At 45.9% G+C, this 144,179-nt stretch overlaps 1 protein-coding gene across 22 annotated transcripts; it reads right to left on the bottom strand.

Annotated features, from left to right (window-relative positions):
- Window positions 1-60,903: 60,903 nt before the first annotated feature.
- On the bottom strand, window positions 60,904-134,539 carry DYNC2I1 (dynein 2 intermediate chain 1). Of its 22 annotated transcripts, none has more exons than XM_070266142.1 (25): window positions 134,347-134,470; window positions 125,646-125,699; window positions 124,448-124,880; window positions 121,839-121,930; window positions 119,429-119,737; window positions 115,499-115,554; window positions 114,105-114,159; window positions 108,931-109,008; window positions 108,098-108,317; window positions 99,500-99,585; window positions 98,293-98,395; window positions 89,767-89,896; window positions 87,686-87,797; window positions 86,680-86,768; window positions 84,149-84,278; window positions 82,116-82,288; window positions 81,018-81,180; window positions 77,822-77,935; window positions 77,664-77,725; window positions 76,934-76,985; window positions 73,685-73,745; window positions 69,613-69,712; window positions 69,295-69,426; window positions 66,901-67,124; window positions 60,904-61,478 (listed from the first exon to the last, which is right to left on the bottom strand). In XM_070266142.1, the coding sequence occupies exons 11-25, from the start codon at window positions 98,349-98,351 to the stop codon at window positions 61,304-61,306; spliced, it is 1,776 nt and encodes a 591-aa protein (XP_070122243.1). In that variant the 5' UTR covers window positions 98,352-98,395; window positions 99,500-99,585; window positions 108,098-108,317; window positions 108,931-109,008; window positions 114,105-114,159; window positions 115,499-115,554; window positions 119,429-119,737; window positions 121,839-121,930; window positions 124,448-124,880; window positions 125,646-125,699; window positions 134,347-134,470; the 3' UTR covers window positions 60,904-61,303. The 22 variants fall into 22 exon arrangements, with proteins under 22 accessions (XP_070122243.1, XP_070122244.1, XP_070122238.1 ...); XM_070266143.1 differs by having other exon boundaries at window positions 124,458-124,880; XM_070266137.1 differs by lacking the exon at window positions 99,500-99,585 and adding an exon at window positions 101,490-101,578 and having other exon boundaries at window positions 134,347-134,469.
- Between the last annotated feature and the right edge of the window lie 9,640 nt (window positions 134,540-144,179).

The raw sequence follows: 144,179 nt of genomic DNA, 5'->3' as shown, positions 1-144,179 counted from the left end.
TTATAACCCGGGAGAGTCTTTCCACAAAGGAACAGAGCACTCCAAAGAAGTCGGGGTATACAGGATGGTTATATACCCTCAAAGAGGATGTTTCACATATGATTGAAATGTCCCTTTTACAATAGTCACAAGGCTGCTCTGTTGGCACAGCAATTGATGGAAACAGCAGGTAGGTCTGCTGTCTCGGTGAACACAGCAGGGTGGCAGGTCTGTTGCCTCGAGCTGGGTGGTCACAGGTGAGCGCTGCAATCAGTTCCTAGCCTAAGGAAAGATGCTTAATCTTTAAGGAGATGCCAACGTTGGGAGGGGGAGGGAAGTTGCACCTTTATCTCAAAATGTCTAAGCAGATATACAAGGCATGCTCAGTGGCCACAATCAGGCCCTTTTGGAAAAAAAAGTCAGGCCGAATTAGGTTTATACCAAATGGCTTCTTCATATACTCCAATATATCCTACTGTCTGCCATTTCAATTTGTCAATGGACTCGTAAGGAACTTCTGAGCCCTGGGGGCACTCTGGACTTGAACATCTGGATCCATCGCCTGGCTCCACAGGCCCATGGGGCAGCCCCTCCCCACCTCCTCTCAGCCCCATGCCTCTGATCTTCCTCTGGGCCAGTCCCCAGACAGAGGGAGGGTGTGATGTCACCACCTCTTAACACCTTCTTTGGGTGAAGAAATTTAAAATGGAGACTTCTCAAGAAATAGTCTTTGTAAAATCAGCCTTAAGGTCCCGATCCAGTTTTGCTTGTCCCTCAGATGCAGTCTGACAGAGCACAATGGCCACGCAGGCATCTGGCCTGAGAGGCCTGAGTATCAACAAGACTTCACGGGGCCGCCTCCCCACTCCAGCAGTTCAGGTTTTTGCTGCCACAGGGACCCTGTCTGAGGCCTGCAGACTCTTTGAAGGACGTTGCATCACTGTTTCATTACAGCACAGATTCGTCTGCTCTACCTCCTGCAAGAAGAGTGTAGGAACGGCTGCTGCCAACTAATCCCACTGAACTTTCAGGCAGAAAGTTTGTTGGGCAAAGTCTCCTGCAGACGGATGCATTGTTCATACACATCTCAGTCAACTCCCAGTGGCTGCTCCTAAACAAAAAAAGTCCACCACGCATCACTGCTTTTAAAATAAGCAATGTGACATTTCAGATAGTGTATATTACACATTTTGCATATGCATGCACAAGTTGGGCTGTTTGCCGAAGCACAAAATGTTCCAGGAGGCCCTCACTCATGCAAACACGTGGCACCCAGCACAGACATCACCAGCCGCGTCTCACTTTGAGGGACTCAGCTTGGGGACCCTCCCGTGCATGGAGGTCTGCCCTGGGCAGGGCCAGCCAACTGGTTCCAGACATTTGGACCACACAGAGAGGTAAAATCCCAAATGAGAACCTTGGGGGACATCAAAGTCTTGCCCATTTCTAATTTTGGCCAGTAAGGACTCAAAATACAAAGGACCCTCTTTTATCATTAACATTTCAAGGGATTTAAAATTTAAAAATTCAAGGACACTCTGTTGAAAACATTTCTGCTGATCGGAATTAGAGCGTCTCTGATAAAACTCTCTCTCCCACAGAGAAGAAGCAGAAGCTCCTGGACAGAGATGCCCAACAAACGCCCGAGTCAGAGGGTCTGCTCTGTGACCCCAGACGCTACAGGATGAGTTAGCTACAGTCAGGGACACGAGATCAGACAGTACCTAAGGTGAGCCTGATGCCAACGCACATTGTTCTGAGGTGCTTGAAACCATTTGGGCAAAAAGCATCAAATCTGGGCAAACCAACCAGCTCACCCCTCCCAGAGCCCGTGCACAGGGACACGGCCCTAGGTTTGGAGTCCAGAAATCAAAGACAAATTTAGAAAGGGGCAGCTCGGACCCAAGCTGGTAGTACTCTAAAATTAATGAGAAGTTGAAAGTGGCCCTGTGGTGGTCCTACATCACATGGATAGGTTCCTGTGGTGCCAGATAGGGCAGAATGTTCTAGAGTGGCGCAGTCCATTCTTAAGAATTGTCTCCACAGCTTACAGGCAAACATCCATTGGCCTCCTGGATCATCCCCACCTGTTAGACAAGAACATCTCAGGACAGGAATCTGACTACCTGTGTCCTAATCCAAGTGTCCTTTTCCCTGTCTCTATGCACGTTGGTCCCAATGAATTCTCTTGTTCTAGAACACAGAGGCTTTTAGTAGATTTAGAGATGGGTAGAAAGGATCAGTTCTGACCCCCAAACCTCCATGAAACACAAGCCTTGAGGTGCTCAGAGCTGCAGACCCAGAGCATGATGCACTGTCTGGATGTGGGTGGCCCGTGGACAGCAAGGGTTCCTAAGGGCAGACCAGCAGCCTCATCGACCTCTCATGAGGGAGAATGTGACTTTCCTTTGTGCAGCATCGAACAGTGGGTGGCCCGAAGAACAAAGTATCCTCAGAATCTTCCCCTTAAGTGCTGGCCTGGCTATAAAAGAGAGGCTTTATCAGCTTGTGCTTCCATCCTTCCTCCCCTGCAAGAGGTTATAATAGTTCACAAACATGTAAACTCTCAGAAATCCAGAAGATTAGCAGTTCCTGAATCAAGCATTAGGAGGATTTGGGGCATTGACAACAGAGCATGGCTGTCACATTGCACACGTGGGTGACGTACCCATGGGGAAGCTGACTTCCTTCTAAACGAGGGCCACTTCCCATGCAGTTTGGCAGCTCATTCGATTAAACCCTTGTCCATTACCGTAGCTTTGTAATCTATTTTGAGGTCAGGAAGCGTAATGCCTGTAGCTTTGTTCTTTCTCAAGATCACTTTGGCTGTTCTGAGTCCTTTGTGGTTCCATATGAATTTTAGGATTGTTTTTTCTATTTCTGTAAAAAATACCCTTAGGGTTTTGACGGGGGTAGCACTGAGTCAGTAGATCTCTTTGGGTAGTGTGGACATTTTAACAGTATTAAGTCTTTCAATCCATGAACACAGATGTCTTTTCCTTTATTTGTTTCTCCTTTATTTTCTTTCATTAACTTTTTGTAGTTTGCAGCATATAAGTCTTTTACCTCCTTGGTTAAAATAATTCCTAAGTACTTTATTCTTTTCAATGCTGTTGTAAATGGGATTGTTTTCTTAATTTCTTTTTCAGATGGTTCCTTGTTATTGTATAGAAATAAAACTGATTCTTGTATGTTGATTTTGTATCCTCAAACCTTACTCAATTCATTTACTAGTTCTAACAGTCCTTTTGTGGAATCTTTAGGGTTTTCTACATATAGGATCATGTTGTCTGCAAATAGAGAAAATTTCACTTCTTCGTTTCCGATTTGGACTCCTTTTATTTTTTTCTTGCCTAATTTCTCCGGCTAGGTCTTCCAGTGCTGTGCTAATAGAATTGGTGGTGGACACTCTTGTCTTGTTCCTAAAAGCTTTTGATTTTTCACCATTGAGTATGATGTTAGCTATGGGCTTGTCATACATGCTCTTATTATGCTGAGGTACATTCCTTCTACACCTAGTTTGTTGATCATTTTTATCATGAAAGGATGTTACGTTTGGTCAAATGTTTTTTCTGCATCTTTTGAGATGATCATATGATTTTTATCCTTCATTTTGTTAGTGTGGTGTATCACATTGATTGATTTGCATTTGTTGAACCATCCTTGCATCCCTGGGATAAATCCCACTTGACCGTGGTGTATGATTTTTTTAATGTGCTGTCGAATTTGGTTTGCTAGTATTTTGTTGAAGATTTTTGCACCTATGTTTATCAGGGATGTTGGCCTGTGGTTTTCTTTTCTTATAGTGTCTTTTTCTGACTTTGGTATGAAGATAACGCTGGCCTCATAAAATGAGTATGGTAGTGGCATAAAGACAGACATATAGACCCATGGAACAGAATAGAGAGCCCAGAAATAAACCCTCGCATATACAATTAATTGATATATGAGGAAAAGGATAGTCTCTTCAACAAATGGTGCTGGAAAAACTGAATATCCACATGCAAGGGAATGAAATTGGACCCTTACCTTACACTATACACAAAAATCAACTCAAAATGCATTACATACTTAAATGTAAGACCTAAAACTGTAAAACTCCTTGACCAAAACATAGGGAGAAAGTTTCTTGACATTGGTCTTAGTAATGATTTCTTGGTATGATACCAAAAACACAGGCAACATAAGCAAAAGTAAACACGTGAGACTACATCAAACTAAAAAGCTTCTGCACACCAAAGGAAACAATCGAAAGAATGAAAAGGCGACCTACGGAATGGGAGAAAATATTTGCAAACCGTATATCTGATAAGGGATTAATTCCCAAATATATAAGGAACTTCTACAACCCAATAGCAATAAAACAACCTGATTTTTAAAATAGGCAAAGGACTTAGACATTTCTCCAAATAAGACATACAAATGGTCAACAGGTACATGAAAAGATGCTCAACATCCCTAATCATCAGGGAAATGCAAACTGAAACTACAACAAGATATCACTTCACACGTGTTAGGATGGCTATTATTAAAAATACAAAACATAAGTGTTGGTGAGAATGTGGAGAAATTGGAACCCTTGCACACTGTTGGTGGAAATGTAAAATGGTCCCGCCACTGTGGAAAAACAGATGGAGGTCCGTCAATAAATTAAAAATAGAACTACCATGTGATCCAGGACCCCACTTCTGGGTGTTTATCCAAAAGAACTGAAATCAGGATCTCAAAGAGATATCTACACCATCATGTTCATTGCAGCATTATCCACAATAGCCAAGATATGAAACAACCCAAGTGTCCATCAACAGATGAATGAAGAAAATATTGTATGAACATACAATGGACTATTATTCAGCCTTAAAAAGAAGGAAATCCCGCCATTTGCAACAACATGGATGAACCTGGAAGACATATGCTAATTGAAATAAGAAGGACAAATACTCATGATTCCACTCATACAAGGAATCTAAAATAGTCACACTCACAGAGGCAGAGAGCAGGATGCAGGTTTCCAGGGCCTGGGGAAGGGGGCAGAAATGAAGAGCTGTTGTTCAACGGGCATAAAGTTTCAGTTATACAAGATGAATACGTTCTAGAGATCTGCCATACAACATAGTGCCTGTAGTTAACAATACTATACTGTGCATTTAAAATTTTATTAGGAGGGTACATCACATGTTAAGTGTTCTTATCACACACACAAAAAGGACACAAGGAAACTTTGGGAAGTGATGGAAATGTCTATTCCCTTGATTGTGGTGATGGTAACATGAGTGTTTCCATGTGTCCAAACTCATCAACTGTACACAGTAAATATGTGCAGTTCTGTGTATACCTCAATAAAGCCGTTAAAAGTCTCTTGTTGGTTATAAAGTTCTATTTCCCCACGAAACTCTGATTGTTTTACATTTACAAAAAGAAATAGTTTAAGTTTTGGAAGTTTATACAAAGATGTTAGTTCTTTAATATCCCTTTAAATTAATATTACTGAGAGCTTACCACGTGCCCACCACGGTACTAAGCGCTTCACAGGTGTCATCCCCTTCAGTCCTCATCAGTAACGTGGGAGACCACCATTTACAGACAGGAAACTGAGGCCCTACAAGATTAAGTGGTTTGCAAAAGTGTCCACAGCTGTACGTCAGAGCTGACGTGTGACCCAAACAGTCTGACTTCAGATTTCACTCTCTTATCTGCTACTCTTGAGCTGTAGGTCACTTACAAAGTGTGTCTGATGATCGTCAGAAATGGCCTCATGTTACTCCTCAGAGCACAGCCATTTCATTCCCCAGTTTCCAAAAGCCATGATGACTGCAGGCTGCTCCTGGAGCTGAGGAAACTAGACCAAGGACCAGAAATTCCTCCATGCCATCCCTAAAAGGCATTTAGAAAGGAAGGGGCTGGAGTCCAGCTCAGCCATTTCTTGATGGACACTTTAACCAGCTTAGCTTATGGGGAGTCACTAACCTCTCTGATCCCCCATCCTAGTTTCCTTACCGAGAGGATGGGGTGCATTTGGTGGGGGATGAGGCCCCCAGGAAGCACTGTCAATGTCGCTACACAGACCCTAGCCGGCGTCAGCTGATGCCCACGCAGCCCACTGGTCACTCTCAGAGTAGATAGTATTGTCCAGGGGCTCCACATGCTACTTCTAGAACATCATCACCCAAGATGTGGACTCCAGAACCCTGCTTGACTCCCAGGGGCTTGTGATGTGTTTGTAACTAAGACAATATGGTGGAAGTGATGCCGTGTGCCTCCTGAGGTTAGATTGCAAAAGTGATGTCATTTCCTCTTGTTCTTCCAAAATGTTCCCTATTGAAACCTTCATGTGCCTCTGAAACTACCACACTGAGAGGCAGCCCAACTAGCCCACACAAAGAGGCCACAGCGAGAGGCCATAGCAAGAGGCCACAAGGAGAGGCCACAGGCAGAGACCACAGGGAGAGACCACAGGGAGTGACCACAGGCAGAGACCACAGAGAGAGACCACAGGGAGAGGCCACAAGGAGAGACCCTAAGACTACACACAGGGAGAAAGAGAGGAGGCACCTGGCCAGCCCACTGCTGCTTCTACGCCCCTTCCTGGCCCCAGCTGCCATCTGCCTACAACTGCATGAGACCCCCCCTCACCCACAGGAACTGAGAGGCATAACAAAATGGTTGTTGATGACTTAGAACACCTACTTTGGGGGAGACATATAACACAGCAATAGATAACGAGAGCACCGAACCATGAACCCACTCTTCATTCTAACCAGGCGGCTCACTGGAGCCCCTCCCAAGTCTCAAGCAGACGTCCAACCAGAGTGACCAACATTGTACTGTGCTGGGGTGCTGCTCCTGGCCCAGACCTACAGCCCTGGAAACAAATTTGTGGGCCTCTGGGTTCCTTCCTTCCCAGGAGAGAAACGGCAGAGGTCTGCCCTACCCTTGCCCTGGACTCTTCCAGACACAGCTGTTCTTGCCCTGCCCCCCAGTCCCTAATACAGGGCTCAGCACACAGCGTGTCAGTCCCGACCACAAGAGGGGTGGCACCAAGCTCTGCTGGCCCCCTGAGGGAGTCTGGGGCCCCTTCCACACACCATCCCAGGAAACATAGGTCAGAAGGTCTTACATGGACCCACCATGCCTGTTCTGCTTCTTACTGGTCTCTCAAGAGGGCAAATTTTATCATGAAAATGGCCACCACACCGCCCTCCTTTGTGTAGAGACGAGGAAAAAGGGATGAGGGAGAAAATTACAATGGCCCAGAGGGTCTGAAGATTTCGTCTTCAGAAAGTTTATGCTAATGTCACAAACTGAGTGTCAAAATATGCCAATCTTGGTGGTAAACACAGATAATGCTTCTAAGTCCTTCCACGAGGAAGGACGGGAGCCGCCGCTCACTGTGACGCTGAGTCTGTCTGATGTCCCTCAAGGGCGGCAGGCCTTAGAGTCCAGGGACTGAGAGGGCTCTGAGGGCTGCCGCCGGGTGCTGCTGACGTGAGGGACGCGTTAAGAAGTGATCCTGAGGAATTTGCTAAAACAGGCTTATTTCTACGTGGAACCAAAAGTAACTGCAGTGCATTGCTTAATAAATTGTAACTCAGGTTCTTTAGTTCATCCCAGACTCTTCTAAGCACAGTCGTGTGCTGCATAACGACGTTTCAGTCAATTACGGACCACATGTACAATGGCAGTTCCACAAGATTATAATGGAGCTGAAAATTTCCTATCACCTAGTGACGCCATAGCTGTTGTGATGTCATAGCCATTGTGACGTCATAGCGCAACACATCCCTCGCGTGTCTGTGGTAATGCTGAGGAACTCCTGATTGGCCAGTCGTATGAAGGTAGAGCTCAGATGATTATGGACAACACATAACACTTGATGATGGTAATAAACGACTGTGCTACTGGTTTATGTATTTACTATACTATAATTTTTGTCATTATTTCAGAGGCTACTCTTTCTACTTATGAAGAAAAGTTTACTGTAAAATGGTATGCTGTGTTACGCCAGCAGCAGCCTCACACATACCGTGTCTCTTGATTATATCGTTTTCTCTTGTGCTTGATTTAATTTTGTGTTGTTTTGTTCATCGTGGCCCCTAAGCATTACAAAATCCACCACTAATGTTGCCAGTAGGAGGCCATGTCAAGTGATTGAACTGGAAATGAAACTGAAAGTGGTTAATGGGGCCGGCTCCATGGCTGAGTGGTTAAGTTTGCGCGCTCCGCTGCCACGGCCCAGGGTTCGGATTCTGGGCGCAGACATGGCGCCGCTCGTCAGGCCACGTTGAGGCGGCGTCCCACATCCCACAACTAGAAGAACACGCAACTAAGATATACAACTGTGTACAGAGGGGTTTGGGGAGATAAAGCAGAAAAAAAAAAAAAAAAGATTTGCAACAGTTGTTAGCCCAGGTGCCAATCTTTAAAAAAAAAAAAAAGTGGTTAAGGACTAGGAAGATGGAAAATCAGTGATGGCTGTTGCTCGCCAGTCAGGTATGTCCCATTCCCCCACAGCTGCGATCTTGAAGAACAAGAACAAAGTGACGGAAGCTGTTAAAGGATCTGCTTCATTGAAGGCAATGAAACTAACAAAAATTCACGAAGGGCCTGTATTAGACATGGAGGAACTTCTAATGACCCGGATTGAAGACCGGAAACGGAAGCGTATCCCTCTCAGCAGCATGATGATCACAGCCAAAGCAAAAAGTTTGTTTGCAATGTTGAAAGAAAAGGCTGGATCCAACTACAATGTTGAATTTACTGCCAGCTCTGGGTGGTTTGACCTGTTCAAGGGTCGTTATTCATTACATAATGTGAAGGTGAGGGGTGGGTCTGTGAGCGCTGATGTGAAGGCAGCTGAAGAATTTTGGAAACTCTAGATAAGCTGATTGTGGAGGAAAATTACTTGCCAGAGCAAATATTCAATATGGATGAAACTTCCCTATTCTGGAAACAGAGGCCTGAAAGGACTTTCATCCATAAGGAGGCCAAGTCAATGCCAAGTTTCAAGCCTTTTAAGGACATGTTAACAGTCTTGTTGGGGACGAGGTTAAGGGCTACAAATGGAAACCCTTTGTGATCTGGCACAGCAACAACCTCAATGCCTTCAAGCACATCAACAAGCACACACTGCCAGTGCAGAACAGGAGCAATAAGAAGTCATGGATTACCCAGCTCCCCTTCCAAGATCCCCTCCTGAATTGCTGTGCCAGTGAAATGGAGAAGTACTGTTTGGAGAATAACATACCTTTCAAGATTTTGCTTATTGTCGATAACACTCTTGGACATCCTCCTTTTATTGGTGGTCTTCATCCCAATAACAATGTTATGTCTTCCTCCAAACACCACCTGTTTGATCCCACCACTGGATCAAGGAGTTACAGCAGCTATAAGGCCTTTGCCCAGGCTATTGCTGCAACTGAGGAAGACACTCATGCAATTCTGGAAGGAGTACAACATCTGTGACTGCATCAAGAACTTCGCTTGGCTTGGGTTGATGTCACCAAGGACTGTATGAATGGCATCTGGAAGAAAACACTTAAGAGGCTCATCCATGACTTCAGAGGATTTGCCGAGGACGAGGAGTTTGTGAAAATCAACAAGGCTGTGGGTGAGGTGGCAGACAACTTTAGTCTGGGTGAATCAGGATGACACCGAGGAGCTGCCAGAGACGTTCCCGAGGGTTGACTACCGAGGAGTTGTTGGAACTGGAACGGGAATGCAGAGCTGAAGAAGAGGCGAGAGAAAGGAAACTACAGGAGAAGAAAAAGCACCCCCAAGAAAATTCACAGTGAAGGGTTTAGCAGAAGATTTGCAGACCTCAACAAGCTCCTTAAAAAGTTTGAAAACACGGACCCCAACCCAAAAGGTTTTCATCAATAGAGGAATGTTCATGGTGCATTATCTGCTTACAAGCAAATCTATGAGGAAAAACAGAAACAAACCAAGCAAACCACCGTGGACATATTTCTGAAAAGAGTGACACCTCCTCAGTAAGCGCCTCAGGCAGGTCCTTCGGGGGTGTTCCAGAAGAAGCATCGTATCACAGGAGATGACGGCTCCCTGCGTGTTATTGCCCCTGAAGACCTTCCAGTGGGACAAGATGTGGAGGTGGAAGTCAGGGATACTGATGATCCTGACGCTGTGCAGGCCTAGGCTAATGTGTGTGTTTGTGTCTTGGTTTTTAACAAAAAAGTTTAAAAGGGAAAAAAATAAGTAATTTTAAAAATAGAGAAAAACTTATAGAATAAGGATATAAGGAAAGAAAATATTTTTTGTACAGTTGTACAATGTGTGTTTTAAGCTGTGTTATTACAAAAGAGTCAAAAAGTTAAAAAAATATTTAAAGTTTACAAAGTAAAAAAGTTACAGTATAATAAGCTTAATTTATTAGTGAAGAAAGAAAAACATTTTTTGTTAATTTAGTGTAGCCTAAGCGTGCGGCGTTTATAAAGTCTACAGCAGGGTACAGTGTTGTCCTAGGGCCTCACATTCACTCACTCCTCACTCACTCGCTCACCAGAGCAACTTCCAGTCCTGCAGGCTCCATACGTGGTAAGCACTTTATAAGGTGTAGCATTTTTTATCTTTTATATAGTATTTTTACTGTACCTTTTCTAGGTTTAGATACACAGGTACTTACCATTGTGTTACAACTGCCTACAGCATTCAGGACAATAACATGCTGCACAGGTCTGTGGCCTGGGGGCGATAGGCTCTGTCACAGAGGCCAGGTGAGTAGTGGGCTACAGCATCTAGTTTGGTGTAAGTGCACTCTGTGATGTTCGCACCACAACAACATGGCCTGATGACGCATTGCTCAGGATGTGCCCCATCAAGGATGCGCGACTGCAGCGGTGATGGTGACCCTTTGCCATATGAGCCAACACGCAGTGTCTTGCTGATGGGAACAAGCAATGAGCACAGCTCCCACGAGGGTTACATTCCCAGACGGTGGCCTTCATTTTCAACATAATCATCTGATGTTAAAGAAAGTGACTTGAGTCTGGCCCGGGGGCGCAGCGGTTAAGTCCGCACATTCCACTTCGGCAGCCCGGGGTTCATCGGTTCATATCCCAGGTGCAAACATGGTACCACTTGTCAAGGCATGCTGTGGCAGCTGTCCCACATATAAAGTAGAGGAAGATGGGCACAGGTGTTAGCTCAGGGCCAGTCTTCCTCAGCAAAAAGAGGAGGATTGGCAGTAGATGTTAGCTGAGGGCTAATCTTCCTCAAAAAAAGAAAAAAGAAAAGAAAGTGACTTAAAACCCTCTTCTCTGTTAAATATCATGACTATGGGTGATTTCTGGAGATGTGCTTAAAGATGGCTATTATTTCATTAACCAAGCTCCAGTTTTGTGGGGCAGGGCAAGAGCCTGACATCCTGATGCTTACGATTCTTGAGTGTACTGACAAGCCACCATTATCACACACACAGCATATTCTGTCCTCTTTTCTCTTAAAAACAATTTCAAAAATCAGCTTCCTGCATTACAGATGGTCCGCCTCTTGTCTTTGACGAGCACTGGACCTCATGTTGGATAGAAGACCATTTAGGACACAAGAAATTGTGTCATAATCCACTTCCAAATCAGCCTCCTTCTTTGAAGATGTCTCGTTGCACTGCCTGTATTGTACTTGCCTGATTCCCTGGTTCACTTTTATTCTGTGTCCTCCCCTGTCTGCGTCTCCTCCACTAAGGGTGCCTCTCCTCGCCTGGGAGTTGTGTAGGTAAGCGGGGTGTCCCTCTGGGGGCTGCACTTTCCTCCAGGCCTATGCAGACTTAATCCTCACCTCCTTCCCTCATTTATGAACCATTTCTTTCCACAACCATGCCCAGCCCGCAGTGTCCACCTGCAGCCTCTCTCAGATCTGCCCTTGCATTTTCCAGACAGTCATCCTGACCTATAACCTTTTCACCTCTAAAATATGCTCCAATTTCTTAACCACTCACTTTTTCTTCTATAGAGCTGCCAAAACAATGTTCACAACAAAACTTCAGTCTGCTTCCTAATAAGGGTTTATGACAATTCAAACTTTCGGGTCTGATCTCTCTTTTAAGTAACCTCTTGCATCTCTACTACCAATTTGTTATTTCTGCTCTCTCCAAACTCAGCTAATATGCACATCTCTCTTTCACACTCGCATGTACACCCACAATCACGTGCCCACACACTCCCTTCTCCACACCTTTCCTGTATGGTCTTGTGAACCCACAACACCCTCCTGACATCTCCCCACCTTTTCCTAGTGAAGCTCCACTCCTCACAGGAGTTGTTCCTAATCAGTCACTGACTCTAGACGTCCCACTCAGTTGGCTCATCAAAGGTCAGCGTTACAAGTTCACTTTTCTGGTGCACGTCTCGCTGTGGTCTGCCTGACGACCTTGACTTGCCTCTGACAGTCTAATCCCTCGAAAGAGGTTTCCTTTATCAAGTTCTTAGACATGCATTTAGAACCTGGGCTGGGAGGAGTGAGCATCCAGGGAGAAAGCTTCTCACCCCTGCAAGATCCTCTTCTTGGGGAGGCAGGACAGATATGGAAATTCAAATAATTCAATAAGTAAGCATCCATGCAGGTCAATGACACCAAAATTATTTTATTCACTTAGTATTTATGGAGCTTCTATGTGTTAGGCGCAGTTTTTAAGAACTCACCTTGACTTCATTCTATGAAAACTTAGATCTGAATCAGAGAGGGTAATTCCTCTCCTGAAAATCCAATGAACTTTTAAAGAAAGCCTCTTTAAGGAAAACTTTGACTGTCTGCCCAAATCAATGATCTGTTAATGCACATAACAGGAATGCATATAATAATCAGAAGATTGATGATCAGACTAAGAACTTCTGACAGCCGTGCTGTAATAACGAGGACATTGGCTTTCTCTGGAATTAGGTGGGACGACGTCGGCACTAGACTAGGTCATAAGGTCGGTGGAATAGGTGATGCCCTTCATCTCTCACCTTGAAGGCCCCAGGGTCCACCTTCTGGGCCAGGAAATCATCAGGCCTGGCTCTGTCACAGTTATTTCTGAAATAGCGGCTTGATATTTTTCAGTAGTAACTGGCATCTTTTGAAAATATTCCTGGCCTTTTGGGACTTATTCTTCATGTCTATGTGACACCTGACCTTTCGAATGGAGTGAACAAGTGTCCTGGGGCATCTAACCACCAGACCTATGACCCTCCTCACCCTCAGCTTGTAGAGATTTGAAATTTTCTGAGTTTGCCTGATTTCCAAAGACCAAGCAAATAACAGGCTCAGCCCACCAAACATTCTAGTCACATGTGAGCAAAACAGAAAACACTGCAATGTTGTTACAACTCTTAGCAGAGGATGTGAAATTACAGCTCTCTGCACCTGCAGGTAAACAGTGTGGTAAGTGCTGATATCCTGACGGACACATTGGAGCAAGAGATGGGACACAGTCCGGCTAGAGGGAGGTGGACAGAGAACCCAACACATCTGGGAGGGGAACGGCCTCTCGCGGACGGGGAGTCTGCACTGAGTGCAGAGGCCACAGGGGAGCTCGCTGGTCTGCGGACTTTGCAGCAAAGGTGTGTGCCATAGATGGTGCAATGCTCACTCGTCTGCCACCGGCATGGAGGAATGTGAGACAGAGTCTGAACTGCATTCAGCAAACACTGCCATCCAGGTTCTAGTCAGCCTGAGATCACGTCTCAGCTCCATCAGCTGATGTCATTTTCATTCAAGCCAAGAAACTGTGTTGGTTAATTCACACTGACTATCTTAAAGGTCATCTCCATTGGACTTTGGGAATATTGGGGAAAAAACCCTGAGGAACATCCGGCCCTGAGCTGCCTTCAATAAATCTCAGTGGTCACTGATTTCAGCTTCCAGACTTCCCTCCTCCTCCCACATCCCACCCCCCTCTCCCTGTGAGCTAGCTGATCCTGCGTTACAGAGCCCAGAGCACAGGCTTGAGTGTGACACCAGGTCAAAGGCAGGGGCTGTGACGGGACTTTGGAGGGAGGGAGGGCCCAGCTCTCCTCTTGCCTGGGCCCTGGGGACCTCCTTCCTGACAACATTTCACCGTCTCTAGAAATCTCTCTGGGGGCATCTGTCTGGAAAGTCTGCGCACAGGAAGCTGCCTTGCACGCAGATGTTACCGCTGACCGTTTGTTGGTCAGTGACCTGCACACTGAGTGAACAGCACCTCCTAGAATACCCAGTGCAGGCACGTCGCCGGCTGCAGACACAGGGGGCCTGCCTCTCAGCGCCCGGCTGCAGGAAGAAGTCAGGTCGCCTCCACGGATGGTGTGTCCACGTGTGTGATGAGTTTTAAAGAAACACAAGATGGTAAATGGAGAATGAAGAGAAGCTAGAATAACGCGCCCCCGCGCCCAGGGCGGATGGGCAAGCTGTGAGCCCCTGATCCTTCCACACGTCTGGCCGAGCACTTGTCCATCTTCCCAGGAAGACGGAGCCCTGTCACCTGAGTGCCATGGAGGAGTCTCCGGGGAAACTCGCCCAGAACTGAGGCCTATGGTAAATGTGGCCATTTGCATCCATGAAAATTATCATTTATATACGCAAAGTATGTACCATCCATTAACAGTGCAATACGCTATCATTACACACCATTAAAGTTTCAAAAATAGCTGGTTTAACTAATGATCTGTTCTGATTTGGTGGCCTCTGGAGTAACACAATTCTTAAATATCACACCAAACCAACACTGGCCGACGTAGCCTTCCATTTTTCTGAAACGGAAATTGGAATTGGTTGCTGCAAGGAAGGGGTGGCAGGGTCGGGAGACGCACCTGAGGTTGCGAAAGGGTCAGAATTCAAAAGGTCAGGTGCTGAGGTGAGGGGGCTGCAGAGGCTTCGACCGGGAAAGACTGAGGATGTCCCAGTTCAGCCGCTCCCGGCACAGAGGAGGGGCCCCAGGGCCGTGTGGCCTCTTTCACAAGCTCCTCTTCTTGATGGGGTTGGGGGAGCAGAGGGGGCTGGACAGAGGAGATGGGCTCCTGGGCACGCTGCACGCTAAGAACCATGCAGGGCACGGCCATCACAAGGCCACTCAGCAAGCAAACCCCAGAGTCTGCTCTGAGGACAGAGCATTATCTGGAGAAATTACCTCTGATCATATTCCACAAATAATGTTAGGAAGGTTGTTTGGGATCGCCACAGGGAGACACCAACGGAAATGAGGGAGGGAAAGGCGTCTGTCGAGCCTCCAACTGGATGGAAGCTGCCAAACACAGGATTCAGCCCCAGCAGATGCTGGAAACCGCGTCATCAGCCGTTGCTGGCAGGCCGCCTCCCAGAGCAGACCATGACAATTCTCATTTTCCTCGCACCAAAAACCAGTCAGCTCCAAACTGGAAACACACCATTTCCAGAGGTGAAGCAGGTGTGTTTACAAGGAGAACGCGTGTCTTATTTGGATACGGTAAGAAGGGCAGTCCTTCAGAAGCAGACGGAAGAGCTGAGCCACCAAGGGAAGTGGAGTCTGTTGAGCGCCAGAATCTGCCAGGGGTGCACAAAGGACACAACGTCACATACTTCTCAGGACAGGGCTGTGCGTGGATGACCCTTTGCAGATGGAACACACGGGGTTTGCTCAGCCTGCCTCGGGCGGCACTTGTGAGCGCTGGGCCAGGCTCCAGACCCGGCTCCTCCAGGACAGACGAGGAGGAAGTGGGCACCGGGGGCTCTGAGGTCTGGGTTTTGTTTCTTTATATGAAAGGCAGTTGAAAACCTCTAACGGACTTCTTTTTAACCTTTTACCTTTTGCACCAATTTACCTGGTAATACTTTCAAAGGAAAGAAAAATATTTTAGCAGCTCCCTGCCATATTCACTCCGAACCCAGTCCTATTAGGACACAAAAGATCAGGAAGGGCACAGGATGCCAGACTCCCCAGGACGATGCTGCTTCACCTACACTGGTTAGCGTGTGACGTCCTGCAACACTGCAGCCTCAAGCTGCTGCAAAAGGAAAAGATGGTGAAGAGAGACCACACCTGATGGTCAGAGCCTGGCTGTCTGGGCGCACACCCACAGGGCAGTGGGAGTTTCGTCCTGGTCTCAGAGGGTCCCGCCTGAACCCTCCTTGGCTGAGGACTCTCAGCATCTGCGATACTCAAAGAGCCAGCCCTGTGGAACCCTTCCCCAAAAGACCAAACCGCGGACAGTATACTCTGTCCTTAAAGCTTGCAGATACTGGGGATTCTGTCCTGCTCCCTGTTTTCCTCACATAGTGTTTTATAGTGTCGGTCACACAGGAACACTCACAAATATCTGTAAAATTAAGGATGAACAATGTGAAGGGAAATCAGAAAGCACTACCTCCAAACATCGGAAATCAAAACTAACAGGAATCCAAGTGAGACATCCGAGGTCAGCGAACTGCGATCCCCCAGGACTCGCCCTCCGGGGTCTGTTTGAAACTGTGGCTCATGGGACGCAGGGTGGAGGGAGGGTGCCTCTCCAGTACCGTCCAAACACGTGAAGTAACTGGAAACCTGTCCCAGCCAGCTCCCCTCGGGGCTGCGTTCGCAGACGGTGTTGGTGGCAAAGAGCACCACCAGGCAGAGCTGCTAGACTAGAATTTCCCAGTCATTGGCTTCCTGGCCTCCCATACGGAAGCTGGTGCGTGCGATTCCAGGCATCTCGTCAGAAATACGAGGACAGCCATCACCTCACCGACTCCTCACGTGACGCCATGGGTGGGGCTAATATTTTGCCAGTTTTAAGCAAGGAGAGACGAGGTGGCCTGGCGGCCTGAGTCCAGGCAGCAGGATCCCAGAGCCTGAGCTCCCGGCACTGTGCCACTGTCCCTCGGTTCCTTCCACTTTACCTGGGACACATGATGCCTGGACTAGATCTCAAACCCTCAGAGGCAGGCTTCGTATGGCTACACCTCACGACGTCCACGCAGGGCGCCCTGGATGAACAGCGGAGGCCCATCGATAGTCGCGCATGAATGAGAGCAGGGCAGTGGTCAGACGCAAAAGACCGCTTCACGCTGGACCAGACGTCCAAAACGTCAGCCGTCGCACTTGCTCTGAGATTCTAGGTCAAGGAAGAATTTCCTTTTCATGTTTACATTTTGACAGAATTTCAGACTGGCAAGCAGCAAGCAATTTTGACTGCGCCTTAAAAATACCTGGGGAATTTGTTCTTTCCATTATTAGCAGAAAGCGAGGTTTTAGGGCTTAAATGTTTCATGAGAACTTAGGAGGAATGTGGGGAAACAAGTACGTTGTGTTGGTCAAGGGCACACGGATGCTCTTCCCCATAAAGAGGCTCTTGAAGGCTCCATCGGAGAGACTCACACGAGACCCACGACAGGGCCACAGCAGGCTGTCGACGGCGTAGGGAATTCTGCACATGAGACAGATGACTCCAAAGTTGCCAGGTATAAAAAAGCGGCAAGGGGAAATCTTTAACATTGGAGTGAGTCTTAGGAAAACCTCAACTGTGAGTGAAATAACTGCTTTCTGACCCGATCACTCGCTCTGTGGGGCGCTTTCCTGAGCTCAAAGCAAGATGCTGAGCAGAGCGGAGCGTGGGCACAAGTGGAGAGCACGTGAAGCAGGCAGCTCCCAACCTGGAATTTCCATTTGGATCTCACAGTCCAGATTCTCAGCTTCCTCGTGAAGTTGCCAATCAGATTCACAAGGACTGATGTACACAAACCACACTGCCAGTGAGTGAACTGACAGAGCAGGACAGAGCACGTGTTGCATTCTCTCCGTATAAGCTGACCCATGGGATCTGGGGATCGGTGGACACGCACCTAAGCTGGGAGTCAGTGGATGAACGGGACGGTGGTACTGGCAGAGCCCAAACCCTCCTGAGGGATGTTGGGTCCGAGGGCAAGGCACCAAGTTAGTGCCTCGGCCCCTCCTCAGACAGCGATCCCGCTGTGGGCTTCCCCTTCCTTTCTCTTGGTTTTCATGGCTGACAAGCCCTTGTCTCTCCCTTCCCGATAGATGAGCCCTCTTTGGTTATATTCACCTTTAGTCAAGTTACAAACAAATCTTTGCCTGGGACATTAAGGTCACTAGGCACATCTTTGCTCTGATCCACACTAAGGCAGGCTTCCAGCTAATTCTCAGGGGGCTGGTAAATTCCCTCTCAAGAGAAGCCTGTCCCAGTATGATCTAATAAACATGCACTCACAAAGTCAACACTCGTGACGTATGTGCCATGGGACGTGAGTGTGCAGGAGGCTGCAGGGGCCCAGAGAAACTGCAGACGTGAGAGGGAAGTTTCCGGAGAGGGCAAGGTGAGCATGACTGTTACAAGACAAGAGGGGGCTGTCCAGATGAAGGAGGAGGGAAAGGGGTACCAGGAGCACGTTCCAGGCTGACCTCACAGCAGAAAACTTCAAGGAAGGCTGTGGAACCACAAGTAGTTCAACCTTTGGACCATGACATCTTTGAAGACAGAGACTGTCTTGTTCACTGCTGTTCATTGTGGAAAGCCTCACTCACAGCAGAGGCTCAAAAATGTTTGTTGAATGTTGAATGAATGGATCAGAGGAAGCATGTGGCAGATGGTAAAAAATGAAGCTATAACTATACATACAATCAGTTCATGAAGCGACTTATTTTACATGCCAAGGAGTCTGGATTTTATGCTGAGAACCATTGGATATTTTAAGCAAGGAAAGTAACACAACCTAATGTTGCTTTGGAATCTGTAGGACCAATGAGGAGGGCTCCGACTCAGTGTCAGTGGAAATGAGTGTGAGAAGGTGGAATCAACGTGACAGCCTGGATAAGTAAGAAGTCGTCTAGGATGATTCCTGACCTTTGAGTTTGGACAGCTGGGTAGATAGTGGTGTCATTCATCACAGCCAGGAATTTCAGAGCAAGAATCCATTAGAGAAGAAGATAATGGTTTCTACTGGGCATGATGAGTTTGAGAGATTTTAAAACATCCAATGAAATTGTCCAGAAAGCAATAGAAAATTTAGGTCTGGAGCTTAGAAGAGAAAGAGAAGGGGAAGGGAGAGGAAAGGATGGTAGGATGATGGATAACAGATGGGTGGATGGATGGATGATGGATGATAAATGGATGGATGATGGATGGATGATGGATGATGGATAGATGGAATAATCCTCTGGTTCCTCCCCTCCACGAAAGTCAATCACGTACATTTTTAAGCTGCCTTTTACACCAAAGCTAAGGTCTTTCCCTAATCATAATCCAAGTAATTCCTTAGAATATTATTAGCAGTCAAACAGTTTTGAACTGCCATCTTCTGAGTCTAAGCTTGTTAAACCACTTAACAAAGACCATCACTCAAGTATAATTATATTTCTTCTTGAGAAAACTCAATAAACCTTGGTTGAATAAACAGCGAGATGTCATCTGTGAAGCCACTGGAGCAGTTGGCTGGCAAATAGAAAAATGTTAAACATGGCCCTAAATTCTGAATAACCTGCTTTACACCTCTTGGAGGGAAAGCCAAGTTACCAGAGCACAAAATTTTGAGCAGAGGGTCCCCAAATGCTGCAAGAGCTTTTCCAATTGCATACTCATTAGGAACACTTAATTAAACTTGCAACATTAAATTTTAATTAGAGGAGCACATTAGAGTTTCAGCTGCCTGGGCATCCGTGTGGACATGTCCCTGAGTAGTTACAATCCAGGTTTCATTTAGAGGACACACATGACCTGAGTGCTACCTTAACGAACAGGACGGGGCAGGACGGCCTGAGAGGGGCGCTGGCTCACAGGGAGCAGAGAACTTCCTGTGTCTGGCTGGAACCGCTTCTGCTTGGGCCCTGGGAGCAGTTCCTGGTGCGACGAGCCCTTCAGAGTTTTCTGAACAAAACTGTCTTCTCTTTGGGGCTGATCGCTGTGCTCATGCCCTCTACCTCCAACATTAGCATCTTGATGAAATCAAGTTAAAATTGCTACCAAGAGCTACCTTCAGCGGAAAATACGTCACAGAAGATGCCCAGGCAGCCCAGAGCAGGTGTGGATGGGGAAATGCTGCTGGTCATCCTGACCAGTGACCCAGTGTCTTCCCAGGGGGATGCAGAGACGAGGTCGGCAGAAGCTGAAGGCACATTGTCTGTTCCAGAGCCCAAACCCCAGGAAGACCTGGCGCTCTGACCCTTGCAGCAGGCTGGGCCCATGTGCTCTGAGGGGGGTGCGGGTCAGTTGTGTGGTCTGGCTGCAGCACCAATGCTTAAGGGACAAGCTCTGAATGAGGAAACCAGCTCTCCCTTGAGGGTCAGCCTCCATCCTCTCTCAGCTCCTTCCATAGGTGTGGTGGTGATAGTTTAGAGAATGAGGCCATGCAACCTCAGGGGCCCGATGTGGGGGGACCCTGGTCCATGCATGTCAGTCCCTTTTATTTGAAAAGATTCTCCACACAGACTTCCTCCCAGCATTATCTGAAATAAATACTATTGAGCATCTCTCAAGTGCCAGGTCCTGTGTCAGGCATGTAGGATGTCTACAAACAGACAAACTAACAAGAGGATCTTCATCCTTGAAGACTTTGCCTCGACTTCAGGGCCTGCCTCACGCCCGTTGGAAGGATGGCACTGCAATTTTTTTCACTCTCTGCTTACTGCTGGAGCCTTAGATTCTACCTTACTTTTTATCAGAATAAACAAGACAGCCATCAGCATCTTGGTGTGGAGGAACTCTGGAACCAGAAATTAGCCTGCAGCCAGGGCAGCTGAGAGCCGATAGACAGCTGGTGCGGTGGGACACAGGGCTCGGGATGGCCTCCGGTGCTGACGGGGGCCGAGCATCAGTTACCCACAGTCCCACTTCAGTGTCCTCATGGGAAAAATCTGCAAGTTAGACCAAATCTCCAAACGCTCTCTCGAGCTGACACTCTGTGTCAGGCTCTGCAACACCTTTCAGGATTCCTCCACGAAGTCTGGAGTGATGGTTTTGGAAAGGGTTTTAGTGATGGGCTATATTCAGCCTCAGATCTGCCAAATTTTCCAGAGACCTTCCTTGATGAAACCTCATGAGCCAGTCAGCCAACCCGGAATATCCATGTGTGGACTCTGCAGACAGCTCACCCGTGTGACCCTGGGGCTGTCTGTGGGTCACCCTTCAGGTCTAGATGGGTCTCAGGGAGCAAGAGGAGCTCCAGATACTCACCAAGAAGGCCACCTGGGCTGTGCAAGCACTGAACCAGCCTCTTCCCTCACCACCCCGAGCACATGTTCACAACTCCTCCCTGGACCCTGGGCCCCCAGGGCACGGCCAGCGCAGCCAGTGCCATGAGGGCGCTAAATACTGTCAAGTAATCATTGCAAACATCCTAAGGGTGTCGGGCCGGGAGGGGCTGCGAACGGGGAAGAGAAGTGTCACTCAGTCTGCAGGTTTTCCAGAGGAGAGTTACCCTCCTGAACAAGCACGGTCCAGAATCTCCTCCCCCAGCAGTTTCTACCAGGACTGGGGTCTGCCCATCCTGCCTCCACTTACAGAAAGCTCGAGGACCTCCAATCTGATCACAGCATCTCGGTTAAGTGTCCCCTGCGGCTCCTGTCCTCAACGGAGGTACCAGCCCCCTCAGCTTTGTACATCGGCCTCCTCAGTCTGGCCCCCACCCGCCTCTCACTGCCCACGCAGCCCCTCAGAGCCCCTTCACATTCCAGGTGTGGTCCCAGCTCCCTTCACCTGACAAACCCTCATCCCCACCTGCCGCCAAGGTCCTACCTCTAGGAGCACCTCCTTGACGCTGAGACGAAACCTACATAGCACCTCTGTGCACCCCACACCCTGGCCTGGCTTCCCGACTGGCCCTGCGGTCCTGTCTGCATTTCTCGTAAGTCTGTCACCTTCCTGTGGTTACAAGCTCTTGAGAGGGAAATCCAGAGATGTGGATGCAAATACCCAGTATCACGGCCTGTACTCAGGACAGGCATTACAGGAGAAGCTCAGAAGCAGAAGGTGAGACAGATACACCCAGGGTTCCCGTGCTCCTGTCACCCCCAGGGAGGGTGCAGAGCCCAAACAGCCTCCAACACGTGGGGAGTAGGGTCGGGCTTGGGCGTCACAGCCTGAGGTCTGAGGCAGCAATTCAGGGAGTCACCTGGAAGCCCCGGTCACCCTGAGGGAAATCGGGCTAACACTTCTGAGGCCTGCGGCGTCAGAGCCGTCTAATAGGACACGCGGCTCACCTCTCCACAGGTTTCATTTTGTGTCTACGGGCCTGGCACACTGCGGTCATTAAAACTCTGTGCTTAAAGAAAGGACAGTATGTCCAATGACCAGGTCCAGGGGGCCCCTTGGCCCCATAGGAATGGTCCTGGTTGAGTCTGTCCCAAATGTGAACACCACAGTCGGCTTCCAGGGGCCCAGTCAAGCGTCCCGGTCCTCTTCAGCAGCCCCCAGGCTGCCGCCACCAGAGGCTGGGCACACAGGCTTCAATGCCCTTGCCAGGCCAGAATCTGAGCTCCAAGCACACAGATGCCACAGGGTTTGGGGGACCCTGTCAGCTCACAGGTGCTCCTTTTTGGGCTCATTTATTTCCCTATTTTGGTGTCTTTTCTCATGTTTTCTCTTAGAACTGGGATGAGGATTCTGGAAGGAAGTTCTTGGCAAAATACTCACGTGAGGTTTCCACTTGAATTCACACAACCCTCTGCAGCGTCACCCAGGGCGACATCCAGATAAGAACGTCAGAGACAAATGGGCTAACTAAAAAGTCTTTTCTGTTGTTGGGCTACAGCCCCTTTTAGAGGAATAATGCAAGGTTTGGTCTAAGAGAGCCACGAAGTTGATCCCAGGGTCGGAGGCAGGACGAGGCACGTGCGAGTTGTTTCAGGTAATGAAAGCCCCTCGCAGAGAACACATCGGCAAGACCCTCCTGGTGACTGAGGGGAAAGCGTGTGCTGGCCTCTGTGTTCTTTTCATTGATGAAAGAAGGCAGAGCAAGCAGCAGAGAAATCAAGGGAACCCTAAGATCCAGGTGGCCGGAGAGAAGTCGTCCCAGAACTCCGGTCATAAGTGAACGTCACAGGATCTTCAAGAACAAAGGAGACTGAGCAGGGGTCTCTGAATCGCCATCTCAAGCTCCCTTCTCCGCCTCTGCCCAGCTGCTGGTGGTTCCCTGCGGTGTGTTTAATAAGCTGTTGAGAGGGACGTGAAATAGGAACCAGCCTGCATTGTCGCCCCTGCACATGAGCACCCTGATGGTGGGAGTGGGGGCCAGAACTCCCCTGAGAGAGCTGGTGGCAGGAAGCCAGGCGGGCAGCAGGCCTCGGGGGCAGAGTAGAGGGCAGCTTCTCACATGTGAGCATCTCGGAGACGTTTGTCTCTGGGGAATCTCACGGGAAGTTGTCCCCGTCGACCTGCTGGAGCAGGAAGAAGAGGTCTGTGCAGCCGGTGCTGAGGCAGGCTGGAGAATGCGCTTTTGCAGACACCCCTGCTTTGGGTCTGGAAACCCCCACCCGAGGAGGGTTAGGGCCCTCAGCCTGCAAGCTTGATTTTCCCAAGGATTCCAGGGGCCACTTGACCTTCCCGGTTCCCACCTGCTCTCTGGCTTTCTTTGCCAGGCCATCGTCCTGAGAGCATGTCCAAATGTCCATGCCTTTACTCACGCTGCATAGCTCTTGAGTAAACAGCTGCCATTTTGATGGATATCGTCTGTCCTTATTGCTGTGGGTTTTTCCTGGCTTCTGGCAAATATTTACCGGATTTATCAACTAGAAGATACAGTTGTCATTTATGACACCATTATTCTGCCATCACGTGGGTCTGGCCTCTGAAAGGTAACCTCTGTATATCCCAGGATTTCTCACCGGGCTTGAACATTTCACTCCAGGATAATACTGGGCCTGGGAACATGAAAGCCAGCGATTTCACTGAGCTTTTTTTAACCTTCTGTTATAAAAAGAAAAATAAATTTTCCATCATTTTAAAAGATGAATTCAAGTTAATGAACCTAGAAACATTGATTAAGCCATCAAATGGGGACATGCTGTACCCTTACCAGTAACTATGACCAGAAATAATAGCAGCATTTGGTTAGTTAGTGCCCAGCTCTAAAAAGAATCGTTGGACCATAAAAATAAACCTTCAGTAATATATGAGGAACTCCTGTAACTCAACATCGAAAACCAACAACCCAGTTCAAAAATGGGCAAAGGACTTGAATACACATTTCTCCAAAGAAGATACACAAATGGCCAATAAGCACATGATAAAATTCTCAGCATCTGTAATCATTAGGGAAATTCAAATCAAAACCACGATGAGATGCCCCCTCACACCCATCGATGGTTCTTATCCAAAAACCAGAAAACAAGTGTTTCTGGGGATGTGGAGAAATTGGATTTCTCGTGCATTGTTGGGGGAAATATAAAATGGTGCAGCCGCTGTGGAAAACAGCTTGGAGGGTCCTCAAAAAATTAAAAGTAGAATTACCATATGACCCAGCAGTTCCACTTCTGGGTATACACACAAAAGAATTGAAAGAAGGATCTCAGAGAGATATTTGTACACTCATTTTCATGGCAGCATTATGCACAATAGATAAAATGTGGAAGCAACAAAGTGTCCCTCAACAGATGAGTGGATAAGCAAAATGTGGTCCATCCGTACACACAATGGAATATCATTCAGCCTTGAAAAGGAAGGAAATTCTGACCCAAACTATGACATGGATGAGCCTTGAGTACATCGTGTTCAGTGAAAAAAGCCGGTCACAAAATGACAAATACTGTGTGATTCCACTTATATGACAGACACAGAAAGCAGGATGGTGGGTGCCAGGAGCTGGGTAGGGGGGTGGGCAGTTAGTGTTTAATGGGGACAGAGCTTCCATTTGGGAAGGTGAAAAAGTTCTGGAGATGGTGGTGGTGATAGCTGCACAACAGTGCAAAGGTGCTTAACGCCACAGAACTGTGCACTTAGAAGTGCCTAAGATGGTAAATTTCACGTTATGTATTTTACCACAGTAGAAAAGAGCCTTTGAGACCAGCTCAGGGGGTGGGGGCGCCCGTTGGAGACAGACAGGAGGGAGGCCGTCCTGAAGACAGGGCCAGCCCCGTTGCCTCCAGATGGAAACCAGCCGGGGGTGAGGCCCCAAAGAGCGCGAAGACAGGCTCGTCCTCCGTTAGACCACTCCTCTCCACCTGACTTTCTCCACTTCCTCCGTGTCTGCGTTTCTAACCTGAGAGTCGTGGGGGCTGCAGGCGTCTGGAGCAGGCACCCGAGAGCGCGAGGCCGGGCAGAAGGGAGAGTCCTGGGGACTTGCCCGGGGCGGGGCAGGTGTGACCCGACCACCTCGTGCCAGCATCTCTGCAGCCCCACCATCACCCACTGCGGGCCCCTCAGCTTCTGCCTTGGTTCTTCCGGCCGTGGACACGTTGTGAAAAATGAAGCAGATTAACTGAGCATCATAAAAAGAAATATAACATTCACAGTTGGGCAGAGTCTGCATTTTAAAATGTCAAATAGAACCTAATAAATCTGCTAACTTAACACGAGCCAAACAAAAGGCCAAAGGCGTTCCACTCCTACCCAGGGAATGGACAGAACGAACCTAGAGGACATCTGGGAGATAAATACATGAAAACAGAGAAACTTTCCAGTCTGAAGTAGATGAAAGAGATGGAGAATGAAACGCCTCACCCCACCCTCTCCTAAGTGACCCCTCCATTCACCCCTTCTCAAATCCCCCAGCTGAGGGTGCCACCTGTGCTGCTGGGACCTGACCTATTAAACAATGTTACACATTCACATACTGTTCGCATTTTATAAACAAATCACCGGGGGCAGAATTACCCACATTAGTAAAGAGTTTGAGGAGAGAAATTAGGAAAAATTCCCACCCTCGACATACCCTCCACATTCGCTGCAGCTGACTCGCCTCCTCGACTCTGACCCTCACTGCCATAAAGACCCAGGACCAGGGATGCAGATGCACCCGGGGCCACAGTAACTGCTGAGAGACTTGCTCGAGCCACTCTCTGCCCTCTGCTCTCTGTGCTGCTTCAGCCTGGACGATCGGGGCACCGGGGTCAGAGGACGTGGGAACCAAATGGGCTGAAACAAGAGGGGTGAAGAGGTGGGGTCAGTGCTTTCCCACGCACCCAAATGCCAGCTGCCCCTTCCCATCCCCATCCTGCCACTGGGCCCAACGCCCAGCATCTTCTCCAATTTCCACAGAATTACTACTCACGTAAAGCCGTTGTGAGCAGCACGCAAGTTACTGGCAATTCCGTAGGCGAGCTGGAGGTGGGGGTTATTTTGCACAGAGATGGAAGTGGCTGGAACTATTCAAAAACCTGTAAATCTTTTGACACAGGAAGAGCTTTGGGCCCAGTGACCTCGTGTGGAGCGAAAACAGGGGAGGCCCGTCCCTCCGTCACCCACCACCAGCCTCCCAGCTTTCGGGTCAGGCCTTTGTGGAGCACTGAGTTCTCCTGACATGCGGCGCAAGCGCTCCTGACGCCCACAGAGGGCAGAGAGCTGACAGAGAGGAGCCCCCAGTGGGGTGGGGTGCATGGGGGGGTGGCCAGGCCCCCAGGGGATTGGGAAGAACAGGAAGTCCCCAGCTGTGTAGACCTGAGACATTTGGGTTAGACCAACGTAAGCCGTGGCAATAATGTGTTAGGCAGAAAAACCAAGAGCCAGGAAAAAAAGTTTCGTTCCCAAAATAAACTTCTTTGTTTCCTCTCAAAGACTAAGACATGCAAGGGCCTGTAAATGACCCAAAGGAGCGTCAGCGGACAGCGCAGCCTCAGGCTCAGGACATATTGCCCAGCCCAGGACAGCTCCAGGTCACTCAGACTCATGTGAGGGGAACGCACATTCCCATCACAGAGAGCCTTCCAACACTCAGACTCCTTTCTGTGTCACTTTCGAGGGTTCTTCAGACTCGCACAGCCAAGTTTTGCATTTCCAACTAAGCTAAGTTTTAAAGGACACAGACGTGAAAAGACATTTATGATAAGGAGATCAGATGCCTTTGCAAAGAGCATAGCTGGTACCAAGCCACCATGACCGTCGGGAGAACAGCACTAACTGAGGGACGGGCAGCCCTGCAGCGCAGCACAGCCCAGCCACGCTCTGAGACCAGAAGCTCCACTCGCAAAGGGCAGCATTCATTCTGCGGATGACGGGTGGCTGACAAACGACATGGCATTTTTAGCTGTTTCTGGGACCCATTCTCTGAAAACAGAATTGTAACTGCAAGGTGGTCTGTGTTTTTGCGTGTTGTTGGTCTAATCGTGTGTCCACCATGAGTCTGGCTGTCACTCAGCAGATGCTGGCTGGGAAGCTGTGTGTGCAGATGCCATCCCAGTGCTGGTCATCAGTGACAAAGCCCCAGGCTCGCCGCCCTGTCAGTGCTCGCTGCCCATGAGGGGGAGTGGGATGCTAAACAGTGAACTGCACCTGAAATCACGAGTCGCGGTGACGCTGGGGTGCAGAGCGGAGGTCGAGAGCAAACAGGATGGAGGCCAGAGGGAGCCTCTCGGAGGAGGTGTCGAGCTGAGAGGTAAAGGGGGCAAACGAACCAGCCACGCAAACAAAGGTGTGTGCACACGTGCACATGTAAATGTGTGTGCACGTGTGTTTCTGTGCCCATGTGTATGTATGTGAATGTGTGTTTGCACAAATGTGTGTGCATATGTGAATGTGTGCACATACATGAGAGTGTGTGTGCACATGGGCATTTGTGTGTATGCATGTACGTGTGTGTGTGTATGGAAGGGGGCTCCACACCGGCTTGTTATATAATGACATGGAAGGTTTCCCATGACGGAGGGTTTGAGGACAGTCAGCTGGCGATTCTGCGGAAGAGCGCCTGCAGACTGCGAGGTCTGCCCAACGCTAATATTCTGAAATTTAACACACGTTATTTTCCATTATCAGGAGAATCTTCAACGCTTAAAAAAATACTACTGTGTAAATTAGAAACGCCTTTTCTGGACCGCAGAAGAATTAACTGGGGCCATCACTTTTTAAGGTATGTTGTTAAGCTTTCATTCCCCTGGGATATAAATGCCTTTAATTTGGAATGTCTCTTCCAGGAGCTGATCTTAATTTTCTCCCACTGTGAAAGTGAATGTTTGCCTTAGGAGAGAGTTCACACTTGTCACCAAAGGACAGGAAAGGCTTCATCTCAGGACCACGATGAACTCAAGATAATGTAAATGATTTGGTGACATTTTTAATACAGAAGTTTTGATCATTGTTAGTAGAAGGGAAAATATTTAAAAACATTAACCGGCCAGCCCCGGAGCATAGTGGTTAAGTTCAGCACGCTCTGCTTCAGCTGCCCGGGGTTCACACGTTCAGATCCTGGGTGCAGACCTGCTCCACTTGTCAGCCACACTGTAGTGGCAACCCACATGTAAAGTGGAGGAAGACTGGTACAGATGTTAGCTCAGGGCTAATCTTCCTCAGAAAGAAAACAAAAACCATTAACAACAAAATGGGCAACCTTTTGCATTTTCCCTTTTAGATTTGCACATTGTTGTGTTTGTTCTAAACAAAGTATTGCCTCCCTGTTTCAAATTTCCTCTCACTTCTTGTCCTTTCTCCTGCACTACTGTTTGCAGAAGATGTCCCCTGGCATTCAGGCGGTCTAAGTAAAGAAAGCAGTGTAACTGATCCGTCTGACTCGAGAAAAGGCACATTAGGCCCCAGTTTCCTGAAGTGGATTCCTCCAAACACTGACCCCTCTGAGAGATTAGTAGGTAATGTGAATGGGAAAGTGATGGGCCCTGTGGTGTGAGGAATTTCAATTTACTCTATCACCTATTAATTTATTATGTACATATTTGTACATATAATTTGCACATTATTTTTATTACTTTATTACTCTATTTCTTTTTGAAGATTCACACTCCACATTAACCCACTAAAGTCTCTGAGAAGTCCTGCAATACAATAAGCTCTTTAACTAGCTTTAGTCCAGTATTTCCAAAACTCATTGTATTTCATTGAATCTAAGAAGCCATTGATTGAAAACATCATGAATATTTTGTGTACTAAGAGAGAACAAATAATCACTGCTAAGTAAACCATGACGTGTGCAATTATGACACATTACGACTTTAATAATGTGAAGATCTTCAAATGAGCATCTCAGAATCTACTGAAATACATTCATTCATGGCATGTATCAGTTATCTGTTGCTGCAAAGCACATCGTACCAAAAAAGAAGTGGCCTAAAACAGTCTGTTCGCTTTCTCATAACTCTGTGGGTCAGCAGGTGGGTTGGGTTCAGCTGGGGGCTCCCCTGTTCTCTGTGCTGGGCCCCCCTCATAGCTGCAGACATCTGCAGCTCAGCTGGGGATGGCTGGTCAGAGATGCCCGTGCCCACATCTGCTGAATGAGCCTGGGCAGGCTCCGCGTGGCCTCTCCAGAAAACTAGCTCATGGCTGTTCACAACACGGCCTCGGGGTTCCAAACACAGCCAGAAGAGGGAAAGCTTCAGTGTGCTGCCTTTTCAAGCCTCTGCTTTGCTTAGGTTATATTTGCTACTATCACATTAGCCTAAGCAAACTGTGTGGCCACACTAGGTTCAGGGGTGAAGAAACAAGTTTACCTCTTGATGGGAAGAGCAGCAAAGCCACATTGAAAGAGACAAGCTTACAGATGGGAGGAATTATTTCTGTCATCTTTCCACACGTGAATCTTTGGGTTTTTTTAATAAGATGCCTCTTAACATTTCATACATTATAGTTTAGAAAAATCTCTGGGAGAACAACTGAGTCTATGAGACAAGACAGGTATGTATTTCGGACTCTGTTAATAGTTGACACCATCTACCAAAGAGATGTCAGTGTCTTTAATTTCACCCGACTGACAAGCCAACAATCTAACCTGTTACTGCTTCATGGAGACTGGTAGAAGACACGAGACTCCTGGGTCAGAGACAAAGGATGTTACTATTCATCACAAAGCAAGCAGCGTGAGCACCATATTGACACTGGCTCCCCATGCCCCCAAGACCCACAGGTATGACATGGAGGGGCACGAGTTGGTGCCACACACACCGTGGGTTTCCACTGCAGCTGAGAACAGCAAGCTTGGGGAATCTGCTGCTTTTCCAGTGAGCAGTAAGCAGGCCTGTTCTTTGTCCAGAGGGAGACGTTAACTCATTCCTGGGGGTTGGTCCCTGCAAACACAACCCTGAGAAACAGTCCAAAGGAAGATCAGTCAGAGCCTTGAATCCTTGGCACACCCACAAAAACATGCAGACTCTCAGGACGGGGCAGATTGCCTCCCTGCTCAAGAAGACTGTGCCTTGACGCCCTGCCCACGCCACAGTGCTAGGTGAGGTGGAGGGGTCGGCCCGACCCTCTCTCTATCCTCTGGCAGCCAGGGAGTAGTCATGTGACTTGGGCTTAGTTAATTGAATGCTTCTGTGGAGACGGTTGAGAAGCTGCCAAACAGAGAGAGAGAGGTGGTGAGCTTCCCCTTGCACTGTTGGTGTCCAGAATCCAGCGGCACGGGCAGAGTGCAGTGTCCAGAGGTAGAAATAGATGTCCAAAGACATGACATCAGCTGCAACGCCCTAGTGAAACCATCCCTGTCCCCAGATCCCTGGGCTCCCGTCCCTGCCCCAAGCTCCCTGGGCTCCTGTCTGCCCTCATCTTGCTCTCCAGCAGTCTCACCGATGCTGTCGGCTACCCAAATGTTCATTATAAATCTCCTTTCTGTTTAAAACAGCCCTGGTGATATTTAGAACCAAGAGAAAGCTTCCTTTAATGTGTATTTGACATTTTGATGCAATCTTTTTGATGCCAGCAACATATTGAAACAACCTAAAAGACAAGCCATGAAATAGCTTGCTTTAAATATATATATTACTGTGTAAGATGTACAGCAGATATCAAGCCCTGAGCCTCAGGGGTAAAGTGGGAGGTGGGATCAGATTGGAAGGGGGCTCAAGAGGAAGTCAAGCCTTAGAAACATGAGCTTCCTGTTCATTAGCATAAAAGTATTTTTATATAAACAGGGCTAACTCACCCCAGGAAGGACGTCTGGACATCACATCAGAAAGGTGCACTCAAGACAAGGAAGGATATCCAAACAGCCCAGAGCGTGATGACAGGCTGTAGGACCGACATCTGAGGCCAAGGAGGGGCCACAGCAGGGGGAGACGTGATTGCTGGGTCAAGAGGGAGGACAGCAGGAGATTGGGGAGGAAGTGACCATTCTGAGAAGAGTCCATCTCAGGAGCCACCGTGGTTGCACGTGAACAGGAAAGCTTCCAACCCTCCAGAGCTAAAGAGCTTCGTGAGACTAAAGGGCTGGAGAGTGGGAAGTGGTGTAGACTGATCAAGGACCAGAGCACGGGGCAGGGGCCCTCTGACCAACATGGAAAACAGAGGGAGCACGTGCAAGTGGCCCTCCCTGCGTTCATCTGAGTCAAGCCACGTGAGTGGTGTGAAGTCATGCCTGGGCTCGAATCAGGGGTCCACAGTTCATCCCCCCGAGTTCCAGGTCTGATAGAGGCTGAGTGTTTCGTCTCTACTGGTCTTCCTATGAATCAAATACAAACACAAATATAAATACAAATGTTGGAGGCTCTGCAGGGCGACCAAACGCAGAAAGGCTTTGGAGATTCGGCCTTTGGGAGAAGAAACCACACCAGGTAGGCCGCCTGCTGGCACGGCTTTCCCCTGAGAGAACCAGAACGGAAGTACCGTCTCTATGAGGGCTTCCAGGGAAGCTGAAAATTGAGGGAGGAAATTCTGGAAAGGATAGAAGCACCGGGAGCCCCCAAATCTGGGTTTAAACTCCCTCAGACCCTTGGCTGCCCCCTGAACTGCACAGGCATGGCTGATTCCAAGGAGCGAGGGGAGAGAGAGCAGCTGAAGCCTGGAAGAGCCAGGCAGAGGCCCATCTGCGGCGGACCACAGGGGAGAAATTCTGGAGCTCAAATATCATGGAGTTCAGGGGCTTGATACACACTTTCCACTGAAACCCCAGAGGAACCGTGCCTTGGGAGTAAACGCTGCAAGCCAGTGCTAAGGAATTCATGTTACAACTAAGGGAAAAACTAAAATAGACCTGTCCTAACAAACTGTGAAACCAGGCCTCCACAAGTTCAAGATGACCTGCCAGCAATTTAACTGCCCCCAGGACACAGCTCAACACTCTTCAGAGGAAGCTCAAAGAGTCTCCGTGACGCATCAATCACAGCATCCAAGACACACCAAAAGCTCCTGAGGAAGCAGGAAGGCGCGTCTGATAGTAAGAGAAAAATCAGTCAATAGAAAGAAACCCACCGATGACCCCGAGGCTCTAATTAGTAAAAGCACTTTAAAATAACTGTGATAAATGTATTAAAAATTCTACAGGAAAAAGATAGATATAATGAGTAGGAAATTTCAGAAGAGATTTAGAAACTTAAAAAAAGGATATTCTAGACATTAAAAATATAGCATCTAAGATCAAAAATTCATTGATTGGGATCAACATCAGATTATTGAAACACAGAGAAAAGATTTCTAAAAAATGTACAGAACCCTAAATGACCTGTGGACAGTATCAAATGGTATACAAATATATAGTTAGAGTCCCAGACAGAGAAAGACACAGAGAGAGAGACACAGAGACACAGAGAGACAGAGAGAAACCAGGAGGGAGATGGAGAGAGAGGGAATGGTGAATTTAAAAATACTGAGAGAAACTGTTGAAGAGTATTCAATGATACTGGTTAGAGATGGTCAGGCAGACTTTATTCGGGGCCATCACAAAAGGCCTAGGGACCATGTGGACTTTTGCAGCAGGAGAAAGAGATTGGGCTCAACTGGGAATTCCAGCATGGGAGGTGGGAATTCACAGCTGACGAGCAGGTGCAGTCAGTGGATTACTAACAGGAAACATCAGAGGTGAGGCAGGACTCTGGCTAAACCAACCTGACGGGATCTTTCTGCAGACACATGTGATCAGACCTCAGCAGGGGCTGGTGGGGCATGAGGAGCCCGATCAGATATGGACGGCAGGGGGTTCTGGTTAAACTGACTTAGCAGGTTCTCCCTAAAACTGAATTTTACAAGGAAATGCACAGAAGGGCCTAGGAGAAGATTCAGGAGCCTGCCTAAAGTCTGGTCAAGCAAAGAATCTTTGTCAAAATAATGTCCAAAATATTTCCAAATTTGATCAAATGCAGCAATCCAGAGATCCAGGAAACCAGGAGGCATAAGCCAATAAAACATCTAATCACATCATAGTCAAACCATGGGGGTAGGGGGTGGGGTATTATATGGAGGAATAGAAGCATAAGAACGACAAATGGCTTCTTGTCAGAAACAACGAAGGCCAAAAGAAAATGGAATAACATCTTTAAAGTACTGAGAGAAAAAAACGTCAATCCAGAATTTTATAGAGGAGGAAACATCTTCCAAAAACGAAAGCAACATAAAGATGATTTCAGACATACAGCCTCTCCCCCCAGACTACACGGAGTAGGTGGCTCACACGTGCACCCCAGCAGCGTGCAGCGGGGCCCAGGAGAAGGGGGCGCGTTCCGCGGGAAGGGATGAGATCCGGCCTCCGCCTCCGGGAGCGCCTGGTGAACCCAAGTCGGCCATGGTGGATGTGGCCACCACCCCTGTCTGGTCCCAGTGTTAGTTCCAGGTAATATTAGCGGGAAATGTCTTTTGGGAATGACCTTTTTGTTTTAAAACTGCAAAGCAATGTAATCATACTTCAGTTATGGAAATAACATAGATCAGTCCACAGGGGGTCTTCAGAGAGTGTCCACAGCTCAGACTCTTGTCATAGTCACACTGTATGCGGTGTCCCCGCCCCCCCCCCCCCCCCCCAGTCAGTGTCCACAACCGGCCGTGCCCACCTGGAGGACACTATTTCCAATAGCAAATGCTTACAAAACGTCCTGAGGAAATACAAGCAGAAAATAAGATAGAAAAAAAGAGAAAAACGAAGCCCAAGAGCCCTCTAGCGTCAGGCCTGCTCTCGGCGCTTCCCCCAGCGGGTGTGCAAGGCGCCGGGGATGGGGGATCCACCTGCGGCGCCGGGACGGCTGTAGCCAGCGGGCGCTCCCAGCCCAGAACGCGACCACCGCGCCAGCCCCTCGGACACAGCCGCCATCCCACAGGACAGACCCCGCCTCGGAGGTGTGGACGGTACCGGTACCGGGTGGCCGCCGCGCTCAGCTTAACCCAGCATCCTGGCTGACGGCCTCGGCGCTGCCCGCGGGCTGTGCCCCCCGTGGGGACGGGGGAGGGAGCGGCGGCACCTGCCCCGGGGCTCCCCGCAGCGCAGGAGGGGAGGGGACCAGGCGGGCAATGCGTCCGGTCCTCTCTGGCCTGCGGCTGCGGACGAGGCTCCAGCGCCCCGACCTCGGCTTCCCGCAGGCAGAAGGGCGCCGACAGGACCACCCGTGCCCGCAGGACGCGTCCCGCGCTCCGGGAACTATCGGATGTGCCACATTAAGGGGCAGACCCCAACTTTACAGAGCAACTCCTGCAGGAGCCCAGCACAGAAGCCATCTAGAAACTCAAGGTTTCCTCTAGGGAAAAACAGCTACCTTTCTAACCTAAAAGTAGTGTATTTTATCATTTTAACTTAGGGGAAAATCTAGATTCCTACTAACCACTAATGCTTTCACTAAATAACGAGACGCTTCCATGGGCGACAGAAGTTCAATTACAACTCGGCCCCTCACGTGTCACGCTGAAAGGAGAGAACTTTCTTTCATTTCTAATTTTTCTCTTACATTTTCTTGTTCGAACTTTTGAAGATGCTGTGTCGACACAACATCTGAGCACATCCACTGGGTATTGGGAGGACCAACATCACAGGCCAACCACCAAACCCACTAAGCGCCTTCATTCTTGGACCTCCTGAGTGCCTACTATGTGCCGGATGCTGTTCTAGGCAAGAAAGGAGGCAGACAGTAAACCAGACCCGTGAGCCGCAGGAGCAGCAGGTGGCAAGTCCCATGGACTATAGAGGCGAGTTCACCAGGAGGACAGACGCACCAGCCATGAGGAACAGGGCACCACTGAGCTGACTCATGGGCACGCCTCGTTGCTGACAGTGCCCCCACCCCTGCAGGAGGCAACCAGAGAACCTTTAAAGGCAGTTTCATTTTAGGCTTTCCCCCTATTTCTGGGTCAGTGTTTGTTGTTCTGTTGCTGTAGAAACACCAAAACTCCAGATTCTTTTTGACTAATAAATAGATTTCTTATGCATGACCATAAGCCACAATATGCTAATGGATTTGGTCTTTTCTTTTTTCAAGTTAAATAACCATATTAACCATAATTTAACTACATCCTTAACTGTTCTTCAGAATTAACATAATAAGGCTTACACAGATCTATTTCTTACCACGTGCGAGAAATTGTGCTAACACTTGACGTGGATTATTTCATTTAACCTGCCTCACAAGTGCATGGGGGAGACACGTTACTGCCCCAATTCCTTAAGGAAGCCCGTTGTGGGGGGGGCACACGGCACCGAGAGGTTGAACACCTTGCCCACACTGCACAGCAGACTGGGCAGAGCGTGGTCTGAGCCCACCTGTGCCTGACTGCAGCCTCTACACCCTTACCCACTGAGATGTCTGGACGCCGTTTAACCATCACTTTAGAACCACAGGATGCTGGAGCAAGTCAGAAAACAGGCCAAAAAAAATCAATGTATTACTAAATCCCTGAGTGCCGTTTTCCTTGTCAAATCCAGTAGAAATTAATGTCTCTTACATTTTAGGAAAGGTGATAAGACAAGCAGTTTATCTGTCCATTGTCATGAGAATAAAAAAACATGGTGGGTGGGGTGGGGCTCGTCACAGCCCCTGGGCAGGATGCCCCGTGAGGAGGAATACTTGTCAGATGCTCCATAAGGGCTCCAACCTTGAATAAGGGATGCCTGCGGACACACACGCACACACGTGTCTACGTATGTAAACCCGCACAATAGGAGACATAATGAAAGTCGTGGGAACCAAGCAGGCCTCAAACGTGAGAGCAGCAGGTGGCTCACGTCCGGGAAGGTCAGTCACTTCTGCCAATGCTGCCTAGATGGGGAATCGGCTAAGTGGCCAGATCGTCTAAGGGAGACTCTTATTCATGGAAACTAATAGGAAGTTGTGGTCACCACACTGGAGCACATAGAGTCCAGCTCCGCCCTTGAGCAGGAGATGACGGCCTTCAGAAAACCCCAAAAAGGCACACCCATGCACAAGCGCACACACACACACATGCACAGAATCGTCCATGCCTTCTGGGCAGGGAATTGGGGACTGGCTGCAGAACGGCTGTAGATACCATGGCACAGTCAGCAGCGTGACCGAGCGGGGCTTCTCAGACCCCAGGAGGAGACTGCCACTCCACGCCACCTCCGTGGGAAGTCCACCACTCCCGGTGCAGATACCTCAAGCATTTGCTAATTATAACACACTGCCTAGTGGCCTGCGGAATCATTGCTTCAGTGTCCCTTTGGGCAACCCGTGCTCTGGACACAACGTGAGTGTGGCCTCTTTTATGACCCAGAGTGCCCATGACGACAAGATTTTGCCATGAGAGGACCTGAGAAGTTAATTTGGCCAGACACACAGCACGGCCTAATCTGAGCATGAGCTTCATCTGTCTTGGCCCAGCGTTCACCTCCACTAATTCTAGTTGATCTCACCCTTTTGTAAATAAACCTTTTCCTGGAGAAATTGCTTAGTTTGTTAGGACAAAGCCAGCCTGCCATTTATTTCAAGGCCCATCAATTATGCACACACCATACTTAAGGCTAAGCATTTGCTTGTTCTTGTTGTTGAGCTGAAATTGCAAGAAAACTTGATGTGAATTTATGAGAACACCCACGTGTCCGTGCTGACTAAGGCATGGCGCCCATCCTCAAGGAAACACAGTCGTTGATAATGAGTAAGGCGGCCGGGATGATACTGTTAAAGATAAAATTTAGGCCCCTCCTGTGTGGTTTGGAGCAGAAATCCTGACTTAGACTTTACAGAACAGAACCTCTCTTCTCCAGCCCTCAGTGAAGAGCCTGATCAAATAAGGCTGGGTGACTCTTTGAATATAGTGTGAAGAAAAAGAGAGAACGGATCTTATTTTTCTAAACCATTTCTGGTTGGAGACAGAACGTATGAGTTAGGCCCTGTTGTAAAGTAACCACAGAGAAGCATGAACATTTCCTTTAAAAAAGATGGTTAGAACATACACAAAAACAGTCCAAAAATTAGCCATCGAAATACAGATAGATTTATCAAGTTGTCGATGAAATAAAGGGTCCAGTAATATTAGTGAAGGAGTTTATTCCATAATCTAAGTGAGGAACTGGAGCCCCGGGAAACAGTTCAACAGAACACTCTGATGGAACTGCTCCGAGGTGTGTGGGTTTAAGGGCAGCTTGTGTATCTTTTACAAACAGTGTATGTGCAGAAAAAAACTTACAACCAGATTTCATGTATGTCAAAGGGGCAGGAGACATCTGCTCTTTCCCTGGGTTATGCATTAAAGATAACACAGACGAGGCTTTGTGGTTACACATCCAACAGGACTTGGAATGCTGTTGTTACCTCTGTGCGGGGGAGGCAAGGACCAGGGTTGTTCATTAACCCCTCGGTCTTTAAGACATGCAGCTGAGGATGTAGGAGATAGGCACCCATTGTCTGCCTCTGTTGCTGATGTCTGGAGCTGGCATCTTCAGTCACGAGGACAGGGGTTGTGAACTACGCTCTAGGACAGGCTCAGAGGGGCCCGCATGGCTGCCTCACCGCACGACACAGTTGCTTGTACTGACTTAGGCCTGTGCAGCTTGCTTGTTAGATTCACCTGTAAGACCAGGGAGAGGGGTCCCAGATTTTGTTCACAAAGTCAATAGGCAACTACAGGATCATGCTGATGCACAGAGACAGGAGCGCGGGGAAGGTTTGTCTGCTCAGAGGTGTAGACACGTTAATACAGGCCAGGGATGGGATGAAGCCCTGGGAGTGGATGAGGGAGACCCCCAGGCCGCCCACCTGCACAGGTCAGTGAAGGCCGGCTGCTACCCCCCACACACAGAGAGAGTCCTCGCCCTGCCTGAGATGCTGAAGGATGGCTTGTTCCGGAGCTGGGAGCAGACAGAAGAGCCCAGATCTGAGAGTGCCCATGGACCCCTGAGTGGGTCTTCCTGTGAGTTCCCTCCCCCGAACCCTGCTTCTCCCCAGCTACGCTTTCCTCCTGAGGGGAGATTCTTGGACCAGAACGTGCTGGGCACGTTCCAGCAGTGAGGGCCCTGGGCGGCGTGAGGTCAGGCTGCGGACACGGACCGTGGGGAGATGGGGTCTCGGCCCAGGGGCAATGGGAGGTTGTCAAGGGCATCGAGCAAGCGAGTGACGTGTCAGTTAACATTTTTTAAGCTCTTTCTGGCTGCTCAGATGACACCGTGGCCCAAACGCACTTAGTAGCAGTGGGGATGGAAAAAAGAAGTGGATGTGAGATAAATTTAGACATGGATAAGGCATCAGAGAGATGAGGAGGAAGCGATAATAATTGGGTTCTAAGATTTCTGGCAGAGAAGACGGCGGAGCAAAGGTTTTCAGGAGAAACTGGAGCTCAGACTGGGATCTGCTGGGATTGCATCGTCTGAGCATCCGAGGGGACGGCAGGGTGGCAGTGGATGTGGGGGCAGATTTACAGACCCTCAACAGCAGGCGGGATCTCAGCCGTGGTCCTGGAGCTCCCACAGGGAGAGAATCGCCCAGAACAAGTGCCGAGGGCCGGCATCCGGCCGCCAGGCAGAGACCCGCTGGGAAAGACAGGCAGGCCAGGGCCAGGGGACCAGGAGAGTGTGTTCCAGAATCTGAGAAGGAGAGGGGGTATAGAGGAGGGGTGTCGGCCCCGGATTAGCAGGTGGTCTGAAGGAGGTGCCACCGCGTAGATTGCTGCTAACCTGACGAAACCAAGGCCCCAGGGTGGCAGCAACGCCACATCGGCTCTCACGGAGGGAGAACAGAGGAGAAGGTAGAGACACTGCCCAGGAAGCACCGACAGGTGCGCTCTGAGGGGAGTTGGGCAGCCAAGGGCCAAGGGCTGAGCAGCCGCGTGGCTGTCCTTAAGTGGCCTTTCTCTTCGTCCAGAGTGGGTCCTGAGGCTGCAGGGAAGGAGGAGGAGGGGAGAGGAACAAAGGGCAGACCCGCGCCTCTGCAGATCAGCCAGCAGGCAGGTCAGGACTGGAGGAAATGAAGCGTCTGAATCCTCCGAGACGAGTCTGTGCTTTAGATCACGCTGCCGATGAGATGACACCGTCTGACCCCTGAAGTCACTGGGAGCCTGTGCGATCCGCCTCAGGCATCTTCCAGGCTGGGACCGGTGGCCAGATGGAGGGTGTAGAAGGTGAATCCCTTGGAAGTTAGCACTGGAACCCCTTCAGGCCACTTTGAACTGCCTTCAGAGCCGGACTGTGTCATCCAAGAACACAAGCCTAGAGGCTCAAAGTCTCAGCACCTGAAGAAAGCTCCCACACCGAGCCTGCGGCCTCGTGACGCTCACGGACCAGGCCCCACATGCACGCTCACGACCCTTCAAAAGCCAACCCCCTTCAAAGATACGGACTTTCCAGTGACATCCAAAGGATGTGCCGGGCCTGGAGGCGTCACTGGAACAGAGATGGGCTCTCCCCGCCTCCCCCAGACGAGGACCTGTTTCCCTCGGCCCCTCCTTACCACCCGCCCAGCGGGGAGGAGCAGCGAGACTGCCTGGGAAATGCTCCCAAGGAGGCAAATCCACTTCTTAGGGGCGACCAGTTACAACTTCTGTGTGAACTGGCTGAACTAAGGAGCTGAGGACCCGACTGGTCGGAGCAATAAGGTCAGCGAGCCACCCGAAGCCGCCAGAGGAGTGGATCAGTACAGCCATCAGAGGGCCTGTGAGGTCTGGGCCGCAGCCTGGCAGCCGTGGACGGGCAGTGGGTGGAGAGTCCCTTGACTAGGGGGCAGGCGAGGAGAGAGCACTGAACGGGGTTAGAGCATCCTCAGTCCCAAGGGGCAGGAGGAACCCCTGGTGAGACTCCTTGGAGCTTATTCCCCCGACTTTGTGTCAGTTTTTAGTTCCTGTGTGTTTCAGGCTGTTTCTAAACATGAACAAATAAACAAAAGTTCTATGGTTTCAAAGGCTGAGGAAACGCCCTGAGCCCCAGCCCTGTCTGCGGTGAGGAGACCCGGAGATACGTCCCTCAGGGTACACAGCCGGTGGGTGGTGGAAAGAGGCAAAAGATCAGTGGCTGAAATCAAGAGGAGAGATGGCTCAGGAGTCACAGGCCTGAGGGAGAACAGACAGGGAGCCAGTCTGGGCAAGTCCTCACAGCTCGGGTGTTCTGGCCGCCTTTCCCCCCACAGCCCACCTCCACGTGCAGCCTGGCTCCCCCACCGCCCATCAACGCTGCTTCTCATCTCAAACCCTCATTTCTGCAAACGACTTCTCCACTTCCACCTCCCCAGCCACCTCCCAGCTGCAGGAATTTTCCCTCTGAAGTCACAAGTAAATGCTGGTGAGCTTCTCCACCCTCTTACGTAATGTAATGGAGCCGGGCTGAGTTGAAAATGAATAACTACAGTGTGGTCGCCAATTACCGTGCTGAGGAAATGGATCTGAAATCCCAAACAACAAACTTAAAGAAGGTTTGGTATAACATCCACTCATAAATCCAGGATCATTTGCATATTGTCGACAAAAATAATCCATAACCAATCTATAAATGAAAAGTTTGGGTGAGTTTATTCTGAGCTAAAATGTGAGGATTATAACCCGGGAGAGTCTTTCCACAAAGGAACAGAGCACTCCAAAGAAGTGGGGGTATACAGGGTGGTTATATACCCTGAAAGAGGATGTTTCACGTATGATTGAAATGTCCCCCTTACAATAGTCGCGAGACTGCACAGCGATTGATGGAAACAGCAGATGGGTCTGCTGTCTCGGTGAACACAGCAGGGTGGCAGGTCTGTTGTCTCGGGCTGGGTGGTCACAGGTGAGCACTGCAATCAGTTCCTAGCCTAAGGAAAGATGCTTAATCTTTAAGAAGATACCAACATTGGGAGGGGAAGGGAAGTTGCACCTTTATCTCAAGGGCCTTTGTTCTTGTCATAGGAAATGTCTAAGCAGATACGCAGTGCATGCTCAATGGCCACAGTCAGGCCCTTTTGGAAAAAACAAAGTCAGGCCGAATTAGGTTTATACCAAATGGCTTCCTCATATTCTCCAATATATCCCATTGCTTGCCATTTCAATTGGTCAATATAAATGAATGCACAATTCAGAAGAAAAAGAGGCTCCATTCCTGATAGGTGAAGAAAAAAGCACATAAAATGTTAAAACTTCAGTCATCCAATTATTTGGCATTGGGAAGACAAAAGAACCTTTCAAAAGACACAAAAAATGAGTCATGCTCCCTGTTTAGATTCAGCAGTTTATTGCTACAAGACAGAAGAATGATAATGAGAAAAATAGCTCTTTAATAAACAATTATTAATAGAGTCAAGTAATCTTAGAGGTTCATTCTCAGTGAGCATCTTTCAGGCAAAAATCGTTACTCAGAGCTTTGGGAACTCCCATTAAGCCATTTAAGAACCCGCAGATAATAGATCAGGGCCTCTGTAAACTCTGCAGGTAAAAAGAATCCGTTTCCACAGTTTGTTGCAAAAGAGCTCTACAGGGATGCTGGTTAACCAGGAAAAACTATGACATTCAACACAGATACCAACCAATCATTCAATTCCATCATCACTGTGAAAATAGGGGAAATCGATGTGATCTTTCGCATCCTTCATCACCACTTTCCACACTTACATAGTCTTAAGCTTTAACGGCCACCAATATTAACAGGTCTTTGTAGATTCTACTAATAAAACTGCAATCAATTCATTGCTGGCTCCGTTGCATGTAAATTGGAAGCAAAAGAAATACAAATGGTTCAGCCTGCTGTGATGGTGAATGGGAGAGGTTTACACGAGAACCTGCTTGTCAGGTTTCTGCCCGTGTTTTTCTTCTCTGCGTTTTACTTTTCCTCCAGGGCTCTCTGCAGGGTGTTTATAAAACTGCCCCAAATTTAAGGTCCATGGAGGGCACCTCATCATTCACAAGGGCTTTTCTCTGGTCTCCAGGGCTACTGAGGGCAACACCCCGACCTGGGAGTGATCGGAGGGGCCGCCCTTGCTGCAGGGAGAGCCGGTCCACATCTGGCGCAGGCGGTGGTGCCGGGCGCACAGGTGGGCCCTGGATAAATGCCCTGTCGCCCCCGGCACTGAAGAGACTATTCTGAGAAGAGCCTTCGAGTCACACTCGCATAAATGGAGGGGCAGTTTTTTGCTGTTTTACATCAGAGGCAGAGCACTGTGTTTGAAAGAGCCGATCCTGGGGAGTCTCCCCGGCAAGGCCGTGAGGCACCTGGGCAGCCCTTTCCCGTCTTATAAACTGGGGAAGATGAGAGCTGCCTCTGGGCCCCGACGTGAAGGGCCACAGAGGCCGCCTGAAATCCTCAGGGCGCCATTTGAGAACAGGCAGCGTGTCCACCTCTGGACAGGCCTCCGTCGTGGCAGACCTCAGCGTGAGGCTCTCTGCCTCTCCCCGTGGAAGGGTTAGGGTCTGTGAACACACAGCTCTGTTGTGTGTGGCGGAGCCTGGAGGGGTCGTCCACAGAGGAAACGGTTAGTTCACCCCGTCAATGTGAATGCTACATAACCAATCTATAAATCAAAATTGGGGTGAGTTTATTTTGAGCCAGACATGAGGACCATATAGCCTGGGAGAGTCCTTCCACAAAGGAAGGGAGCACTCCAAAGAAGTGGGATGCACAGAGTGGTTATATACCATCAGAGAGCATGTATCACGTATGATTCAAACGTCCCTTTGACAATAGTCACAAGATTGCCCTGTTGGCACAGGCGATTGGTGGACACAGCAGGTGGTAGGTCTGCCGTCTGGAGCTGGGTGATCACAGGCGAGCCGGGTGGTCACAGGGTGGGCGCAGCAATCAGTTCCTAGCCTAGGGAGAGACGCTTATCCTTAAGGAAATGCCAATGTGGGGGAAGGTGCACCTTTATCTTAAGGCCATCTGGTCCTGTCTTTGGGACATAGCAAATGCTTAAAGCAGATAGAAATGCATGCTCCAGGGCCATGTTAAGCCCTTTTAGAAAAAACAAGGCCACGCCAAATTAGGTTTACACCAAATGGGCTTCCTCATATACTCTAATATCCTCTTGCTTGCCGTTTGTCTATCAGATATACGGAGGGTCAAACACTGTCAAAGTGAAGTTACTGAAGCAGCTCCTCGCACAGACTCATTCAGACACTCGGTCAAGAAACGCTCACCGAGAACCACTGGGTTCTAGGGCTCTGACAGCAATAAGACAAGCAAGCTCCCCATGTCCTGGAGCTCATTTTCAAGTGAGCAGAGAGAGAAGATAAATAAATAAATAAATAAAAGTTCATGAAGTTGACATGATGCCATGACATAAATAACGAGGACGATGCTTAACAAGCAGCCAGAAAGCAATTTGAAACAAAGCGACCAGGGAGGCCTCTGTGAGGAGGTGGTCTTGGGTCAGTCAGTTCTCAGTTGCAGACAGCAGAGCCCACACTGGCTGGTCTAAGCAGGAGGAACCTCTGTGAAAAGACGTTAGAGACCCCCTGGTTTATCGGAAAGGCTGGAGCAAGTCTGTGAATGGCGCCCAAGGGCTGGCACTGAGGAGGGCACCCCACACCCTGGAGCCTGACTGTTCTCTGTTCATTTACAGAGCAACTGGCCTCACTGCCAACCCCACCCAGCCTGTCCCCCGTTATCCGACCTCTGAATCAAAGGTCCGAGTGGAATGTCGAGCCTGAGCTGGGGCAAACAGGTGGATTTTCCTTTGGATCCACTTAGCAGGACAAGATTCACAACGTGGGACCCACGGAGGAGGAGGGGGTGATCCAAAGACTTGGGCTCCATGGCCCATGGACCCTAGGATGAGGAGAGCCCTGGGAAGGGCCACCCAGGCAGGGACCCACCGGGCAGTGATGGCCTGAGAGTGGAGTGGAGTGGAGTGGACCCCGCAGGCTTTGCTCGAAGTGAGAAATCGTCAAGGGCTAAAGCAGGGAAGTGAGGTGACCTGACACCCCCACCGAGTTCCCGGGGAAGGGGACACTAGGGTCTCCTCGGTCACCACAGGGTCCAGGCAGGAGCAGACTCCTCTGAGTCATCAGAGGAGCTGTCATCAAGACTCTCGTCTTTTTTTTTTAAAGATTGGCACCTGCGCTAACAACTGTTGCCAATCTTTTTTTTTTAATTCTTCTCCCCAAACCCTCCCCCACCTGTACATAAGTTGTATATCCTAGTTGCAAATGCCTCTGGTTGTGGCATGTGGGACGCCGCCTCAGTGTGGCCTGATGAGCGGTGCCATGTCCATGCCCGAAATCCAAACCGGTGAAACCCTGGGCCGCAGAAGCGGAGCAAATGAACTTAACCATTTGGCCACGGGTCCAGCCCCTAGACTCTCTTCTTCATAAAGACGGAACAATACCTTTGACCACAGCCAGGACAAACTTCCCTCATTACAGAGCCGAGCCGCATCCTGTCTAATCCGTCCTCCTTTCCGATGTCAGAAAGCAGGTTAAGGAGATGAGGGACCACACAAAGACTGTGTGCCGGGCCATCCCCTCACTGCAGCAGACAACCCCCTCAGGGACCCGTGAAGGGCAGCTCTGGTGCTGGCTGCAGGAGTGAGCTGGTGAGCAGAGGTCCACACCACACAAAACCCGACTACATGGCGCCAGGGGTCCAAGAGCAGGTGTCGATATCAAAAAAGAGATGTTTCAGATAGATAGATGATGACTGATAGATAGATAGATACAGATGATAGATACATAGATAGATAGATAGATAGATACAGATGATAGATAGATAGATAGATAGATATAGATGATAGATGATAGGTAGGTAGATAGATAGACAGACAGATAGATGAGAGATAGATGAGAGACAGAGACAGTGGTTCTCAGCCTTGGCTGCTAATCAGAGTGCCGGCAGCTCTTAGAAACAAGAAGGACCATTGCGTCCCACCCCCAGAGGCTCTGATTCAAGCAGTCGGGGCAGCCTGGGTGGAGGTGTTTTGTAAATGCTCCCGGGCACTTCAATGTGCATCCTGAGATGGAGACTCAAGCTCCAAGCATATACGGGACATCTAAATACCTATGTAGGACAAACCGCTCATCCCTGAGGACATCTGTGAGTCTCTGCAGCTCTCTGAATGGGTCACACTCTTTAATTTCCACCCCCCAGCCCCCGCTGGCCCCGGCTCGGGGCTCGGCATGGTCATTGTGGTCGTGAGTTAGGAGGAGTGGGGCTGGCAGGCCACTCCGCCCTTGCCTCTTCAGGTGCACCTGTGAGCAGAGAGCGGCATTCCAGCTCTCCCAGCTGTGCACAGGGCCTGCTCCGGGAGGCTGGGATCGTCCATGACAGCTGCTACCACCAGAACGTCCGTCTTCGTCATTCTGGGCTCAAGCGCCAGCAAGCCTATGGGTCAGAGTCAAAAGCTACACTGTCCCACCAGCTTCACTGGCCAAAATGAACATTTGACTCCATCTGGTCTGTTTTCACTCAACTGAGTCCAAGCATTGGCAGGGAAGACAAGAGGGTTATTTTTGAGTCCCCTAAAACTCAGCAGCTATTAGGTACACACTATGATTTATTCCCATTTGACAGAAGAGTAGACCGAGGCAAAAAAGCTCTCACCTAGATCACAGAGTGTTTAGACTCAAACCTTGGGGATCAGCTCCCATCTGACATGCCCTCACTGAACAACGTTCACCCAATGCCTGGTGTGAGCCAGGTGCAGAGGAAACCATCTGCAGACGACATTTCAGAGTCAGCTGTGTCAACAGGAAGAATGGAGCAGCCCCAGCCTCCTGGGGAGGGAGAGCTCGTCCTGTCCCTCCTGAGCCCCAGCACGGCATCCTTGCAGCACGGTGGGACTCCATGTACAGGCTCTAAGCAACGCACAAAACCCAGACAGGCGGCTGTCCCGTGCCCGACTCTCAGAAAGGCGAGTGTGTTCCCAAGTTCACACTAACTTTTCAGAGGCGAACTGCTCAGCTTAAACGGAGAACGAGAAGGGCCCTCGGGACTGTGAGGACGGGGCAGGGCACGCTGGGGGCAGGATTTCACTGTTTCCTGGCAGATACCTGCTGGAGACACAGCCTGTCCCTTCTCCTCACCCCTCATCCCTCTGCTCACAGGACCCCTGGAGCCCGTGCAGGGGCCAGAGCATCTTTCCCTCTGCAGGAGAGGGGGGAAGTGTCAGAAGTCCCCTTCCTGGCCTCTCCACAGGGCCATGCACGCCTGCTCATAACCTGCCAATGAGACACTCCCTGATGGACACAGAAGAAGTGCTGTTTAGGCGGCGCCGTCGCCGGAGAGAGGGCGCCCCCGGTTCTGAGCCACTGCTGCCCCAGCGATGCAGGCGGACCCCGCAGGACGGGCTGCCTCCCAGGGAGCAGGGCCCCGACCCGCACCTCTCCGGCGGGTCCTCGCCGCACCTGCGCGGCGCGCGCCGCGTCCTGCAGTCTCGCCGTTCACCCTCGCCCCCGGGCGTCTGCGGAGTGATGAGAGCGTGGATGCCTAAGGTGCTGTCAGAAAACCTGAGACCTGCGAGGACACGGCTGCCCTGGAGAAAAGGTTTACCTAAGAGTGGGTTTTTTAAGTATTGCATTCAATGCCTGTCAAAAATAGATCTTTTGAAAAATAAAAGTGCTTATCCCGCTGGGTGGAACGTGGAGACTCCCTCCCCGGCCGTGGAAAGGCCTGATGACGCGGACGCTTCCTCAGGCGGCGTTTCCGGGAAGCGCTTTTCCGCGCTGCTTCCCGCAGGCGCGCGGGTTCGGGACCGGAGCGCGAGCCGCGCGCGGAGCCCCAGGGCGGGGAGGGCAGGCTCGCCGCCCCGGTGTGGTCCTTCCTCACAGCTCACGCGCCTTTTGCGCCGTCGCTGCCGAGCCCGCGGGCCGCTGAGGATGGGCGGGCGGAGCGGGCGGAGCGGGCAGGGGCAGCGGGCTGGGGAGACCCCGGCCAAGAGGGCGGGCGGGCGCGGGCCAGGAGCGGTCAGTGGTGGCCCGCCTCTCCAGGCTCGCCTCCTGGACCCTCACCCAGGCACCCGCAAAAGCAGGGACCTGAGAGGCCTTCCTCCTGGTGTGCAGCCCCCTGGCACCTTCACCCCATCTCCAAAAAGAACAAGCCTTAACCTGTCTGGGAGGCACGCTCCCCTCACCCTCAGGACACTGGTGACAACGGTGTAGCTGGGAGGGAAAATATAAAAGGGATCCCTGGTGAGGGCCGGGGGAGGAACAGACTGGGCTTGGGACTTGGTGGGGAAACGGGCAGGACCACCCCCAAGATACCAGGCCAGAGCCTGCCAAGATGCAGGCTTCATCAGAACAGAAACCCCCAGAGTCCACCTCCCCAAAGGCCCATAAGCATCGGGGAACACTTCGCCTGTCAGAGAGCAACCTCTCTGAGACACAGGTCAGAGGGAGGCCCAAAGCTGAGGATGGAGCAGACACTGAGATGAGCCCCATCCTGAGCCCAAGGATGAAATCTGAAGCAACAGCACGTCCCAAACCCAGCCCAAGCCCTGATTAGACGGACTCAAGCCCCCACAGGAAAGGACTGACAGAAGAAAAGGTACAGCCATTTCCAAGCCTCTCCCCCCCCAAAAACTATTTACCTCAGTCTCTACTGTCCTATGCCAGATGTCCAGCCTTCAATAAAAAACAAGCAAGAAAAAAACAACACACTCCCAAGAGACAAAACCACCATCAGGCCCAGACACAGACGTGACACTGATGTTGGAACTAGTTGCTGGAACTGAAAATAACTATGATGAATACATTAAAGGCTATCATGGAACTGGTGCACAACACACAGGATCAGACGGTTAATTCCAGCAGAGAGATGAAAACTATAAAAAAAAAAAAAGAATTAAATGTGAAGGCCTAACAAGAAAAACACATGGGGCCGGCCCCATGGCCGAGTCGTTAAGTTCACACGCTCCGCTTTGGCAGCCCAGGGTTTCGCTGGTTCAGATCCTGGGCAGGGACATGGCACCGCTCATCAAGCCATGCTGAGGCGGCACCCCACATGCCACAACTAGAAGGACCCACAACTAAAAACATGCAACTAAGTACTGGGGGGCTTTGGGAAGAAAAAGGAAAAAAAAGAAAAACACAGTAAGAGAGAAAAAGAATGCCTTCAGTGGGCTCATCCACAGACTCAATACAGCCAAGGAAAGAAGCAGCAAACTTGAAGACAGGTGAAGAGAAATTACCAAAAGTGAAACAGAAAGAGAAAATTTAAAAAGGGAGATTATCCAAGAGCTGTTAGACAATACCAAATGGGCTAACACATGCATTACTGGAATTCCAGAGAGAGAACAGAGGAAAAGACATATCTGAGGACATAATGGCTGAGAATTTTCCCAAATTAATAATCGACAAGTAACCACAGATCTGAGAAGCTCAGAGAACACCAAGCATGATAATCTTCAAAAAGGGAAAACGATAAACCCACGTATCATATTCAAATTGCTGGTAAGAACAGTCAGAGAAAATCCTAAAAGCAGCCAGAGGAAAAGAGACATTGCATACACAGGGACAAAGATGAAAATACAGGAGGCTTCTCTCCTGAAACCTAGCTGACCAGGGAGGACAGCCTTAAAGTCCTGAAGGAAAACTCTCAACCCAGATTTCTACAGCCTGTAAAATGTATTCCAAAAATGAAGGTGAAATAGAGACTTTCTTAGACAAAAACTGGGAATCTATTGCCAGCTTATCTGCTCTACAAGAAACATCAAAGGAAGCTCCTCAGGCAGAAGGAATGGAATGCCAGGCTGCAATGTGTGTCTTCCCCAAGAAAAGGAAAGCACAGGAAATGGAATAAAGGAAGGTAAAATAAAATTCATTTTTCCTACTTTTAATTGCTTGAAAAGATAACTGTATAAAACAAAGATAGCAACACATGAGTGTTTATACCATATATAAAGTAAAATATATGCAAACGCACACAGGATGGGAGAAGGCAGTGGAAGATACTGCGGTAAGTTCCTTACACCACGCACTGAGACGTGTGTCGTGCAGCAGTAGACTGGGTAAAGACAGACGTTGGCTGTGAGCCCAGGGCATTGCTGATTCCTCAAAAGAGGTGTAAGTGACGAGTCGATAGACAACACAAAAGGGAATCATAAAAAATGCTCCATTTACTCCAAAGGAGGAAAAATAAAATGTTTCCTTAACTTGAAAGCACAGTGATGTGTTGTGCAATGCTGATCTTATTCACATCTAACTGTCGATCACCTCAGACCAAGTTTGTCTACGACATATGAGCCTTCCAGCATGCATATTTAGGTCTTTTATCAACTCAGGAAGTTCTTTCTACCACTCTTTTATTGCTTCTTTTCCAATTATTCCTCCTTAGAAATATCTATGGTTTGGTCCTCTGGTCTTCCCCTATTTCATTGACTTGTCCCTCTGCATTCTGAGAAACTCCTTGAGTCAGTCTGTACATCACTGACCCATTATTCCCTATGGAAACACCATTCATCCTCTCCAATGTGGATTTTAACTCTCCCATTTTATCCATTCACCCTACCATTTCATGCTAAATGTTCACTCCTGTGGCTTTCTGCTCTTTTTCACGGAAGCCATATTTCCTTATGTCCTACCGGTTTGTTGTTGTTTGCCTATTTCTCTTTCTCCAGTCAATTTTTCCAGAGGTCTGCTCCCTCTCTGGGTCCTCAGGATAATATTCTTTGTCATTTGCTGTGCAGCATATTCTAAGGCCCTACACTCACCATCTTGGTTTGCTCATCCTTCCAAAAGCAGTCGTCTCCAGACCCTGTGGTTGCCAACAAGCAGTGTCCCATGGACCCACCTCTCCTTCTGGCCACCAGGGGAAGGGCTGTGCCCACCTCCAGCCCACAGCAGACATTTTTCTAGCACAGATCCAGTAAACTCAAATGGGATCTTCTCTTCTGCGCTTAGTGCCTCTTAGATAATCTAAACAAACTCTTCAAAAAACAAAAAACTAGCTTCTCCAGTGAGGACTGCCAGCAGGATGCTTCTAGTCCCCACATGTGTCTTCAAGGATTATTTTTGACAAACTTACACTTCAGCATTTATCTCCCTCTGAGTGTTTCGTGGTGTTGCGGTTTCTAAGTGGATGGGAGGAAGGAGGTGCTGATGGAGGCGGGTGCAAGGCGGGCTCTGCTTGTAAAGCAAAGGGCAGCATCCACTGAAGGGAGACGCAGCTCTTCAGGAGGCAGACGTAGCCTTGTGTCCAGGATGCAGGCCTCCACAGGGGAGGCCCTCAGCTCCCAGGTGTCACATACTCCCCAGTCAGGTGCAACTATCTCCTACTAGGATGAACTGCTCCTACATCAGTGGAACAGTCTTCGGTGGCCGTGTTTTGTCCCTTTGGTGTCTTCGTGAGCCTCTAGTGGGAAGACTAATGAGGCATTAACCTCATGCCGTCTTATTCTGGAGGTCCCCAAACATTCCATTTTCAACCCACACTTTAGTATGTAGGGAACAGTGAACATGTACACATGAGCCATGACTAGACTCCTCTCCTGACTCCAGTTTAGGTGAAATGGAATTTCACAAATAAGGACTTGGGGGGACAGAGAGAGGAGGGGAGTGGGGACCAGTCTCTGGTTTCTAGAATTGAAATCTCCACGTCCAACTATGTAATATGGAATCCTGATATGACTGCTCTGTATTAGCAAAGTTACGCTGCCTCCTGACTTGACCACCACACATGCATTCCTTCCTTCACCACTGGCTGAGTGCCTGCTGTGTGCGAGGCAAGTAGAAGGCCTGGGAGACGACGGTGGTAAAAGACCCATTGCTTTCCTCCAGAGCTTTTGACCCAGTGAAGGAGGCAGAGCACGTCAACCACGCATCAACCACACGGATGTTTGCACAGATGCAACACCTGCTCTGGAAGGAAAAGGGATTTCTAAATAACAAGGACATGACAGACAGAGAGAAAGTTAAGTTACCACTGCCCACCCTTGGAAGAAATGCCCAGCTGCTCTTCGTGGGAGCACAAGCTTCATGCTTTCTACATGCGGAGTGTAACACATAGCAAACACACCATGTCCAGCCCTGGGAGACTCCTGCATGGGACGCTTTGTGGAAATTGCACCGACCTAAATCCACCCTTTGGGGTGAGGCTGAAGGGAAACTCACGGAGGGAAAGCCAGAAAGTAGAAACACAGCCAGCCTTCATGCTGAGCAGCCTTCCTTCCAGGTCTGCTGTCCTAATCTGCTGAGAAAAGGCTGGATGCTCCTCCTGCTTCACTTATGTTTTGAAGAGACTGCAGTGTCACCAATACGAGAAGAAAGCATCTGCAGTGGGTGACGAGTGAGGGCTCACTGCTCAGGTGGACACACCATGGGTGGAGCCTTCCCAGGGGAGGAACAGAGGGGTCACATGGCCTTCCCATACTCTGCTTTGTGACCTCACATTTCTTTATGGCTCACATGACATCTGAGCGATAGCACTCTAAGACCGAGGAAAGAAACACTCTGACGACACTGCAAAGTGGAGGTGGCCCAGGCAAGTGACAGGGGAGAGGCCCATCAGACAGTGACATCTGGGGGACAGCCACAGAGGAACCACACTCAGCGTCCAGTCTACAGCCCAGCCCATGCTGCATGCCACAACACTCACTTGACGTTTTAGCACAAAGGAGCTGTCGTCTCACGGGCAGGCTTCAGGGTGCCAGGTCAGTGCTGGGCCCCTTGCCCCCACTGCCTCTTGATCCCCAGCAAGACTCCCTCACACATCACACCTTCCTGTGCTGCATCCCCACCTGGGACCTCACCAGACCGTGATTCAAAACACGAGCCTTGGTGTTGAGAAAAGCAAGGAGTTTTCTAACCCAACTGAAAGGTGGTTTCCAATCTTTAATCAAAACTGGAGGAGGGAGAGATTGACGTCAGTATCATGGCGGAGTGAACTCTTCCCTTAGACTCACCTCACAAGACACAATAAAAAGGAAATTCATAAACAAACAGAGGACATTCACACAACACAACAGACATCTGAGAGACCCAGGCAGCCATATGCCTGAAGGTGGAGCTGCCGGACCCCCCAGAGGAAGTGGAAGGAGGTAAGGGGATCTCCCCTCCTTCCCCGAATGGCAGCTACCCAGGTGCAGGACCACACCCAGCTCTCCACAGGAACACCCTCCCTCTCCAAATGCCCTCACAGCCAGTGGGAAAGCCCCACACAGAGGTGGCTAAGCTATTGTGGGGGTGTCTTCAAGCCAGCACCCCAGGATGGCAGATGGCAAGGGCAGAGAGAGAATGCTCCTGGGATTATGCATGCAAGGAAAGCGCCCCTCCCCCCACCATGATGGCCAGAGCGCCCGTGCATATGCTAGAAGCAGCAGCTGTGAGCAAGGAAGCCGGAAATGGCAGACTGGCTCTGTCAGCATAGATTCCAAAGGGCAGGAACAGATGCCAGGGATCTTGGGCTCAGAATACACAGCTCCTGACCACCCACCAGCAGCATCAGGGGGATCTGTGACCAAATACTATCACTATGCAAAGGCACAAATCCACCCCATCAAACAGTATGAAGAAATATATTAACACTCCAGACCATAGGAAAATGACAAGCCCCCAGAAATCAATCCTGAAGGCACAGAAACTTACAGTCTAAATGACAGAGAATTCAAACTAGCTATCGTAAAAAACCTCAACATGTGACAAGAAAATTCAGGTAGTTCAATGAAATCAGGAACAAAATTAATGAACAGAGGGAATTCTTCACAAAAGAGATTGAAACTATAAAGAAAAAACAATCAGAAGTGTTGGAGATGAAAAACGCAATGGATGAGATAAAGAAAAATCTGGTCTGGCCTGGTGGTGCAGCTGTTAACTTTGCACATTCTGCTTCAGTGGTCCAGGGTTCACTGGTTCAGATCCCGGGTGTGGACCTATGTCAAGCCATGCTGTGGTAGGCACCCCACATATCAAATAGAGGAAGATGGGCACGGATGTTAGCTCAGGGCTAGTCTTCCTCACCAAAAAGAGGAGGATTGGCAGCACATGTTAGCTTAGGGCTAAACTTCTTCAAAAAAGAAAGAAAGAAAGACAGAAAGGAAGGAAGGAAGGAAGGAAGGAAGGGAGGGAGGGAGGGAGGGAGGGAGGGAGGGAGGAAGGAAGGAAGGAAAGAAAGAAAGAAAGAAAGAAAAAGAAAAACCTGGACTTCCTGAATAATAGCTGATACTATGGAGGACAGAATTAGCAATATGGAGGACAGAAATATAGAAATGCTTCAGATGGAGGAGGAGAGAGAACTAAGAGTAAAATAGAAATGAAGAAATTCTCCAAGAAATATCCAACTCAAGTAAGAAATGCAACATAAGGATTATAGTTATTCTGGACAGAGAAGAGAGGGAGAAAGGAGCAGAAAGCTTATTCAAAGAAATAATAGCTAAGAACTTCCCAAACCTGAGGAAGAAGCTGGAAATCCATGTGGAAGAAGCCAATAGATCTCCTAACTATATCAAGGAAAAAAGACCTTCTCCAAGGCATATAGTAGTAAAACTGGCAAAACTCAATGACAAACAAAAAATATTAAGGGCAGCAAGGTAGAAGAAAATAACTTACAAAGGAACTCTTATCAGGCTTTCAGCGGATTTCTCAGCAGAAACCTTACAGGTTAAGAGAGAGTGGAATGATATATTCAAAATTCTAAAAGACAAAAACTTTCAACCAAGAATACTCTATCCAATGAAAATATCCTTCAAATAGGATAGAGAAATAAAAACTTTCCCAGAAAAACAAAAGCTAAGGGAGTTCATCGCCACAGGACACCCCCTACAAGAAATGACAAGGAAGGCCCTCATACCTGAAAAAGAAGAAAGGGTTTACAAAGCCTTGAGCAAAGAGATAAATAGGCATAAAAAAATCAGAAAACTGCAGCTCTCTATCAGAACAGGTTAGCAAACAATTATAACATTAAAGATAAAGGGAAGGAAAACATCAAAAATAATTATAATCTTGACATTTTAACCACAAACTTGCAACAAAAGATGGACAAGTTGTCACAAGTTGTGACAAGAATAACTTAGAAGGGGAAGAGGTCAGGGATAGAAGCTGCTTAGATTAAGGAAATGAGAGGCTATCAGAAAATGGACTATCTCATCTACGAGATTTTTCATACCAACCTGATGGTAACCACTAAACAAACAATCAGAACTGAGATACATATGATAAATAAAGAGAAAAGTAAGAAAACTATCATAGAAAACTACCAAAATGAATGGGTATCCTGAAATAGATGGGACAAGACAGGGAAATGCAGATGAACCAGAAAACGAGGGATAAAATAGCAGCGTTAAGCCCTCATATATCAATAATCATCCTAAATGTAAATAGACTGAATTCTCCAATCAAAAGACACAGAGCGGCAGGATGGATTAAAGAACAAGACCCAACAATATGCTGCCTCTGGGAAACACATCTCAGCTCTAAAGAAAAACACAGGCTCAGAGTGAAGGGATGGAAGACGATACTCAGGATGGAAGACGATACTCCAGGCTAAAGGCAAACAAACGAAAGTAGATGTTGCCATACTTATATCAGACAAAGTAGACTTCAAGATAAGACAGGAAAGGGAGACAAAGAGGGGCAGTATATAATGATCAAAGGGACACTCCACCAAGAGGACATAACACTTATAAATATCTATGCATCCAACACAGGAGCACCAAAGTACATAAAGCAACTATTAACAAACCTAAAAGGAGATATTAACAACAACACAATAATAGTAGGGGACCTTAACACCCACTTACATCAATGGATATATCATCCAGACAGAAAGTCAACAAAGAAATACTGTAAATACATGAAAAAACAGACCAGATGGACTTAACAGATATATATAGAACATTCCATCCAAAAACAGCAGAATATACATTCTTCTCAAGTGCACAGAGAACATTCTCAAAGATAGACCATATGTTAGGAAATAAGGCAAGCCTCAATAAATTTAAGAAGTTTGAAATAATATCAACCATCTTTTCCAACAAGAATGCTGTGAAACTAGGAATCAACTACAAGAAAAAAGCTGAGAAAGTGACAAATATGAGTGATTTAAAAAAAGAGACTAAACAACATGCTACTGAACAACCAATGGCTCACTGAAAAAGTTAAAGGAGAAATCAAAAAATATTTGGAGACAAATGAAAATTCACCATACCAACTCATATGGGCATATAACAGCAAAAGCAGTTATAAGAGGGAAATTCATAGCAATACAAGCTCATCTTAACAAGAAAAATCTCAAATAAGCAATCTGAAACTACACCTAACAGAATTAGAAAAGGAAAAACAAACAAAGCCCAAAGTCAGCAGAATGAGGGAAATAATAAAAATTAGAGCAGAAATAAATGAAATTGAAACTAAAAAAAAAAAAAAAAAAAAAACAGTAGAAAGGATTAATGAAACGAAGTGCTGCTTCTTTGAGAAGATAAATAAAATTGACAAGATCTTAGCCAGACTAAGAAAAAATGAGAGAAAACTCAAATAAAATTAGAAGTGAGAGAGGATAAATTACAACAGATACCACAGAAATACAAAGAATTCTAAGAGACTATTATCAAAAACTATATGCCAACAAATTGGACAACCTAGAAGAAATTGATAAACTCTTAGACTTATACAACGTCCCAAAACTGAATCAAGAAGAAATAGAGAATCTGAAAAGACCCATTACAAGAGACTGAAATAGTAATCAAAAACCTCCCCAAAACTAAAAGTCCAGGACCAGATGGCTTCTCTGCAGAATTCTACCAAACATTCAAAGAAGATTTAATACCTATCCTTCTCAAATTATTCCAAAAAGTTGAAGATGGAACACTTCCTAACACAATTTTATGAGGTGAACATCACCCTGATCCCAAAGCCAGACAAGGACAACACAAAGAAGGAAAATTACAGGCCAATAACGCTGATGAACATATATGCAAAAATCCTCAGCAAAATGTTGGCAAACTGAATAGAGCAATACATTAAAAGGATCAAGTGGGATTTATACCAGGGACACAGGGATGGTTCAACATCCGCAAATCAGTCAATGTGATATATCACATTAACAAAACGAGGAACAAAAACCACATGACCACCTCAACAGATGCAGAGAAAGCATCTGACAAGATCCAACATCCATTTATGATAAAAAAAAAAAAACTCTCAATAAAATGGGTATAGAAGGAAAATACCTCAACATAATAAAGGCCATATATGACAAAATCACAGCCAAAACCATACTTGACAGAGAAAAAACAAAAGCCATCCCTCTGAGAACAGGTACAAGAAAACAGTACCCACTCTCGCCACTCTTATTCAACATAGTACTGAAGGTGATGGTCAGAGCAATTAGGCAAGAAAAGGAAATACAGGGTATCCAAATTGGAAAGGAAAAAGTGAAACTCTCGCTGTTTGTAGATGAGATGATTTTATATATATTAAACCCTAAAGAATCCACTGGAAAACTATTAGGAATAACAATTACAGCAAAGTTGCAGGGTTCAAAATCAACTTAACAAATCAGGTGCATTTCTATACTCTAATAACAGACTAACAGAAAGAGAACTCAAGAATACAGTCTGGGGCCAGCCCGGTGGTGTAGTGGTTAAGTTCACACACACTGCTTCAGTGGCCCAGGATTTGCTGGTTCGTATCCTTGGCACAGACGTACATACTGCTTGTCAAGCCATACTGTGGCAGTGTCCCGCATACAAAATGGAGGAAGATTGGCACAGATGTTAGCTCAGGGCTAATCTTCCTCAAAAAAAAAAAAAAAAGAATACAATCCTGGGGCCGGCCCCAAGGGCAAGTAGTTAAGTTCGCATGCTCTACTTCGGTGGCCTGGGGTTTGCCAGTTTGGATCCTGGGTGCAGGCCTAGCACCACCCATCAAGGCATGCTGAGGCAGCGTCCCACTAGAGGAACTAGAAGAACTTAGAACTAGGGTATAGGGCCGGCCCCATGGCCGAGTGGTTAAATTCACGTGCTCGGCTTCAGCGGCCCAGGGTTTCACTGGTTCAGATCCTGGGCACAGAGATGGCACCACTCATCAGGCCACAATGAGGTGGCGTCCCACATGCCACAACTAGAAGGACCCACAACTAAAATATACAACTACATACTGGGGGGATTTGGGGAGAAATAAGCAGGAAAACAAAAAAAGAAGATTGGCAACAGTTGTTAGCTCAGGTGCCAATCTTTAAACAAAAAAAAGAACTAGGATATACAACTACATACTGGGGGCTTTGGGGAGGAAAAAAAAGAGGGAGATTGGCAACAGATGTTAGCTCAGGGCCAATCTTCCTCAAAAAGAAATAAAAAGAGTAAGACCTTCTCTGAAAAAATAAAAGACTGTTTAAAGAATACAATCCCACTTACAATCACGACAAAAAGAATTAAATGTCTAGGAATAAATTTAACCAAGGAGGTGAAAGACCTATACAATGAAAACTATAAGACATTGAAAGAAATCAATGAAGACAGAAAGAAAAGCAAAGATATTTCAAGCCCATGGATTGGAACAATAAACATAGTTAAAATGTCCATACTACCCAAAACAATCTACAGATTCAATACAATCCCAATCAGAACCCCAAAGACATTCTTCTCAGAAACAAAACAAAGAATCCTAAAATTTATATGGGGGCAACAAAAGACCCTGAATAGCTAAAGCAATCCTCAGAAAAAAGAACAAAGCTGGAGGCATCACAATCCCTGACTTCAAAATATACTACAAAGCCATAGTAATCAAAACAACATGGTACTGGTACAAAAACAGACACACAGATCAATGGAGCAGAATCAGAGCCCAGAAATAAAACCACACATCTATGGACAGCTAATCTTTGACAAAGGAGCTAAGAACATACAATGGAGAGGAAAGTCTCTTCAATAAATGGTATTGGGAAAACTGGATAGCCACATGCAAAAGAATAAAAGTAGACTATTATCTTTCACCATACACAAAAATTAGCTCAAAATAGATCGAAGACTTGAAGGTAAGTCCTGAAACCATAAGACTCCTAGAAGAAAATATAGGCAGTACACTCTTTGACATCAGTCTTAGAAGGATCTTTTCAAATACCATGTCTCGGGCAAAGGAAACAAAAGAAAAAATAAACAAGTGGGACTTCATCAGACTAAAGAGCTTCTGCAAGGCAAAGGAAACCAGGATAAAAACAAAAAGACAATCCACCAACTGGAAGAAAATATTTGCAAATCATATATCTGACAAGGGGTTAATCTCCAAAATATATAAAGAACTCACACAACTTAACAACAAAAAAACAACTCGATCAAAAAATGGGCAGAGGATATGAACAGACATTTTTGCAAAGAAGATACACAGATGGCCAACAGGCATGTGAAAAGATGCTCAACACCACTGATCATCAGGGAAATCCAAATCAAAACTACACTAAGATAGCACCTTACACCTGTTTAAATGGCTATAATCACTAAGACAAAAATAACAAATGTTGGAGAGGTTGTGGAGGGAACCCTCATACGCTGCTGGTGGGAGTGCAAACTGGTGTAGTCATTATGAAAAACAGTATGGAGGTTTCTCAAAAACCTCAAAATAGAAATATCATGTGATCCAGCCATCCTACTACTGGGTATCTACCCAAACAACTTGAAATCAACAATTTAAAGAGACTTATGTACCCCTATGTTCACGGCAGCATTATTCACAATAACCAAGGCATGGAAGCAACCCAAGTGCCCATCAACTGATACTGGATAAAGAAGATGTGGTATATCTACACAATGGAATACTACTCAGCCATAAAAAAAGACAAAATCATCCCATTCACAACAACATGGATGGACCTTGAGGGTATTATGTTAAGTGAAATGAACCAGACTGAGAAAGACAAACACCATATGATTTCATTCATATGTGGAAGATAAACTAACATGGACAAAGAGAACAGAGTAGTGGTTACCAGAGGGGAAAGGGGTTGGGGGTAGGCATAAGGGGTAAAGGGGCACATTTATATGGTAACTGACAATAATGTACAAGTGAAATTTAACAATGTTATAAACTATTATGACCTCAATAAAATTTTTTTAAAAAGCGGAGGCAGACATAGCAGAGTTGTGAGGTGATGGACCCCTGAAAGCAATTCGTGATGATCTATCTGTGTGGTTTGGGCATAACTCAGGAGCTCAAGGAAGTCAGCGGCTAGCTACAAGAGAACACCTCTGATTCTCTTGTACTTACTGAGCATTTCAGAGACCTAAGCCCAAGCAGATCACCTCCCAGGTAACAAATGAGTCCCCAAAAGAAAGAATGACTATGGTTGTGGGGCCACTGTGGGTAATACTTGAGAATTCACGGATATAAAACATGGAGGAGGGATGCATATTAATTCTAATTTGAAATAAGGTGGAATCTGAAAGTTAAAAACCTACAAGTAATGTCAACTTTTAAATATTCTAGACCAATTATTAAGCAGGTTGCAAGTGAGAAACACCAGCAAAGACTGATTTCCACAGATTCACAAAGAACAAGCATACCCACTCACTCCCGCTTCAATGCGACTGCGAATCGTGAGTTCAACGAAGATGCAGAAGGAACACGAACCAAATTCTGGCCACTTGTTTAACAAAGATTAAGTACCTACTTATAAACCAAGCACTGCAGTAGGTGCTAGGGATTCAGGGACAAACAAGGCCTCTGGTCTGAACAAGTCCCTGTTCTCATGGAACCTAGAGAGCGACGGATGGCACGGTGACAGGGTAAACATTCAGAATTATCAACACAGAAACCAACCAACCACTGGAGTATTCACTGTCTTCCACACGGATCTTGACAAACCAGTGAGCATGTATGTGCATGCTAGTGAGCCCTGTGTGTGCACGTGTGTGTGTGCCCGTGTGCACGCTGCATGTGTTCATGTCTCTCTGTGTGCGTGCATGTGTGTTTGTGCGCATTTGTACATGCCCAGAAAGGTTCCGGGCAAAAGCAGAGCGCCAAGCCTCTGGAGAGGAGGGGAACGTCATTTCACCTTCTACACTATTGTTCCAGTGTCTTTACAACAAGCAGGAAGGGTTTGGACAGTTTTAAACCATCATGAATAAGAAAACAGCTGGCTGCTGCCAAGGTACCTGCATGGAGATGGATGGGAGAAGTCAGGGCGTGCAGTCTGGAGCAGCCTCGTGAGTGGTCAGTGCTTGGAGCCGTGAGACCTGCTGTACCAAGTAGCCCCTCGCAGAACTGGGAAGTTCCAGGAAGGGCAATCTGACCCATGAAAGAGAAACATCTCTGCCGATAGCATTAACAAGGGCCTGGCTGCCCAGGGCGGTGTGCTTCCTGGGACCACGGGGTCACACTGGGGCAGGGGGATGCGGGGACGCAGGAAGAAAGGGAGAGATGTGGGGATACGTAAGGTATACACGCTGCATCCCAGGGCATCAGGTGACATGATGGTGACATCAGGGCGGCTGGCCTCCAGACCTCTTCCAGGTAAAAGACGATCCTGTTCTGGGGTGAAACCTTCAGTTGCTGGCTACGTGGAAGTTATATATGGCCCAGAGAGAAGACTGAACCTCGCTCCAGACCCTTACTGACCACTCGCCCCACACTGAGCCAGTAACACTGGGTGTTGGCAAGGCCTCCTGGGCTTTCTCGGATCTCAACCCAGAATGCTCCTACCCTTATATTCCTATTATAACTGAGCACAAAATTCAAGAGAATTTATTTACTTGTATTATTTTTCTACAAAGACAATTTGTAATACTAAAGCACAATGCAACACGTGTCTGAATAGACATTCACACAATGTCAGAAGAAGCCCAAGAAAGCTTTAAGAAACCACGGCATGGTTGGCAGAGGTCATTTCAGTGGGGAACTCCTTTCAATTTAAGACCTGTGTGTCTGTCACTTTATGCATGACTAAGAAAACTTTATTTTATGTATTTTATGTTTATTTTATGTATTTTAAAAATACATTTTCATGGTGGATTGTTTAAAATATAGTAATAAACGTAACAATATTTTAGAGCCACATAAAAACAAGTAGAAATATTCTCAAAAAAGAGCATACTGAACACGACTCTCTTTCCTTCAAAGTCCAGCTGAATACACACTAAAATGTTTGCTTCCATTCAGAAGTAGAGACTGACTTCCTGGGAATAGTGAAGTGGCGTCCTTGTACGATGAATCCTGTGCAGAGTATCTGTATTCCACCTGCATCAGCACACGCGCACGGACGTCAAAGCACTCCTGAGCAGCCGTGCCTTCCATCTGGTCGCTACTCAGCCTGGTCCTCTCGGCAACACCAGCCATCTTGCACTCTCCCATTTCTACATGGCTTCCTGCAAAAGTAGATGCAGCTTCCTCTGCTCGTTGCCCACTGGGGTCGCCCACTCCTGCTTCAGGAACTGGATGTCCACGCCGCCCGAGGCTCTGGCCAGTACCAGGGCCAGGAAGCTGCCGCTGGTCTTCTCCGGTTCACCCATGACAGTCATTGCCACTAGCCTGAAAGGGAGAAGCACACACTGTGTGATTCTGAGTCTCCCAAGTTCAAGGGAAGAGTAAAAAGGAATAAAAATTCTAAAAATTTCAGTAACAGTCAAAATGAAACGTTAGACCAGAAATAAATGTATAAAAATCTAAAGCAACTGTTCTGAAAATGTACTTCCGCATTTAGGAGGTCGCTGGACTGACTGCTTGTGAAGGTCGCTGAGAATGATGTGCTGGAAACCCCTCCCTCGATGTCAGCAGGATAACTCGCGCCTCCTCCCTCCTCAGTTCTGGAAGAAACACCCCCCCTCCTGGGTTCTCAGGCTGAGAGCTCAGCAGTCCACAAACCCTTCCCACATCCCCTGAAACTAGAGCTCGGGAGTCCCTGTGTGAGGGCCCCCAGAATGGAGTACTTGGTGTAGGGGTCTGCAGTATGGGGGGTCCCTGGTGTAGAGGCCCCTGTGTGGGAGTCCTCATGTGTGGGTCCCCAGTGTAAGGTCCTCAGTGTGGGGGTCCTCAGTGTGGAAGTCCCTGCATCGGGTCCTCGGTGCCTCATCCTCGGCCCTCCCCACTCCTTCCGAGGTGATCTCATCCACATCTGGGTCTTTGATTAAATGTCAAAACTTACAAACCTATGTCTCCAGCCTACACTACTGCCCTGAGCTCTCCATCCAGCTGGTGAACGGCACTGCTGTCCGCCCCTTAAGTGAACACTGAGAATCCTGGGGCCACCCTGACAGCCCGATCTTGCTCCCTGTGTCCCTTCACCACCCCATTTCTCTGACCAGGTCCCATCTCTGATCTCATCCTCCCCCACCCCCATAGCTGAGAGAGACTCAACACCACACATCCCAGTCCATCAAGCCCTCCTGGCTGCCCAAGGCCACCCCGACCCCAGTGCCCACAACAGCACCTGCAGTTCTGGCCTCTCAGGACAGTCTCCACCCGTCTTTGTCTGGTTCATTTCCTTCTCCTGTAAGACTCAACTTGGCCCCATCACCCCAGAGGCCTTCCCAACCCCCTGACTGTGCCTAATTCGGTCAGAGACCCCTCAGCATCTTGGGAACACATCTATCACACATCTGTCACAGCTTTAATCACCAAGAAGGCAGAAACCATGCTTAGCCCACACGACCCTCAGTGCGGCCCTCTCGTCCTCTACAGTGACCAGGCCTCAGCACCAGTGCTGCACAGCAGACACGACTTGCTGGACCCACGAATGAAGCAGAACAGAGCAGTGAGCCCCTCGCGAGTGCCAGTCTCCACCGTGGCCCCATGAGGGCTAACTGCCCATTGATATTCCGTAAACCCGTCCCCACAGCCCAAATGCCCCATCAACTCCCAGAGCCCTGTGACGGGAGCAAGCACACCCTCACGGGGGCCTGCCAGCACTGCGCTTCCACACCTGCACACGCCCGGCAGAGCCCGACCCAGCCCTCTGAGGCAGGATAGTCTACACTCGGCTGCAGGCCCTTGCTCTGGAGAACCCACAGCATCATTCAGGCAAGGGGCCAGGTGAGAATTAAGCCCTCATGAGACCACACAAGGAGCCAACCATGAAAACTTACAAGTCATCAGAATTTTCACTAACTACTCGATACTTTAATACTGCTGTGCAATTACTAATGTAAAACAGGGTAAAGCTGAATTGCCACAAACTTGGAAACATGAGTGACAGATGATAAACAAGAAATGTTTCCCCACATTGGGACTGTGACACTGAGCTTGGTGTGCAAGGGATGAAGAGAACATAGTTCACAACTAAACTGTGTCTAAATTTCTAAAAATACCATTAAAGTAGATGTAGAAACACCAGTCAGTACTATGGCCAATTTTTTAATGTCCTTTGGATTTGTGAGCTGGACAGAATCCAAGCATAGAGAGCAGAAAACAAAACCTGAAGTCGGGTCCAACATCCAGCTGCCACTCCCTCTCTGTCCGCCCAAACTGTGCCTGCTCCCTAAGCACGCGCAGCAGGGCCTGCTGCTGACCCGGGGCGCGTGCGGCCGCACCTGCTGCAGACGCGGAGTGTGCAGCTGGACCTGCTGCTGACCCGGAGCGCGCAGGGCAGTTGTCATCATGGATTTTAACTTAACTCTGAAACTGGAAAATTCTTCCTTCTATCCACAACTGTTGCCGTTCAAACTCTGTTAGTTTCTTGTTGTTCTGTTTTTCTTTATAGTTGAAGAAAAACAATGGAGCACTTTCTGTGAATATTACTTCTTTAACTTAAACACTGCTGCTAACCACTGAGACAGGAGGTGTCTAGGGAGAAGATGTTCTAGATCATTTCAGAAGCCTTTCCTCTGCTCCCTCTCCCTGAGCAGCTGCGATGCTCTGTGCAGCTTCAGCCCAGCTGCCCTCTCCTGAGATCCGGACACACTGACCCACCACCACCGCCAGGGGCTGCTGCAGCTCTCCACTCCTCTCAGCCACCCCACCTGGCCCCCACTGGCACAGTCCACCCCAAGACCCCAAACTCCTAAGTCTGTGCCCAAACATCCCCTTCTCAGTAAGACCTTCCTTCTCCTCCCTGTTTAAAATCCCAGCACGTCCTGCCCACATCTGTGACCCCGCACACACCCCACCCCCCGGTTTCACTCCTCCCATCACACATTGTGGGACTTGACTTATTTTGTTTATGACTCATCTCCCACCGAGAGGATGTGAGCCCACTTACTAGTTCACTATTGCACCCCTGCTGCCTGTAGTGGTGCCAAGCGTTTGGTGGGTGCTCAGTACATACCTGTGTTCATACCTGGTCAATTAGTTTATGACAAAGGAGCCAAGAACATACGACGGGGATAGGACAGTCTCTCAATAAAAGCTGCTGGGACAACTGGACAGCCACATGCAAAAGAAGGAAACTGGATCCCTGTCTTACACCATTCACAAAAATTAACTCAAAATGGCTTAAAGACTTGAACATAAGACCTGAAACCATAAAACTGCTAGACAAAAATATAGGTGGTAAGCTCTTTGACATTGGTCTTGGAGATGGTTTTTTGGATCTGACACCAAAAGCAAAGGCAAGAAAAGCAAAAATAAACAAGTGGGACTACACCAAACTAAGAAGCTGCACAGCAAAGGGAACCATCAACAAAACAAAAAGGCAACCTACAGAATGGGAGAAAATATTTGCAAATCATATATCTGATAAGGGGTTAATATCCAGAATATAGTCAGGTGACACATAACAACGGACCACATACACAATGGCAGTCTCATAAGATTAGCACCATACAGCCTGTGTGTGTGGTGGGCTATACCATCGAGGTTTGTGTAAATGCACTCTACGATGTTTGCACAACAACAAAACTGCCTAACGACGCATGTCTCAGAACCTCTCTCCATCACTAAGCAACACATGACTATACAAAGAATGCACACAACTCAATAGCAAAAAAATCTGATGAAAAAATGTGCAGAGGCCTGAACAGACTTTTTTCCAAAGATGACACACATATGGCCAACAGGTACATGAAAAGGTGCTCAACATCACTAATCATCAGGGAAATACAATCCAAAACCACAAGTGAGATACCACCTCACACCTGTTAGGATGGCTATTATCAAAAAGACAAGAGACGACGAGCGTTGGCGAGGATGTGGAGAAAAGGCAACCCTTGTGCCCTGGTGGTGGAAATGCAAACTGGTGCAGCCACTATGGAAAACAGTATGGAGGTTCCTCAATAAACTAAAAACAGAACTACCATATGACGCAGCAATTCTACTTCTGGGTATTTATCTGAAGAAAATGAAAACACTAATTTGAAAAGATACCCACACCCCCATGTTCACAGCAGCATCATTTACGACAGTCAAGATATGGAAACAACCTAAGTGTCCATCAATGGAGGAATGGATAAAGAAAATGTCATGTGTGTGTATATATATATATGTATACGTGTGTGTGTGTGTGTGTGTGTATCTATATACACAATGGAATATTACTCAGCCTTAAAAAATAAGGATCCTGCCATTTACAGCAACATGGATGGATCTTGAGAGCATTATGATAGTGAAGTAAGTCAGACAGAAAAAGACAAATACTGTATAATCTCACTCACATGTGGAATCTAGGGGGAAAAAAGACTCATAGAGAAAGTAGATTGGTGGCTGCCAGAGGCAGGGGCTGGGGATGGGCAAAACGGGTGAAGGGGGTCAAAAAGTACAAACTTCTAGTGATAAAATAAGCAAGTCCTGAGGGTGTGATGCACAGTGTGGTGGCTAGAGTTAATAACACTGCACTGCGTATCTGAAAGTTGCTGAGACAGCAGATCTTGAAAGTTCTTACCACAAGAAAAAACAATTCTGTAGCTTCACATGGTGACGATGTTAACTAGACTTACTGTGGTGATCATTTCCCAATACAAATATCGAATCATTATGTTGCACACCTGAAACTAATGTAATATATGTCAATTATACCTCAATAAAAGTAAATACAGAAATATGTTTTATCAAATAGCTGACGAATCTGTGGGAATGAACTGTATGTGCAGTGTGTTTATAAGTGAATCAGTCTATATATTGATGTGTCTTTTTAATCATTAGAATAACGTAAGCATACCTAGTACTTGAACTACATAATGCAATTTTCAATTTTTTTCAGATCCTAACAGTATCTCCTCAACAATCTGTCAAACTACTTTCTGTTTTTGATCATTTTTATCCTCCTCTTTCCTTTACAAAAGGGATGTGGGATACAGCTGGGCGGTCCCCCACCCTCCCCAGATTATTACAAGTCTTCACAGTAGAAGAATTTACTGATAAGAAATAAAATCTCAAGAAAAGAGATAGATGAATAGACCAAGTGGGGTCAAGAGAGACCTTTCACAATGAAAGCTTTTATAAATATCTCAACTTTCAATTAAATAAGGAATTATTTAAAGTGTACCAATGACAATCCTCACGTCTTACATTCACATGAACGGGTTTCACATTAAACAATATAGAGGCCACACAGGACTCGTCTGACTGTGACATCACCTTGGGGCAGAGGAATGACCTCAAGGTGGAATTACATGGATTATTAATTCACATGTAGTATCCTTTCTTAGAAACTAGAAAGAATACTTTATTTATCCCTCAGACATACTCTGAATTTTTAAGACTGGTAAACGAACATAACTATGGAGCTTACAAAAGTTCTTTTATTTGTAGAATGATAATGATGAGGAAACAGTTCAGTATGAACCCTTTAATCCACAGACTATTCTGGACTAAATATGAAATAAACACATTTTAAAGTGGTTTTTAAAATATTACTAAAACATATAAATATACAAATATATAAGTAACATTTAAATTTAAATGTAAATAACTACATTTTAAAGTGTAGCAACCTTCTGCATAAATTAAGTAAGAAAGACCATCAAGGATGCTTCTGCAAAAAATTGCCTGTGACAGCTCATCATGGATTCATCAGACTTACCTGTCTGGAGAGACGGGTTGTTTGGCTACAGGACCCAAATCACTTTTAAGGAGGTCCCAAACATAAACACAGGACGCGTCATCCTGGACCAGAAACACAGCAGGCCTTGTCAAGGACCACTGCAGGCTGGTGACCGCCCGGCCGCCGGTGCTGTTGTTCCACTGCATGAGCGGGTACTCGGACGTCAGCTGGTATAACCTGATGCTCCCGTCAGAACAGCCGGCCTGGAGGGAAGGGAAACTGTTGATCACGATTCTTTTTATTTTTTACTCAATCTCAGCAGCCAGGAAAATTTTTCAGAGCATTAGCTTTCTTCAATTTGTACAGCAAAAACATTTGGTTTATTTTTTGTTTTCTGGACATAAAATTATAACATTACATCTGTCCTCACAGGTGAGCTCTCACCTCGGAGATTCTGACACACGTTGGACCCTCTTCCCCTCCCCAAAATGACTAATAATCAATGAATTCAGTGAATATATAAATAGGTATTTATTTTTAACAAAGTTGAATATCACTGGTTCAAGCAGAGGCCATTAAGATTGGCTCCAGGGACTGGACCGGTGGCGCATCGGTTAAGTTCACACGTTCCGCTTCTCAGTGGCCCGGGGTTCACCGGTTCGGATCCCGGGTGCAGACACGGCACCACTTGGCAAGCCATTCTGTGGCAGGTGCCCCACATATAAAGTAGAGGAAGATGGGCATGGATGTTAGCTCAGGGCCAGTCTTCCTCAGCAAAAAGAGGATTGGCAGTAGTTAGCTCAGGGCTAATCTTCCTCACAAAAAAAAAAAAGACTGGCTCCATGGAAATAAATAAGCCACGTTTTTAAAAAAATCAGATACACTTGCATCAATAATGTGGCTATATATTCCCCTGACATTCAAATTTCCATAAAACAAAACTTCGCTGGTTTAGTAAAATTTTTAGCTTAGAAAGAGAAGCTTAATTCCTTTTTACTTAATGTTTTACTGTCCCACACTCAAAAAAAGCAGAAGCATGAGTAAGCAATCATGAGACATTCCGGTGTTCTAGGAGTGAGGAAATACACACATTGTGGAAAACGGGAGCCAGGTTCCCCACTGTCGGGGTGAGCACAGGAAACCCTGAGTGAGCCTGGAACTAGAGATGTGGGTGTGAGTGCCTCGTTTACGATACGCAGACAGAGATCAAAGTGGGTATCGACGTTGTGTCCTGCATAGTGAGCACTTCTTACTGTCCAGATCTTGGTTTCTAGATATTTTTCTCCTAACAGGAGCCAAGACTCCTTGGAGAAATGGCTGATTCCGAACTTACTGTACCGGAAAGCAAAGAAGGGCTCAAAGAATGATGTCAGAAGTACACCGGAACCCCTCGAGGGACGCCCCTGGGATAAGCTAAGCAGCAGTATACAAAGGCAGTGAGAGGATGGAGTAAAAAGCCATGTGTGCCCATTTATGAAAGAACCATGTACATACATGCCACACAGCAGAGAAAGCAGTTTTCCCTCCAGTGGACAGCCAACCAGTAAACGGAGAGTTAGCAACGGGATTGGAAAACCGCCATCTGACAGATGCAGGCCAGAATCACAACGGACATCAGGCCCAGCAGGAGAGAATCGGGGGGCAGCAGGATACTGCCAGCATCCACTTATCTCCCCACAAGATCCTCGTTAACCAGAAAGGGAGAGGGAGACATGGTGACAGTGGAGGAAGCAGCTGACACAGGTCAGAGTGTAAAGCCTGAGGCTAACAGTGGGGAAATCTCACACAAACTCAAACTGAGCAGCATGCCATGCCCCTCAAAGGTGCCAAGGTCATAAGAGATGGGGAAACTGTCCCAGATCAAAAGAGCCTGAAGAGACACAATAACTGAATCAGACACCTGACCTGGGATGCTATTTTGCTAATAAAGGACATCACTGGGATAATCATGACATTTCAATCAGATCCACAGATGAGGTAACAGGACAGTATCAGCATTAACTTCCTGACCATTACTACTGACTGTGGTTACAGAAGAATGATCCTATTGTAGGAAACCGACATTCAACTGTTTAGGGATGGAGTATCAGGTCGGCAACTTGCTCCCAGACGGTTAAAGAAGGTAAATCTCCACGCAGCGGGGAGAGCATGGAGCCACAGGTAAACATGTGACGTGTGGGGACCCGCGAGAGAGCAAGCAGGAACCTTTTGTGCTCTTCTTGTAACTTGTCAGTGAGCCTGAAATTATGTCGAAAGAAACAGCTTCAAGAAGATCCTTTCAACAGCCAGTGGGAATGATCTGCACTGACTGCACAAAAGGACCTTCAGAAACCGTGCAGCAACAAGTGGTGCCAAAGCGCACCAGCAAGTGACACCTCTGAAAGACCCCAGAGACCCTGCAAGGTGCTGCCTGAATAGAACAGACGTTCTTACCAGGAATGTTGGCTCTCCAAACGGTGAAAAGTCAATCACGTTCACCTTTACTGGTCTCATACCATGTTGCTGGGGTTTGAACAACTTGGGAGATACTCTCAAGTCTTGTCTGGTACCATGGCTGATGAGACCCTGGTAAGAAGATGACAATGGTGACCAAGAAAAGCATTAGGTACAAGTTGGATAAAGCTATTATTCCTGAAACAATCTAAACAACATTATAGTAAAAGCAAACAGTAAGTTAATCTTTAATGAAGATATTTATCAAGCAACTCCAAGAAAGAAGAGTTACAGAATGAAATTTAAAATATTACTCACTATGTCTGTGCCAACAATAAAGTGATTAGGATCTGAAGGCAGAAATTTAATATTCAGTGTTTGTGTGGTCCCCCAAAATTCATAACCTTTATGGGAAAGGCTGCAAAGAAAAAAATAAAAAAGATGAAGAGATAGATAGCTTTGAAACTGTAAGGATAATGATAATCCTTAACACACTTACCACTTATCATGTGTCATTAGATATGTGATAGGCCACTCTGTGTCCCATCTCTTGTTCTTTGTTACTGGGCTCTTGATAATTTCTTCAGTTCTATCCTCCCATTCACTAATTTTTTCTATAGTTATATCTAATCTGCTACTTAACCATTTGCTAACTTTTAAATTTCAGAAATAAGAGTTTCATTTCTAAAAATGTCTTTTTCTTTGTTTTATTTTATTTTTTCTCCCTAAGGCCCCAATACATAGTTGTATATCCTAGTTGTAGGTCATTCTAGCTTTTCTATGTGGGATGCTGCCACATCATGGCTTGATGAGCAGTGCTAGGTCCGCGTCCAGGATCCAAACCAGCGAACCCCAGGCCGCCAAAGTGGAGGTCACAAACTTAACCACTCAGCCACGGGGCTGGCCCATAGAAATGTCTTTTAGATTGCACAATTATCTTGACTTGTTGGTGTGCTAATCCTATTCATTGCACATGGGGGATGTCTCCTCATGCTTGTAGTTTTGTAATTTTCCCGTAAAGCACTTCTTCCTGGGTGAACGCTGTGAGTCCAGCATGTGGAAGTATTCTGCCCACAGGTAGTTGTCCTTGTGCCTTCACGGCAGCTGCTGTGGGGCCACTGGTCTGGGACCCTGATGCTAACTTCTCAGCTTGCAGATCCCAGACCATACACAGAGCTGGGGATTTCTAGTCTTCCACACTCCCCTGTCTTCCATGGGCTGGGGTGGAGCTTTCTGAGTTTCTCTCTCACTGAAGGGGCAGTGAGTTCCAGAGTCCTTTGCAGGGTCTCAGTTCCAGGTCCCCACCTCAGATAAACCCAATGTATCACTGGTCCTGCACAGCTTGAGCCCGGCACAGCCGTGGAGGTCCATGACAGCCGGGCCCAATAGCCCAACCTCCACACCATGCAGAAGCTTGCACGCTGACTTCAAGTTCCATCCCTGTTGTGGTATTTTCCTCTCCTTCATTTTAAAAACTCTATTTAGTTTATTGCTGGTTTTTTACCTTACACAGTGTATCTATTTGTAGCAGGAAAGGGCCCACAGCTGCTCCTTCTGCCACGTTGCCCTAGTCAGAAGTCAGGAACCTGGCCACTCTCTTCTCACACTCACATTCAGGACTGCAGATGTCACTTATCAGCTGAGGGCTCCCAAATCTGTTCCTCCAGCTGAGATCCCTGCTGTGGAGCCAACAGCTTCCTAGTCATCTCTACGAGCACCACAAGCTCGGCCCACCCTAGGCTGACCAGATCTGGCCCCTCCCACTCCCCATAACCCTCTCCTTCCCTCCTATTTCTCATTTTGTGCACAGTACCCAGTAATAGGGGCAGGTTCCTCCCTCCCATTGTTCCTAGAGCCAGTCAGTCACCAGCTTCTTCCAATTCCATCCTCTAACTGAAACCTACCCTCCATATCCACACTAGTCAACTTGGCTCAGACCCTCATCTTCCAGATTGATCCCTACAACAGCCTCCCAACCGGTCTCCCTGACTCCAGCCTCCCCTCGTCTGTTCCAACCTTACAGTGCAGCCAAGTTGATCTTTCTAAATCATAAATAAGACAAGCCACTCCCTGCCTTAAAATCCTGTAATGGCTCCCTATCACCCTCAAGAGAATCGTCTAAACCATCCAGCACAGCAAACAGTCTTGGGGTCTGGCTGCCGACTCGCTGTGATCTCTCGCCACAGCAAACCTACTGGCAGTTTCCTAAATGCATCTTCATTCTTCTAGGCCCCCATGTGCTGCTCCCTCTGACTAGAGCACACTCCTTGTCTAGCTCCCATCTTAGCTGTCACCTCTCCAAGCAGTCGCCATTTCACTCCATCCTTCAGTCTGTCCCCTGCTCTGACCTCCCAAGTGCCATGTGCATGCCCCAACAGAGCACTTCACATGCGTGTCATAAGGACATGCCGCCAGGTCCCCCCACAGAGGAGGGCTTGTTCCCCAGCTGCCAGGGATGCTCCACCCAAGTCACATGCTCTCCAGGGATGCCCATGCTCAATAACTGATGGGAGAAGAGAGCATGAGGGCCTGGCAATGTCACCTATGGAAATCTGTTCCAGCTCAGAGCTCCCAAGGCTGGGCAGCTGTCCTGGGGCCACATCACAGCTCACAGTTCAAGTCCTCCTTGCAGCCCAGGTCTGCTGCCTCTCCCCCTTTCCCAGGCACTGATCCCAAGGGATCAAAACTTCCTCCCACTTGGGGCCAGCCCTGTGGCTGAGTGGTTAAGTTCACACGCTCCGCTTTGGCAGCCCAGGGTTTCACCAGTTCAGATCCTGGGCGCGGCCATGGCACCGCTCATCAAGCCACGCTGAGGCGGCATCCCACATGCCACAACTAGAAGGACCCACAACTAAAATTATATAGAACTATGTACCAGGGGGGCTTTGGGGAGAAGAAGGAAAAATAAAATCTTTTAAAAAAACTTCCTCCCACTAAACTCCACTCCTCTGACATGCAGGGATCCTGAGAGGTGAGAGGCCATGCCACAGAGCCTGGTACACAGGACACACTCAGCAGAGCTGAATGAAGTCCAAACGGCTGTTTATTGCATACAAGTCTAGAGGGGACAGTGCTGGGAACCTGGGGGAAACTCGCTATCAGCTGCACGGGTCTCCACTAGCCCAGGAATCGCCCATGTGCATGAAGGACCAGGGGGTCTGTGGCCAGCCTAGGAATCACCTGTGGTTGGCTCTGCAATGTATTAGATGACGTTTTTAAACATAACTGATTCCTCATCATAATTATATTTAAATAAACTGAAGGTGATTTGCAATCTTGAAGCATGTATGAATTCATTAATACAACCCAGAAGTATTCTGTCTGATGATGAGGAATCAAGCTAACATGAAAATTTTGTCAAGAGTAAATCTCATGCTGACAGTTAGCCCAACTGTAGTAAATGACAAGAAAAGACATCTCTGGGAAATAAATTAACATGGAACATATAAGTACCACAAACAATATTTGTACATTTAATAAGAATTTTTATGTCATATTAAGTTATATGAGTAAAAGCAGAAATCAAAATTTCTGAATAAAACTTTCATATTAGTATTTCTGATTCCTCACCCCTATGTTCATCACAGCATTATTCACAATAGCTGAGACTTGAAAGCAGCCTAGGTGCCATCAAGGGACTAATGGACTAAAAAAATGTGGTATTATAGACACAATGGAATACTACTCAGCCATAAGAAATGATGAAATCCAGCCATCTGTGACAATATGGATGGACCTTGAGGGTATTCTGCTGAGTGAAATAAGTCAGAGGGAGAAAGTCAAATACTGTATGATCTCACTCATAAGTAGAAGATAAAAATGGCAAACAAACACATGGCAACAGAGATTGGATTGGTGGCTACCAGAGGGGGAGAAGGAAGGGAGGAGGGCGAAAGGGGCGATCAGGCACATGTGTGATGATGGATTATAGATAGTCTTTGGGTGGTGAACATGATGGAATCTAGACATAAATCAAAATATATAACGACGTACACCTGAAATTTACATAATGTTATAAACCAATGTTACTGCAATAAAAAAAAACTCTGGTTCCTGAAATTTATCTATAAAAGTTTAACTTCAGGGTTCTACTAAAATTGGATGAAAAATAGCCAAATAGTACCAATTTATATGATAGGAAATACCTTAATTGAAGAAAAAATGTTAGCTCTACCTGGCGATTGTATTTATCACACAGACTCATCAATAACAAACTAGTCAGCAAATACACTATTTAGCAAACACACAACGTGAGAAGCTGGATTTCTTCAACATAAACCTGACGATGCACTGACTGTAGACGCAGTGACCTAATGTGACTTCCTTCTGTGGGAAACAGGTCTTTATCAGAAAAGGGGAACTGTTGTAGCTCAAAGTGGCGCACTCTTACCTGTCACTCAGCTGAATCACAGCACTATGCACTAATTTTATCCTCCCTCCAGGTATTAAACCTAAAAACAGAGAAACCAGAAATAAATGCACCTCTTAATACAAGTTAAACCAAAATCCAATTACAGTTGCCTGGAAATTATTTTTCATTGCTTACATCTCTGTGTTAGGAAATAATATCTAAACATAGCTAGACAAAGCATGTTGCCAATGCAGCGAGGTTCCTGTAACTGCCTTAGGATAGGACTCAAAACCCTGCAGTTCAGAGCCTTACGGGAAAAGCACTGGTGGAATCAAGATCCAGAAGCTTTCAGATTTTCAAATTGGATAAAATAAGGGCAGAACGCTAAGCAAAACAATCAGTATTTAACACCTCTTAGGCTCCAACAGAAACACTGTGTGTAAACATCCACTGGTGTCTCGGCTCCCTGGAACACTCGGGGCCTCCTCCTCAGACTGTGGAGATGCGGAGTCCTCCCTGCTCGCTGCGGAATGCACAGCAGACTGCACGCGCTCCTCAGCAGATGGTCACTTCTTACCGCTCCTCAACATCTCTCCCAACTTCTCTCAACCAACGAGCTACGATTCCTCCCCGGACTTCCCAAATTTATGGCCATATTTCTGACATCTCGGCCTTTCACTGGCTTTGTCAACATCACCTTCTTTTTTGTAATTACTACAAAGGAGGGAGCTAGAGATTTGCATACACTGAAATCCAAATTCTGGGCAAGGTACCGCCCAGAACCTTGGGAGTAGTTGAATTAAAAGTACATAAATAAATTCAACTTGCAATTGGAAAGGACGACCATAATTACACAGCACGGGACTCGTCACGGTTATAAATCTGATGCGAGAAGGTCCAATGCTGCTATTCACAGATCTGAAACTGCCCTCCATCTCCCCAGCATGCCGCTTGCCCGGAAGAACTCCAGTGCTGACAGTCTTGGCCCAGCTGTCACCTCCCTGGGACATCTCACCTGACTGGGCCCTCAGCCCTTGAGAAGCCTTCTTCTGGTCTAGCAGTGACATTATCAATGCTCGTGGCCTGACACGTGGCTGTGTCTGGCTCCCCAGGAGCCCACACTCCCTGGGCATGCCCATATGCTCTTGGGCTTGTTTCCCTGGAACCCAGGACGGCACCTAGCTTGTTCAGAGAACACTTCACCAAAGAATGAAGGAAAGACCCTGCTGATCAGTTCTAACCACAGTCTGAGTTCTCCAACCAGCCACTAATCTAAGGCACACACAGCAGAGCTTGCAACCACCCCAGACTCTCCTGAGGGCATTTAATGCCCAGAGCTCTTCCAGCACTGCTTGCTGGTGTGAATGTCATCCCTTCTTTTCCTTAAGGCAAAGTTGGAGCACGGTCAGAGTTTGGGTAAGTGGTTCTATAAATAAAGGGTGTTTTTATACAGCAACATTTAACAATGAAATACACAATGTCCTATAACATCCGTTGTGTGACTATCCCATACACACTACAAACTATTTTTATGCAAAATGACTTTGTCTCCACAAGCAGATTATGAATGAACTATGGGCAGAGACTCTTTAATTCCTACCACCATCCATAATTCCTAAAGAACACCTTGGTCATGGCACAAGTGGGGAGCACAGCCAGCCTCAGGATCAGTCTCAAATGGTGACATTCTTGGGTGTGGAGCATAAGCCTGAATGAGGGCAGAGTCAGCTCGAAGACTGACTGTGCATCCTGCCCTGTCATTGATCCACATCGAGGAGGGGACCGTGCACCCTCCCAGGCCACGTCCTGTTCTAACCTTCTGAGATTCTAGGGGCAATGCAGAAGTCTCCAACACAGACACACAGAGTACAAATGCTTCATAATAAGCACACGCTATACGAAGAAAATACTGAAAAATGGTTACTCCACCTCAAAAATGGTTACCAGTGGAATCAGTGAAACGACTCACTCTTGCTTTATTAAAGTCGGAGTCCACAGTAACTTTCAAGTAACATCACTGACATTTCACTGCAACACACAGTATTTGCTCCGCTGATACAAAATGCCCCTTCTCTAATTTCTAGAAGACGGCAATAAGTCAGTGTCACTCCAGTCCCACTTTTTACTGATCTACACAGAACATACCAGACACAAAAGGGTGAAGGGGGCTGTCCTAGAACATGAGTAGTGGGAGCAAAAATGGGAACCCAGACCTCATGAAGCAGCAGATGGATTGCTCCACGATCACTGAGTCCTCTCTGAAACTGAAACCACGCTGTACGGCATCAACACAGCCAACGGCTACAGGTAATTCAGTCACTTCCGCTCCCCAGACACCAGACCACGGTGCCCTTTGCCAACATTATTCCAAGAACTTTGGGAGTCAAAGCAGTGAACGATGTGCCAAAACACAAGGGACAAAAGCCCACCTGAGCAGAGTCCAGGACCTAGACACTGAGCGCAGGAAAAGGGACATCCTGAGCTCACGTCCCTCACAGGATGGAGACACACCGGAAGAGGCACGATCCGAGCTCACGTCCCTCACAGGACAGAGACACACCAGAAGAGGCACGACCCGACCTCACGTCCCTCACAGGACAGAGACACACCGGAAGGGGCACGACCCGAGCTCACGTCCCTCACAGGACAGAGACACACCGGAAGAGGCACGACCCGAGCTCACGTCCCTCACAGGACAGAGACACACCGGAAGAGGCACGACCCGACCTCACGTCCCTCACAGGACAGAGACACACCGGAAGGGGCACGACCCGAGCTCACGTCCCTCACAGGACAGAGACACACCGGAAGGGGCACGACCCGACCTCACGTCCCTCACAGGACAGAGACACACCGGAAGGGGCACGACCCGAGCTCACGTCCCTCACAGGACAGAGACACACCGGAAGGGGCACGACCCGAGCTCACATCCCTCACAGGACAGAGACACACTGGAAGAGGCACGACCCGACCTCACGTCCCTCACAGGATGCAGACACACTAGAAGAGGCATGACCCGAGCTCACGTCCCTCACAGGACAGAGACACAGAGTTATAAACCCAGCATATGAGAGCTTACTGAAATGAAAACATTCAGTCAACTAGAGTAGCACGTACTCACTCTGACCAAGGTGCTTGTTCCATGGTCAATAAGGTTATATAATAACCAACTGTAATATTTTTCTCAGGTAGTTAATTACTTATTTTTTCCATGCAGTTATTGGTTTCTTTAAACTCTATTCATTTTAGCAAACCTCGACTAAAATTAAGTTTTTATTTAATAGTTACCTAAATCACTTATTGAACCTGCAACGTCTGCCTTTGGTAATTCAACAACCACCTAGAAACAGAATATTGAAAATGAATATTAATACAGTATAATTATGAAACAATCTAAGCATTTGTAGCTCTTATTGAGACAGCATACTATATTAGGCGCTAAGAATGTCACTGCTCCAGAAAAAAGACCGCACCTTAACTTCAGAATCCATATTTTATTTTGTTTTGCTGAGGAAAATTTGGCATGAGCTAACATCTGTTGCCAATCTCCTTCTATTTTTTTTGGATGTGAGCCGCCACGGCATGGCCACTGATGAGTGGTGTAGGTCCGCACCTGGGAACCGAACCCAGGCCGCTGAAGTGGAGCATGCTGAATTTAACCACTAGGCCCCGGGGCTGGCCCCAGAACCCATATTTTAAATAGTAACGATCCCTTTCTTATCATGTCTCATTTCTCTCCACTCAGGGACTTACCAACAGCCTCAGCACAACCTCTAAAGCACATGCTCCTGATCCCATCCTCTGGCCCTGACTCTGCTGCAGTTCTCATTCCTCATTCCCACAGGAATTCCTGCAGGGGATTCCCAGTAGACCCAGTCTTGCCCTTGGTTTTCCAGTCTTAGCTCAGCCTGTTCTTGTCCCCCCAGTCTTCGTGCCCCAGACCAGGCACAAACAGTAGGGCAGAGAGCCTGTGCATTCAGTCGGCGCAGCCCCATGAGCCCAGGCACGTCTTACTCACCCACATGTTGAGAACCCCACTCTGGTCCAAGGAAGCAATGTGGAATGACAAACCTGACATTTCTAAGGAAAACAGAAACAGAAGAAACGGCCTGTAAACAAGGAAACTACAGTTCATAACTAGATTTAAGGACTTTAAGGAAGTGAAGGATCATGTACCTTCCTGAGTAGAAAAGGGTGAAAGGACAAAACTCTGTTTTTTGTAGACAGACGCTGAGATGGGCTCTATTGCTTGAAGAGGACTGCGGTGGTTCACTGACGTAAGGACACCATCTAGGATTTACAGCACACAGTACCACATGTAAGCACAAGTCACAGAAATACAGTTAACGCTACGCAGGCACAAACATGGGTGCTTCTGGGACACATCCTCCGAACATGGGCCACAGACAAAATGATATGTGACCACTGCTTTCACATTACCATGAAACGGAGACCACAGACCTCCAAGCACCAATTCTGATGAGCTGCCACATCTCTGTGAGTCTACAGGCAGGAGGGTGGGAAGGAGGGTCAGGCTCTCCACAGTAAGAGAGAGTCCCAAAGACAGAACGGAGGCCAGACCAAAGCGCCCTCGGAGAGAAAATCTAACTCCCAGGGCAGGACCCTGGTGGCCCATTCACCAGCTCCAGGCATAGACAGGGCTGGGAAGTGAAGCAGGATGGAGGGGAACACTGACAACAGCACTGCTTCTGGAGGAGGAGGGGCACACAGACAGAGCAGCACAGGGAGCAGGGAGTAGGGGAGACTCGGGAGAGGACAGATCCACCAGCCCCAACCACCCACCACCCAGAGCAACAGGACCATCAGAGAAATGACACTTCACAAACTAGTAGAGCAATATCCACCTACAAAATGGCCAGGAGTAGAAAAAAATCAGACAAATTCCATACAAAGCTACTGTAAGAAAAAACAGAAAATGCAAATCAAAGCATTTAAGCTGATGAAAATTCTCCCCCCAAAAAACAAGCTCGAAACAGAAGACCAAAGTTCACCACTCCAGACTGCATCCCATGTCCTCAAAAGCATTAGGAAAGGTATTTAAAGCAAGCAAACAAAACACCCAGAATCAGAAACCCACAACAGAAATGGATAGAAAAACGGCAAGAAATAAAACGAGAGTTGGAGTTGAACTCAGGAAAGAAAATGAAGAAAAAGACAAAACTGTCTCAGAAACGAATAAACAACAGGGTTCAGACCCAGTGAGGCTGAAGGGGCCTTGCCCTGGCAGAGGTTGCTCTCCTGACTTGGGGGTTTCCAGCACAAGCTCCACAGTTCTCTCACCACTGGGAGCTCACTGGAAACTGTAGGTTTTAGTGACAATACTTAGATGGCAAAAGAAAATGAAGGAACTATTTTAATGGAGTAATTTATTTGATAAAGAGTTTAAAAACTTGAGCGTTTTAGTGTTTTGAACATGGTAGTGAATTCAAAGGCTAATTAGTAACATCAGCAGCATTAGAAAATGTGCATCTTTATTTTTTTTTTTTTTTAAAGATTGGCACCTGAGCTAACAACTTGCCAATCTTTCCTTTTTTTTTTTCTGCTTTATCTCCCCAAACTCCCCCGTACATAGTTGTATATCTTAGTTGTAGGTCCTTCTAGTTGTGGTATGTGGGATGCTGCCTCAACATGACCTGACAAGTGGTGCCATGTCCGCGCCCAGGATCTGAACCCTGGGCCGCCACAGCGGAGCACGCAAACTTAACCACTCAGCCACGGGGCCGGCCCCAGAAAATGCACATCTTTAAAAGACATCTTTTCTAACAGCATCAAACCCATAAGGTACCTATAAACTCAAACATTCTCGATAGCGGCAATATCATCCGCAGAGGGGCAAAAATTAGTTGTTGAGGGACAAAAAAAATTGCTGTTTTAATGTATAAAACACAGATATAGTACTAAAGAGATAGACAATATATATGTGGTATTAACATTTCATGAAGGGGTGATTAGGAAACGAAAGTTTAAAAGTACTATTTGGTTAAGAGAATGAAGAGACAAGCCATAAATGGGGAGAAAATATGCAAAACACTCATCTGATAAAGGACTGTTATCCAAAATACACAAAGAACTCTTAAAACTCAAGAATAAGCAAGAACAAATCAACTTAAAAATGTGCAAAAGACCTGAACCTCACCAAAGAAGACAAACGGCAAATAAGCCTATAAAAAGATGCTCCATATTCTCATGTAGTCAGAGAGATGCAAATTGAAACCAGAATGACAGAGCACTACACATCTATCAGAATGGCTAAAAAGCTGACGTGTGACACACATGCTGGTGAGGATGGAGAGCACCAGGAACTCACAATTGCTGAGAATGCAAAGTGGTGCCACCACTTTGATACAGGCCCTTGAGGCAGGCTCTATTCATAATCGCCAACAACTGGAATTAACCAGTGCCCACCGACTGGTGGGTGAAGACACAAACCTAGTCCACACAGCGGAATACTGCTCAGCAGAGGGAGAGTGAGCCGCTGACACACAGCAACACAGATGAACTGCAAATGCATAAGGCAAGTGAAGGAAGCCAGACTCAAAGCTTCCACATTCTGCATGACTCCACTTATCTGACATCTGGAAAAGGCACAACTACAGAGACAGAAGACCCATCCATGGCCAGTGGGAAAGGGGAGACACAAAACCAAGCATGGGCAGGACAGGAAGACAGAGTGACAGTCGGTTCTGAGTGCAGACCCTGGACAAGTCTCCTCTCCCTGAGCAGCGGGGATGCATATCCATGAAGCACTGAGAGGAAGCCCCAGAGCACCAAGTGCCCACCAGGGGGCAGAGCAGGAGGCTGAGGCTGCAGGTGCAGTTGTGGTGGTGACCGTGATTGTGGCTGTGGTGGTTGTGACTGCTGTTGTTGTTGTAGATGTGGTGGTGGTTGTGGTTGCAGTTGTGATGGTTGTAGCTGTGGTTGTGGTGGTTGTGGTTGCAACTGGAGCCGCATGGCACGAAGTATTCACGTGAGTCTAACTAAGGATACTGGCAGGTCCAGTTGTTCTGGTTCCTTTTGTACCCCAAGAGGAGACTAACTTTCCTTCTATTTCACACATTAGAGGAATTAACTAAGCCACAGGAGTGGACACATACCAATTTGCCATAAGCAAATTTAAAACTAAAAGTTATCTCATTGAGGATTTGGAATCCACAAATTTACCAAGACAGAACATTCCAGTCAATGTTGGCCACTGACTGTGCATCACCTGGATGGAATTTTGCTTTTTCTATTATCAATCGCCCCTTTGCTCATAGGTCAGACTCCATCCTCTAAGGTAATCTGAATGACGTTCCTGAAATCTGTCATGGCTTTCCTAGAGACATCTGATCGGCAGGCAGGTGTCACTGACCAGTAGAAAATGTTGATGTCCTGAACGTCCAGAAGCAGTCACTCAGCTTCACATACTGATGTATCCGAGAGTCTTCTCGTAGATCCCACACGACGACTGAGCCGTGCATTGTTCCAGCAAATAGCAAGAAGGCTTTAAAAGGGCTAAAGCAGCAACACGTGACCTAAAAGGGCACACACAGAAAGCTGGAGACTGAAAACACGAGCCATGTTCACAGAGGCATGGCCCTCTCCGTTCCCCACAGGCCCAAGAACCTTCCACCTGGAAGCTGTGGGACACAGTCAGCAGGATGTGGCTGAGCATCAGCCTTCTCAAGTGGAAAGCAGGGATGACGAGCCGACCCTGCAGCACTGGTCACAAACACAGGAGCCTTGCACACAGCCGGGGACACAAGGTGTGCACCACGAGCCCTCCATTCAACCCAATTAGCTGGGCCTAGAATGGCAAAACCACCCTTTCTCATTTTATTTACATCCTATATCACAAAAAGCTAGTTTTCAAACCCCCAAAACTGACACCCGTGAAAGTTATTCTTCTCCACAGATTTGGTGGAAATCAATGGTTTTGAGGTCAAAGTGCATATGAATAGGAAAATACAAATGTGATGCAAACCCAGTAAGACAGCTAGCTCCCCCACTGTACTTCCACGGTCATCAAACCATGGCCCCATTAACCAGGAGCCGGGAAACACATGAGACTAAGGACTCTGAAAACCTCAGGCACTCTAAGAAACTTCTAAAATACCCATGACCCAAAGAGTGAAGGCCAAGAAGTATATTCTAGGATCCCAGACCATGCCCAGGGCGACCAATGTTTTCATTAAGCTACACTGACAGCTAATTCCCAATGAACCAAAGAGGCTATGACAACGCTGGGCTCCTCGGTCTGAGCTGATCCTCAAACTAAGAATTTCTAGAGTCAAAACAGACATATGCATGTTCTTTGTCACACCTGTACAGAAAGAGCTGAGGGTGGCTGAGGGGAGGAGGAAATGACCATGTAACTTCCCATCCTCCCACATCGCTGGCCCCGACACTGAACCTCCGCGCACCGCCCACCCTTCCTCTCATTACACCTGTGACTGTCTCCAAGTTGTACCTTCGACTCACATATCAGGACCTTCTGAGGCCCTGAAGGCTGCCAGATATCCCACACACAGAGCACATATTTGTCATCCAGCACAGGGGCAAACGCCTTTTCAGCCACCCCGTGAACAGACACCACCGTCTGCCTCTGAACCTGGGAGGCATGCAGACAGGACACTTTTCGATCTAGGGATAAAAGAAGAAAAACAGTTCTGCATTTTAGTGATCTGCCAGAATCCATGTTAAATTAACACACTTAAGAATATTCAAATACTTTTCAGCTTAATGAAGAAACAAACATGGTCCCTTCAAAGCTGCAGATGACTGACATCTGGGTTTTAATAAATGGCCTCAGTTCTACCTGAAAACTGCCCACGCTGGCCTCATGGTTTTGCTAAAAAGCAATCCTGCAAATTTAGTAGAATGCAGCCCGGGACAACAGGCTTTCTCTCTCGTCTACTAGCCACTCCCACAAACACCAAGCTGCCCAAATGGGATCTGGTGTAATGGGACCAAGACTTTGGTTCACCAGGTGAGATGAAACACTCAGTCTGTCAGACACCTGTCATCTCAATCTCATTTTCCTTCTATGACTTCAAGTTCATTTTACTAAAACACAACAAGTAAGAAAAACCTCCATCTGTTCACATTTGGAACCCACATGCATCATTTGTCTCTTATGAAGGATTCTAGAGATGTGTATCATCCAACTTCCTGCAGTTCTGCCAAGCGGCATCACTTACCAGCTCCTTTAACACCCATTTCTCAAGGTGGGCTGGGCGTGGGAGTGTGGACGTCCTTGTTTTGATTGCTACAGATAAAACCATTTACTATTTTTCTAATAGGATAACTCTTAGCTTTTAAAAACAAAAATACTATCAAAGAACACGAGATTTTTTTTAATTAACAATGTCATTTTTCTTAATGTTAAATGAAGAAGAATGTATATGAATCTAAAACCCTCTATAGCAAGCAAGACAGAAGAAACACCTAGAACGAGTGGCACCAATGCCTTGGCTTCACACAGGCCTGGGAGCACCAGGTGAAGCCGACCACTGGGCACACCTGGGTTCCTGGCTTCTTCACACAGACCAGGCCCACAGCTGCACCTACTACCTCACTAGCCACTTTTCTTTAAAGTTGTTTTTTTGTGTGTTTTTTCTTCTGGGAAAGATTCTCCCTGAGCTAACATCTGTTGCCAATCTTCCTCTCTTTTTTTTTTGTTTCCTCCCCAAAGCCCCAGTTCATAGTTGTATATTCCAGCTGTAACTCCTTCCAGTTCTTCTATATGAGCTGCTGTCACAGCATGGCTACTGACAGACAAGTGGTATGGTTGTGCAACTGGGAACCAAACCCAGGCCGCCAAAGCAGAGTGGACTGAACTTAACCACTAGGCCATCAGGGCTGGCTCAGCTGCTTTTCTTTAAAGCAAAGAGGGGACCAGCTTAAGAAATTTAAATTTGGTCATGCAAATGCAGTTTCTTTAAACTAATTTAAATGATTACATGCAATCACACCTTATGTCTGATAACACACGGGCTTCACTTGTTTAGCATTTCGTGTTTCATAAACATGGATTAACTTAAAATCTAAGTAAGAAGACCTAAGTGAAATGTTGAGCTTGCTACTCACCCATAACTAAGTCAATCACACAACTTTCACCTAAACACTCTCTCAGGCTGCTCCTACTGTCTCTCTATTCCAAGAAATCAAAAGAAACTGAATAACTTTACCGAAAAACAAACAGAAATTAAAACAAACACACAAAACCTCAGTTTCCATTCATTTAAATAATCTCATTCATTTAAATTGCTGCATGCCACTCTTCTAATCATCTTAGGAGAGTGTTCTTCATAATTTTAACACAACATTTAAGAAAACATAACATTTAAGCTTATACTTTGGAGTTCTTCAGAAGCTGAACCTCTCTCTGTTCTATATTCAATAAACCCCGTCACTTTAACGTAAGACGTAATGTTAAAGATCATTATTTCAACATAAAGGTTTAGTACTGGATTTAGAAACACACTCAGGGACGCCTCTTACTCTGCAGGAACGGCAGGCTAGTGTTCAACTGAGAGGACCTGTCACTGAAAGGCAGGGTGTTGTCCTGCATCCGGGGGCTCCAGCTGGGCTCAGCGGCCACTCGATCCTCTTCGAGCAAAACCGCAATCACCTTTCAAAGACAAGTGAGCAGTCAAGAAACACTGTCAGATGTACTCAGTTCTACAAAACAAAAAAATGTATTCCTCTTGTTCATTTCTTAAAATAACTTCTTAACTCCAATACATGATAAAAACTAAAAGAATGAAATAAAATTGTTCGTTCTGCACAACAGTGGAAATCAACAAGTAGAGTTCCATTAATATCAACTCTATAGGAGAGCCATTACTTAACGTTAGATGTTGTTTAGAGTGAATAAATTGCTAAAAAAACAAGAGAAGGAAAATGGCTGACATGCACCTTTTCTTGAATAGAAAGAGTATAAACATCATGGACACATCACTACACTTGTCCTCACTGGGTTAGGTGAGGACCTGGAAAAAGCAGAAAATGACTGTAATGGCTCTAACAGGGTGTGTTTACGAAGTTGATGAGTGAGGGGGAGACGTGGCAGACTCAGAAGAAATGTACCCCGGAGAATCAAGGGGACTGGAGGAGGGAGAGGAGCGTCTCGCGGACAAGCGAGGGGACCAAGAGAGGGAGGAAACATCTACCTGAGAACCGAGGGCACGGAGGGAGGGAGGGAACGTCCCCCGAAGAACCGAGGGGACCAGGGGAGGGAGGGGACGTCCACCGGAGAACCGAGGGGACCAGGGGAGGGAGGGGACGTCCCCCGAAGAACCGAGGGGACCAGGGGAGGGAGGGAATGTCCCCCGAAGAACCGAGGGGACCAGGGGAGGGAGGGAACGTCCCCCAGAGAACCGAGGGGACCAGGGGAGGGAGGGAATGTCCCCCAGAGAACCGAGGGGACCGAGGGAGGGAGGGAACATCCCCCGAAGAACCGAGGGGACCAGGGGAGGGAGGGAACGTCCCCCGAAGAACCGAGGGGACCAGGGGAGGGAGGGGACGTCCCCCGAAGAACCGAGGGGACCAGGGGAGGGAGGGAATGTCCCCCGAAGAACCGAGGGGACCGGGGGAGGGAGGGAATGTCCCCCGAAGAACCGAGGGGACCAGGGGAGGGAGGGGACGTCCACCGGAGAACCGAGGGGACCAGGGGAGGGAGGGGACGTCCCCCGAAGAACCGAGGGGACCAGGGGAGGGAGGGAACGTCCCCCGAAGAACCGAGGGGACCAGGGGAGGGAGGGGACGTCCACCGGAGAACCGAGGGGACCAGGGGAGGGAGGGGACGTCCACCGGAGAACCGAGGGGACCAGGGGAGGGAGGGGACGTCCCCCGAAGAACCGAGGGGACCGAGGGAGAGAGGGGACGTCCACCGGAGAACCGAGGGGACCAGGGGAGGGAGGGAACGTCCCCCGAAGAACCGAGGGGACCAGGGGAGGGAGGGGACGTCCACCGGAGAACCGAGGGGACCAGGGGAGGGAGGGGACGTCCCCCAGAGAACCGAGGGGACCAGGGGAGAGAGGGGACGTCCACCGGAGAAGCGAGGGGACCAAGGGAGGGAGGGAATGTCCCCCAGAGAACCGAGGGGACCAAGGGAGGGAGAGAACATTTACTGGAGAACCGAGGGGACTGCACATCTGAGGTTGGGGTATATAAATAAAGCCGAGGTTGAGATCAAGGTCTGCCCCTACTCCCCTGCATCGCGTCCTCAGTTCATTCCTACTCTAGCTCATCTCTCCTTCCCTTCACACCGCCCCTAAGTGCTCCCTCCTCTTAGCGCCCCATGAACTTACACTAAAAGAGAAGCCAATTAAATTAAAATATGTGAAAGCATGGTCTTATCTCCTAAACCAGGCTCTCACCCTAACAGTGGCCCGGGGAACAAATAACCACCAGATGTCAGTAACAGAGATGGAGAAACAGGCTTATTCCAAATCCTCAGGCTGGGTTCAACAATGCTTACTGTAATAATTGCTACCTTATACTTAAATTGGAGCTTACCCACAAAATATATGAGACAACTGAGGAAATAAGAACCTCGACTTTAGGCTTGATGACGTTAAGGAATATCACTAATGTTGATCCTTTTATTTGAGAGATTCATACTGAAATATTCTTGGAGGGAATCATATGGTGGTGTGATTTGTTACAAAATAATTGAGAGGTGAGTGGTGGGGTGAGTGGGTGGCTCAGATGAGACAAATCAGCCATCAACTGGTAACTATTGAAATACTCGGGGTTCACCATACTGTTCCCTTTATCTTTGTATGTATCTTGAAAATTTTCACAATGTTTTTAAAATCAAGAGTTTATTACTTTCAACTACCCTAGACGTATGCATGCCTTGCCAACTTAATATGCATTTTTCAGTCTACATTTATTTTAAAATGTAAGCGATTAATATTAAGGGATAGAATCCAAATACATAGACAGTACTTGTAGCCAAATACATTTACTGGGGTCATCTGCACACAAGGGCTAATGACCATGGACAGACACATCACAGAGCGTACCTGGCAGGCTGCCCGGAGAAAGCTGGACAGTCTCGGCGTATCGACCTTTGGCACAGCTGCAGCATCAGAGCTATCTGTACTCCCACTGCCTAAAACAAACCGGTTAGATAAAACAACCAGGTCCACACAGAAACCTAACATAAAGATGTACACCTGAAATTTATGTTATAAACCAGTGTTACCTCAACAACAAAAAAAACCAACAAGGTTGACTCTGAAACAGTCATGCATTGCACACCTTAAGTTCAGAGGTGTTACAACAGGACACTAGGAGCCCTGGAAGGACAGTCAGAAAGTTTCCATTTTATTGTCTAGATGTACTTGTGATTTCTTGAAAAACAATAACATCTTGTTTCATAGAAAGCCTGTAAATGGGATTCTACTTAAATGCATGAAGGAAAACAGTTAAGGCATCGATGTAATTACTACATAAGCGATGCGTTTAGGTGTGTTACTTTCTCAGGGTGAGGCTTCCTGAGGAAAGGGAGCAGCAGGATTTGCCGCCACACGGTCGATTCCTCAGAACAAACAGTCCCGGGAAACTAATATTTACCTAGAAATAACTGAAACGAATGCAGTGTAAGCAGAACACTGTGAGTTCTGGGGGCCTTCGGTGTACACTGATGCAACATGTCTGGAAACTGTACTTGAAATATGAAAATTCTCTATTAATGAAAACAAACTGTCCCCAAGTGAAGAGAAGAGAGTGTTCCAGAAGCATATTTGTAAAGTGCTTGACTAGAATGTGGACTCTTCCTTACGTTTGGGAATAAAAGTGTTACAAACCCGGTCAGGCTGCAACCAGGCCTCCAGCTCAGCGCTGAGTTAGTGGCTCACAAAAGCCAGTTTGATCCTGTGAAGAGCACTGGGTATTTCCACAGTCACATACTAAGAACCACACCAAAGAAAAAGACACAAGAGCAAAGAACAAGAACGGTAATAAACATGACACCAAAAATAAAGTAGACACTCAACTACCAACGGTCAAGAACAAAAAGCCGTTTACCCCCAGACACAGCCGTGCCTTCCCCTGGATGCTGGGTCCACGCTTCCCTGGTCTCTATCTCTTCAGTCTGAACATCTCTTTCAACGTGATCTTCATTATACTGAACATAGGCCTTAAAACAAAGGTATGCTGGAATTAGCACTGGGCCTCGACTTCAGAGAAATTTCTCATTATTGAAAAGAAAAATGGTTAAAAGGTTTAAAGTTAATAAGGAGAGTCTTCTTGCTTTTGCCAAAAGTAAGTATCATGGCATAAATGACAATCATTGCTTGCATCTTAAACGTTTAAGATATATATATATGTAGGCCTAATTTTCAAAAGTGTTTTCAAAAAGTCACATTAGGGGCTGGCCCAGCTGTGTAGTTGGTAAGTATGTGCGCTCTGCTTCAGCAGCCCAGAGTTCACAGGTTCAGATCCCAGGTGTGGACCTACACACCACTCATTGAGCCACGCTGTGGTGGCAGCCCACATGCAAATAGAGGAAGATGGCCACAGATGTTAGCTCAGGGACACTCTTCCTCAGCAAAAAAAAAAAAAGTCACATCAAACGATTGAGCTTTGGTTTGAAAATACTACCACACAGCCCACCAACATCCTATTCTCCTAGAACATACTGAGTTTGCAAAACCAAACATAATTTTTTTATTTCAAAAAGGTACATGCTTCAGTAAAGCCAGTTTTCTTACTAAGAGCTTTGAGACAAGAAAAACAAGCAAAGAAGTTAGATAATCTACTCAAAGTCAGTGAGTCACCCCAGAGCCAGGATTAATCTGTGAGCTTCCTGAGTTTCATTCTGTGACCTTCTTCCTACTGAAAGAGTATTATGGATTAAATGTACCCAAACATCATGAGTGATGGCAGTATAAGGAAAATAAGAGGTAAGAGATGATCCCTGACTTCAAAAACTTTACCATATTGTGTCGGGAAGTTGGACTAGCACAGAATTAATGACTGAAAATACTATAGGGAAATACAAAATTGGGTGGGATGGACTGCAGCAACTGTGGCATAAGAGAGAATTCAGTGTGAGTCACAGGGGAAGTCACCTAGAGAAGAGACCACGGACAGAGAAACAGACATCTAGAGGAGAGAAGGGGAAGAAGTACATAAACAAGGTAAGAGAAACACAGGTGGACAAGGGAGGACCTGGAAGGTAAGAGAAACACAGGTGGACAAGGGAGGACCTGGAAGGTAACAGAGAAACACGGGTGGACGAGGGAGGACCTGGAAGGTAACAGAGAAACACAGGTGGACGAGGGAGGACCTGGAAGGTAACAGAGAAACACAGGTGGATAATGGAGGACCTGGAAGGTAAGAGGGAAACACAGGTGGACGAGGGAGGACCTGGAAGGTAACAGAGAAACACAGGTGGATGACGGAGGACCTGGAAGGTAAGAGAAACACAGGTGGATAATGGAGGACCTGGAAGGTAAGAGGGAAACACAGGTGGACGAGGGAGGACCTGGAAGGTAACAGAGAAACACAGGTGGATGACGGAGGACCTGGAAGGTAACAGAGAAACACAGGTGGACGAGGGAGGGCCTGGAAGGTAAGAGAGAAACACAGGTGAGGGGCCTGGCAGCCTAAGGGACCTGTTCCAGAGGCAGGGGTGTAGAACAGAGCACATACTACAGATGCAAACGGCATCTAGACTACAGGGAGCCTGTGTCACTGCATGGCAGTGCTCAGAGACCTTTGCATTACAGGATTTCATACAGATGTTAGGGCTGCTGCACCCTCACCAAAGACTCAAGTAAGGGATCCAAATGTGACATTCTACTCCACGTTTAATCAATCCTCTGCTCTACAAGAAGCTATCCCTGGAGCCTCGGCACGTGCCCCATTCCCTCCACGTGGACCATCCATCAATGCTCAGGAGCCTTGGGAGCATCCGTGGACATGTGCCTAATTTCTCCAGGCCAATGAGCATCACATGATGAAGGGGTTCCCTTTCCCTCAAGCCTCTATCCTCTACACACCAGTCCCACGGGCTCATTTGCCAGAACAAGATGTGGTACATACAAATTTACATCTGTACTTTACTTGTATTTTGTCACTTCGTTAAGACATCTTGTACTAACCTGCTTGGTATTTTTTTTCCCAAAGTTTCTGATATACATGTCATATTCATTTACTGGTGGTAGATCCAGGAGAGAGAGAGCGTATGAAAAATCTAAGTCAATAAGCCAAAGCAGTTTTGTACTGCGAGTCCTTTAAAATAAATTGAAAACAAGACAGAAGTTAAAATGAATCATGTACAAAGGAAATATAGGGAAAGTGTAGAAACCTGATGATCAGATGTAGGTTTTGTCAAGGACCCAACTTCTGTTTGGGTGTGAGCCTGAGGTATTCAACAGTTAAAGACAAGACAGTCACGCATGGACCAACGATCAGAGGATAACATGAACCACATTTTTGATGATTCTAATTCAGTGCCCCTGAGGCTAACACAAAATAAAGTTATAATACGTGTATGCCTAGCACTTTCACATGAAGTGATTCACTTTATCTCACGGCTGATGTCTTGACTAGAAGGATGACATTTTTGTGATGTCACCTGGGCTGGGGCAGGGAGCACAGCTTGTCTGGGTGTCTCCCTTTTCAGCCCACTCTTCTTGAGGCTCCAGGAGACCTGTTTCCCACAGGACTTGAACACGGCAGCCTCCCACGCAGCCAGCTGCCCCTCCTCCCCACAAGCCTTCGAGAAACTGTGTGCCCTTGCTTCTCCTCTGGCCTCAGAGACCTTTCCAACTGCCCGAGCTGGTCCCTCCTATCCTTCCAGACACCAGGGGCCAATCCTCATATTCACTGTTTGTCACTCCCACCGGAATATAAGCTCTGCATGGGCAGAGAGTTTTAGGTCTTTCATGTACTATGACTTCCAGATGGCTGGTGCTGAATCAGTGCGTGTTGAATGAGAGAATGAATGCTCCTTCCAACATTCAGGCATCTCGATAAATTGATTTGCCCTCTCCTTCCTTTCCACTCACTCTCAGGGTCTTTACAAATAGCTGCCACCTTCCCATAACATTCTCTGAACACCATCACCTAACCTCCCAACTTTTTACCTTGTCCTCCAAGAAGCACCTCCAAAAATGCTTCAACCACATGGCACCTCCAAAAATGCTTCAACCACATGGCACCTCCAACAGACGAACCCTACCACTTTCCTTGGTTGCTCACTGATTGTGTGCTGTGAGGCAGGGGTTCAGGGTCCTTGTTTCCATACAAACCTGACTGTTCCAGCATCATTCACTCAAAAGACCAAGCTTTCTCCACTACGCCCCAGTGGCAATGCATCCGTCAGGCAGCCCACATTTAAATCCACCTCTGGACTCCCCTCTGTACACTGGTGTGTCTGACTATCCACGTGCAAAGAACAGTTCTAATTACTGTGCTTTATAATAAATCTTGATATCTTATAATCTTTTCTTCAAGACTGTCTTCACTATTCTTGACCTTTTGCATTTCCATATAAATTTTAAAATCAGTATGTTAATTTACACACACATACACACTGCTGAGATTTTTATCGGAATATCATTGAATCTCTTTGAGAGAAACTGACATCTTTGCAATATTAAGACTTCCAGTGGCCGGCCCCCTGGCCGAGTGGTTAAGTTCATGCACTCCACTTCAGCGGACCAGGGTTTCACCGATTCGGATCCTGGGTGCGGACACGGTACCACTCATCAAGGCATGCCGAGGCGGCATCCCACACAGCACAACTAGAAAGACCACAACTAGAGTATACAGAATATAAAACTATGTACTGGGGAGCTTTGGGAAGAAGAAAAGAAAAGAGGAAGATTGGCAACAGATGTTAGCTCAAGGCCAATCTGTAAAAAAGAAAAGAAAAGAAAAAAAGATTTTCAATTCACAAACATGATATGCCACCCATTTATTTAGGTCTTCTTGAATTTCAATAATGTTTGTAAGTTTTCTATGGTCTTGTACATCTTCCATTACATTCATCCTAATCCTATTGTAAATGGCAACATTTTAATATTTTTTCATTGCTAGCATACAGAAATAACTGATTGTTGTATATTGACTTTTTATCTAGCATTCCTGATAAATTCATGCATTATTCACATTTATTCATAAAGTCTAACAGCTTATCAGGTTTTTAAAATTTCTATGTACATAATCATGTTGCATTGAATAATAAATGTTTTCTTCTTTCTAATCCTTACAATTTTTATTTTTCTTGCCTTATTGCACTGGCTAGGATCTTCTACGATGTACAGAACTGATGAGAGTAGAGATCCATAGCTCATTCCAGATCTGAGAGGAAAAGCTTGTCAACAGCAGCTATAACGTCAGTTGTAGAATTTTTGTAGATATGCCTTATCAGACAAAGGAAGTTCCCTTTAGTCACAGTTTGCTAAGAAGTTTTATCATGAACGAGTACTAAATTTTTTCAATTGTTTTTTTCTGCATCTATTAAGAGGACTATACAGTTTTTCTCCTTTATTCTATTAAAATAATGAATAACATGGATTAACTTTTGAATGTTAAACCAACGTTGCATTCCTGATTATTAGGTGTTACTCTTTTCAGGTATTCTCAGATTCAAGTTGCTAATGTTTTATTAAAGAAATTTGTGTATATATTTACAAGAAATATTGGTCTGTAATTCTGTCTTCTAAAGTCTATTAAATTTTGGTATCAAAGTTTGGCCTCATACAACAGGCTGGAAAGTGAATTCATGAAGCTAGCAGTTATTTCTTCTTAAATGTTTAGAAGGCTTTAATGGACCGTCTACACCTGTAGTTTAATTTGTGGGAAGGATATTTATGTATTAAATACATTTAATTAATATAGAACAATTCAATTTTTCTATTGCTTCTTGAATCTACTGTGATAAGTTGTGTCTCCTAAGAGTTTACTCATTTCATTTAAATTTTTATTGACATAAAGTTGTTCATAATACCATCTTATTAGCTTTTTAATGTTTGTAAGATCCGTAGCAGTATCCCCTTTTTCATTCTTGCTATTGATTATTTGTGTCTCGCTTTCTCTCTTTTTTTCCCTTGGTCAGACTGCCTAGGGGTATATAAATTTTATGAATGTTTTCAAAGAATCAATTGTGACTTTGTTGAATTTATTGTGACTGCTTTCAATTTTATAGATTTCTGCTCTTATCTTTTATTATTTCACTCTAATTTCTAACTTACTGTTCTTTTCTTGGCCTCTTGAGATAGATGTTTAGACCACTAATTTTCTATAGCTTTAGCTGCATCCCACAGGTTTTAAAGTGCTGATTTTCATTATCACTGTTAAAAAGCAGTTTCTAATTACATTTGATTTCTTCTTTGACCCAGTCTATTAAAAAATATACTACTTAAATTTCAAACTTTGGTGAATTTTCTAATTACCTTTGTATTATTGATTTCTAGAGCTTAATTCCACTGTGTTCAGAAGACAGACTCTATTATTTCAATCCCACGCCCACAGCATACAATCTTTTTGAGAAATGTTCCATGTGTACTTGAAAACAATATGGATAATGAAGTTGCCAGGTATAATTTGCAATGTATGTTAGGTGTAGTTTGTTAACCACGTTGCTCAAATCTTATAAATCTCCACTAAATTTCTGTCCCCACTAAATTTCTATCAGCTACAAAGAGAAGTATGTTAAAAATCTCCATCTGTGCTTGTAAATATGTCTTTCTCCTTTTAGTTGCATCAGGTTTTGCTTTATATATTTTGTAACTCTAGCATTGGGTTCATACAGAGGAGGATTGTTAGAGTGATCCGTTAGATTGTTAGATTTTATCACTATGAAGTGACTTCATTTCCAGTAATCTCCTTGCTTTCAAGCTTAGTTTATCTAATATTAGTGACATCAGTATTATTTTGGTTACTGTTTGCTTGGTATATTTTTTCCCATCCTTTTATTTTCAACCTTTCTGTGTCCTAATATATAAAGTTTGTCTCTTGGAAGTAATATATACTTGAATTATTTTTTCTCCAGTGGTACAATACTTGTCTTTTAATTGAATTGTTTAGTTAACACAGAATATAATTACTGATAGATTCTGGTTTAATCTACCATCTTCCTCTTGTTTTCTATTCATCCGTAAGTCCTTTGTTCCTCTGTTTTCTCCTTTCTTGCCTACTTTTTGATTAACCATGTATTTTTTTTATTATTCCATTTACTCCTCTATTATCTTGTTAGTCATATTTTTTTTGCATTATCTCTTAATGGTTACCCTAGATATTTCAGAATGCATTTCTGACCTTAATGTAAAATTTACCTTACATCATGTACTTTCACCTCTTCCTTCCAGGACCTTACACAATTTATTATCCCCTTCCTTACCCCAATTCTTGTACAGTCACGCATCACTTAACACAAGGACACATTCTAAAAAAAGCATTCTTAGGCAACTTGACCACTGTGCAAACATCACACAGTGTACTTACACAAACCTAGATGGTATAGCCTACCACACACGTATGCAGTACGTTACTAATCTTATGGGACCACCGTCATATATACAGTCCACCATTGACCAAAACATTGTCATGGGGTGCGTGACTATAGTATATTGTGAAGTAATTTAATTCCACATACATTTAAATCCCATAAGATGTTACTGTTATTGCTTTTTGCAGTCAGCATTAATTCCTATTCACCACACACTGATCCTTCCCATTGCCACTGTTTCCTTTAGGTTTCTGTGTTTTCATCTGGGATCAATTTCCTTCTGCCTAAAAAACTCCTTTAACTGTTTCTTTTACTGCAGGTCTGCTGGCAATGAGTCCTCAGGGCTTTTGTCAGTCTGAAAACGGCTACCTTTTGCTTTCATTTTAAAGAATATTATTTACCTGGTACCAATTTTTAGCAGTAATTTTGTTTCAGCATTTTAAACATATTTGTCATTGTCTCTGGTTTACATCGTTTCTTTTGAAAATTTAGCTTTAAGGCTTACCGTGACTCCTTTTAATGTAATGGGTCTTCCCCTACCCCTGGCTGTTTTTAAGGTTTTTCTTCCTTTTTCTGGTTTCCAGCAGTTTGAATATATTGTGTATAGATGGACTTTGTTTATATTTTTGTTATTTGTATTTATCATTCTTGAGCCTCTTTAAGTTGTAGTTTGACAGCTTTCATCACTTTTGAAAAACTCCCCCTTGGGGCCGGCCCCATGGCCGAGTAGTTAGATTCACGGTGCTCTGCTTTGGTGGCCCAGGGTTTCACCATTTCAGATCCTGGGCGCAGACATGTCAACGCTCACAAGGCCGTGTTGAGGCGGCGTCCCACATGCCACAACTAGAAGGACCCACAAGTAAAATATATAACTATGTACTGGGGGGATTTGGGGAAAAAAAGTAGGGGAAAAAAAAAAAAGAAAAACTCCCAGGCAGCATATATTCAAATATTGCTTCTGCCCCAATCCTTCTCTTGTCTTTCTGCGATGTTACTTATACACATGTTAGATGACTTTTGCTCTCTCTCTCATATCTCTTCCAATATTTTTGGTATACTTCCATCCTCCTTTATCTCTGTGCTTCAGTTTGAACATCTTCTACTGTTCTCTCTTCTAGTTCATTAATCTTATCATCTCTCCAGTAAAACTTGCTATTAAACTTATCGACTGAATTCTTCATTTCAGTTTATTTTGTGGGAAGGTTCCAGAACTTCCTTGATTCTCTCAGAGATTTCAGTGTTCTGTTGAAATTAATCTTTTTTAATCTGTTTTCTTCAACATATTACTCATCACTATTACAAAATCCACAACTGATAACTGCACTATCAGGATCACGTATGGGTTCATTACTACTCTTTGTTTTTTCTCTTAGTTTTTGGTTGTTTGAGTCTAACTCCTAGTATGCCAAGTAATTTATTGAATGTCAAGCATTGGATAGGAAAAATTGTAGAAATTCTGAATATTGTTATTTTCCTCCAAAAAATACTTAATCTTCTCCTGGGAGGCAGAGAACAGGAAGATCACACTGATCTAAGTAGGGCTTGGTTTTGGGGTTTGTGAGACCTGGTCCATTTCTGATTTGCCCTTTTCCTATAGCACAGGCCCTTTAGGGGTCTCAACTACAGCCTGGGGTGGTTATCAGGGAAACTTCAACTTTTGTCTCCTCACTCTTGTGAGAAGCCACCACCTTCTGTTTAAGTACTGCCCTGGGAAACACAGCCGCAGGCTACTGCAGTGGAGCATGGCCATCATCTGGATGCATCCTGGTTCTCCAGTACCTTGGCCTCGAGTCCCAGCTGTCTTGACTTCAATCAGCTCTTTTCCTTTTTTTTAATCCAGCTTTTATAGTTGCTTTCAATAGGATGTACTTTCACATATTCACTGACAGCCTAATTTTTTCTCCTGTGAATTAGCTCTGTGTGTCCTGACCATCCAGGGTCCCTCTGATGCAAAGCCAGGGAAGTAAGTGAGAGAGAGGAAGCACACTGCTCCTCTCCCTCCCTCTCTGGTTGGGCTTGAGTGGCTGGTCCCAGCTCCCTGTCTGGCTGAGGAACATGCTGCCTCCTGCCCCTGAGTAGCTTCTCAGCTTTCCCAACACCTGTGTGATAACCCCTGCATCACACCCTTCTGTTTTAAAGGCTCATAGAGTTTTCTGTTTTACAGCCCAGAGCTCCAGGTTTACATGACCTCTGCCCATTATTTATTTATTTATTTATTTGATGAGGAAGATTGTCCCTGAGCTAACATCTGCGCCAATCCTTCTCTATTTTGTATGTGGGACAATGCCACAGCGTGACCTGATGAGTGGTGTGTAGGTCCGTGCCCGGGATCTGAACCTGCGAACGCCAAGCACCAAAGCAGAGCGCACGAACTTAACCACTATGCCACTGGATCAGCTGACCTCTGCCCATTTTTAACTAGGGATATTTTAGCTTTGCTTACTAAATTATAAAAACATTTTATGCATTAGGGATAGTAAACCTCTATCATTTTGCAGATACGTTTTCTCAATTGGTCAATTATGTTTAAATTTTGTTAAATTCATGGACTACTACACCTTATAGAAATTTAATTTTTTATTTTCTTATTTGCTTTTATTCTTAGAAAGTCCTTTCCTATCACTGAAATAACCACTTATATTACCATCTGGAATTTACCTTGGGTATATTGTGAAGCAGGTATCTATTTTCCCCCAAATTCTAAATTAATTTACTAAATTTATATCTAGCACTACTGCTCAACAGTTTACATTTTTCTTCTCTGTACCTTTATTTCCATACAACACACAAAGATATAAACGCCAAGACCTACCCACATTCCTATAAAGTACCCCTGAATTTTCCTCAAAAATCTTTTTATTCTCATTTATCATTAATCCATTCGTTTCAGCCTTTAATTTTTTAATTTTTCTTTTAAAATCTTTAATATAATTTTTTACTGAAAATAATTCATGTAACATACTTACACATTACATATAATAATACAGTTAACCTCCTACAACCCCAGGCCTAAGCCCAGAACCAGAAAACTACCGATGACCCACCCAAAGGAGCCCTCCTACGACAATCACTAGATGGAATTTCGTAATTATCATTTTCTTGCTTTTTAAAATGTAATTTGATCTCATATTATATATGCCTAAACAACACACTGTGTGGTTTTGATTGTTTCTGAGTTTATAAAAATTACCTTATGTAACTTCTGAGACTTTAAACTGGGTTAAAAAAAAAAAAACCCTAGCCATAGTGGCAGAAACTGGTTTTACCACCACAACAGGAAGCCCAAAATATAAGGACAACAAAAATGCTGTGAAAACTGTTAGTTTTATTATTAATGATTTATTTGTTCCTTTAGCAAAATTTACTGAGTTCTTACTAGGCCATGGACTGAGCTAGATGATATGATGGATTTTAAACCCACTTTTTAAAAACAAACAATTTTTACACTTACTCCTAAATCTTATCTGGGTTTCATAGTATAGACCCCTGAGTTGAGACTATCTCTTTGACTCTCATAAATTCCCAAATTTTCAGTAATTGGAAGCTTAGACTTTGATGTCTGGTAGCCCTGAGTTCAAATCTCTGCTCCACTGTTCCCCAGATGACGCCCCCGAGCCTCCCTCCCCTCATCTACACAACAGAGCTGTGAGGACTCAAGAGGGAATTACACTTGGGAGGCACAGTGCCTGGGGCACACAGAAAAATGAGCACTTCACAGTGTTACCAACTGGTGGTACTCTTGACCAAGACGAGTTCCCCAGCTTCCACATCTGAAAACAGATGCAGCAACACCAGCAGGCAGGGCTGTCCCAGCGCCGAGTGATGCTAACCTTGCCTCCACCAGGAGTGACTCGCTGAGATGCAGGCGGGCCACGCCCACTCCCTGAGGACATGGGACTCTGGCCACTGACTTGGTGACTGCATGCTCATGATTCTGCCTCAGCCAAAACAGGTCCTGACTCCCAGGGCCACTCCAGAATCTAGAGTACAGCAGTGCACACAACTGCACTATTAACATAAAAGCTGAACGCTAAGAAATGTAGCACAAAGTAAAGAATGCACCTAAATAGTCAGAAGAGAAAATAAAATGAAAAGCTATTTTTTTAAAGTATACTGAAGAAAAGTACATTAAAATTCCATAATGCGTTTCACAAATTTCCAAGACACCTACTTTTGCTTAAAGGCCTGAGTCCGACTCCTTTGACGGTGTGAGGCTGTTGCAAAATCCATGAAAATTCCACAAACAGGGGCTCTGGAAGAGGAATTGTTTGCATCTGTACCAAAAAAAAGAAACCACTTTTCTGAAACTGAAATATTTCTTTCAAGCAAAACAATCAAGAGTAAAACAATTAGAAGCACATATAACAACTAGACTCAAAGGTCTTTACACACAACTAATGATAACAACGATAATCTTCCACACCCTGCTTCTGCTAATTTCATCTAAAACTTTCAGGCAACACAGCAGAATTTACTGCGTATGTGCCGATCACACTATTAAAACTTCCCAAAATATTTAAGAATTCATATAAGATACACTCCTACACGCCTACTTCACTCTCCCCATCTCCCCTCCAAAAAAATTTATGTAAGCGAATTGGGACATGAATATACAAAATGGATAAAACACAGAAAGAGATGCAAGCTGATGCTGGATCACACTCACTAAGCGCAAGACAGACAACAATGGCGCGGCAGCGTGTGTCTCGTCAGAGACTCCACAGTGCGCAGAGAGGTGGGTAGACTGGTGACCAGTTATCAGACTGGACTAAAGGCTCCTATCACCATGACCAGCTCCACCCTCCACCCTTGTGCAGAAAGGACGGTCCCCACTTCATCTCCCCCGAGGATTTCTGTGGTTTTCTATGTGGACTTGCCCACATATTTGTTTAAGTATTTATTTCAATTGTATCTTACTCTGTCTTCTCATTCCTTTGGATGTGTGTTTGAACCCATCAAAAGAGCATGTGCAATCTTGCCTTCTTACAGTTTTATCAAATCCACGAGGGTCAGCAGGACAGAGGCAATACCCCAGACCTGGGCTGGAAGGCCCGAGTTCAAGCCCCACTTTAGGACTGTGAGCAGGCTGTGAATCTGCACACCTCCACTTCCTCACCTGTCAGAACATCTACCGCACAGGATTGTTGTGAGGATTAAGGCAGGTCGTGTTCATGAGAGGCTGCTGCCAGGTGTAAAGCCCCATGTAAATACCAAGAGATAACTACTGAATACTGGTCCAGCCTGAACAATGAGGAAACTGGCAAATGTTTAAAGTCACAGGATGCAGACTTGAATGAAGATAGCCCTGGAGCAGGGCTCCACGTGCCACGTGTCAGCACCCAGGAAACGCTTATTTACTGACCAAGTGAGCGATTTACCTTTTGGAGGCGTATGAACTCTCTCAAATACCACGGCGTAACTTAGTGCACTGGGAAAAGTTATTATCAAATGGTTTCCTCTTGCCCTGAAAAAGGATAGGTGTGCAGTTTATAACCACATAGGCCAGTCACCAGAGGGTGCAGCAGCGTGCTGCATAAAAATAATACCATGACAGCTGGGGCAGGCCATATAGGATACAGGAAACAATACTCTATCAGCTACTGGATGATGGTGATTAAATGGTACTAATAACTAACATTCATTATCCTTGGTATGTGCCTGACACTCTTTCCAGCACTTTGCATGTATTAGCTTATTTAATTAATCCTCACAACAACCCATAGAACACCTTATCCTTATTTTACAGATAAGAAAACAGAGAGGCTAAGCAACTGCCCAAGGTCACACAGCCAGTAAGTGAAACAGGCACAGAGTGACAATGTCAATGCTCTGCCTGTCGGTGCTAGTTCCACATTAAATGGAGCCAGAATACAGCAATTGTGAGCCCCTGAGCCTAGGAATCAGCCATGCTGGGGGCCTACTCACTTAACTGCAAGAGGAGTGTGCTACTAGACCTTGCAGCCAACTGTGCTGGGGCTGCCCAAACCCAATAAAGTGACTGAAGGGTCCACAGCAGCCACACACAGATGAGCATTACAGCCAGCAGCCAGGGGGACAGTCTAGCCTCCCTGGGCAGCTGCAGCAAGAGCAACCCCATCACAACAGAAGGACACAGGTAGCCCGCACAGGGATCACTACTAGATCATTTGGAACTGGTGACGAGAGAGCAGCACACTGCTGGGCTTCATAAAGCGTCTCTTTCAGAGAAGGGAAACAAAACAAAAAATAAACAAGTGGGACTTCATCAGACTAAAGAGCTTCTGCAAGGCAAAAGAAACTAGAATCAAAACAAAGAGACAACCCACCAAGTGGGGAAAACATCTGCAAATCAGATATCCGATAAGGGGTTAACCCCCATAATATATAAGGAACTTACACAACTGAACAACAAAAAAATAAACAGCCCAATCAAAAATTGGGCAGAGGATATAAACAGACATTCTTCCAAAGAAGATATACAGATGGCCAATAAACACATGAAGAGATGTTCAACATCACTAATCATGAGGGAAATGAAAATAAAACTATACTAAGATACCACCTTACGCCTATTAAAATGGCTATAATCACTAAGACTAAAAATAACAAATGTTGGAGAGGTTGTGGAGAAAAGGGAACCCTCATACACTGATGGTGGGAATGTAAACTGTTGCAGCCATTATGGAAAACAGTATGGAAATTCCTCAAAGAAGTAAAAATAGAAATACCATGCGATCCAGCTATCCCACTACTGGGTATCTACCCAACAACTTGACAGCAACAATCCAAAGTAACATATGCACCCCTATGTTCACTGCAGCACTATTCACAATAGCCAAGACATGGAAAGAACCCAAGTGCCCATCAACTGATGAGTGGATAAAGAAGATGTGGTATATATATATACAATGGAATACTACTCAGCCAGAAAAAAAGACAAAATCATCCCATTTGCAACAACATGGAAGGCCCTGGAGGGTATTATGCTAAGCAAAATAAGCCAGACTGAGAAAGACAAACACCATATGATTTCACTCATTTGTGGAATATAAACAAACACATAGACAAAGAAAACAGTTCAGTGGTTCCCAGGGGAGGGGGTGGGGGGTGGGCACAGAGGGTGAAGGGGAGCACTTCTGTGGTGACAGACAAGAAATAATGTACATGTGACATCTCACAATGCTGTAAACTATTATGAACTCAAAAAAAAAAAGCGTCTCTTACATAAGGCCTCTTCTCCAAGATCAGGAGACGTAGCTGACCCACCTAATATGTAGATATAAGCACAGAGAAAGAGGCAAAATGAGGAGGCAAAGGCATATGTTCCAAGTAAGTGAACAGGACAAAACCCAGAAAAAGAACTAAATGAAACAAAAATAAACAATCTACCTGTCAAAGAGTTCAAACAAAAAGTCATAAGGATGCTCATTGATCTTGGGAGAAGAATGGATGAACTCAGTGAGAACGTCAACAGAGCACTGGAAAATATAAAAAAGAACCAATTAGAAATGAGGAATACAATACTGGAAATGAAAAATTCTATAGAGGGACTCGATAGCAGAGTAGATGATACAGAAGAACGGATCAGTGAGCTGGAAGAAAGACTAGAGAAAATGACCCAAGCTGATCAGATAAAAGAAAAAAGAATTAAAAGGAATGAGGACAGTCTAAGGGACCTCTGGGACAACATCAAATGCACTAACATTCATATTATAGGTGTCCCAGAAGGAGAAGAGACAGACAAAGGGGCAGAGAATCTATTTGAAGAAATAATAGCTGAAAACTTTCCTAACCTAAGGAAGGAAACAGACATCCAGGACAGGAAGCAGAGAGAGCACCAAACAAGATAAACCCAAAGAGACCCACACCAAGACACATTAAACTTAAAATGTCCAAAATTAAAGATAAAGAGAGAATCCTAAAAGCCGCAAGAGAAAGGCAACAAGTGACATACAAAGGAAACCCCATAAGGCTATCAGCTGACTTCTCAGTAGAAACTCTACAGGCTACAAGGGAGTGGCATGATACATTTAAAGTGCTGAAAGGAAAAAACCTACACCCAAGAATACTCTATGCAGCAAGACTATCATTCAGAATGGAGGAAAGATAAAGAGTTTCCCAGACAAGCAAAAACTAAAGTAGTTGATCACTAAGAAACAAACCTTACAAGAAATGTTAAAGGGATTTATTTAAGTGGAAAAGAGAAGACCACAAATAGGAATATGAAAATTATAAAAAAAAAAAAGACAATATAATCACTGGCAAAGGCAAATAAACAGTAAAGGTAGCAGATCAACCACTTACAATGCTAATATGAAGGTCAAGAGACAAAAGTACTAAAATCATCTATTTCCACGATAAGAGGGTAACAGACACACATGCACAAAAAAAGAGGTTAGAAATGATATCAGAAACATAAAATGTAGGAGGAGGGGAGTGAAACAGTAGAGCTTTTAGCAAGAGGTCAAATAATTATATACATATATCCATACAAATAATTATACATATAATATCCTATGTATATAGTATATATATACATAGGATATTATATATGAACCTCATGGCAATCACAAACCGGAAACCTATAATAAATATACAAAAAGGTTAAGAGAACGGCACCCAAAGATAATACTAAAGAAAGCCATCAAACCATAAGCAAAGAGAGCAAGAAAACAAGAAAGGAACAGAGAAGAACTACTAAAATACCTAGAAAAAAGTAACAAAATGGCAATAAGTACATTTTTATCAACAGTTACTTTAAATGTCAACGGACTAAATGCTCAATCAAAAGGCATAGAGTGGCCGACTGGATAAAAAAACAAGACCTATATATATATGTTGCATACAAGAGATACCCTTCAGACCTAAAGACACTCACAAACTACTAAAAGTGAAGGGATGGAAAAAGATACTCCACACAAAGGGCAATGAAAAGAGAGCTGGGGTAGCAATACTTATATCAGACAAAACAGACTTTAAAACTGTAACAAGGGACAAAGAAGGGCACTACAGAGTGATAAAGACAACAATCCGACAGTAGAATATAACACTTGTAAATATGCACCCAATTTAGGAGCACCTATATAAAGCAATTATTAACAGACATAAAAGGAGAAATAGTAACACAATAATAGTAGGGGACTTGAACACTTTACTTACACCAGTGGATAGATCATCCAAACAGAAGATCAATAAGGAAAAGTGGTCTTAACACGTTAGACCTGATGGACTTAGTAGATATATACAGAACATTCCATCCAAAAACTGCAGAATACACATTCTTTTCTAATACACATGCAGCATTCTCCAGGATTGATCACATATTAGGCCATAAAACAAGTCGCAATCAATTTAAGAAAATTTAAATAATACCAAGCATCTTTGACCACAACAGTATGAAACTAGAAATCAACTACAGGAAAAAAAAATCGGAAAAGCCAGAAATACGTGGAGATTAAAGAAAATGCTCCCGAACAACTGGGTCAATGAAAAAATTAGAGGATAAATCAAAAAATACCTGGATACAAATGAAAATGAAAATACTACACATGCCAAAATTTATGAGATACAGCAAAGGCAGTTGTAAGAGGGAAATTTTAGCAATACAGGCCTACCTCAACAAACAAGAAAAATCTCAAGTAAGAAATCCATCAGTATACTTAAAGGAACAAGAAAAAGAAGAACAAAGCCCAAAATCAGTAGAAAGAAAGAAATAATGAAAATCAGAGCAGAAATAAATGAAATAGAGACTAAAAAAAATATAAAAAACCAATGAAACCAAGAGATGGTTCTTTGAAAAGATAAACAGAATTGACAAACCTTTAACTAGACTCACCAAGAAAAAAGAGAGAAGGCTCAAATAAATAAAATCAGAAAGGAAAGTGGCGAAATTTCAATGGACACCTCAGAAATACAAAAGATTATAAGAGAATACTATGAAAAGCTATATGCCAACAAATTGGATAATCTAGAAAAAGTGGATAAATTCTTAGAATAATATAACCTTCTAAAACTGAATCAGGAAGAAATAGAGAATTTGAAATTCAGACCAATCACCAGTAAGGAGATTGAAATAGTTATCAAAAACCTCCCCAAAAATAAAAGTCCAGGACCAGACGGCTTCCCTGGTGAACTCTACCCAACATTCAAAGAACACTTAATATCTATCCTTCTCAAACTCTTCCAAAAACTTGAAGAGGAGGAGAGGCTTCCTAACTCATTCTATGAAGCCAACATTACCCTGATACCAGAACCAGACAAGGACAACACAAAAAAAATTATAGGCCAATATCACTGATGAACATCGATGCAAAAACCCTCAACAAAATATTAGCAAATTGAATACAACAATACATTAAAAAGATGATACGCCATGATCAAGTGGGATTTATTCCAGGGATGCAGGGATGGTTGAATATTCACAAATAAATCACGATACACCACATTAACAAAATGAAGAATAAAAACCACAAGATCATCTCAATAGATGCAGAGAAAGCATTTGACAAGATACAGTATCCATTTATGATAACAATATGAATAAAATGGGTATAGAAGGAAAGTATCTCAACATAATAAAGGCCATATATGACAAACCCACAGCTAACATAGGCAAGTGAGAAAAACTGAAAGCTATCCCTCTAAGAATAGGAACCAGACAAGGATGCCCACTTTCACCACTCTTAACACAGCACTGGAAGTCCTAGCCAGAACAATCAGGCAAGAAAAAGAAATAAAAGGGATCCAAGTCAGAAAGGAAAAAGTGAAACTGTCATTATTTGCAGAAGACATGATTTTATATAGAGAAAACCCTAAAGAATCTACCAAAAAACTTTTAGAAATAATAAATGAATATGGTCAAGTTGCAGGATACAAAATCAACATACAAAATCAGTTGCATTTCTATACACTAACAACGAAGTAGCAGAAAGAGAAATTAAGAATACAATCCCATTTACAAGTGCAAAAAACATAGAATACATTGGAATAAACTTAACAAAAGAGGTGAAAGTTCTGTACACTGAAAACTATAAAACATTGTTGAAAGAAACTGAAGAAGACACAAATGGAAAGATATTCCGTGCTCTTGGTTTGGAAGAATTAACATAATTAAAATGTCCATGCTTCCTAAAGCAATCTACAGATTCAATGCAATCCTTATCAAAGTTCCAACAAGAGTTTTCACAGAAATAAGAACAAAGAATCCTAAAATTTATATGGAACAACAAAAGACCCCAAACAGCCAAAGGAATCCTGAGAAAAAAAGAGCAAAGCTGGAAGTATCACACTCCCTGATTTCAAAATACACTGCAAAGCTACAGCAACCAAAATAGCATGGTACTGGCACAAAAACAGACACACAGATCAATGGAGTAGAATCAAGAGCCCAGAAATAAACCCGTACATCTATGGACAGCTAATTTTCAACATGGGAGCTAAGAACATACAATGGAGACAAGGAGAGTCTCTTCAATGAATGGTGTTGGGAAAACTGGACAGCCATGTGCAAAAGAATGAAAGTAGACCGTTATTTTACACCATACACAAAAATTAACTCAAAATGGATAAAAAACTTGAATGTAAGACCTGGAACCATTAAACTTCCAGAATAAAACCTAGGCAGTACACCCTCCGACATCAGTCCCTAGCAGCATATTTTCAAGTACCATGTCTGACTGGGTAAGGGAAACAACAGAAAAAATGAACAAATGGGACTACATCAAAGCAAAAGGTTTCTGCACAGCAAAGGAAACCATCAACAAGACGAAAAGACAACCTAACAATTGGTAGAAGCTACTTGCAAACCATATATCTGATAAGGGGTTAATATCCAAAATATATAAAAACTCATATATCTCAACTACAAAAAAACTAACAACCCAATTAAAAAATGGGCAAAAGATCTGAACAGACATTTCTCCAAAGAAGATATACACATGGCCAAGAGGCACATGAAAAGATGTTCAAAATCATTAACTATCAGGGAAATGCAAATCAAAACTAAAATGAGATATCACCTCATTCTGGTTAGAATGGCTATAATTAACAAGACAGGAAACAACAAGTGTTGGAGAGGATCTGGAGAGAAGGGAACCCTCGTACATTGCTGGTGGGAGTGCAAACTGGTACAGTCACTATGGGAAACAGTAGGGAGAGTTCTCAAAAAAAGTAAGTATAAAAGTACCATATGATCCAGCTATTCCACTGCTGGGTGTTTATCCAAAGAACATGAAAACACGACTGCATAAAGATACATGCACCGCCCCCATGTTCATCGCAGTATTATTCACAATAGCTGAGACTTGGAAGCAACCTAGGTACCCATTAAGAGACGAATGGATAAAGAAGATGTGGTATATATAAACAATGGAATACAACTCGGCCATAAAAATGGATGAAATCCAGCCATTTGTGACAACATGGATGGACCTTGAGGGTATCGCGCTAAGCGAAATAAGTCAGAGGGAGAAAGTCAAATACTGTACGACCTCACTCACAAGTAGAAGATAAAAACAACGACAAACACACACATAGCAACAGAGACTGGATTGGTGGTTACCAGACAGGAAGGAAGGAGGGGAGGAGAGCAAAAGGGGCAATCAGGCACATGTGCTGGGTGATGGATTATAATTAGTCTTTGAACGGTGAACATGATGGAATCTAGACATAAATTGAAATATAATGATGTACACTCGAAATTTATACAATGTTATAAACCAATGTTACCACAATAAAAAATTTTAAAAATGGAGCCAGAGGGCGGCTCTAACTCTAGCAATGTGTATCAGAGTGAATAATTCCTTCAAATAAAAAATATAACAAAAAGTAATGCCTTATATCTCGGGTTGTAAATCCTAATCTTATTAATCAGGCTACTAAAGGATATAGTGCTCAGCACAGTGTAGGACATGAATGATTGAAAAAAAAAGTTACTCAAAAATCTGCTAAGAAAACCGGGCTTCGGAATAAAATCTTGCACACTTGCCAGCAACTCCACAACAGGCGAGCTGGGAATGCTCTCAGGAAAACCTCCCCGTGCACACTGCTGCTCCACGGTGAGAGATCACGGCACGGACACTCGCCAGGCACAGCCCCCACCAAGATGGCTCCCCAGGCTTCAGAGACATTTTTTAGCCACAAATTTAGGAAAGATCCTATATATCCGCCCTCCCCAGCTCAGTTTTGCTACCTCTGAGCAGGCCCAAAATATGAGAGTAATAATGTTTCTGCCTAACTTTCATTTGGATTATTACATCATATTAATTGCTAATCATAATTAATTGTGTTAATTATTCATTATTTTACTAATTTAAAGTATATTAGCCAGTAACATTTTTAATATTGTCCTATTTGACCTTTCGTGCTATTTTTTAGTGCTAATTCGTTATCAGAATGTCTGTTTTCCCTTTAAGTGCTTTTATAATATTTAGTGTACTCTTACAAGTAACTTTATCATATCTAGATGCCAAGAGTTTTTAAGCGAAACATATTTCTAATTTCGGGAAAAAAGGCTTCCTCAGGCATGCCCTTGAGAACACACTCCAGGGCCAGATCTTGAACCCTATCCCCACTGGGTGGGTCGAGTCACCTCACAGAGGCTCTCAGCTGACCTCCTGCTGACCCTGTCACCTTCCTTTCTGGAAACTCAAGGACGGCAGTGTCAGAAACACAAGAGCACATGCCTCAGAGGGACAACACAGGACAAATGAACATGGCCATGCCCAGGCCTGGTGACCCCTGCGAGGGCCTCCAGAGTGACCGTTCTATGGCCACCCTGGCCGGAGGGGCTGCACAGAGAAGCTACTGAAACTTCTTTCTAGGAGAGAGCCCTTCACGCACATCACCAACATCTTCCAAGGGCCTAGCACGACATCCTCACGGGGCAGGAAATACATCCTCGCCTGCCACCTGATCAGAGCCACTCCGCCCATGACAACTGTCTGTGGGGTTTCAGTGCACGTCCTGAGAGCATGGAACGTCAACACTTACTCACGTACCCGGCCGGGACGCCCTTTCGCGGTCCATTAGACCTTGCTTCTGAGACAGTTTCAAAGACAACTCGCCGATCCTTTCGTTTTCTGCACTGATGGCCTTTTGAATTTCTTGTATCTCCTTCTTTCTGGCTAGAGGAAGTTCTTGGACTTTTTCTCTCAATTCTGGCTCATTCGTGCTATCATCATCATCTCCATCACAGACTTCAAAGTCATCTTCATAGTCCTACAAACAAAACAACGTTTTTACAACCTTTACGACAAACTGACTTTAAGAACACTCATACGGAACAAAACATATAACATAAAATAGACAAAGTCCTCATTGCGTCTAAGAAAGACTTTTTATAGTTCACTGATTTCAACGTCACTGAATTATAAATTTGTATAAACTGCTGCATTTGTTTCTCTAAAAATGAATCACACTTACAGAACTACATACAGGAGGAGCTCTTAACAACAATAATGTGCAAACATTCCTGTGCTGAGAATGTGACAGTGTACGTATATATAAATATACGAGCTATATGTATACTCTACATACACACACATGCATATACACATACTATACGCACACATACACACATACATGTATACATATATATGTTTGAACGCAGTGCACTTAAAAATGGGTTAAATTGTAAAATCATTTAATTATATCATATCAGTAAGCATTGGTAGAACTATAGCAAACCTTTTATAGGTAACAGATCTAAATCAAACAGATATGGAATATTAAAAGTAATAAAAAAAAGAGAAGAAAGCTATTAGGTTACTATATTTAAGCTGATGTTCAAAGCTGTTTTTAAGCCCAGCAAAGTTTTAACTTTTATACATACTTCACAATCATCTTCAAAACTGGCTATATACTCATCGGCTCCACCATTTTCTAAATCAATGTCTTCCTTTTCAATTTCCTAGACACAAAAATCAAACACATAAAAAAATTAAATCATAAATCTGAATCTTGCAAAGAAAGTGGGAAAATACATGTTTTCTGAGTTTCATTTAATGTTGTCATTAACAAATGTAAGTACTTATAAAACCAACATAACCTAATTTCCAGTTCGTCAAGAAATACCCTGCTATCTTATAAGCATGACCAAAAAGAGAAAACAGTTAAGAGACATACCCTTTTTGAGAAACCTCTATAATTCTGATGGCTAATGAAAAAAAGTGTTATACAAATAAATTCCAAACTCCCAGCAACGCCTCTCCCTATTTCATTTCTTACCCATGAGCGCATCCCCCGTGTGCATGGCTAAGAGCGTGCGCTCAAGGACACGCCAGCCAGGTCCTGTCTGAGCTTCACACGCCCCAATGACTGAAGTATAGACGACAACGAGATCTCAGGGCATGGAGTTCTCACTCAGCACAGCCCTGTCCTTTTCCTTCAGGGGAGCCATGCTGCTCGAATCCTGGCCTGCTCCTTAGTATTGAGTGCGCTTGGTCACCACTAACCACTCCAAGCCTGAATCTCATCACCCGTAATCTGGGGATAAACCGAGGGATTCGTAAATCCTGCAGTGGGAGGCATGCTCGGTTGTGCTCTGGAGGTTTGGGGAGGCTGCACAGACCACCCTAAGGCCATCCTGGTCTGGGTCTTAAGGATGAGTAAGAGGTTACAGGAAGACAGAGTAGAAACACATCCCAGGTTTCCAGGCTAAGACGGTAGCAAAAATGAAATATATGTTTGGACATCTCATATTTTCCTCCAAAAGCTGTTCTTCCTCTTGTCCATATCTGCTCTCCCATGTCCTACTTACTGGCAACACAGCACCTCCAAATCACAGGAGCACGCGTATCAGGAGCCCTCCAGGCCCCCACTCACCCGACCTGGGAGCTGAACTCCAGCATCTCTCCAGGCTTGACCTCTCTACCCACCATCCGGCCCAGTCCTCTCTCGTCCTCTCAGCGTTCTGATCATACCATGCCCGCATTTAAAGCTAAGTAGCTCCTCGCATGCACTACACATTCGCCAAAGGGGCTTGAATTTCTGTCCCAGGGGAGGAGAAACAAAACACACCTGTGAACAAGACCCTCTGGTGCCCACAGGCAGGGAGAGCCTGGGGTGCAGAGGAGCCAAGACTAGACTCGCGATGAGGGTGGAACGGCTGCTGCGAGAACCCAGATGAGTGAGGGCGACCTGGGCTTAGGGACAAGAGAGAAGCAACTCCCACGTTTTCAGGTTCAAAACTGGTTAGGTGTCAGTGCCATAAAGACTACAGGGACGGAGGCGGGGGAGGGGACACTCGGACAGCAGCACAGCTGGGTACGGCAAGTATGAAGAGGAAGGGTGGAACACGCCAGAGAGGGCAGACCAACAGACTCAAGCTCAGGAAAGAGGTCAGGAAGCACTCAGCGACACATCTACCAATTGGAGGCGTCCTCTTCTATCTCCAGAACCCAGAGGACTGCTGTGCAGTCAACAATGCTAGAAAAGACGACAAGAAGGTGCCATCAGAAGCAGCTCAACTGTCCCTCCCTTGGTGGCATTAAGCAGAAGGCCTTCTGATTTACCATCCAGTTTTGGAAAGAAGTCCTCAGAGTATCAATGATCCTCTCTTACAAGAGGACAGCGCCAGCTCCTTGATCTCTCTCCGAATAATAGATATTTCTGAAAATTATCTGATACCTTGTATATTTCTCACGGACAACAGCCTGAATCACGTCTTTTGTGATGTCTCTGTTTCTCCCCAAACTTCCTGAATGTAAATGCAGAGCAACAAAGAGAAGGCTGGCTATTCATTCAGCCTGAGCCTCTTCTCCGCAACACTCTTTGCAAACCTCCGTCTTCCACACGGAGGGCGGTGGCCTCGGCACTTGACAGCCCGCGTGGCCAACCTGTCACCTCCTTCCAGCCCCTCACCAAGACTGCCTCCAGCACGACCCAGGGCTCTCAAACAAGTGTGAATACAAATGTCACATGAAAACTAAAAGCTCATGGGGCCAGGCCAGTGGCTGAGTGGTTAAGTTCACACATTCTGCTTTGGCGGCCCGGGATTTCGTGGGTTCAGATCCTGGGTGTGGACATGGCACGACTCATCAGGCCATGCGGAGGCGGCGTCCCACACATAAAGTAGAGGAAGATGGGCACAGATGTTAGCTCAGGGCCAGTCTTCCTCAGCAAAAAGGAGGAGGATTGGTGGCAGATGTTAGCTCAGGGCTAACCTTCCACAAAAAAGGAAAAACTAAAATCTCTTCCCTCCTTTGATGCCAGTGTTCACTGTCCACAAGGAAGAGTAATCACCCACACAAGCAGTCCTGCTCGACAAGGAAATGCAAGTAGAAGCCTGCATTTGCACAGGGCTGACGAGACATGAGAGGCAGGCTCTCCTGACCCCAGCATCCTCACTTCCATGCCTGGGAGCCAGCGTCCACACCAAGGAAGCCTCTGCACTGGCCGTGATAGGGACAGAGCACAGCCAGGGTCAGCAGCAGAGGGACAGGTGCCACCCACTCCTCTCGTGGAGGCGCTGCCCTCGGTGGTTAGGGACTCGGTCCCGGCTCTGAGGGGGATGAAACAGCATGATGGAGGGCAAGTATCACAGCCCCCTGTGCTCGGTTTTCTCCTCTGAGAGACACTGAGAAGAGGGGACCCATTTCCCAGTGCCAGCGGGAGGAGCAAACAAAACCAGCACCCTGCCACAGTGGGAGAACTGAGGGCTAGTCCTGTTGCAGCTACTGGTGCCATAAAGGCACGGCTCTTAGACGTCACTGCCCAAAACTATTCTGCGCACAAAACGAGATAGTACGGCGCATTACCATGAGGAAAACGGAGTCTTCTGTGTGTCCAGAGGATTATTCTGGCACAGCGTAGGCTGTCCACAAATGCTGAAGAATACACCGAGATAAATTCAGTGTTGATGCTATAAAACAAATGACCTAATCACAACCAACACAAACTGCCAAATATCTTCAAATTCACTTCTGGAATCTTTCAGGGGAAAAATATAGCACATATTTTGCTCCTTTGGCAAAAAAAAGAATAGAAAATACCTCGATAATTTTTCATATAGATTACACATGGAAAAGATATTTTTCAGAAATACTAGATTATATAACATGTTATTAAAATTAATGTTATGTGTATTTGTTACTTTTTTATGTGACTACTAGAAAATTTAAAATTACAAACATGGCTCACATCATAATTCTAGTGAACAATGCTAATCTAGAGCTTACAGAAAAATTGGGAAACATAAGGAAAACACAAAAAAAGATATGTTTTCATCCAATAACTCCACTTCAAGAAATTTACTCACAAAAAGCATGAAGGCAATCTCTACCATTAGAACTGGAGGCATTTCCACAATGAATTGGGAAAAACAGTAAGCTGCACAGGGCGTGTGTGTGTAAAACAGAAAAAACGCATCTACAACACTCATCTATATCAATAAAGGATTGTAAAAGATGATATAAGAAAATAAGATTATATGGGAAGAAATACATGTAAGGCTAACTTCTTCCTTTGGTATGGCTAGACCTAGATACTAAGGATCCGACCACCCCCCAAAACTAAATGAATAAAACGCACCCCCATCAAAACAACACATACCAGATGGCCTAATTTGCATAAAATTATGTTTGTGCATACATATATGGAATAAAGAGACAGATACATAAAAACACGGCACAAAATGCTCAAGATGATTACCTCCGAGTCATGAGTTTGAGATAACTACCAACGGAAGAAAAAAATTATTCTTCAGAAATAATAGAAGCCAAAATCTGTTTGCCACATTATCAATAACAAAACAAAAAACTAGGAAAAAGCGTTAGTAATAAGGCCACAGTGTACCATTTTATAGTTATAAATTAATCCCTATGAAGACTGTTCTGATGACGATAATGAAGATGGAAAAAAACGAAGACTGGAAAAATGCTGCCATACTAAATGAAAAATCAGCAGACATTATGACTCTCACTATCACAAACACACACAGATAATTTGGAACATGGAACAATCACGTGAGGAGTGGGACTGCGAGTGTGTGCCAGCATCAACAACGCACATGAGGAGTGAGACTGCGAGTGTGTGCCGGCATCAACAACACACGTCTGACAGAACCTACCAGTGAGGAATCCGAGCCTGGGCTTCTTCCTGGGAAGATTTTTAATACCAACGCAATTTCTATACTCACTATAGGTCTACCCCAACTTTCTTTTTTTTTTTTTTTTGAGCTAACTATGGGAACTTGCTGGAATTTATTTATTTATTTATTTTTAAGATTTTATTTTTTCCTTTTCCTCCCCAAAGTCCCCCAGTATACAGTTGTATATTCTTCGTTGTGGGTCCTTCTAGTTGTAGCATGTGGGATGCTGCCTCAGCGTGGTTTGATGAACAGTGCCATGTTCGCGCCCAGGATTCGAACCAACAAAACCCTGGACCGCATACAGCGGAGCACGCGAACTTAACCACTCGGCCACGGGGCCAGCCCCTACTCCGACTTTCTACTTCTTCTTAAGGCAGTTTCAGGAACTGACTTCTTCCAGGAATGTTTCCCTTTCATCCAAGTGTCTAATCTGTCAGCGTGAAATGCTGTCATTCTACTCATTAGTGGCAGTGGGATGCTGAAATCTCAATTACTGCTGAATTGTCTCCTTCTCCCTTAAGTTCTACCAGGCTTTGCTTCTTGCATTTTGGGGCTCTTTCGTTAGGCGTGTGTTCATTTTAACTGTTACATCTTCCTGCCAAGCTAATTATTTCACTATTATGAACTGTCCCTCCAACTCCAGTGACACCTTCCATCTCAGCGTCAACTTTATCTGACACTAGTATAGCTACTCGAGCTCTGTTACAGCTGCTGTTTGATGGTTTGTCTCGTCCATCTTTTTACTTTCAACTATTTGAGCCTTTTAATAGCAGGTGTATCCCTTATATGCCTACTGGAATCACCACTCAAATAACCATCTGCAAACAAGGCTTGCCTCAGGCTCTGCTTTCAAGGGGAAACGCAGGCAGACATACGGCTGACCTTACTGCGTAATAACATCAGTGTAAGTGTCTTACCTTCCTTCTTGCGTCTTTATCTCTTCCATTATTCCTTACTAAATTCTCTGCATGCCTGGAAACCAAATATGACCAAAATGAAAATTAATTTTAAATGAAGACTTAAAAAATAAAACATTTTACATCTCAGTGAAGGCTCTTATCAATATTTAATATGATTAAGAACTGCTGTAGGTTGGCAGATTTCCAAAGCATGCTTTACTAGAACTATGAATACTAAAGTCTTCCTAATATTTTTACTATTTCAGCAGTAATCCAAGATAGAAAACATCTTAAGTAGAGAGAAAAACCTATGTGTTTTAACAAACTTGTGTGTGTATAAATCTATATCCTTATAAGAGTTCTAGAAAATTCCTGTAAACTTAATAGTCAAACTCAAATATTATTTTATGCTTAATACATATCCATATTTTACAAAGAAAGATTTATCTTTAAACATGTTCTAATTTTTAATCATATTTTATATGTTAGTTGGGACCTAAAATTAAGGCTTTCAAAATTTCAGATTGAGTCTCAACTTTTAGAACTTATATTCACACCGATTCAATATAGCCTGTGGTTTAAAAGACACACAGATGAGCAGAAGCTGCCCCGTGCGCCTGGCAGACCGCGGCACAGCCCAGGAGTCTGCGCCCCAGGCCTAAGTGCTGCTTTATGAGTCTCAGCAAGGCACTTAGCATGAGTTCTCCTAATCTGTGAAAAAGAATCACCAAGTATGGTTGTCAGAAAGAAGAAGTTAAAATGCAGAGCTTATACACAAAATGAGAGTTCATAGACAAACTCTAAACTGTCACCTCCACAAACCCACACAAAAGTTATTCTCAGTTTTACCAGTGAAGAAAAGACTCTGCAGGGCCACCCAGCACCCCAAGAAAAAGGCAGCCAAGCCTTCCTGCAGGCTGGCACCAACGTCCTCGCTCTCACTCAGGCGCCGGGGCTGCACTGCCCGAGGAAGCCTCTTTCATTTGTAGTCCGACTCACAAACATCGGGCAGCGGGGATTTGCCGGTGGCCGTGTGTTCAGGAGCCAGTAGAGGTGAATGGCCCACCTGCAAATGTTCTGCCCTCTTAAGCCCGTGAGTGTGCAGCTGAGGGGCCGCCGCTCACGCATTCAGAGACTCCCACATAAAATTACTGATGTAGTGATTCTATAATCTTGTATGAGCAAATATAAAAACGGCAAAATCAGGCTAATAATTTATAACAAGTTTCCAAGCTCCTGTAGTAAATCTAAAATATAATTTGGAGGGCTTACGTCTGATCCATAATCTAAACATCCATAATTTATTCTCATTTACAGGCTAGAATTAGGCCCAATGAGAAAAATTCAGTTTAAGGCATTCTGTGAGAACTGGGTTATACATAATAATCAACGGAAGAACAGACATTCCTTACTGGTTGCTAGTCCCATCTCTCTTTGAACTTGTACCTTGACTTCTGTGTTCACCATTCTATCAAAGAAAAAAAATTCCACAACCATTAATTAACCACTGTGAATTAGTAAACTCTGTAAAACAACCACGGACTCAGAATTTAACAACAGTATCTACGCTACAGGAATCTTTCAAGATAAGAGTTTTTACTAGTTGTCTTTAGTAAATTAGGTAATTAACATAAGGGAGATGGATAGAGGCATACTAAAAGGTGATTATATATTATCTCAGTAGGTAAAGAAATTTATACTTATCAATTTCACATTATTTTCAGATAAATATGACTAGTTCCTTACACTGTTTAAAATTATAAGCTTTCAAACATACGTACCTACAGGAAAAAAATTTAAACAATCTTCTCTTGAATTAATGAATTTTTAAAAATAAAATTAAAATGATTAGATTGTAAATCAACATATGTAGGTAGGTTGTTTAAAAGGAGAGACAGTTGTTGAGCAAGCACTGGCAGAAGAGGGACGTGAGGCCGATCCTGGATGCCGAAGACCCAGGGGAGGTGAAGGAGCACGCCTCCCCCCAGCAGAGCAAGACAACAGACCTGGGCTGGTCCACAGAAAGCACAAAGCAGAAGAACAGCAGGACTGAACCGCCCACTAGGAAAGGTCAGTCTGGAGGGCAACATGCAACATGGGTCAAAGCCTTAACAAGAGTTAAAAATATTCGAACACTTTCTGTGACCTATGAATTCTACTCCTAGGAAATTATTCCCAGAAAACAAGCAAAGACATGTATTAACACTTTCAATCTGTTCATCACAGAATAAGTTGTAATATCAAAAAATACTAGTAATCTGAATGTTCAATATTAGGTTACTTATTAAATATATGGGTTATGACCATATGATAGAACACCAGATGGCTATTTACATATCCCAGTATTAAAAAGTATTTCCCAGAATAAAAAGAAAAAATTAGCATGTTTCCAATGTCGTGTTTTTAGAAAGTTCATTTACATATAGGAAAAAGGACTGCGAGGATATACGCACATACTGCAGAATGGATTCTCTCTGACTTTGGGATTGTGGGTAATTTTTGTTTTATTTTTTTATTCTTCTGTGTTTAAAAATATTTCCAGGGGCTGGCCCCGTGGCCGAGTAGTTAAGTTCGTGTGTTCCACTTCGATGGCCCAGGGTTTCGCCAGTTTGGATCCTGGGTGCGGACATGGCACCACTCGTCAGGCCACGTTGAGGTGGCGTCCCACATGCCACAACTGGGAGGACCCACAACTGAAAATACACAACTATGTGCTGGGGGGATTTAGGGAGAAAAAAGCAGTAAAAAAAAAAAAAAGGAAGACTGGCAACAGTTGTTAGCTCACGTGTCAATCTTTAAAAAAAAAAATTTCCAAAATTAATTAGGAAAAAGTATAATTACATGTTTAACAGGAAGAACAGTCTGGCATTGGTCTATAAAATAGACTGGAACAGAAAAAGAATGAAATCAGTAGTGCTAGGTAGGAAAAAAATATGATTTAAAGGCTATGTAGATATAACAAAGAAGAAAAAGTAATCCAGTTAGTTCTAAGAATTAACTCTGAGGGACAAGAGGAGACCACGCACTGAGGGTCTTGACCCGTGGTAGAGCCCGCTGGACAGACTGCACATGAGGCAGCCATCACAGGCTGCTTTATCACATTTTCAGGCCATTAGTGCAATTCCTAGGACCCGGGGAAGAGGAAACCCTGCATCTGGCACAGCTAGAGCGTGAGCTCGGTGCCTTGCCTCCAAGCCACGTGGGCTGGGTAGGAGGGTTCTGGGCTAGAAACCGATGTTCACAGAGACATGTGAAGTCACCACGCCCAGGAGCAGACAGGGGCAGGATCCAGCTTCCGGAGGATGAAAGGGCCGCAGGTGACAGAGGCACCAGGTCACTGGATTCCTGCACTGAAGAAGTCATTACTGGTTAGTAACCTTTAGAAGACACTGTATTGTATTATTATGCTTAATTAGACTCTCCATCTCTAATCCAAAACTGGAGGAGGCGCACAACAGAAGATATATATGATTAAAATAATGGATCAAAAATCCCGACGAGACAGAGAGCACTGAGGAGAACACAGACTCCTGGGAACAGCCCTGGTCTGTACCTGCTGTCCTGGCCTAATCACTGACAGCCCAGCTCTCTATGGTCTCCTCAGGGATAACCACACCATCACCAAGCTCACAGAGGAACTAAGTTGAAAAGTGTATTTTGAGTACCTGAGAGTCAATGCAAAGAAAAAGTTGATTATCTGAAGCTCACTAATCACTCCCGAAACTCTATTACATACCCATCTGTTTATTTCTTTATCACATGGCTTCTTCAACAGAACAGAAGCACCATGAACAGAAACCTTCTGCTTTCTTCACAGCTGTGTCCTCAGCACCCAGAACAGAGGCTGGCTCACAGCAGCCTCTCTAAAAATCGTCTAAAAAGGAAGCCTGTCAGCGTCAGAAGCAGCTCCTTCCTCGGACTAACTATTATGTGAATCCTCATGGAAGGAGCACTGCTGAAGGCAGTGGTCTTATGAAGAGGCAGAAGAATCTTCTTCGTGGGACCATTTCTTACATCCACCCTTAATAAAAGCCAAACGGACATATTCTGATGTGTCTCAGAAAGGCATTTCTGTGGGCAACTAACCCACAGAACCATGTCATTTCTAGTAAATAAATCTCATCTAGGGAATATAAAATAGGCAAATTCAATAAAATGTTAGTGGTAGGATGCAGGTAGTAGAAATTCTGTCAACTTTGCTGTAGATTTAAAAATGTTCATAATAAAATGTTGGGAAAAAACACTGAAAAGCTTTTGATCTAGGGAAAGAAATTTAAAAGTCAAGAAGAATGGACACCTATCCTCTCTGTGAGGATCTCATTCTCAGTTCCTGTTCTCCTAGCTTTTGACAAGAAATACGTAGTTAGGAATGTAAACACGTGGCTAACCTCAGGGAAACCCAGGCCTTAAGACACCACAAGTGTATGTATGTGTGACAGGGCCACCCCGATTTTGGGGCGGTCCTGTCACTGCTAAGAACACAACCCGCACTCTGGCCCAAAAGGAAGGCAGTGGGCTGCACGTGACAGGGTGGGGTTTCAGCCCTGCTGTGAGGACAGGTGTGGGGAAAGGCACAGGAGGCTGCTGATCTATCACATGTGGCAGTGCAGAGGCCAGCAAAGACCCCCATGAGGCCAGGCAGCAACCACAAAGATTTTTCGAGATATCCTTAATAAAAACATGGCTCAGGAAACACATGCACACTTTCGTGGACAAGCACCAGCCCATCAGAGATCCCGGGCTTTGGCTGACCACCCTGGTCTCTGCCACTGAAGCCCTGCCCCTCCTCAGCCTCACAGTACCTGACCCCACAAGGAGATTTTGCTTCCACCTGAAAGGGAGCACCACCAAGAAACAGGAAAATGAAATCACATTCACTTCAGATTCTGGAAAAACAGCACAGCAAAAAGCGTATTTCAGTGTATACTGAAATGAGCGTAGGAAAATATTAAGCCAGTACAGTAATTACATAGAGATAAGGGAGGGAAATTGTTTTGTTTTGCAAACTTATATTACCAATTCTGGGTGAAACATTTTGCTAAATTATTTACCTAATTTTCACTTTAAAAAATATCAGCTTCTTTTTCTGTTAAATTTCAAAAAGTTATGACAGACTTCTGAATACACACTAAAGTACATTCACGATATAATGAGAAGATTCTGCTTCGTATTTCCTAGAAGGTCAGTCCTCTCTCTCTGATCATATGACAGAGCTGACTCACGTTTCTATCCAGGTCACCACCCTCAGGCAATGAGTCTGAGATCTGGTGCATTTGATGGGGCTTCCCTTAGACGGCAGATCTCAGGCAACTACACAGACAACAGGGCATCGGAAATGGTACCTTGTACTCCCTCTTCCTAGGCTCTTCCTTTGATGGCCTCTCTTTCTTATCCACACTACCCCGGTGCCTCTCGTCATCCAAACGGAAGCCTTCACTGTGTCGTTTCTCCTTATGCCTCTCCTCCCCTTCCTTGTCAGAGGATGGAGTCCTTGGTTCTTTGGAATACTTCTCTTTTTTCTCCCTTGTGCTGCTTTTTTCTCGATGTTTCTTTTCTCGATCCGGTTCTTTCTGCTTCCTGTGTCTTCTTTCACCTTCTTCTTTATAAAGCCAATACTTAAGAGGATTGTCTTTGCTGTCACCATACTGCAACTGTGAACATGACATAGGAAAAACACATGAGCCCACAGAACACAGGCACACGTCTCGTACATGTTACGATAAAGAGGAAAGCCACAGAACTACCATTGCCCCTTACTCTTCTATCGCACTGCAGGGACGTTCCTAAAACCCTACTCTGAGGACGAACTTCTGGAGAGAGAAAACCCACTACTCCACTTTACCTGGGCCACCCACCCTACAGGATGACAGCAACACTGCAGCAAGTGCCCTCACCCTGATGTGGGAAACCATGTCCAGATTCCTTGGCGTGGCAAATACGGCCCTGCACAGCCCAGCCCCTCCTCTCCTCTCCAGCCTCGTCTTTGTCATTCTTGTCACCCTCTCCCCAGCTCCTACACATGCTGAGCTCCACGGACACAGAAGCCCCTCCTGTGACAGGTGTGTGACTGCTCCAGGAAGACACTAGCTTCCGTGAGCAGCATGCTGCTGTGCCTCTTTCCACAGCGTGTCCCATCAGTCTATCCCTCCTCAGCAGTTCACACATTCACTCCCCACCCACAGGCAGATTCTTAAACTGGGCACCATTGTTTAGTCAGTCACCTCTGCATCCCCAAAACCACTGTGGACATTCAGTAGTAACTGGGGACATCCATTACAAAGTGGCGCGCTGCTAATTTGCAGAACGGGTGTTAGTATGTAGCATTTCTGGCTCAGACGTCCAGTCCTGGGAGCATGCCTCAGTGGAGCCCCAAACTGAACTGTCCGTTCCTGTCATTCAAGGTCTCCTCCACTCACACCCGCGCGGTCACCACTGCACGCCTGCTCCACAGTCGGAGGGCTCTTTCTCACAGCCCTCGTCTCGGGCACCTGTGGTCCCGCTCGCCCCGTCCCTCCTGTAGACCACGCAACAGTCCCCTGATGCGTCTCCCTGACTCCCACCCACTCCGCTCATCACTGCCAGGATGAGCTTCCTACAGAAACCCACGTTGACAAGCCCTTGAGCAAACTCCGCAGCAGTGACGTTAGATTACTACCACACCCTTCAGAATAAATTCTATGGAGATTAAACATTTACGTGTCAAAAGAAATGGTAAGAACTCAGAACAAAATACAGGGGACTATCTACCTAACACTGGTGTGGGAGACGGCTCTCTGAGCATTACACCAACAAGAGAAATAACGAACAGACAGACTTGACCACTTCACAATTTTAAACTTACTTATAAAAACAAAGATTCTGCAAGTAAAATTCAAAACAAGCAGAAAGCAGCCACACAAATCAGTAGCAGAGAGTCCATCTTTAAAGCACTCTTAAAATTACTCTGACACTCTGCCAGCAAAGGAGGCACAGGCTCACAGCAGAGCACTCAGGGCACCCTCCCTCCTGAAGCATAAGACCACCAGTTACGACAACGCCCACTGCTGCTCAGGACACGGGAACGGTTCTGATGATACACACAATTACAGCTTTTATGTAAAGCAAATGGGGAACATTTACATTTACTGTGATCCAGCAAGTTCATTTCCAGAAATTAATCAGAAGGAAATAATTATGAATAGATGCAAAAAGTTTATCCCACGGGTGTCTTTATAATAAAAAAAATTCAGAAGCAACCTAGGTGTCCAAAAAAAGCAGACACGTCAAGAAAACTATGAAACATCCATATCATTGAATATTATATTATGCAGCCATTAAAATAATATTATAGAAAAATATGATAACTTAGAAAAATACCCAAAATGTATTCAGTTTCAACAGTTTATAAAACAGTAAAAATTCAATTTAAGAAAAAAAGTTTATATATGCATACACATACAGACATATATATAAACCTGGTAGGATATATATCTAAACGTTAATAATTATCTCTGACTGGGGAGTCATTTTTATTTTTCTTCTTACTTATTTGTACTTTCTGAATTTTCCAAAATAACCAAGTATTACTCTTGGAATCAGAGAAACACACTTGCCTGTGTGAGGAGCAGTAACCACCTGCACTTAGTGCTCCAGAACTTTCTCAGGCCTTGAATTCTGTTTTACAAAATTTTCCACAAATGCTCCTAAAATAATGCTTAAAGTGCCCTCTCTTTGCTCTCTTTGGAAAACCCTTCCTCAGCCTGCTCTGAATACCTTTCTTTCTCGGTATCTTCTTTCTCTCTCTTCATCTCCTCGTTCAGAGTCTTCATCTCTCCTTTCCTTCTCTTCAATTCTTACTTTACTCACTATAAAAATAAAACGTATGTTTAACATTCCCAAACTTCAGCACATCAAAAAGGCCTCCTAGCACCTTGCTGCAGTCTTTACTGTACATATCGCATTTTTACAAATCATACATCAACACATATGAAAACACATGCTTCAAGTAAAACACATTCTCCAATCTCAAGAATGGAAAGTTCTAGAATCTAAACATAAAATACAATAAATAAGGAGATCACAATGGCAATTGCTACTGAGGCAACCTGGAAAATGTCAGACCAACCCAGGCAACTAGAGAGGGGCACCAGCCCACACACACACCTTCGGAGCACCTGTGTCACTAACAGACACCCTTAGGGATGCAGGGCCCGGTCGACTGGGAAAAACTGGCCCGGTCGGGCAGACATTTCTGCCAAGTGCTCAGCTGCAAGGAAGGGCCTGCCTCACTGCCTCCTGGAGCCCTGCTGCTGAGGACGCAACAGATGCAGGAGGCCCTGGGATAAGGAGACTGCCTGCAGCCCACTCGGCTGGCACGAGACGAAGCTGGCACCCACCCCCACCCCAAGCTGCGATCTCTCCCTGCCGGGGGACCAATAGAGCCACATGCCATCACTGATGAGGCCTCCAGCACCATCCAAGAGTGAAAAGTCAGACTTCCACTTTTGAACCTGTACAGACAAAAACATCAGTAGGCTTAAAATTAAGAGAATCAATATTTTAAAAGATGAGGACAAAATTAAACATTCAAACATCACTGAAGCAAAGTTCATTCATTCAAAAAGTATTCACTGAGCCCTGACCACTCTTCTCAGAGCCTGAGATAAAAGAGACCAAAACAACGGAGTAGGGAGTCCCCCCGGAGCTCACTCTCAGAAAGGGAGACAGGAGTGGAGGGGTGAGGAGGGCTAGGTTCCGGCAGACTGGATGAGAAAGAGCAGGTCAGGGTGATCCCAGGTTTCCCAACCCGAGGGACAGGAGAGTGCAGCTGCCATCGGCTGGAATTGGGAAGGTTGGAGGGAGGGGCTCTGCGAGACAGTCAGAAGTTCGGTTGGGTGCATTATGTTTGCACCGTCTACCAGACATCAAAGTACAGGAGGATATACAAGACCAGAATTCAGGGATGAGGCCCAGCTGGGGATAAAACCTTGGAAATCAGGAAGAGATAAATGATATTTAAAACCATGAGACTGGATGTGGTCGCCGGGAAAGAGGGCAGCTGGAGAAGGGGTCCAAAGAGCAAGGCCGCATTTTACAGGAGGGGAGACAGAGGAGATGAGGTAGAGGCAAGACAATCACCAAGGAAGAAAGAAGGAACGTCAAGGAGTCTGATGGTGCAGTCAGTCATTCCATTACAATCCATCTCAATGCTGCATTGAAAAAAGCAAGATCAGGCGGCCCAGTGTTTCGTTGGTTCGAATCCTGGGCGCGGACATGGCACTGCTCATCGGACCACGCTGAGGCAGCGTCCCATGTGCCACAACGAGAAGAACCCACAGCGAAGAATACGCAACTATGTACCGGGGGGCTTTGGGGAGAAAAAGGAAAAAATGAAATCTTTAAAAAAAAAAAAAAAAAAAGGCAAGATCAGGCAGCAACCAAAAAAGAATGATCTGAGAACAAGAACAATCTTACCCGAAATAAATACCATGAACATCAAAATACAATCCCAAAAAGGGGCACTGGATAGTAAGATAGACACTGCTAAACTTAATTAGTGGCAACCTCGTTAACACACAACCCTGCCCCTAAGTCACCACATCCAACAGAAACGCACCCGTGTTCTGAGCCTCGTCTCCAGCGGGCTAAGTCTGCAGGTGTAGCCAGGCCTCAGCAACAGGCAGCAGCGGTGGGTGACAGGGCACAGGGTAAAGGCCATGGCTCCCATCCTTCACAGCCAGGCCTCCGCCTCCTCATGGTTCTAAAGATTATTATGTCTCCTTCTAATATATTCCTTTTTTGTTTATGTTGGCTAGTCTGAACTTTTTATAAGAAGCATATACTACTTGTACAATAAAAAATAATAGATACCTCCATTTGAAGGGGAAAAACATGCACTTTTACCTTAGAATTCCCAGGAATTTAGATAAATAACAATTAAATATTGCTTAAAACTGATACTTTTGAGGAATTCTTTTTATCAAAGAGCACTATTTCTGTTTATTTACAACGTAGATTGAGGTTTACTGAAATAACAAATCTAAAATGTTTCAATAGTAAAATTCCAGCAACGAGAAAATCGTTACTCCTTTCATTCACTGAGTTTTTCAAATATCAAAAGGAAACAACAGTGAAAAGTACACACACAGGTACAAGAAGGGCCTCTTACTTCAAATCCAAAGCTAAAAGATTTATGAAAACCATGAGAGAAAATAAAATGATGAGTGAACATTTCAAAAGAAAACGCCCCCCAATAGTAAGCCCTTTAAGAAACAGAGACAACAAGATGTACAAAGAGCAGAGCAACATCTCAGGAGGGAGCCCGGGACCACACCAGCTCAAGGGATTCAAGGCCAGAGACAGCCCCGCGGGCGCACGCACACCTGCTGGCACCTTGCGCTCGGCTCTCTCCAGGACCTGCCAGCCTCGCACGTCCCGGCCCAGCAGGTTATGGTAGGCGGCCGCCTGCCTGAGCTCCTCCCTCCGAGCTCTTCGGTCTTGGTCTTTTTCTCTGTCTTTTCCCCTCCTGTGAGCCTTCTCTGCGTCCTGTTCTCGATGTTTCTCTTTGAGCTTTCCTCTGTCCTGGTCCCTGGCATCCTTTCTCCTTTCCCGTGGCTTTTCTCTGTCTCTCTCCCCTCGGGCAGGCTCCCTGGAGGGGTGGCCGTCTCTCTCAGCCATCCTCTCTCTGTACTTGGTGTCTCCATCTGGCTCCCTGTGTCTGTGCTCCTTGTATTCTGGGACATCCATTTCTGACTCCTTAGGTGGCAGCTTTTCTCTGTGCTTCTTATCTTCCTTCGGACTACCTGAGTGTGCAACCTAAACAAGAAAAAGAAAGGGGACTTCTGAACCTAGAACACTGGCTTCACCTGCTTTCCATCCCAGAAGGATGGCCTGGACCAAGAGTCTCTGAACCTGAAGTAAGTGGAGTCAGACTCAGCATTTCTGCAACTGGCAACAGGTGCCCATTTATCAGAGACACATTTGTTGGCAAAGCTCAAATACTCCACGGATTAGAAAGAGAAAGAAAGGGACACTGAAGCTATGTCATAAAGTATCAGACACTAACTGCTTGGGTCCCACCCAAAGAACAAGAACCCCCATTATAAAACTCTCAGGAGGTCTCCACATCAACCCCCAAGTCCCCTCCACACAGACACACACAGACCACACACACACACAATGCACACAGCACATACATGTACACACAGCCAAAGAGACACATGCGTACTTAAATATACCACACACGCACACATACACACACGGCACACACCACAAAGACACATACACATGCACACAAATATACCACACACACACAAGTACACACAGACACACACCCACAGCCTGCCTGAGCCCTGAACCACCACAGAACCCCGAGTGAGCTGGTGGGCGCTGTGCGGGGCTAGGAAACCCTACCTCACAACAGTTGGGAGCTATTAGCCACATGGCTTTGTCTCTGAATCAAACGCCTCTGCACTGGGCCCCACGTAACCAAAGCTGTGCAGCACTGAGAACCAGGCCAGACTGCCCAAGGAGACTCCCAGGGTCCAAATGGAGCCCAATGTAAATCTTAAAATACATTACCCAAAGGTGTCTTCTGAGGTCATCTGCTTTCCAAGTATCATCTTTGGATCTCCTCTAAAAACAAAAGTATAAAGTTAGAATTTTTAAAGTTTAAAATGTCCAAGTCTGTACACTCTACTGAGCCACTTTTTCAATAGGCCACTTAAGTCAATGGCAATAAGTGCTCAATATGCAGAAAATCAGTCTATCTACCGTAACAAAAGGTAAGAGAAATGCAGATTTTAAAAAATCATTCACTTGTCTAAAATTTCCTATAAGTGATTATAGAATGTGTGCCTTTGGTTACTTCACAATGTAAACGTTCACATCGCTTCAGGGCTCGGCTAGGCCCCGGTAACACGTAACCCTCACCTTCCCACGTCACCCATGGCCTGTCTGTGCCCAGGCCCCCTCGCAACACCGTCCCTGGCTGCCTGAGGAGCAGCCGCCTCTGGAGCAGACTCACACAGACCCCGCTGCACCATTCCTGCCTGGCAGCTGCCCGCTCCAGGTGCCAAGCTGCAGCAACACAACCCTCCACACACAGTGGATAACAAGGAAATGGTCCAACTCAACCAAGAGAGCCTGTGTTGCTGGAAGAGATGACGACAGAGCGGAAAACTGCAGGGGTGGAAAGGCACCAGCCAGGAATGCGGAGAGTAAATCCATCAGAAAACCCATCGGACTGGGCTTCTTAATGGTTGTAATTATACTACTTATGCTGTTAAAATAAAAAACCCTGAAGGCAACAGAACTCCGACAGAGACCAAAGGATCCTTCCTCTGCCTCTTCAGTCTTCGCCAACAGAAACCCAGCTTCAAGCACTTAAAATTCAGGCCCTGGCCTTGCTTAGTCCTGATGCTGTCCTTCCCTTTTTCCTCTTTTACATTTCTTAGTCTTTAAAGTGACACAGAGCTCCCTCCTGCCCATCACAGCCCCGTGTGTCGCACACATTCCCAGGAACTATGCACACCCAGCACGTGCACGGGCACAGCGCTTTAGACAAGGGGCCTAATTTGTTTACCCTCTGCTTGGCCAAGGTCTTTTGAAGACCAACATTTCAGCCCCTGCCTTGGGGAGCAGGTAGACAAGTTAAATAAAAAATGGCTCTCCAGGGGCCGGCCCAGTGGTGCAGCAGTTAAGTTCGCACGTTCCACTTTGGCAGTCTGCGGTTCGCTGGTTTAGATCCCAGGTGAGGACATGGCACTGCTTGGCAAGCCGTGCTGTGGTAGGCGTCCCACATATAAAGTGGAGGAGAATGGGCAAGGATATTAGCTCAGGGCCAGTCTTCCTCAGCAAAAAGAGGAGGATTGGCAGTAGTTAGCTCAGAGCTAATCTTCCTCAAAAAAAAAAAAGAAAAAGAAAAAGCCTCTCTAAGCACAGAGTAGAAAGGTAGCATTTTCCCCAGCAAGGAGTAAACCCCATCCTGAAAACAAACAAGAACTTGGGAGAGCTCCCCAAACAGCACAACTTCAAGCTACAGGACCGCTCCATCCATGCCAAGCAAATCCGAGAATATACTTCATGGAGCCCAACACCCACACCAAGAGACCCTGGACCACGTGACCACCGTGCACAAGATGGACAGAAGAAGGGAGACAGCAACTCCCAGAGAGCACGCCCCAGCCACCAACCAATACCTCACACGTCTGATCCCGTAAGTCAGCTGAACTGTTTAATACCTTTTCATGACAAAACTCTTGGGAGAACTGTACAGAAAGAACCCTAATCTTCAAATTCCTTTCATCTGCCTCCAGAATAAAGTGGGTTAAACTGACTTAACTCCCATCCCGTCAACGCAGGGCCTCAAAGGAACGCTCTGCACAACCCTTTCATCTCATCCTGAAATCTGAAGAAGGAAAGGAGAGCGCCCCAGGAAGTGTTAGACCACAGGCACGGCCCAGCCTCCAGTGGCCACTCAGGCCACACGTGCCTCCCTCCTGCTCTTCCTAGGCCACAACTCTTCAACCTTGGGGCCTACATCACTAAGGAGAAGACTCTGGGTAACCTCACCAGTTCCTCTTTACACTATTTACCATGTTTATTTCTGAACCAGGTTCAGGGGCAGTAAAGCCACACCTCACTCTCAGGGTCATGCTTGGGGCTCGGTGTCTCCAGGCAGCCCCTCTGGTCCTGCTTCCCTATTTCGAGAAAAGCAGTTTCCCCACAGCATGCAGATCCCTGGAATATCACGTCCCAACCAAACAGCTCCATCACCCAGACCTGCTTCCAAACCCCTCGGTGGACGTAACTCCCACCAGCTGCACTGACTCAACCAGGCACTTACGGGGGTCTTGGCCTGGCAGCACTGTGCTTCCCCTCTGCCTTCAACAGCTGAGCAACGGCTCGCTTGCTGGCTCACTTGCCAAAACCTAAAGCTAAACCTCAGAGTACCCAGTTAGCTTCATGTTGACAAGCGCTCACAGGAGCTAAGTTGCTTGGTTTCCGTAAACAGTTGGAGAACAGCTATCACTGGGCGGCAACCCTCTCCCTTGGGATTAAGTCTCCCTCAGCACGCTGGACTCGGAGGCCAGGCTGCTGCCAAGACTGGCCTGGTAGAAGAGGCATCTACACTCCGCTCTCAGGTCAGACACGACCCATCACCAAGTTCCACTGTGTCTTCTTCTAACACATTTGCCTAAACTCATCATTCCTGCCCAGTCCCTGCCACAAACCCAGCCCAGCCTTTCGTGCAGCGGCAGGCACAGCTCCTAACTGTGTCTGCAGGACCACTGGCCCACGGGGATCTAGTCTGGAGCACCCAGGGGTGGTGTCCCCACATGACACGAGCAACAACTCCCAGGACTACAGGCTGGAAGGAGCAGGACCACCGGAGGCCGCAGACGGCTGTGATCCACCCAGCCTAGAGGGTGAGAGACTAGCACACTTGCCAAAAGACCCAGAGGGGGAGGTGGTCACACACAGCTTTAGGACTGAGACATAGTTTACCTTTGGCTGTCTTAATTTTTTCTTATTATCAAATTCAATTACTTAGTAACAAATTAATAAATTTGGCCTATTCTGGTTCTTGGCTGTTCTTCATTCTCATTATTATTCAACTGTAACTGATGACTCCCTGGCAGTGAGGTCGCCAGGGAAGAAAAGGGAAACCAGGTAGGATTACTGATCTCTCCACTGCTTATTCCTGCCCCCCCCCCCACACTGCTCATTAACACACCACAGTTTGCTCACCACCTGGCTGAGAGCAGGTAGCTCGTCTCCAACATTGCGTTGACAAATACTTGGTTTCGGGGTGCTGCTTCTGCAGATGCTGGCCCTAATGTAGGGTGCCACGTCAAGGCACAGGGCACCTCAGCTCTGGCAGCACCAAGTCTCATCTGCAGAAGAGGCTGACCCCAGACTAAGTCCCTTCTAGGCCCGGCTGCAGATTAGCAGTGTGCGGAGAGGTCAGAGACAAACAGCCCGACACCGGCTAACTGCCAGCAGCAGGGGAGAGCTGAGCTCCATCCTCATCTGTGCAGGGGCTACTGCATGGGTGAAAGGGAGCAGCCAGGGGAGGGAAAATCACAAAGGAGTGGTCAGTGTAAATGCCGCCAGGCCAGCTGTGTCTGTGGGCTGCAGCTGTCCAAGTCAGGGTCCTGCCTTCCCACAGAGACTGGGAGGCAGAGGCCCCATCCTTCCCGAGCACTCCATTTCTAGGACAGCTCTCAGGTCCTTGAGAAAGACACTCCTGGGCTGTAGAGACACACAGACATCTCAAAAGGACAGAGGAAGGATGTGCAATTGCAAATATGCCAAGAAAGCGGGGCAGGCCTATCCAGGCATCAGCTGAACAAACTATCACTCTTCTGACAGCCCTGAGCTTTCCCAGATAGGAACTCACAGGTGGCTGGGTCGTCCCTGACAAGGCCTTAGGCTGGCAGAAGCCACTAAAACATTGGTAAAGTTTCGTGCAGGAGAACCCCACAACTGGATTAGTGAAGACCAACCCTTGGATTTACCCGAGAACATTCAGCCTTTCTAAAAACAGAATGAGGGGCCGGCCCGGTGGCACAGCAGTTGAGTTCACGCTCTCTGCTTCCACAGCCCGGGGTTCACAGGTTCAGATCCTCAATGTGGACCTACACACTGCTCATCAAGCCATGCTGTGGCAGCATCCTGCATACAAAATAGAGGAAGACTGGCACAGATGTTAGCTCAGGAACAATCTTCCTCACAAAATAATAAAATAAAATAAAAACAGAATGAACAGCACTGCACCAACCTAAACAGTCGACACCAGTTCAGAGTGAACTGCTACAGCACAGCTTGTATTTCACAGCAACGTTTAAAAAGAAGGGTAGGAGGGGCTGGCCCCATGGCCGAGTGGTTAAGTTTGCGCGCTCCGCTGCAGGCGGCTCAGTGTTTCGTTGGTTCGAATCCTGGGCGCGGACATGGCACTGCTCATCGGACCACGCTGAGGCAGCGTCCCACATGCCACAACTAGAAGGACCCACAACAAAGAAGATACAACTATGTACCGGGGGGCTTTGGGGAGAAAAAGGAAAAAATAAAATCTTTAAAAAAAAAAAAAAAAAAAGAAGGGTAGGAATGTATTTCCTTCTAAGGGTAACCTAAATACAAACATTTATATGTTTACATCTTTCAAGCTATGATTAATAAATTTCATGATGCTAACAAACTCACGCATTGCCAATTGTTGGGTACGTAACAGAAAAATTTAGAAATTTGTAAAATTTCTGTGGAGCGTAAAAATTAATAAAAGTCAAAAGCAAGGTACCTAAAATGTTTTGAAAGAACTACCACTGGCACACTGCCACCGCTCCTCCCCAGCAGGCGTAATGCCTGCAAACTCACCGTTAAGTTTTACTTGTCTAATAACAGCTACAAAATACTGAACGTTGGTATGATCTTAGTACCAATAAAGAACACAAAACTGCTTACGTTAGTGACGGCAGTTATGTGAGCAAAGAAGTACACTGACATGCACCTAATGCAAAGCTCGATGCACCACAAACGTCATACCAAACACCGCCAGAAAGCCCAGCACAGCCTCATTCCATCACCTCACTGAGCCTTTAGCGCTCCCTTTACTCCATGAAACAAACTACAATTATTAGTCCCTAACGCTATAATCATTACATAATTAGGTTCTAATGATCAGTAGGTTAACTTCCTAAAAAGCTAATGACCAACTTGCAACTGAGCACCTAATATAGGTATTCATTAGCTGCCGGGAAACATCCAGCCCTGTATTCCCTTGCTTTTGCTACTTTGAGATATTTACGTAATAAACAAGTACCAGAAAAAAAACCCAAGATAATCAAAGTAATGCTAAATGTAATCACCTAGGTGAACTACTCCAGCCAGATAACAGAAAAACACAAGAGAGAAAAGATCTCCTTGGGATCCAAGAGGCAAACACATGTCTGTGGGGATATTTGGTTATTGATAAGAGGTGGGTGGCTGAAGAGCCCTCAGGAATTTCAGGGCCTGCTCTGGGATCGTGCCTTAGCAGCTAAGAACAAGGGCTTTGCTGGCAATTCATGAAGAGGCCTAGGAGGGAACCAGAGCTAAGCAATAGCAGAGCAAACCCTTGCTATTCAAAAACTTACTTTAACTAAACTTGTACTTCATTCATAAATATTAAAGGTCAAAAAGGCATTTGAGAAAAAGCCAACAAAAGAAAGAAAAGAAGATAAACAAATAGAGAAAATGACCCTAAAAGAAAAATAATCCAAGAAAATAAAGAGAAATCTTTATTTTTTAAAAGGCACATCAATAATATCCTCAAAAAGAATTTTAGGGGCCAGCCCTGTGGTGTAGTGCTTGAGTTTGGCACACTCCACTTCAGCAGCCTGGGCTCTCAAGTTCAGATATACACCACTCATCAGCCATGCTGTGGCAGCGACCCACATATAAAAAATAGAGGGAGAGTGGCACAGATACTAGCTCAGGTCTAATCTTCCTCAGCAAAAAAAAAAAAAAAAAGTTTAAAATACAATAAGCACAAGTTAAAACATGCTATAAAAAGGAGCAATATGAGAACAAGGAAGAATTCTTAATATTAAAATTAAAACTGACAAAGTAAAACATTAAGCAGATGAAGCTAACAATAAAGGTGGAGAAATCTCTCAAAATATAGGAAAAAAAGAGATGGAAAATGACAAATAAAAATGGCAAGCAATAGGATATGTTGGAGAATATGAGGAAGCCATTTGGTATAAACCTAATTCAGCCTGACCTTGTCTTTCCAAAAGGGCCTGACCGTGGCTGTTGAACATGCATTGTATATCTGCTTTAGAGATTCCCTATGGCAAGAGCAAAAGGCCCTTGAGATAAAGGTGCAACTTCCCTCCCTCTCCCAACTGTTGGCATCTCCTTAAGGATTAAGCATCTTCCCTTAGGCTAGGAACTGATTGCTGCGCTCACCTGTGACCACCCAGCTCGAGACAATAGACTTGCCTCCTGCTACGCCCTCAGAGATAGCAGACCATTACCTGCTGTGTCCATCAAGCACTGTGCTGACAGGGCAATCTTGTGACTATTGTGGGAGGGACATTTCAATCATGTGAAACACCCTCTTTGAGGGTATATAACCGCCCTATGTACCCCTACTTCTTTGGAGTGCTCTGTTCCTTTGTGGAAAGACTCTCCCGGGTTATAATCCTCAGATTTCAGCTCAGAATAAACTCAACCAAATTTTCATTTACAGATTGGTTATGGATTATTTCCATCGACAAAAATATGAGCCATGAGTTCAACACGTAACAGGAGACTGAACAAGAGTTTCAGGAAGAAGGAAGGGAGAAGGTAATAGAGGGAAACACAGAACATTCCAGAAGTGAAGGTAGACTTGAGTCTTCATTTTGAAAGGGATGATCGAATGTCAAAAATAATGAAAAAAGACCCACGACAGACACACTGCCAGACACGTCCAGAAAACCAAGGACAGACTGCCTGAATCTTCTGGAAAGAAAGAAAATGTTACCAAACTGACTGCTGGAAGACAAAAGCAGAATGTCTTCAGAATCCTGGAGAAATCATTCCGACCCTAGAACTCCACGCTGAGCGAACTCTCAGACAAGCATGTCAGTGTAACAGAGGCTTTCTCAGAGTGTATAATTTGCCTCCTACTCACACTTCTTGAAAAACATATTTGAGAATCTACTCCGGGGGAAAAAAGAGGGGATTTTAAGAAAGATGATGACCCTGGATCCAAGAAACAGCAGACCAAACCCAGAAGTACAAAAAAAGAAATTCCCAGATGACACCCTGCGAAGGTCTACAAAACAATTAGCCCTAATTAGAACAGAAAGTCAGTGAGCTCTGGAAGGATCTTTTTTAAAGCAAATTTCATTAAACAGACATTATGACTGATTAATAAGCTCAAAGATGTGATAACGTTAAAAAAATCATATGTTGTTTTTTGCCAAAAAGAATTGACAAATGGAAATACACAAAGATCAAAGGGCCACTTAAGAAAGACATGGTCCAAATCCGAAGCAACCTCCTTGTAAGACAACTACCTGACTACAGGAAAGATGACCTTGACCCTGACCCCAGGAACACTGCCCTCCGAGGAGCACTGGTGCAGGTACAAAGGACTGCTTTTTCTCTTTGGTCCAATCACGCCACTTAGTTCTGCATTGAACGCTGCTTATATCGTGATATTACAGTGTTTATTGCTTTTCAGTTTTAAAAATCAACCTGTAAACAAATCACAGAAAGCTTAAGTTACAGAATAACCTACAAAACTGTAAGGGAATGTTATAGAAGATAACAGAGGCCAGGGCATTGACGGGCTTAAAGATAAACGGAGGGTAGCGTAGGACACTAACTTCCTAATTACAACCAGCGAGAGGTTAAAAGATACTATCAAAGTCGATATAACATAAAACACAAATAAAGAATATTACTCAACATTATAAAAGCAAATGATAGAAAAAAACCAAAAATAACAGAGAGAAGGGAAGGCAGAAGGAAACGTATGCAAACTAAATTCCTCATCTTTTAGTGAGGAATCAACAGACCCCAAGAATAACAGTAGTTACCATTTACTGAGCGTTAATAACACTGTTCTAAGCACTTTTCTAAGCGCTTCTATGTATAAAACATCACTTAAGGCTCACAAACACCCCACTATTACCGTCCAGATTTTGTGACCCAGGAGACAAGACACGTGAAGTGATTTTCCCAGGGCCGCACAGCAAATACACAAGCCAGAATTCAACCTCAAGCGACCTGGGCGCACCTGCAGCCCTGAAGCCGGGACGCGACGGTTCCAGTTTCAGGCAGTGCGAGCCAGACATTCACAGCCGCGCCACGGCGGACACGACCAGCGCTCGGCCGCCGCCCCGGCGCCGCCCGGCCAGAAGCAAAGGCCTGAGCGGATGCTGAGAACCAACAAAAGACACAACCGTGGGCCTCGACGGTGGAAAGGGGACTCTGCCGCGGCGTGCCGCCCGACACTGGGCTTTTTACACCACGCGGCCACGTCCTCCGTTCTAACGCGGCTCCGGCGACACCGTCCGCTGGGCGCCCGGGCAGGGTCCGGTGAGGCGGCGCGAACCAGCGGGGGCACGGCCGCCGGGGGCGGGACGGGGCGCGGTGGACCCGTCACCCCGGTTCAGCAGCTTCCCCGCGGCGTCCGCCCCGCCAGGAGCGACTGAGCCCCGCGCGCGCCGCCGCCGGTCCCCGAGCGGGCACTGCAGCCTCAGGACGCCGCCGGCCCCCGGCCCGCGCCTGCCCCCGCACCCACCTTCCCGGGCTCCATCGCCGCTCGCAGTCCCGGGCGGCCGCGCTGCCCTCAGCCCGGCCGGGCGCGGCCAGCGGACACGAACCGGGACGCCAGCACCCTCGGCCGGGCGGCGTCCTCGACTCCTAGCAACCGGCAGGGGGGCGCAGCGGAAGGCCGAGCAATCGCTGACCCGGCATGCCCCGCGGCCCACTCCAAGCAACCGGCAGTGGGGCGCAGCGGAAGGCCGAGCAATCGCTGGCCCGGCATGCCCCGCGGCCCACTCCAAGCAACCGGCAGTAGGGAGCAGTGGAGGGCCGAGCAATCGCTGGCCCGGCGTGCCCCGCGGCGCACTCCGAGAAACGGGAAGGAGAGAGTAGCGGAGGGTCGAGCAATCGGTGACCTGGCATGCCCCGCGGCAATACCCAGTGCGCCTGCGTGTCCTAGCAACCGGCAGGCACGCGCAGCGGAGAGCCGAGCTATCGCTGGCCCGGAGCTCCCTCGGGCCCAAAGGCAGAGGGCCGCAGGAGGCTGCCTAGCCTGGGTGCGCGCTACGTGGGAGTTTTCGTTTTCGTGGGGCATCGTTGCGGGTATGGGCCTCCTGCCAGGTCCGCTGTTAGGTTTGGGTTAGAGCCATGTGGGGGATGTTGATCTTAAACAAGTAGTCAGTTATCTCTCCAGCAAAATAGGGTTTATTTGGGATCAACAAAGAATTGCAATTTGGGGTCTGCAGCCATGGCAGCCACCGCAAGTGTGAGCCGCAAGGGGAGGAGGAAGCTGGGGCTACTGTGAACGGTGTCCATGGAGGAATGGAGAGCTAGGCGTGTGGTGGCTTTCCGTCGTCCGCGTGGCGACTCTCTCGGCTGAGCCCTCGGCCTCGGGCAGAGGAAGGCTGGCTGCTTCTTGCTGGGCTCCCCCCTTCTGGCCTCCCACTCCATTTTAATTAGGTTTCTGATTATTAATTCCCACAGGGGCTCCGGGTCCCCTGCCCGGTTGGAGTTAGGTTTGGGCTGGGGGCTGGGCAACACCGATGGCGCAGAGAAATCTGGGCTGACCCCGCGGGGCAGGCGGCACCACCGAGCGGATATCACCACCAGATACCCAGAGCTACAATGAGGAAACTGAGGCTACTGCTTCTTACCCGGCTACACCATAACCTTAGAGACCCAGGTACAGGAGAGGCGGAGCGTTCAGGTGCTGAGACAGCGTTGAAAGCAACCTCACGTCCCACCTTTTAAAAGCAAAAAGATTAAGGCCCCCAAAATTCGACTTGGCAAGTTCATGTCAATATAATGAAAAGAGCTTTTCATCTGTATAAGGCTTTACACTTTAAAAATTATTTTCCCATATGTTGTCATTTGATAAAACACACTGTAACCACGGGCCCTCTAGGACCAGTTCAAACTGACCCTATCTTATCAGCAGAAGGTTTCTCAGGGGCAAGCCAAAAATTTGCAAGTCAAGTAGCCAGAGGATGCATAGAGGAGAAAATCTTGACCGGAAATGACCCCAGAACCAAAGATTCTCCCTGGCACAGAACCAGAGGATCAGATCAGGACTGGAACTTGAAAGTCGGCCTGTCATCAGAGGCAAGGGGTCTGTTGTCTAGGAAGACCCAGCGTTAAAGCCCTTCCCACACCTTACCATAAATGTTCAAAGCCCTCCAATTGAAACCTGCCAGCCCCCCCGTTTCTAAGCGCCAGCCTGTTCTCCCTCACCTCTTAAATTTTGCCCCAAATCCTGGATCAGGGAGATAGATTTGAGAGCTTTTGCCTCCTGTCTCCTTGCAGGTCAACCTCGCAATAAAGCTTTTTTCTTTTCTCAAAAGCTAATGCCCTAATAAGTGGCCCATTACCCGCACCAGGTAGGAGAACCCCATCTTTGTGTGGTAGCACCGCCCTGTAAGAGTAGTAGGAATCACTAAGCATTTGAAAAAGTCGTTGTTGATAGAATGAGTTTTTATACCAAACAAAAGATGAGAAAACAGAAACTTTAGGACACATATTGTGCATCTGAGATTTTATTTTATCAGAATTATTTTATTTGAAGATTAGAATAAAAGCCAGTCTTAAACATGCAAGACTGGAGAGGTGTAGGTGCTATTCCAGTGATGGACATTATAACTCACATTTAGCTATTTTTCCACAAACTGTTTTGCATTTGTTTCAGTGTGCAAATGTTACTTAGAAAAGATTGCACTTAATGTTTTCACACTAAAAAGAGTAGGCTCTCAAATCATGTGTTAAGGAGTACATCAGTGAGCATGTTATTGCTAGTCTATGCTTTTGATATCATGGTTTTTCTGTAGATACAAAATTTATTTTGCAGACGTTGTATTTTTGAGTCACATACTGAACCAGTTTACAATTTCCAGGATCTACTTTGCTCCAGATACAAAGGCCATTTAGTCAGCTCTGTGCCTTAGAGAAATTATTAACAGATCCAATCTAAGCCTTTTATATTTTATCATACTTTAGTTTTGGACATATCACTGATGCAGGGTCGGTGAGCCAAGGAGTCGAAAGAAAGATTTCTTAGACTCTCAAGATCTGGCAGTAGTGCTCTTTTATTTAGAGAATAGTGTGGAATAGCATGGGGACAGGACCCATGGGCAGTCAGAGCTTCTGCTGCCGCCGCTTCTGCTGCCCCCGCTGGCATGGGGACAGGGCCCATGGGCAGGCAGAGCAGCTGCTGCTGCCCCCGCTGGCATGGGGACAGGACCCATGGGCAGGCAGAGCTGGTGCATGGGGACAGGACCCACGGGCGGTCAGAGCTCCTGCTGCTGCCGCATGGGGACAGGTCCCATGGGCAGTCAGAGCTCCTGCTGCTGCTGCATGGGGACAGGTCCCATGGGAAGTCAGAGCTCCTGCTGCTGCCCTGAGTTGAGGGTTAGGGCTAATTTTATAAGGCATGGGTACGTGACTTATTTTTACTGGAGAAAAGAAAAGATGATGTAAAAAGTCATTAAATGATTTCAGTGCAGATGAGGTCTGGTTCTTGTGTGGTCATATAACTTTAGATACGAATCTGGCCATATAGATCGGCATGTAGGTGAGGATGCCCTGGGCTTCTCTCCCTGGGGCAGTCCTAATTCATACCATAAAAAAAGTCCACTGGGGCGTATAGTTTGGCATGTAGGCCAGGTCACCTTGGGCTTCTCTAGCTGGGGCAGCCTTAATCCACATCAATCACTACTACCTGTTCATTTCCACTCATCAGCACTCAAGAGGAACGTAAGAGAAAAGGAAGGGGGCCGGCCCAGTGGCATAGCAGTTAGGTTCACATGCTCTGTTTGGCTCCCCAGGGTTCACAGGTTCAGATCTGAGGCACGGACCTACACACCACTCATCAAGTGATGCTCTGGCAGCGTCCCACATACAAAATAGAGAAAGGCTGGTATAGATGTTAGCTCAGGAACAATCTTCCTCACCAAAAAAAAAAAGAGAGAGAAAAAATGAAAATAGGAAAGGTAATCTCAGTGATAGCTACGATTTATTCAGGGACTGCTCCAAAGGAGGCACCAAACTAACTTTCCATTTGGTAATTCATTTAATTCTCATAGCATCTCATGTGAGATACACAGTTACTCTTTTTCAGATGAGGAGACAGAACCAGAAAGGTTCATTCGCTTGCCTACAGTCACACAGCGAGGCTGGTGGATAGTCTGATGCCAAAGTCCATCCTCTTAACCACTATGTCACTCTTCATCAACTGAGAAAACAGCTGATACTGGAAAAGCTTCACACTGTTGAATGTGAGGATAAAGTTAGGCACAAGCACACCATGTGAAAGACCCGGGCATGGCCCTTAAAGCCCACACCCGCACCTCCAGAGGGCAGTCCAAACTCCTGTCAAGATAGTCAGGTCTCGGGGCCAGCCTGGTGGCACAGCGGTTAAGTTTGCACGTTCCGCTTTGGCAGCCCACGGTTTGCCGGTTTGGATCCTGGGTGCAGACATGGCCACTGCTTAGCAAGCCATGCTGTGGCAGGCGTCCCACATATAAAAAGTAGAGGAAGATGGGCATGATGTTAGCTCAGGGCCAGTCTTCCTCAGCAAAAAGAGGAGGATTGGCAGCAGATGTTAGCTCAGGGCTAATCCTCCTCCTCAATAAAAAAGGAGATAGTCAGGTCTGGACTCTCTACCCCAGTCCACTCCCCACTGCAGCCAGTCATCCAACACAGGACTCTTACATCCCTCCCAGCTCTCTCTCCACCCCAGCTCTCACCAGCTCCTTTCCTTCATCAGCAAACAGTAACCTAGAGCTCCCCAGATGCGCCAGATTCACAGGCTTCACAGTGCCATTTCCTCTTTCTCTCTGTCCCCACCGTCTTTGCCGAGTAAATGGACTTACACTTATGAAGAAAACTAAGACAATCTTTCTCTCCTCAGACTTCTTAAAACAATCTTCTAAATAACTCATTTGCCAATCAATTACATTTCATCAGATAATATTTATTCTATGTTTATTCCACAGATTAGCTTACTGAGTTCATTTGATGACCCAGGAACTTATAGAATGCTGGAGACAGAAAGCTAGATAAAACGCTCTCTGGGCCTCTAGTGCTCATAATTGCTAGAGAGAGAAATATGCAAACAACCATTAAATAACGTGAAAGCGTAGGAGCCACTCATAAAATGCGGTGAATGAGGAAGTGACCGAAGTCTGCCTGGAAGAAAGGAATGAGGTCAGGAAGAGCCTCATGGCAGATGGAACTTGAAGTACAGATAACCTACTAGGCAGAGAGGCTGGGAAAGAACATTTTGAGGGCAAAACAAATATGGGTACAAGCTCAGAGGGAGGCAGGGGTGAGGAGGGCTGGGGGAGATGTAATAGCTGACTGTGTCTACAACAGCACCGTCCAGTTGAAGTACCACTCAAGCCACATCAGTAATTATAAATTATCTAGTACTCACACTTTAAAAAGTAAGAAGAAACAGATGAAATCAAATTTAATAATATATTGTATCCAGCTAAATATATGCAAAATGTTACTTCATCATATATATTATGATATTTTACACTTTTTTTTATACTGTCTTCAAAATCAGGTGTATTTTACACTTACAGCACATCTCAGTTCAGAGTAACCACATTTCAAGTGCTGAAAGCCCCATGTGGTGAGTGGCTTCTAGACTGGGCAGAGTAGGTCTGTAGCACAGGGCATGTGACCGGGGCCGGCTGGGATGGTTGGAGATGAGGCCAAAAAGGGGGACATGGCCAGTCTGTAAAGGGCCTTGAATGCAGGATGTAAAGATTTAGAGTGTTAGGTTAGGCAATGGGAAGTCATTAAAAGGGGAAGAGAATGCTGTGGTTGCAGGCTGAAGGATGGGCAGGTGGAGAACACGTGGAAGCTGAGGGAGAGCTTCGTGGGACTCCACCATCTGTCCAGCCTTGTGGCCTGTGTGCAAGCTGCTTCTCTGCCCGGAACACTTGTCCCTTTCTTCAAGTTGGCTTCACTCCTACTCACACTTTGACAAAGAGCCTCCCCTGCTCACGTTTGTTATAAAGTTCTGTCATACTCTCTTGCCTATAATTTAAAAATTTATGTCCATCTTCCTCACTAGACTATAAACTAGCTTATAATTTCAGGTTATGATCAAAGCAAAACCTTTTTTCTCAGTAATAAGCTACTTTATTACAAAGTCAATGAGCCTTCCTCTCCCAGCCTCTCTAGTTTTCATAGTCACAGAAATACAGTGCCACTGTCATGTCCATGTATGCGGGTATGACACAAAACCTACCTCCAGTGTCGGCTAACGTGCTGGGGAGAAGGCTGACTCCTGAGCTCCCGTCCCTGATGAGCCTCACTAGCTGCGTGAACGTGGGCAGTTTGTTTTACTACCTTGTGCTTCAGTCAGCTCTTCAGTAAAAAGGGGAAATATAAGGGACTTACTCTGCAGAGTGATTGTGGGGATTAAATGAGGAATTATGTAAAGGTCCTTGCATGGCACCAGCTCAAAGTTAGCACTTAGTAAATGTTAGTTATTAACAATTTGTTGTGGTTGTTATTATAGGTTATTACCTAAGTTATAAGCATTTGGGGAAGATAAAAATGGGTGGGATACCCAATCTTCCAAGGGCTGGATTGGTCACTTGCAAACTTAATCACCGTGCTCCACTCCCCAGTCCTACCTTCCTCCTTCTATCTTTCCATTCTCTCTGCCTCCCTTCCATCTTCTTTTCAGATAATGGTCTTTTATTAGAACATAAAATACTTAAATCACTTACACCCTGCTTCATGGACTGTCTCACTCCAGGCACTGGAAAGAAACAAAAAGCTCGGAAGCAGGTGAAGGAACAAGCAAGCATGGGGACAGAGATGCCACCGCATCACTTGGTGCCACCTGGCACAACCTCACGACTGGCACAGATTCCTCCTTGCTCACCATTCTCTTTACTTGATATGCCTGGTCCTGAATTCACATTCAAAACTACTGTTTTAATGCCTGGCTGGTGGGGATAGGCTGGAGTGGAGAGTGGGGTGGTAAATGAAACATGCCTGGTCATGAGCTCGTTGTATTGTTGAAGCCGAGTGATGAGTACTTGAGTATTAACAACACTAGCCTTCTATTTCTGATTATGTTTGAAATTTTCTATTATAAAAAGGAGAAAAACAAAAACAAAAAAATAGTTGGGATACCAAAATTACAGCCTTCCTTGATAAATTTATAAGTCATCCGTTACTATATAAAACCATAACTGGAGCACTTTTTGGAATAGCAGAGGGCCCATTAACTCCCCTCCCTTCTCCCAACCAGTGAAGAGACTGTGGTGAGCGCAACTCTACAGGCCCTTAGATAGCTGCTCCGCCGTCCGTGCCCTTGAGTAGCCCTGTCTCCCTGAGTGTGAGCAGAGCCTGTGGATGTGACAGATATCACTCCCATGATTAGGTTGCTAATCATCTGACTGAGTTAATCAAAAGGAGATTATCCTGAGTGGGCCTGACCTTAAAAGGAGGTGACATGTCAGAGAAACATGCCTGCTGTCCTGGAAGAAGAGGAAGCAGACTGTCCTTCCCGGAGGAGGCCCTGTGGGAGGAGCTGAGGGTGACCAGTGCCATCAGCCAGAGAAGTCGGGGACTGGGCCCACAGCTGCGATGAACCAACTCTGCCAATGATCTGAGTGGACTCGGGAGAGGTCTCAGACGAGCATCTTCAGAGGGCCCACAGCTCAGCCAACACTTGGTTTCATCTTGTGAGACCCGAGCAGAGGAGCCAGCAAGGCCACGCAAATATCATCTTCATTATTGATAAAAACTGAAATGGGGCTTGTGACTTGATATATGGCTTCAGCTGGGGACTCTAATATGTACCAGCAATTCAGACGCCCCCAAGAATATTAGGGCTCCCCATTATATGCACAGAGAGCTGCCTCTGGGGCTCCTGAGAGCTGAGTTGTATTCAGTAGATAAGGGCAATCATAGAGGTAAACATAAGTTATAGATAAGATTAGCTCAGGGGGAAGGGAATATCACAAGGCTTCCCAGAGGTGGACAAAACAAATTGGGTTTTGAAAGATGAATAGGAGTTTTGCAAAAGGACAAAAGAAGAAGCGTAGTCCAGACACAGGGAACAGCAGGTGCCAAGGCACAGAGACAAGTGACAGCACAGTTTGGGAGGAAGGAGACGCAGTGTGACACCGCACAGGCCCTGGAGAGAGAAGGATAGAGATGCAGGGTCAAGTTGAGAAGAGCTCTGCTTGTCGTGCAAAGGAAGGGGCTTTAACTTCATACTGGAAGCAAAGGAGACATTTCATAAGCATGGAAGAGAGTCAATCAAATCTGCATTTTAAATTGGCCATTTGATAGAAATAGAGACTTAAAAATAACTTTTGAAATAATTTCCCACTTAGAGAAAATATGCGAGTCCAAAGAACTCCCTTGTGTGCATCACCCAGGTCTCCGCTGTACCTCCCACCACACGCGCTGCGCTCGGTGCCTCCCAGCATCCAGCATCTGTCCACACACACTGACCCAAGATCACTGGTCTTTTACTGAGTCAGTTGACAAAGAGCTTCAGATACCATCACCCCAAAATACTCCACTGTCTATTTTCCCCAAACAAGGATGGCCCCCGTTCCATCACCCTCCCCATCAGGACGTCCATGTCAATATGACTCTGTTGTCCAGTCCACGGACTCCCCTTGTTTCACCAACCATCCCCAAAACACTTCTTTTCCTTTGTGGCCTAGACCCCACGCAGAAGCATACTTTGCATGTGGTTGTTGAGTCTCTCCGGTCCACTGCAATCTGGAGTAATTACAATTTCTCAGTAAGAAAACAGGGTGACCCTACACTTCATCTGTCTGGTGAGTCCCCAGGCCACACTCAGGTCAAGGTTTCTGGAGAGATGCCCCAGAAGTGCCGCGATACTACTCAGCATGTCATGTCAGGACTCACAATTTCCACCTGTCTCCCCTCCCCCTGCTCTGCTGGTGACACGTAGCTGGGTCATGTTGGTGTCTGCCGGTTTTCCCCACCAGAAAGTCCCCATTTTTTCCTTTTCTGATTGATGAGTATCTTGCAGAAGGTATTCCAGTAATATTCCTCATCGAACCTCCACCTAACATCCTTAGCCCCCACTGATAGCTCACCCCTGCCCTATGATGATGGCTAAATGGTGATTTTCTACTTCCATCACTCCAGTTATTTATTTTCCATATTGATCACTTGTTCCTTCATCTATATCAGTATGGACTCATGGGTTCCTTTTTTACTCCCTGGGTTCTAATCTGCCAGTATCATCCTTGATTTTGCTGCACAAATCGTCCCACACTTAATCGGTGGGAGCCCCTCAAGTTGCCTCCCTTGTCCTTCGACATCGTGTGATTCTTTGAGCATTTTCTTACTTTCTAGCATAACAAAATATTCCAGGCTCATCTTGTACTTCCACACTCCAGCCCTGAAGTCAGCTATTTCTCCAAAGATCCCTGGTTCCTTTTATTAGAGAATGGTATTTAGAAGCCAAGATCTGGAGCTCCTTGTGCTTATTGGTACTGGGGCGCTGAAAGCTCCAAGATCCTCTCAGCAGACAGAAATAGAAAATATATAAAGTAACACAAATGCACACAAATATAGATATACATATATAACTCTATGTCCATCTGTATATATATATCAAAACATATGACTTCATACTGCCTCCAAGTCCAGTCCAACACCTCTGGGTTCTTTCTAGACTCTCCCTTTCCATGCTTGTAAGATCTCCAACAGTGAGAAACCTGGCTTTCATTATCCTCAATATATGTGTCTATGTGCTGGTATAACCAAGCTGACTAATCTGCCTGCCACCTCAGGTAGGCCTGCAACAGCCTCCTCCGTGCCAGGGAGGGAAAGTCTCTGGGGAACTTTTAAAGAAGGTAGGATCAAAGGGATACCAGTCAATTAAGAGATTTTTGTAATAAACTGGGCAAGCAAGAAAGGACCACACTTTTTCTGATTCTTCTGGTTGCTTAGGTAAAGAATGGTTGTGTCACAAACGAGCACATCAGAAACACAGGAATAGGAGTCTTGGTGCGTTTGAGCAAAATGAGTCCTGGGTGCAGCACAAAAGGAAGAAGCAGTGTGCTCTCACCCTCTACAATGAAGGCTTTGTAGGACAGGGAGAGAGGGAGACGTGGAAGAGGTGGGCAGGAGAGTTGATAAGGCCCAGACCTAGGCGGGAGGGCATCCAAAACAAAGCAGAAGACAGAACCTAAACAGAAGAAAGCACTTTTCTCTGAAACTGGAAAGGATGAGTGCAGAGGCTGAAACTTTACAGTTTTGTACTAGAATACTCCCAATGATGCTCTTCTTTCCTCTGAGAAAGTAGGGCCTTTCATTGGAGAACTGTCTGCACAGAAGGTAAGGAAAGGGGTA

This window comes from Equus caballus, chromosome 4 (genome assembly GCF_041296265.1).
Source record: "Equus caballus isolate H_3958 breed thoroughbred chromosome 4, TB-T2T, whole genome shotgun sequence".
NCBI classification, from domain to species: domain Eukaryota; kingdom Metazoa; phylum Chordata; class Mammalia; order Perissodactyla; family Equidae; genus Equus; species Equus caballus.
This window is presented reverse-complemented; position numbering and strand designations above follow the sequence as displayed.

What these genes read in the sequence shown, in the direction of transcription:
- DYNC2I1 (XM_023640125.2), bottom strand. An exon ending in ACTCAGGCCTTTAAGCAAAA is followed by an intron (nt 89,897 to 98,292) that starts GTAGGTGTCTTG and finishes TTTATTTTAAAG; the next exon opens with GACTCGCAGTACAAAACTGC. An exon ending in AGGTTCAATAAGTGATTTAG is followed by an intron (nt 73,746 to 76,933) that starts GTAACTATTAAA and finishes CTCTGTTTTTAG; the next exon opens with GTTTAATACCTGGAGGGAGG.